General features: G+C 51.2%; 1 protein-coding gene across 1 annotated transcript; it reads left to right on the top strand.

Moving 5' to 3' along the window:
- Window positions 1-2,570: 2,570 nt before the first annotated feature.
- Window positions 2,571-115,520, top strand: GABRA3 (gamma-aminobutyric acid type A receptor subunit alpha3). The gene is made up of 10 exons (XM_006136294.5): window positions 2,571-2,994; window positions 15,872-15,993; window positions 23,280-23,401; window positions 76,187-76,254; window positions 80,714-80,934; window positions 89,717-89,799; window positions 94,605-94,748; window positions 96,948-97,100; window positions 101,239-101,450; window positions 112,894-115,520. Exons 2-10 carry the CDS (start codon window positions 15,905-15,907, stop codon window positions 113,224-113,226), a joined length of 1,425 nt encoding a protein of 474 aa, XP_006136356.1. The 5' UTR covers window positions 2,571-2,994; window positions 15,872-15,904; the 3' UTR covers window positions 113,227-115,520.
- The last annotated feature ends 6,376 nt before the right edge of the window (window positions 115,521-121,896 follow it).

Raw genomic sequence — 121,896 nt, 5'->3', positions numbered from 1 at the left:
GGCTGAGAACATGACCTCCCCAGCCAGGTACCAGTAGTATCCCTCCTTCTAAAGCATGCCCATTTCAGCCCATGGCCATCTAACTCACTCTAGGATCTCAATAACATTCCTCCGAACCTTCCTGTGGAGCCTTTCCTTGGTCACGTCCCAGCTCCTATTGCTCTCCAAGCCAGGCAGTGCTACCTCGGTGCAACCCCTGTGTCTTTATTAAATGTGTCACCATAAAACACCCAGGTGTCAAGAGGAGTTGGCTCCTTTATCGCTCGGGTGGTTTTCTCTGCTTGCTTGGATGAAGAACGACCTCTGAGTGCCCCAGGTGCTCTGTCGCGTGTGTCACAACGGTGCTTTCCTCGGTGCTCTCAAAGGGGGAGTAGAGCTAAGTGGAGGAATTCTCTGGAGCTTCTCCCGGCAAAGCTCTGAGAGCTAAGAGTGAGAGCTTGTATTTAGCCAGGACACAGAGGGATGCCTAGAGACCGAACACATGGAACCTGGCTTTGCTTTGGACCAGAGGTACCCACCCTGCCAAGGACTCCCATAATCCATCATGCATGGAGGAACCATGTCTGGAGGGAACGGCAGGGAGACTGGGCAGGGATTGGGCATAGATGGGGCCAGCATGTCTATAAAATATGCTGATCCTCGGGCCCGATCTCCACTGTGGGAGGGTTGTTCCCCTTGCCCAGCAACTACAGTGGTGAGCATACGGTGGCTGTATGTGTCCCCTGCACTGTTCTCTTGCTCTCTCCTCCAATGGGATGCCCGGGTCATATCTAGGAGTCCTGTGTCGCCTTGAAGCTTGACTTCAGTCCTGGCAAGATTCAAGAACGTCTCTTGGAGGTGATGGGCCAGTGATTGTGTTGCGCCCTGTGTCCCAGGTGGGTGAGATACAAGTCAATCCTTTTCCCAGTGTTTGTAAGGATACGGTGGTGCTGAATCTCACCCTACATTTTCCCCCGAAGTCATCCTTGGAGGAATCTCAAAGAATCCCCAACCCTCTCGCCTTTCTTCCAGACCATGGGTCAATGCAGGTGAAGCAGCTTAGAGGAAACCCGCCTAGGAAGAGGTCCTGCAGAAGAGGTGCTGGGGGTCGTAAAGGCCCACAAGCCAGAGCTGAGACAACAGTGTGACACTGTTGCAAAAAATACTGTTCTGGGTTGCGTCAGCAGGGAATGGTGTCAAGGCACGCGAAGCCATCTTCCACTTCATCCCGTGCTGGAAAGGCCTCAACTGGAGTACTGTCCAGCTCTGGGCACCACATGTCAGGAAAAAGGTGGAGAAATTGGAGACGGTCCAGAGAAGAGCAACAAACATGATTCAAGATTTAGAAAACAGGACCTGTGAGGAAAGATTAAGCCCCCTGGAGAAGAGAAGATGGAGGGGGAACATAACCATTCGCAAGTGAATAAAAATTACAAGGAAGAGGGTGAAAATTTTTTCCCCTTAACCTCAGATAGGATGAGACACAATGGACTTAAATTGCATCTAGGGGCGTTTAGTTGTGGACATTAGGTAAAACGAGGTGGTTAAGCACTGGAACACATGGCCTAGCGAGGTTGTGGAATCTGTCACTGGAGACTAGACAAACACCTGTCGGCAGGAACAGTCGTGTTCTAGCTCAGAACACATCCATCAGGTGTCAGAGCATGGGTCCGTTACTTGGATAGGACACAACCTTCCTCCAGATTTTTGGGGGTAGTGTTTCTGGAGATGTTCATGTGAAATGTCAACCTCCTAGAGATTGTGTAGATGGCGTAGACTCTGTGCTTGTAAGGAAGCAGGCCCTGAGGTGCTGGTGGAGTGGGGCTCTTCAGAGGCAATATACTCTGAGAACCCCAGCGATGCACTGACCTTCCTCTTTGTAGCTAGTGAAGAGCTTGTGCTACAAATGAAGGACCAAACCATCCCCCAGAGTTCAGTCAGTACGGGGCTGTATTTGGTCGATCTACTGTCTCTTTGCCCCTGCGCGTGTCTCTGTATTTGTTTTCATCCTGCCCACGCTCTGCTCCATTTTTAACCCTGGTTTTCTCTCTGCATTTGGTTCCTGCCTGGCCTCTGTTCTTCCCAGTCTCTGACAGGAATAGGGACTCACGCGGAGTTGAAGTTCAAGGCAGACACTTCACACCCACTCCAAGGCCTAGTGAGTGCATCCCTGGCCAGTGAACGGGGAGGGGAGCTTTGTCCTGGGTGCCTGGCTTAGCATCATCTGTCCAGTGCTGGTTATAGCACTTGGACTTTTCAGCTCAACAGGTAGCTGTGTTAACCATGAAGTACCTGCACCAAGTCCTTGGCCTCCGCCCTTTGCTCCTTCTCTCTCTTCCCCTCCCAACAAGGACTCTGCTTGGACAGGCCGTGCTGCCCACCTGCAGACTAGGCCGGTCTCCGTGCTTAGAGGGCAGTGGGCCATGCCTTGTGACACTGGCGGGTCTCCAAGCAGGGGGGAAGGGGTGTCTCTTCACACTGTGCTCCTTGCTGTGTGCAGCCGATGTGCCATTGCTGTGTGTTTTCTGTTTCATTGCTCTCTGGGAAGAAGGAATCCGCACGGACAGGACTGTTAAACCCTCCTCCAGAGACTGGGGAGGGGAGGGAATGAGGCAGGTGGGGAGGAGACTTTCTTTTCATCTCCAATCTCAGAACGGCTAAAGGAGAATCTCAGGCAGCCGTCCCTACAATAATACCCCTGTCTGTCTGTCTGTCTGTCTCGCTGGTCTTCTCTCCCCTGGAGCAGATACAAGAATACCCCCCTGTCGCCTCAGTTGAAGCAACAGAGGTTTAAATGCTTTCAGCTCCACCACTGTATTCAGATACCGCTGGAACAGAAGAGCGGTCGAGCTCCGAGAGCCGTGAACTGAAACCCCCAAGCCTACGAAAAAGGGAGCGCAAAAGACAGAAGAAAAGCAAGCGAGCAGGAAATCCAACGGCAACACTCCCATAACTCGCTCCAGCTCATTCATTTTTCTTCTCCTGGCAGCTCTGGGGAAAGGGTCGTGTGGCGTGGTAAGGCATACAAACGCTTCTCTATTTCGTTCCTTTGTCCCAGTGAATTTATTTGTAGCTGGGGGTTCTGATTCAATGGATTTGGGGTTAGGTTCCCCCCCTTTACAATTGCTGGGCAGCTCTGTATTTTTTTTCATAATCTGGATTAACAGTCCATCGCTGGAGATGAGAACAATGATTATTAATTGCTGTTCATTATTTATAACCATTAACTTGGAAGCAGGTCGACTTCTTAATTACCAATGCCTAGCTAGCGATATACGCGCATATACCGGTGCACGGACAGACATCTCTTGCTCTCGATAGCCATCAACAAACCTGAGAGGGACCTCCAGAAAATGCCTAATGGCAAGTGTTTTTGTTTAACCCTTTCTCTGCCCCTGCCCAAATCAGAAGGGAACACAAAAGAAATAGAGGCTCTTTGGCTGCATTCCCCCTTGCTACTGCTGCTTGGAAGTAGGGAGTAGACAGCAAAGTTGTAAATAACAATTCTGTCCAGAGACGTGCATGAGTCTCTCTGTGGATGGGTGATTAGAGTAAAAGGTAAAGATACTTTGAGGCTCTAGGGTGTATTTCTGATGGAAATCCTAGCGTTTTCTCCTGCCCTGTACAAACCTCCTTTGTTCCTTGTTTTGTTGCCTAGAGGGGTTTTTTTTTTCCATCCAATCTGCTGCTTGTTCTGTGGATGACAGAAGAGGGTAAACAAACATTACATGGTTTATTCTTTTCTTCCATACCCATGCTGATCTGGGGATGAACAGTTGGGCTTGAACTGTTTGTTGGATGAGTGGACACAAACACCTGCGAGGCCACAAAGCAGTTGGCTAGACCCGCATCCTTTTGTGGCGTTGCTCTGAACGGCTGAGCAGCCTGGTGGGGATCTGATCTGGTAGAGAGGGAGGGCGATGGGGAGCGAGGGATGATAGGCTAACGGGGTCAGGATGGTGTGGAGATCAGCAGAGGGGAGTGCTGTCTGAGAGAAGCATTAGCGGCGGAATAGAATGGACCCTTTCTACGCCGCTTTCTCCAGCGACTCCCCCCTGCGTTGATGGCACTTGCATCAGGTCTGCAGTATTAAAGAGCTGGTTAAATCTTGCCGGCGGCATTGGAACAAGCTGGAGTCTGTTCAGCACGAGCCAGGGCTACAGTTTTGCTCTGGTTCCACCCTGCTTCCTCTGCAGGGATCCTCTGGCCAAGGAGTTTCTGGACTTCATTTTTTTTTTAAGAGGAGTCTAGGGAGGAAGCTGTATGAAAAGTCAATGTGCTTAGAGGACAGGCCCTTCCCAATCGGACTGCTCTCTGGGAGCCAGTGGTTAGCTTGTTGCTTGCTCCAGAGGGGAGGCTTGGGAGCCAGAAGGGTGTATGGTCAGGTGGTAGAGACGCATCATCTGTGCAGGTGCCCGAGCAAAGGGACCACGGAGAGAACAAAACACAGTGCAGAGTAGCGAGGGCTCTGTGTTTCCTAGCTATTGCAAGCACTGTCGCAAAGACGGTTAACCCTTGAAAGCCGAAGCAGCTACATTATAGTGCTCCTGGCTAATCTGGCTTGCTAGAGCGGATGCAGGACATTCTGGGGCACTCATTCTTGGTGCGATACACATAAAATACATTGAGTTCCTGGGAGTTAACCACTAGGGAGCCCTATAGACTAGAGTCCTGCATGGGATTATTTTTTTAATCCCACTCCCCGCCCAGGAATACTGACTCCCACATGGTTTCTTTCATTTGTATCCCTTTCCCACCTGCAAAAACCTTTGGCATCCTGCAGATCCCAAAAGCGCGTTCTCCCCACCCCCACTACTACAAATCAAAGCAGAAATAAACAGCAAAGAGAGTGCACATCAAACCAGAATGAGACACCGTTGTTACGCGGCAAAGGAGAGATGGTGTTTTCCGGCAAATTACCACGCTCTGCTTTTTGCCCACCCGGCCCTCCCGCAACAAAGCGCATGTGAGTGCTGTTATGGCAGCAGGTCCTGCAGGAGCTGCGGGATCCTAGACCCACTGCAGGGCTCTACTGTATACATCACCCCATGGTTGGCAGAGCAAACAGAAGGGTCCTCGGGGCTTGGGATAGTGCAGCCCTTGGTAGAATGTAAGGTCAGGAATGGGAGGGAGAAACTTTTGGGACAAGGATCCTCTGGAAGGCAGATTTCTAGAGTGAGATGGTGCAGGAAGGAAAGGAGAGCATGGAAGCAACGCTGATCAACATGTGCTAGAACCAGTGGGTCTGGAGCCAGGCCGGATGGATTCTGAACTTGGGGGGCTGGCTTTGCTCCTAAGGATGAATGAATAGTTATTCCCATGCCCAGATAGAGCCTTCGCCTCCCTGTTGACGGTGGCATCTGGACAGAGAACATGGGCTGAGACCCGGAAGAGAGTCATGACTTCTGGGCACTATTCCTGGAGGCCGGTCGTGATCCAGGGACGTAGAGGACAATTGTTTGAACCCATTGCCCAGCCAGAGTGCCTCCTCGAGGAAGCGTGAGCAAGAGAGATGGCACTCGCAGGGCCCTGGGCTTGCGGAGAGAAGCTAGGCAGCAGAGCAGCAGGTGCCCGCTCCCAACAATGGGATTAGTCTGGCTGGGGGAGGTGGCTCTCGGGATGGATGAAGATTCCTTTCAATGCCATTTTTTAACCTCTTCGTTGCCCCAGCGGAGGAGCCTTCCTCCTAAAGGATCTCAACTGGGGTTGAAAACGCTGCAGCTCTGCCTGCAGGCTTCCAACCTGCCTGTTCTTCCGAGCATCCCCAGGGCCCAACTGCCTGTCCAGACTGTACCCAATGCCCATGGGCCCCACCACACACCCATAGGCCACCGAGCCAGGGGAGGCAAGTGAGCACACTGGTGACACTGGTGTCCGATTCCCTTAACAAATGGAGATCGGAGCAGCTGTTGGTGCCCTGGAACGTAGGCCTGACTTCAGCTTCCATCCCCTCTCCTGGACTTTCCCCGTGGGTTTTCCTGAACCGTGAGAAGCTCAGTGTGTGTGCACGCACAGGTACATCCTGTGCCCCATCCTGTGGGCAGATCAGCATTCAGGGAGCTCGGCTTTTCCTTAGTTCTCTTTTCAGACACACACGTCAGGAAACTTCCCTCCCTCCCGCCTTAATTCTTCCTTTTACTCCCTCCTTCTTTCCTGGTCCTTCTCCATTTTGTAAACTTCCTTTCTCCTTCTCCGCATCCCCTCTTTCCTTTCCTCGCTTCCTACTTCAGTAGTCTCTCATTTCCTCTCTCTCTCTCCCTTCAAGTCATCCTCCTTCTCAGTTTTGCTTCAGCTAACTCTAGAGAAAAAAGCCAGCCCCTTCTCTGTGGGTGTCTTCCTGCCAAATGTTTACAACAAGTAGCACAATGTACAGACCGAAACCTGGCATAATTATACACCCAGACAGATAGCATAGTAAATAATCTTGTCTTTCACATGCTCTTCCAGTCCCTACTCCACCTATCACTTTCTCTTGCTCCCATGACTCCGAGCTAAACGTATGTTCATTTTGCATCTACGGACATTCCGGATGTACCGTATTCAGTGTACATGCATATAGTATCTCCATAGACCTGCAGCCGTGGCTGGCATGTCTGTGTACTTTAAATGCACTCACAGACAGTCTGTGTGTGCATGACTCTGTGTTGCTATCATACAGATACTTGTATTCATCTGTTTGGTACTGTGGACAGTTAGCATTTTTTCCAAAAAAACCAGAGCTTTTTGGGTAAAGAATAAGCCCCTAATTATCGATTCAATAAGATCAGTGAAGGCAGAATGAGGGAGGTGCCAGGATCACAACAAAGGATTATGGCAGTTTCACATCATGATGCCCGGCATGCTAAAGGTCCTCTTTAGCTTGACAAGTACCTTTCTGTCTAGCTAATTACATTATCCGCCATGTGCAGCGTCTGCAGCATCCGATTTGTGTGCTGCTGTGATGCCAAGTCGGAGGCGGCGATGGCTGTGGTTGTGGGTCAGAGTCCCTCTGCCGTTGCAGTGGTTGGGAATGTGTGTCTGCCTCTAATTGTTGTGTGGTGGCACTAGTGTGAGGTTGTTACATTGTGGCTGAGTCCGGGTGCCCGTTGTGGTTGTGATCTCTACTTGGAGTGACAGAGAAATGAGAGCACGGGGTGGGAGCTGTGATTAGTTTTGGTTTATGGGAAACATTGGTGAGAAGCTTTTGGTTTTGTGAAATTGAACCCAGGGTGGCTGGGATCCTGCCCATCATTATCTCTGTCACCAGCACACTGTGGAATGTGGATAGGGACCTGATTCGGGGCTCAACTCCCAAGTCAATGAGCAGCCAAGTTTCCATCTCTTTGTTTCTCCCTTCACATGTCTCCTACATTGTGTTTGTACTAGTATTGTACTGCAGGAACCATACTTGGGAGCTTCCCGGTGACTCTCACACTTGGGTTGAGTGGCAGATGCTTTGTAAGGCCTGATGATACATATACAGGTTGCACCTCTAAGATCCAGCAACCTCCATGATCCGGCAACCTCTGTGGTCCGGCATGACCACGGATGTTCCAGGACCAGCGAGTCCCATCACGCTTCAGGAGGCTGGGGGCCCAGGAGCCGACCTGCGGTTCAGCTGGGCTGCAAGGGGGGAGCCAAAGAGAGGGGTAGACGGGGGGAGGCCTGAAATGACCTCCTCTGTTCTGGAAAAATCCCACATCCAGGACCAGTCAGGTCCCGAGGGTGCCGGACCAGGGAGGTCCAACCCACATAAGCATTGTGCCTCCTAAGTCTGCGTGGGAGTCCTGCAGGTTCTCTCTTCCGGTGTGTGTTTTGAGTCTGTGGGGTTGTCCTGTGTGCCTCTCACAGGGGTTTGTGAGTTCAAACACCCCTCGGCTGGGGGAGGAAAAGGAAGCTCTTTCACGGTGGGGAAAGTGAGCCTTACGTGCAAGAAGCAGATCGGCTTGTCAGGTTTTGTGGCGTATTCCTCCATGAGAGGCTTGAGGTAAATGGACAATTTTTTTAAGTGTCTCCTGTGGAGATAGTGCCATGCGGGGTTAATTCAGACTGCAAGCACTACCAGCACTGCTGTGTGGTGCAGACAAACTCAACTCTCCAGGAATGAATTTCCTATTCCAAGCTAGATCAGAGTTTACTCTAAACAGCTGCCTCCTTACATATGCTGCATGAAAATGGTACGGGAGACAGAGCCATTCAGAAACAAGTCCCTGCGTGGTAGGACCTCCATGTCCCTGTCACTCGTCAGTCCAAACAGAGGCATTTTAGCCAATTGCCTCCACTCCGGCTCTGCCGCCCTTTTAATTAAACAATCTACTCGGCCAATCACTGCTGGATTTGTAGAGGGTGCCTCGCACCGAGTTAGACTTTGCTGGGCCCTTTTGTTGGGGGAAAAAGACAAGTGCAATCCAAGCCCCCATGAGAGGGGTCCAGCCGGCATCCCTTAGCATAGGGGAGAGCATTGGGGGGGTGCCTTTCTAGTAAGGTGGGGCTCAAGCCAGCGCAGATGGCTGATGGATCTGGGTTGAACACCTGGGGAGCCTAAAAAGTGCCCCTAAGTTGCCTCTTGCCAGCACAGAAGGAAGAGAGACTACTGTGCGGCATGCAGGTTTGGCTTCTCCTAGGAGCTGGTCAGATGCTTAAGGATGCCAATATAAGTATGTTGGCGATCACGCTGGTGATCTGGCCTATCATTGCCCAGGGGCTAACACGGCTGCGATGCCCACCAGTGACCGCCTGGCACAATCCAGATTCTGATCCCTGCACTTGTTTACACGGCTTGATGCAAAGCCTGAGAGAAAATGTTTGCAAAAGCAAAAGACTCTCGGGACCTGGCCCTGTTTCTCTCTCCATCCCCTTCAAGTGAAAGCCTGAATAGATGGAGGTCCAGGATCTGCTTTAATTGTATCCCACAGTCCATCCCCCCCATATCCCCTCTCCCAAACACCAAAGGAGGGAGAGAAGGAGCTGGAGGCTCAGCTGCACTGTCTGCAATAGGAAGTTGAGCTATTGTTGGCAAAGCTTCCACCTGAATTGGCAGTGAAGGCAATTTTGCTCCTAGCAGGGTCCTACTGTAGATGCCTAACTTAAACGATGGGAGCAGTCCCGTTGACTTCTGTGTGGCTGTCAAGCTGATTCCATGTGTAGGTACCCTGCTGAAGGAGGGACCTTCGCAGGATGCAGGCGTGAGACAGTTTCCGGGTGTAGCTGGTGGGTACCCGTGGTCCATGTTAACACCATTCTGGAACCCAGTTCAGCCTTGGCTTTCATTGGCCAGGGTTATGGCACAGCTTGCATTGCCACAGCTTTGTTCCCTATTGTGAGGGCCCGGGCCGTGTCTGGGCACAGCTGAGGGTGCCCGCTCAGGGTGAATTGCTCAAATCCGGGGCTCCTTACAGCCCCCCTGACTGGTGACCTCTCCAAATAGGCCACAAACCAGTCTCACAGAGCGCTTCAGCTGCCTGCCTGAAGCCTCACGAGCAAAACCCCTCTGACACCCCAGCAATATCCGTGCCCCAGATGGCCCCGGGCCTATACACAGGTGAGGGGGTCCTAGCACCCAATCCCACCTACCCCGAACAAGTTCTGTCCGGTTCCAAGAAACCAGCCACAGATCCCTGGTCAATTTACCCTGTGGACCTTACCCACAAATCACGCTGGGCCAATCCTTTAGAATATATATCTAAAGGTTTATTATTACAATAAAGAAAAGCATGAGAGTGAGGTTATTAAAGTACAGTACGTTACATGCACCGAATCTCCCAGTTCTCGATGCAGGCTCTAGCCGAGGTGTTGCAGCTGCTGGTTTAAAAGTTCTTATTGCACATCCTAAGATCAGGATGGGTTCACAGGTCTTCCGGGCTCTTCGATCCCTGCAATGCTGCCTCTGGGATGAAGTGCTGAGCTGAGAACAAAATGGCACCGACCACATGGCCTCTTTATACCCCCTTCCTGGCCTCTTCTGGTCTCAGCGGGTCACCTGGTCCTCAGCCTCTCTCTGCTGGCAGCTCTTAGGTCTCTGCCCTCATGCTTTAGGTGTGTCTTTGGCCCATCAAGTGCCATTGTTCTACAGGGCTTCGCTATTCAGCCTGTCCATAGCCATGCTCAACCACATTCCAAGAAATATTCAGCTTCCACACAGATTACAGATTCCTACCTACACACACAGACATTATATACTCACATAAACAGTGTACACAGGATCAGAAAACAACAAGCTCCCATTCAATACCCCACATGGCTCCCTTTTATACCAATTTCTGGGGCCAACACCCCCACCTAGGGGTGCAGCAGCGATCTGGCTGCTTCCCTCCAATTCAGTAATGTGACACCTATATCCCTAGTCCCTCCGTATAGCTGACATCACACTCCTTGCCCCTTCCTACAACTTTTCCGATCTTGGGGTGCACAGACTCATAGGACTGGAAGGGACTTCAAGAGATCATCTCATCCATTCCCCTGCCCTCACGGCAGGACTAGTTATTATGTAGACCATCTCTGACCGGTGTTTATCTAACCTGGTCATAAACATCTCCAGGGATGGAGATTCCACAACCTCCCTGGGCAATTTATTCCAGTGCTCAACCACTTTGACAGGAAGTTTTTCCTAACGTCCAACCTAAGCCTCCCTTGCTGCAATTTAAGACCATTTCTTGTCCCAGCCTCAGAGGTTAAGAACAATTTTTCTTCCTTCTTACCTTTTGCATATTTGAAAACGGTTTTCCCCTCCCACGCAGTTTTCTCCTCACCAGGCTAACCAAGCCCAGTTTTTTCAGTCCTCCCTCATAAATCATGTTTTTTAGACTTTTAATTATTGGTGTTGCTCTTCGCTGGACCTTCTCCAATTTGTTTGCATCCTTCCTGAAATGTGATGCTCAGAACTGGACACAATACTCCAGCTGAGGTCTAATCAGTGCAGAGTAGAGCGGAAGAATGACTTCTCATGTCTTGCTCACAACACTCCTGCTGATACATCCCAGAATATATTTACTTTTTTTTGCATCGGGGTGACACTGAGTCCTATTTAACTTGTGAGCCACTATCACCCGCAGACCCCTTCCTGCAGTACTCCTTTGTAGGCAGTCTTTTGCATTTTGTACGCGTTCATCTATGCTTTCATAGAATAATCATAGAATAATAGGACTGGAAGGGACCTCAAGAGGTCATTGAGTCCAGCCCCCCGCCCTCAAGGCAGGACCAAGGCAGCCCTCAAGGCTTTGAGCTGAGGGAGTGATTCCCGGTTCCAAAAGACGTACCCATGCTAGCTCTAATCCCGCTAGCTCACTAAAAACAGTGTCTCCGCAGCATTGCAAGTGGTGGGAGAGGCTAAGAGCCCCAATACGTACCCCTCCAAAAGGCTGGGCATGTTCTCTGGGTGGCTAGCCACTCCTGCTGCTCACCCCGCTAGAGATACTCTCTTGTAACATGCTAGCTCTGTCAGACAACAGCCCCAAGTCAAAGCATAGACATACCCTTCATGGGAAGCTTTCTCCTCTGCACCCCTCCTCTCTGCTGTCTCACCAGTTGTTTGCACAGCTGATCTGGGAAGGGCGTGCTTTCTTCCTTGCTAACACTTAGAAAAAATCCCCCGGGGTAGGCCCATCACACGCCAGACTGCAAAGCTGTCACTGCAGCATTTGGGATTGTTGCTGTGGAATCGTCTTTTGTGGGTATATCGCTTCATCGCTCTGAATTCCTGTGCTGAGCCTTTCTTGGCCATCACTTCGGATTGGACTCCTTCAGTGCTGATGGACCTCAATCATGATCTGCATCACCCTGACAGATCTGTGTGTCCACGCAGCTCAGCTAATGGACCTCGTTCCTGAGGAGATGTGCTCCTAGCTGTTCCACTTGTGGGTCTTCAGACAATGCATCTCCTGGCTTGCCTAAACCATGGGTAGTGTGCTCTAGGTCGGGGGAGGGGTGATTTCCCAAGCACACTAACATGCTGCACATAGATTCATAGAACACTAGAACTGGAAGGGACCTCGAGAGGTCATCGAGTCCAGTCCCCTGCCCTCACGGCAGGACCCAGCACCGTCTAGATCATCCCTGACAGGTGTCTGTCCAACCTGCTCTTCAATATCTCCAGAGATGGAGATTCCACAGCCTCCCTAGGCAATTTATTCCAGTGTTTAACTACCCTGACAGGCAGGAAGTTTTTCCTAATGTCCAACCTAAACCTCCCTTGCTGCAGTTTAAGCCCCTTCTAGATACTTGAAAACCGCTATCTTGTCCCCTCTTAGGCCGTGTCAACACTCAGGGGTTCTTTCGAAAAAAGTACCCTTTTTTCGAAAGAACTTCCCCTGCATCCAGACTCAAGCCGCGTTCTTTCGAAATTATTTCGAAAGAACGCGGCTTTTCTTTCGATGGCGGTAAACCTCGTTTCACGAGGAAGAACGCCTTCCTTCAAAAGTTCCTCTTTCGAAGGAAGGCGTTCTTCAATGTAAAGAGGCCGTCTTCGAAAGAGAGCATCCAGACTCACTGGGTGCTCTCTTTCGAAAAAGCGGATTTCCTCTATCGAAAGATCCGCCTGCTGTCTAGACATGATCTTTCGAAAGAGGCTCTTTCGAAAGATGCTTTCGAAAGAGCCTCTTTCGAAAGAAGCCTGCAGTCTAGACACAGCCTTAGTCTTCTCTTTTTCCAGACTAAACAAAGCCAATTCTTTCAGCTTTCCCTCATAAATCATGTTTTCTAGACCTTTCATCATTTTTGTTGCTCTTCTCTGGATCTTCTCTAATTTTTCCACAACTTTCCTGAAATGTGGTACCCAGAACTGAACACAGTACTTCAATTGAGGCCTAATCGACACAAAGTAGAGCAGAAGAATGACTTCTCGTGTCCTGCTCACAACACTGCTGTTAATGCAGCTCAGAATCATGTATGCTATTTTTGCAACATTGTCACACTGTTGACTCATATTTAGCTTGTGGTCCACTATTGCTTGGCCTGTTTAGACCCTGTTGATATGCATTAATGTATTACTCTTCCAACCCGTACTAGGTTAAAGTCCAATCAGGAACCTTCAATGAGCACCAATGGGGTCTACTTACAAAATTCCTGATCAAATCCAGTCCTACTCTTCATGGAACTGATATCTGACTCATGCACTTAACTCCATGTTAAATGGATAATCATTATCTCAGATGAGAGCTAGCTAAGGCAACTGTGCATCCCTGAAACCAGGAACGTCTCTGGGCATGGGGCTCAGAGACATGTCCCAGTTGCTGTAAACCCCGGTAGACTGGCATTAAATGGAGCCTTCACACCCTGAAAACTGAACCATTGCTTGGTCTTCCACATAAGGAGGCCAGCAGCTGCAGGTGTTCTGGGTTCTCAAAGGCCAGTTCTATCTGCTGTGGCAGTAATGGGCCTCCTGTGGGCTGGAATTGCCCAATGTGAGGTGGCGGGGTGTGGTGCCATCCCAGCAAACAAGTATGTATGCAGCTTCGTACTTGGCACTACCCCTCCAGCGTGCCTTGGAGACACATAAAAGGGGACAGACAGTTGACCGTGAGGGATCGCTGCAATACAAACTCAGTATTAATGTACAATCCAAACATACTAGACAGGCATGACGGCCAAGCGGCCCTCCCGGCCCTGATGCCCAAACTCGGTCCATTTCTGGTTGTCATTGCCAGAGGTGACACCAGGTTTTGCCATCTGAAAGTGGCCTTTTGAGGGAGGGAGAAAATAGGCCGTTGGACACGCGTGGAAAAGGCTAAAAGCGACGGCTATGTGGACATGCTCAGGCTGAGAGTAACGGAGCACCGGGGACACGCCCCTTGCTGGACCTTTGGCCCTGCACGTGTGGATGAGCGCAGGTCATGGCTGCAGCAAGGGTGAGGTGAAAAGGGTGGGAAGGGTGACTCTAGCATTCCCCGTTCATTGGGCAGTCACTCGAATGGAAGGGGAGGAGCCTTTATGTCACTTCGGGGCTGCTGGAGACTCTTGAGAGCAGTTGAGACCTTGGAGAAGGTTCTCCAAGATCCAGCTCCGCTGCTCATGCAGACCTTGTCTGGTGAACCAGAGCAGTGAATGGCATAGGTGGTGTCTGACCATGAGAGGAACGAATGCTAATGACTTTGTCAGCGTGTGAGAACATCGGTGCAGGCCTGGCCTGTCAGTGCCCTATCGATAGTGCCTGGACATGAGGCTTTGACCGCACAGTTCCTCTTGTGATAACACCCTGAGGTTTCTGATTTAAGCTGTCAGGAACCACCATCCGAGTGTCACTGAGGGGCAGCAAGGGGCGGGGAGATGTCTGTTGGTGACTAACCTGAGGCCCTCATGTTCATTCCACTCAGAAGCCAGGTCAGGCGTGAGTTCCAGCCTCCAAAGGGAAGAAGGTCGGGGCTTTAACCTGCTGTATCATCGAGGTCCTGTTAGTGCCGTGCTTAGTGCAGGAAGCTCTCGAAGCTGGGGGGTAGAGGGCGAATATTTGCTGCAAATCAAGAGTGTGGGGGGGAGGGGATTTCTCTTTGGATAACCATGCGACTGCTGAAAATCTTCGCAGTTACACGCCGCGGGCTGTGAAATATAAAGTTTATACTACAGAGCCCATGGTGCAGCCGGCTCTCTGGGAGCAGACCAGCTGGTCCCGCTATCAGGGAGCCAAATACACTGTAGGCTCTGTAGTATATGCTTTATATTGGCCAGCCTGCAGTGCAGGGTGGCAGCCAGCTCCGTGGGAGCTGGTGCACGCTGGAAGCCGGCTTTTCAATAGGCTGCTGGCACACACCAGCTCCCACCTACCGCCCCACTCCTGGGGAGCCAACACATTTATGCATTCTGGATCAGAGGCAGCAGCGCAGAGTGGCAGCTGGCTCCCTGGGAGCCGGTGCGTGCCGGGAGCCGGCTTTTAAGCCAGCTTTGGGCATGAACTGGCTCCTGACTGCAGCCCTACTCCTCGGGTTCTGATACAGAGCCAGCAGTGCGGGGTGGCAGCCAGCTCCCTGGGAGTGAGGGTGGGCGCCTGAGTGTAACGATTACATTAACCGATAAGCCCACACTTCTTGGTTAACCGTTTAAACGGTTATAGTATTACATCCCTAATTTATCCTGTATCCTAAGCCCAGCTCTGGCTGGCTGTGAAGGGACTATGGAGAAACCTGTGAGCTTCTGGGGAAATCAGTTACAAACATAAGAAAGGGATAGAAAATAAGACACAGAATATCTCACTGTCCCTGTATAAAACTATGGTACGCCCACATCTTGCGTACTGTGGACAGATGTGGTCTCCTCACCTCAAAAAAGATATTTTGGCCTTGGAAAGGGTTCAGAAAAGGGCAACTAAAATGATTAGGGGTTTGGAACTGGTCCCATATGAAGAGAGGTTAAAGCGACTGGGACTTTTCAGTTTAGAAAAGAGGAGACTGAGGGGGGATATGATAGAGGTCTATAAAATCATGAGTGGTGTGGAGAGGGTGAATAAAGAAAAGTTATTTATTAGTTCCCATAATAGAAGAACTAGAGGACACCAAATGAAGTTAATGGGTAGCAGGTTTAAAACTAATAAAAGAAAGTTCTTCTTCACACAGTGTGTAGTCAACCTGTGGAACTCCTTGCCAGAGGAGGCTGTGAAGGCTAGGACTATAATAGAGTTTAAAGAGAAGCTAGATAATTTCATGGAGGTTAGGTCCATAAAAGGCTATTAGCCAGGGGATAGAAATGGTGTCCCTGGCCTCTGTTTGTAAGAGGCTGGAGAAGGATGGCAGGAGACAAATCGCTTGATCATTGTCTTCAGTCCACCCTCCCTGGAGCACCTGGTGTTGGCTACTGTTGGCAGACAGGCTACTGGGCTAGATGGACCTTTGGTCTGACCCAGTACAGCCGTTCTTATGTAACATTTATGTTAGTGACTAAAATCTCTTTTCTTTCTTTATGTCCCTGCTCCACTACCCTGCCCTGGCAGGTCTCCTGCTCTCCATCGGTGTATCTCCAGGACATGGCGTTGAGTGTCCCAGGAACGATTCCTCTCTGCATCGTTAGCCTCGGAGTTCTGCTCCTGGCTTATGCTCGCCTTGCTGACGCTGGGTAAGATGACAAGAACGGGAGGGTTTTACTAATACCGATGACAGAGGACGCCGCACACTCTGGTTGAGATAGCCGAGAGTAAGGTCCCTAACCCCCACTTTTATGCACTTGGGGTTTTCCAACTTAAGCCGGGGTAGTCTTCTTCTAGGTTTTCTTTAAACTGTGCTGATATAAACCCAGAAGAGTGGCCATAACCCTGCCAAAAACTTGCTGTAGGGTTCATGTGTCTCTTACAGCTCTCCTCTGCTCTGATTCGTCTTCTACCATCTCTCCCGGAATATTAGTTGCACTCTTCTTCTGCTTTGCAGTGTTTTGCTGTTGTATTCGGCTTCCTGCGGGTGCCTGCAATATTCCAGCATCACATAAGACAAGTGCACCCCCCTCTTCTCGGAATAGTCCCTCCCGCGCAGCTGAGCGGGACCGTGATGATATTAGCATTGTTCAAGCCGCTCGAGCTAAGACTGTGTCAGCGCTTTTATGACAAAACCAATTTTCTAACTTGGCCCATGAGCAATTTGCTCTGGGCTAGAACTTGGCAGCTGGCTTCCAGGCGAGGCCTGCTAGGAGCTCTCTTGAAATGTCTGTTACGAAATTTGAAACATGGTGTTGATTCAGCTGTTTGACTGGGACACGTGTAAACAACAAGGCTACGTCTACACTGGCATGATTTTCCGAAAATGCTTTTAACGGAAAACTTTTCCGTTAAAAGCATTTTCGGAAAAGCGCGTCTAGATTGGCAGGATGCTTTTCTGCAAAAGCACTTTTTGCGGAAAAGCATCCGTGGCCAATCTAGACGCGCTTTTCCGCAAAAAAGCCCCGATCGCCATTTTCGCGATCAGGGCTTTTTTGCAGAAAACAGTACTGTGCTCTCTACACTGGTCCTTTTGTGCAAAAGTCTTTCGGAAAAAGACTTTTGCCCGAATGGGAGCAGCATAGTATTTCCGGAAAAGCACTGATGATCTTACATGAGATCGTCAGTGCTTTTCCGGAAATTCAAGCGGCCAGTGTAGACAGCTGGCAAGTTTTTCCGGAAAAGCGGATGATTTTCCGGAAAAACTTGCCAGTCTAGACACAGCCCAATGGAAAAGTGCTTTGCTCTTGGATGGGGTGCCTGGCCTCAGCTAGTAGGTCTTGGGTTTGTCCAACTGCTTGAGATACCACGGCGAGACCTTGCCTGCTTTCTTGCACTCCTAAAATGGCTCTGACCAGAGGGAACAGGGGCCCACTTGTCCATAAATGGACACTGGTGGTCAGATTATTTTGTAGTCCAGTGGCAGCATAACGCTCTGTCAGCGAGCGGGAGGGGAGATACTCCCACGAGACCCCTTGTGGTTGATTGTCCTGGGATAAAAGATCACCCTCCTGAATTCTGACAGTCTGCGGGCAGTGGTGAGGAAGGAAGAGATCCTAAAGTAAAAATCCCTTTGCTTTGACATAGAGCTACTAGCAGATGTCACTGGCAGTGCTCAGGTCTTTAAGGGAAGTAATGGAGGTTTGGAGTTTGTGTGGAAAATACAAGGAAAAAATACGCACTTTAGTGAAATGATTGTATGTTTCAGAAATGCAGGACAAAAAGAAGGCAGCTGATTTAAACAATAGACAGAGCTTGTGGGGCGACAATATTTGCAGTTTATCTGTCTTTTGCTAGAATAAAAAGGGGGTAAGGGCAGGGGGTGGAAGGGGCTTGAGTAAGGACAGGGATGGAGGGCTGAGAGCACAGGGTTTGGTGTGGGGGGGGGTCTCAGGACAGAGGGTGGGGGGGCTGGGAGCCACAAGGCAAGGGGTGGAAGGTTCTGGAGTGGGGCTGAGGGCCAGGGGCGGATATAGGGCAGGGCGAGCGGGACGGCCGCCCCCGGCCCCGCGCTTCAAGAAGCCCCGCGCATGCGCCGTGGCAAAGCGGGCCCCGCAAAATGGTCATCTGCACCTGCTGAGGGCCCTGGGTTTGGTGATCAGGGGGTGCAGGGGAGGGATGCAGAAGTCTGCACAGAAGTTTGGGGGGCTCAGGGTGAGAGCTTACCGGGGCAGCCTGTAGCAGCGAGGGTGGTGCTGCTCTGGCAGAAGTATCTCCCCGGCCATGGTTCGGCAAATTCTCAGGTTCAGTTCCAGTCAGGTCCTGAGGGTGCCGGACTAGAGGTTCTACCTGAATTTGCGTTGCACATCCCACCAGGCCCCGTTCCTACAAACACACGCTTGTATAAACGTAACGCCGATGGCGGAACTGAACCTGGGGCTTCTGGCGCTTGAGTGGAAAGCCAGCTGGCGCCCAGCTAAGGCTGTAGGGCCGACTTATTCTCTGGCTCTGTAAGTGGTCCAGGTGCCACTCCATGGGACAGCGACCCACACCCGGTAGGTATGTGGGTTACACCAACATGCAGCGAGGTTCTCCCCAGCCTCTAGGCACGCACCTGCTCTTGTGCACTCTCACGTCGATTGCAGTCAAACCCCCGAGCTAAAATGGCTCCTTCTGACTTGCCGCACGCTGAAATCTCCCTCTAAGAACTGCTCGATCCTTCCCGAGAGGCAATAACTCCCTTGTCTCCAAGCTGTGGTGAAAGGCTTCGTTCGCTTCTTACAGGAACGGGGTTCCGAGCAGAAGCCAGAACGCTTGCTGAGTCGCTGTTCCTCCAATTGCGCTGCCTCAGTGCTTTCCCGGTGCATCCTGGGAGCTATACACTGCTGGTGGAAACGCTCGTTCCGTTTCCATCCCTTCTCCCCTGAAGATACACCCCTCCCTTGCGCTGGAACCGGCAGTCCGTGGTGATAAGGTGGCAGCAAGAGCCACGCAGAGATGCTCCTGATTCTGCCCTTTGAAATTTTTTTCTCCCTGGCGGTGCTGTTTTTTTCACAGAATCTTCTAAGCGAGATGTGAACCCCACAGTGAGTCAAAATTTCAAATGTCAAACTAAGCAAAATGATTTCCAAATTAGACAAGATGAGTTTGCTGATTGCTAGCAAACCCCTGCCAGGCACTGCGTTTAAAACTCTGTCCCGTCACGCTTTGTATTAAGGCTTCATTTTAAATAGCTTATGAACCAGAAATAAATTAATCGCTGTGGTTAGCACAGAACCAATATACATTTCATGAGTTCTAAACCAGGAGTTCTCAACAAGGAGTATGTGTACCCCGGGAATGCTTAGAGGTCTTCCAGAGGGTATATCAGCTCATCTAGATATTTGCCTAGTTTTACAACAGGCTGCATAAAAAGTCCGTACAAACTACAAATTTTATATAGACAATAACTTGTTTATACTACGGATTGAACCTCTCTCATCCGGCACACGCTGGTCTGGCAATATTTGTGGTCTGGCATGATTTTAGTTGGCTGGATGTCCACTTATCATGGGTGTGGCCAAGTTTCCCGTGGTTCCATAAAGTCTGTTTACAGCCGCCAGTCCCGGCTCTGTGTTCTGTGCTGTTATTTAGCTTAATTTACCCCCTAAATGTCTTCTAAGAGCCCAGAAAGCAGTGGAAGTATTGGTAACGCTGTTAGACAATATTGACCTCCGGAGGTCTGGCAAATTCTCTGCTTCCGGGGTACCAGGCTAGAGAGGTTCAAACTGTAGTTTCTATATCACGCACTGAAATGTAAGTGCAATATTAATTTTCCCTTTAGATTTATTTGATAATTATAAGGTTAAAATGAGAAAGTAAGCAATTTTTCAGGCACAGTGTGCTGTAATTTTTTAAAATTTTGATGTCTGATTTCATAAGCAAGTAAATTTTAAATGCGATGAAACTTGGGGGTACACAAGACCAATCAGACTCCTGCAAGAGGTACAGTACTCCGGAAAGGTTGAAAACCTGTGTGCTAGATGTCATAAGCACATCAGAAGAAGGTGGGCTAGATGGTTAAAACCCATGGTTAAGCAACCTGTTGGACATCATTCCAATTGCACTATTACAAAGCCATTTATTAAAAATGGTTGTTTATTACATCTAGTCAAAATCAGATTTCTGTCTCATGGATATTTTTAAAATTGTTCTTGTACCAAATCTGCACATAAGTCCCCTCTCTCTCTCTCTCTCTCTCTCTCTCTCTCTCTCTCTCTGTGTGTGTGTGTGTGTGTGTGTGTGTGTGTGTATATATATATATATATATATATATATATATATATATATATAATGTTTACACACAATGGAAATATTCCAAAACACTTTTATTTTAATTTTTTTTTTACATTTTTGATAAAACCATTTGACTTTCCAGAATAAAAACATTTCATTTTGACTTGGCTAGACATTACTTACTATTTTTTCAGTGGCCACAGTGCCTTATAGGAGTTGTAGGCACAGTCCCCCTTCTAAATCTCTGATGATATACCATGGTCATGTGACTGCCATGATGCATCATGTCAGCTCAGCAAGACTAGGAACTGTGGTGCATCATGGGAAATGTAGTCCAGCTAGCCCAGGAGCTGGTCTCAAAGAGAAAAAATGGGGCCTTCAAATATTCCATGAGGTATGCAACAGCATGAGCAAACAGACAAATGTCAAGCAGATGTGAAATGAAACTTTTCAGTTATGGTCAACAAACTGAAGTGTGTCAATTTCAGATCAAAATATTGCATTCTGATTTTTCCTGAAACAAAATAAAACAATGTTGACAGAATCAAATATTTTTCACAGGAGAATTTGGATTTTGCAGAAACTGAATTTTCTCTCCCCTCCGCCTGCACAAAAATAAACAAAAAAACCCTATGGAAATGGAAAATTCCTGACCAGCTCTACTAATGATCTGTTACTGGCCCTTTATAAACTCATTGAATGTACCGGTCATATAAAGGCTGGTCCTCTAACCGAACCCCGTGCTAATCAATTGTTCTTGAAAATGCCAGCCACCCTTCTTCCCCAGGTTCTGCATTTCCTGCTTCAGTCTCGAACTGCGAAACACATCGCGAAGATGCTCTTCTTGTATCTCCAGCAACTGACAGATCTCTCGTGAGAGAGTCTGTTTTCAAGAGGGTTTGGACCCCACCTTGTTGCTTCCTAAGCCAAGAGCTCCGGCTAGTTTGGCTGAGGTTCATATAGACCTCGGGGGACTGCTCCTCTGACCCCTGTGAGATTGTCTTGTCACTGACGTGCTGTGGTGGGCCGGGGTGAGCTGGACTAGTCGTCATTATCCCAGGCGGATTGCTCCACCCAGCGTATTTAGCAAAACTGTCAGAGCGATGAATGCACGGCTCATCTGGCAGGGCAGAATGGAGCCTGGCACAGGCATGCCAGAAACTCCTAGCCACTGCAGAGCCAACAGCACTTTCCTAAGAGGAATGCGTTGGGGCAGGAGGAAGCGAAATCAAAGTCTGTGGTGCGGGAATGGGCACGCCCACTTGTTTTCTGCACCACAAAGGAAAGCTCCCCATCCACAAATCAACCCTTCATGCAGCAGCACCAAGGAACAACGCTTGAGTGGAGGAAGAAAAAAGAGAATAATGCAGAGGAAAAAAATCAGAAAGGGAGGGAAGGAAAGGGAGAAACCGCATTAAACGTGCAGAATCAGGAGGTAGGACTATGCCATGCTACTTTACCAGTCCCTAATAAGGGGTCCCACTCCAGTGGGTCCAGGGGTAGTGTTCTGCAGATGCACCTGTAAAATACACAGCCCACCACAGCTAGCACTGGTGTGTCCCCCTTTGCCTTGTGCGCTCATCTTAATCAAGCTGCTGCTCCCAAGTAATTTCTTTCTCCCGCTAGTCACAATGCATCGATTTGTCAGCGTTGGGCTGCAACCCCCACTAGATGAGGCTCCTGCAGCACTTCTAGCAATTCATCCGCTAAACCAGCCATTCGTCTCTGTGCCTGGCTGTGTTTCTTTATCTAGCGTGCTGCATGTCCAGTTTCTTAATCCTACCTTCCGTCTTCTTGGAGCTTAACTTCCCTGGGTCGTTCTTTTCCTCTCCCCACCTTTCCTGCAATCTCTGCATTTCTCTAGATTGTCCTGTTTGCTTTCCCTTTCGCTTAGTCTGTCTGTCCACTTGCAGTCCCTGCTGGTGTCTCCGGCTGGGATGCGAATGGTGGGGAAAGCCCCTACAGGCACCCTATTGACATTGGCCCTTAAACACTTTGGGGCATCTAGTGATTTGTGACTTGAATTTCAGAAGTGAATTGATCCCCGTGAGAATTGGTGTGCTTGGCATCTCTACTCACACCAAGGGCATGACTTTAAAGACTGCAACCTTTGAATGCTTATCCCAATATCTCCTTAGGCTTGCAAAATTGCATTGGAAATCTTGTGAGATGTATTGATATTTTCCTTGTTGCTTCTGGGTCAGAAAATACAGTGGGCGAAAAAAAGTCTTTCCGTACAAATGGCATTTCAGCATTTGTGCTCTGAACCGAACCAGGAAACATAGGCCAGTGAGACTGAAATTCAATTGGAAGTGGAGAAAATTTCAACCAACTTCAGAAACAATTTACTTCCTATTTAAGTGACAGTGCAGTGCCTCGTATCCAGAGTGGTTTGCTTATCTCTAATCCTTTGCAATGGGCCCTCCTGAAGGGCAGAGCCTATAAGCGTCTCTAGCCATGAGTTTTCCTGCATCTCTTGCTCAACGTCTCCTACTGGGAGAAAGTGGGACCGCAGTTACAGTGAGGTCTCCTGAGTTCTGCTAAACCTTTCTCATTAGGATGTTGAGTGGGAGATGCTAGAATAGGGCTGGATGATTCTCCCAACCAGTGCTCCTAACCCATTCCCCACGTGGCTGGTTAATGGGAGATTCTAGCACCTTAGGGTTCTTCTCCACTATGCCGGGGATCGATTTTATAGTGATTGATCTACCGGCCATTGATTTACCGTGTCTGCTTAGACATGATAAATCAACCTCCGAGTGCTCTCCTGTCGACACCAAGATAAAAAAGAGTAGCTGGTGTCGACGGGAGAGCAGTCCAGGCCGACCTTACTTGCCGCGGTGACTTGTGTGCCGTATGTCGACTTCAGCTCTGCTATTTGCATAGCTGACGTCACATTGATTAGCTCAATGGCAGGGGTTAGAGTAGAGAAGGCCAGTTGCCAGCACCCCCATACATCAAATGAGCGCTCTACTGTCAGCTCTCTGCTGTCAGCCTCTGCTCTGGCTACAAGGGAAAGAGGCTGGGCTGGAGTAGGTGTGATGTCTCCTGCAATCAACCTCCTACACAAGTTATCCTGTGGACAAACATAAAACATACTGCAGCACAGGGCTGCAGACCTTGGTTGAATAAACATCTTTGTTTAAAAGAAGAGCTCAGGGCATATCAAGGCATGATTTCCAGTCTGATTTCTCCTCTTGCCTTTCTCTCCTTTCCCCAGGCTTTCTCAGAAGCATGGTCCAGATATTGTTGATGACAGCAAGGACAATATCACCATCTTCACACGCATCCTGGACCGGCTGCTGGATGGCTATGACAATCGGCTGAGACCGGGACTCGGAGGTCAGTCTGCATTGGGAGGGTTTTCTTTTCCTTCGCCTCATAGGTCTAGAAATGAGTTATATGTTTACACACAGAGTAATATCAAGCAACCCTCCTTGGAGTAAGGTGGGGAAGGGGGGAAATTCAGTCCCACAGTTGTTCTTTTCCCTGGTTCTTTATAACCCCAACGATCTTCTGGTGGGAGAGAGACCCACCTCCATCTCCTGAGGTGAGAGAGGAAGAGGGTCTCTCTTTGACCTAAGTCCTGAGTTTCTATGATAGCTGCATGAATGGACCTCTAAATGAACCAATGATGGCTTCTCTTCCTACACTAATGGACCCAACCCACCTCCTAGAGAACACTTTCTCTTGCGGAAAGAATAGACTTTGGTCTTCAAGTTCATTCAGTCCTGGGCTCCTACCTCAAGGCTCCACCAAATGAAAGCCTAGACACAAACCAAGCCAACCCATCCCAGGCATTCTTGGGCTCCGCTTTCATTCCCATTTCCTAGCGCAGAACCCCAGGGAGCAGCAGGTCAGACCGATGTCCTTCCGGCCAGCTGACGTCAAAGGAATGCCCTTTCAGTATCAAAAGAATTTCTTCGGTGTCTGCATCCCATTTAGTAATTCCTTGGGAGATTCTTCTCACACTGGGTCTTAGCCAGATCTCTCTCACTGGGCCTCCAGGGTCATCCGAACTTCACTGTCATCAGGAATGGGTTTTTTAAGCATCCAGAATTGTGCTGAGTGCCTGATAAGGCAAAGTCCCTCCGGCAAAGAGTGGACAGTATAACTGTGCATGACATGATGCAGAAGGACCACAGCTGGGGTGTGCCGTGGGACGAGAGTGACTTGTAAGACGAGGAGGTTATGGACTGAGGCATGGGCACAGAATGGGGGGCGGGGTAGGACCGGAGGGGTGGGCATTCATTATCTTTCTTCCCCTTAGCTTGGTGTAGGCTTTGCATCCAATTTTTTTCAGAGGGATGTGACGGGGGCATGTGATGCGGCTCTCTCTCAAGGTTCTCCAGTGCCCAGAGGTTGCTGGCCATTGTCTACCTGTGAATCCAGGGTACTGGGTTTAGTTTGACTTGCACTGTGTCTGAACATAAGAACGACCAGACTGGGTCAGACCAAAGGTCCAGCCAGCCCAGTGTCCTGTCTGCCGACAGTGGCCAATGCCAGGTGCCCCAGAGGGAGGAAACACAACAGATAATCCTCACATGATCCCTCTCCTGTCACCCATTTGCAAACAAACAGAGGCCAGGAACACCATTCCTACACACCCTGTCTAATAGCCATTGATGGACCGAACCTCCATGAAGCTATCCAGCTCTTTTTTGAACCCTGTTAAAGTCCTGGTCTTCACCCCATCCTCTGGCAAGGAGTTCCGCAGGTTGACTGTGAGCTGAGTGAAGAAAAACGCCCTTTTGTTTGTTTTAAACTGCTGAGCGTTCCCGCACCTCACTGCCCCTGGGCCATTCAGGACGGCGAGGAGAAGCTGAGCCCTCCCATAGAGAGGCCTAGCACTACGTCTGCCGTCGCTTCTGCTGGAATTAGTACGGCAGCCAACTCCCCCCCTCCCCAGTGAGTACTTTGGCAGCTGGGGAAGGTGATGTCTGTGACGTCAGTAATTGCGGGCTCCCCCTCCCCTGCAAGCTGTAGTTCTTTACTGCTCCCAGCAGCTGGGAAGGTGGCGAATGGACTCCCTCAGGTCCCCATATTCTGCCGCTTCTATAGGAAAATCTGCTGGGAACGCAGCTGCTCTAAGGCCAGGCTATCTTAGAGGGAGGCTCTTGCTCCGTTCCTTCCAGTGACGCCTGCTGGAAGAGGCTTACTAATCTGTGCTGCCCAGCATGCGGGTTCCTCTCCTCTTTGCTCCGGTCTGTCCTGCTCTCCATGTACGATGGCCAGAGTCTCCTTTTCTAACAGAGTCCTGCACTGTCGCTCCCTCCGCTCCGCACCCTCCCACCCTCGCTGCTCCTGCAGGCCGACCCCTCTCCCACGAAATCAGCCAAAACCCAGCCCGCTCTTCTGCCTTCAGCAACCTGCCTGGCTGCATGATGCACTCGCCCAGGAAGGAAGGGGTTAAAATATCTGCATAGGCCATCCATCAGTTTTATTGCTTTGACTGCTCCTCGCGCTCCCCCCGAATTAACTGCAATCCCGCTGATAGCTTTGCTTCCTCGAACCTCTCCGAGGAGTGGATCGATGCCAATGAAATGCATCTGAAAGAGGACTTAGGGGACATCGGTGGCTGATTCTGGGCTCAATAGCGAAGCAATCCCCAGCGCCAACAATTAACAAGAGGACTCCCATGAGGCCCTCCTGGAGAAGTTAAAACCTTCCTAGGAACGTCTCTGGGATATTGCGCTCGGTCCTGCAGCGAAACTGGGAACATAATGAATTGCCTTTGTCTGAGCCGGATCTAGCGCAGCCTGCACAAAGCCGCCCTCACCTCGGCTTCCCCCTCATGCGGCGTTTGTTAAGGGCTGCGCCAGAGGGGAGGGGCTGGCCAAAGTAAGAAATAAGGTTCTGCGCGAGGGCTGAGCGGCCGTGTGGGGGGCGAGCCTGCTTCCATCTCTGAGCGCGGCTGTGGGGGCAGGCACGTTGCGGACTCTGCAGCGTGGGTCTCTGAGGGCTGCGGGGGCTGTTGGGGGGGGCCTCTGGTGGAGGGAGAGGTGGACACTAACGGGTTAGGGGGTGGAGGGCGGAGGGTAAACGGGTGTCTTGGGGTGCCATTCACCACTATTTGGTTCTATTGACCCAGATGCCATGCGGGTGCTGCTTCCTATTAAGTCAGCCACTGCACGGCTGGTCGCCATCTTGCTGCTCCGGCTTACCTCAGGGATATCAGTCAGCCATCTGCACGGACCAGGCCGTTCGCAGAGCCTGTGCCTCCTGGCATTCTTCGGGATCCCCTCTCCCACCCGTTCGCCTCTCTCCCTCCATCGTGCCTTGTTCTGGAGGAGGCTTCCGGCAGCTCTGCGCAGTTTGCTTTGGGGGTGCGATTTAGCCTCCCATATAGCACAGTGAGGAAACCTAGTGTCCGTATTTGGCAGGGCTGCAAAGGATAACTAGGAGAGGGCAGGGCCTCATGGTTAGCAGGCAATTGGGACTCCGGACTTGTGAGTTCAGTTTCCAGCCTGACCACTGAATCTGTGTGACCGTGGGCAAATCACAACCCCCTTGCCTCAGTTTCCCCCTTCTGCAAATGGAGGAAAGGTTGCCTTTCCCATCGAGGCTTTGAAACGGAGAGAAGGCACGTCACATGCTTTGCCATCCCCTCAAGGAGGGCAAGAACAAACTCACAGCGTGAATTATTTCATTATCGCTGGAAACCTCCAATGACAGAGGAGCCCAGGGGCAAAGTCTCCAGATTTCTGCCATTGAAAACTGTGTCCTAAGTGAGCGGTCACCAAGCAGTCGATCGGGATCTACCGGTAGATCTTGGAGCCTCGGACAGGGGATCCTGACTGGTTTGGCTGGGAAGCTCTCAAGCGCTGGCACTTCAGTGGCCCCTCCACCCCGTCGTGCTGCTCCTGCCATCTGCCTTGGAGCTGCCTCCTGGAGCCTCCTGTGTGACGGACCGGGCCGTGTCTGGGCACAGCTGAGGGCGTCCGCTCAGGGCGAATTGCTCAAATCCGGGGTTCCTTACAGCCCCCGACTGGTGACCTCTCCACACAGGCCACAAACCAGTCTCACAGAGCGCTCCAGCTGCCTGCCTGAAGCCTCCCGAGCAAAACCCCTCCGACACCCCAGCAATATCCGCGCCCCCGATGGCCCCGGGCCTCATACACAGCTGGTGGGTCCTAGCACCCAATCCCACCTACCCCGAACAAGTTCTGTCCGGTTCCAAGAAACCAGCCACAGATCCCTGGTCAATTTACCCTCTGGACCTTACCCACAAATCACGCTGGGCCAATCCTTTAGCATCTAACATCTAAAGGTTTATTATTACAGGAAAGAAAAGCATGAGAGTAAGGTTATTAAAGTACAGTACGTTACATGCACCGAATCTCCCAGTTCTCGATGCAGGCTCTAGCAGAGATGTTGCAGCTGCTGGTTTAAAAGTTCTTGTTGCACATCCTACGATCAGGATGGGTTCACAGGTCTTCCGGGCTCTTCAATCCCTGCAGTGCTGCCTCTGGGATGAAGTGCTGAGCTGAGAACCAAATGGCATCGACCACATGGCCTCTTTATACCTCCTTCCTGGCCTCTTCTGGTATGCAACAGGTCACCTCGTCCTCAGCCTCTCTGTGTTCCCTGCTGGCTGCTCTCAGGACAGCCCCCATTCTTTGGGTGTGTCTTTGGCCCATTGAGAACCATTGTTCCACAGGTAATTAGCATGTCCACAGGCTCCACAGGCTCGGCCCTGCCCAATGCTTAACCACATGCAGGGAAATCTTCAGTTTCCACACAGATTACAGATCTACACACACAGACATTATATACTCACATAACCAGTGTACACAGGATCAGAAAACAACAAGCTCCCATTCAATACCCCACATGGCTCCCTTTCATACAGATTTCTGGGGCCAACACCCCCACCTAGGGGTGCAGCAGCGATCTGGCTGCTTCCCTCCAATTCGGTTATGTGACATCCTGCTTGCTGTGCAGGCTGTTGGAGAGAGAAGGGGGGGCACTGGTGTCTTTCCCCCCCACTTCTGTACCCTGTCTCCACTCAGAGAGAAGGGGATGGAGGGAGCCTGGCAGTGCACATCTCTGTCACTCACACACTGTGTGTCTGTCATTCTCACAAACACACACACACTGTCCTTCCCTCTCCTCTCCTGACCCAGCACATAGGTGGGGGGTTGTTACTTTTACTGCTTGCAAAGTGGGTTAGTTTGGGTTTTTGACTGGTGAGTTATAAAATGCTGAATCTGTCCCAGCTGGAGTCATGATCCCTGTGGTAACTGCTGCTCCCGGACGTGGCTGGCATGTCCCTGCAGCCCCTGAAAGAGCAGAGCAGGGGGTCTGCACACGCCGTCCTGGCCTGCAGACACCGCTCCTGCAGCTCCCATTGATCAGTAATGGGGAACCGTGGCCAGTAGAAGCTGTGGGCTCAGTGCCCGTAGATGGGGGGCAGCACATGGTGCCAGGGAGCCTTTGCTGTCCATGCCAGCTGCTTTCAGGAGTGGGGCAGGGCCAGGGCAGGGGTCAGCTGCCTTAACCCCACTGCTCCACCCCCCGGCAGCCGTCTCAGTTAAACGGTGCCCTGCCACAGCCTGCTTCCTGACCCCACTGCAGTCCTGCATCTCCTCTGGCACCCAACCTCCTGCCTCATATGTGAGTCCCCCTGCACCCAAACGCCTTCCCAGAGCTTGCACCCTGAACCCCTCCTGGACCCCAATCCCCCACCCTGGGTTAATCCTGGAGCCCCTCCCACATGCCAGACCCCTTGGCCCAAGACCAGAGCCTGCACCCCAACCCCTACCCCAGCCTGGTGCAAGTAAGTGAGGATGGGAGAGGAAAGGGGATGGAGTGAGCAAGGTGAGGCCTCGGAGAAGGGGTGGAGCAGGGGCGGGGCCTCAAAGAAGGGGTGGGAAGGAAGAGGGGCAAAGGTATTTGGGTTTGAGGTCGATCTTACATTGCACTTAAGTGAAACAGTGCTCTTGTGCTTAGAAAGGCTGGAGAGCACTGTCCTAAGTAACACCGACACCTTACTAAAGGGTGAAGCCGCAGTACCATACTGCAGGTACAAAGATATCGCTGGCCCCAGGACTCGCAGGGCTGTTCCGTCGCCTTGTGCTGCTCCAAACCTGAGGTCAGCTCTTGGCATGGGCCACGTGCCACTGAATGTATTGGTGCCTCACTCTAAAACGGGGTATGCCTCAAAAACTGGGCAGAAGCGGCAGTCCTGTGGGGGGCTGGAACGGGAGGGGCTGAGTTGGCAGGAAGCGGTTTCCATCATATGCAGGGTTTCTCGTTTGGTTCGATGGTTCTTCGCACCCCCATTACGTCAATCGTCCCAGCACCCCTGTAATCGTTATTTCAGGCCATGTCTGGAATGGCCGGGTGTCCACTGGCTTGTGACTAAGGGGCATTTGCAGAGTTGTGGGCTAGCCCAGGACTGGAATAGGCCTGGTTGCGTTGACAGAGTTGTGCAGGGAAGCGTTGTCCCCAGTTCCCGTCAGTGCTGAGGAATCTTTAGAAACAATCAATAGAGCTCTGACGCGAACCCATTCCTCCCTGGAAAGCCAATGCCCTTAATGAGCCTCTGTGTTGCAAAACCAAGGCTGTTAGGGCAATTAACTCCACAGCTGCGACTGCAGCTGCGGAAGAGGAGGGACCCATCCGTGGCATTTCTGCTTGACGCCTTTGCCGTTGCATAGATTTCCATAAAAGATCATGAATGACGACGCCAGCAAATGCGCTAGGACGGAGGGAAGCGTGGGGTCGTGCCGGGGGTGCCCCGTGTACTCCTGCGAGAGACAGGAGAGGGAGGCATGGTACGGCGTGGATGGCCAATTTGGGTAGGAAGCAAAGCTCCCAATGGACTTAGCGGATGACCTTATTGCTGCCCCCATTTCAGAACAGCAAGGACATGCCAAGGCGCGCTCTCTCCTGGGAAGCAGGGACTCCGAAAAGGATTTGGGAGTTGCAGGTGATACTGAGCGGAATGTGAATTAAGTGTGACACTGTGGCCAAAAGAGCAAATGCAACCATGAACCTGGCGGAGGAGCAGAGATTCTGCCTTTCTCTGGCACCCGTGCGACCCCGGCTGGATCCTGTGTCCCGTTCTGGTGCCCACCATTCGAGAAGGAAGTTGATACGCTGGAGAGGGGTCGGAGAAGAGGCGGGAAATGATTAAAGGATGAGAGACGCTGCCTGACAGGAGTGATGTGAACACAGTACACGTACCTCGAGGGGGGAAGAGATTTAAGAATGAGCAGCCAAATTAGCAGAGGAAGGCCTAACACAGAGTGGGGGAACATTAGGCCAGGGCCGGATGCGGCCTGCAACTTGACTGGATCCGACCCCCGAGGCTCAGAGCCCCCCCCCCAGCTTTGGGGAGCTGGTGCTGGTGCTCCAGCCCCCTCTCCCCCCCTACACACTGCCCCATCACAGGGCTGCAGCACCCCAAATCTACTGGCCTGGGCCCCGCTAGGTTCTGGTGTGTGAGGAGAATGTGGGGTGCACCTTTCTCCTTCTCAGCCAGGGGCCACCTCAGTGAGGGGTTTTTTCCCCCTCACTCATGTGCGGCCCCCGGCTGATTTTTCTGTGGGTCAATGGCCCCCGACCCAAAAAAGGTTCCCCACCCCCCACCCCTGGTCTAACACTGTCCAATGGCTGAAAGTGGAAGCCAGACAAATTCAGACCAGAAATAAGGTGAGAAATTACCCTTGGAACAGCACCCCCAGAGTCATGGCCGTTTCCTCATCACCGGCCATTTTTAAATCAAGCTTGGATTTTTCTTTGTTCTAGCAGATCCACCCTGGGAACTATGTGGAGGACGTTGTCTGGCCTGTGTTACACAGTGATCCCTTCTCGCCTGGGGATCCATGGGGCGGGGCACAGGGGCTTTAGGGGCTGCAGCTCAGGGCCTCGGGCTATGGGGGGCCCTGCAAAAGATCTCTGGGCTGCCAAATGAGCAGATCTTTTTGAGAAGCCCCCTTAGCCCAGGGCCCTGGGCTGCAACCATTAAAGCCCCTGCATGTTACCTGGCCCTGCCTGGCCGGGAGAAAGGTGAGTGGCGGGTGAAATGCGGCTCCATGTGTTACGGTTCCGCCTCCCACCCGCCCGGCTGGAGCTCCATCACCATGTGGGCCAGGGGAAGCTCTGTCCCCGTGCTGCCCCCACCTCCAGGCTCCGCCCCGCAGCTCCCATTTGCTGTGAATCCTGACCAATGGGAACTGTGGGGGCGGTGCCTGTAGGCGGGTGCAGGGCTGTGCGGCTCCCCCACCATCAAAGGGCAGCTGCATCAGGTGAGCGCCCCGCATCCTGACCCCCTGCCTTGCTCCTCAGCCCCCTTGTGCACCCCAAACACTCAGACCTAGCCCCACGCCAGCCCTCACGCCCAGTCGGAGCCCTCACCCTCCTCCTGCCTCTCCCCCACTTTGAACCCCTCAACTTTGGCCCCACTCCGGAGCCATGGGGCCCCCGCAAAATCTAATAGCCCTGAGCCTCCAGAGGGATTAATCTGGCCCCGGAGGGGGAGGAGGAAGCAGTCCTTGTGGGGGAGGGAAGGGCTGAGTGAGTCTAAATGGCGTTCCTGAGGAAGAGGCACTTACACTGCAATCCCTAGAGGGCCTGTGTCTTTTGTGGGGTCTCTCAGAGCTCGGCGCACAGAGAGATGCTGAGCAAGTGGAAACCGAAGGCTCCGTTGAGAAGTGAGAGGAGCAAGGAGGCGACCGTGAAAGGGGGAGGAAGAGACGGGACGCAGAACACGTGAGACAAGCAAAAGAGAAATGAGAGCGGGTGGGAGGAAGGCAGAGACGCCACAATCTGCTTTTAACATCCTGTGAAATATTTACAACCTCGCGGCAAACGTTTAGAGGCCCATCTGAAACCACTTAGCCAGGACAGCAAGTGCTGAGCACAGCATACGGGGCTGCAAGCCACCTGCTCTGTGCTGAATGCCGCCCTGAGAGCCGGGCTGCCCGTCTCGCACGTTCTCCGGAGCCTTCCCCCGGCCCGGCCAGGTGCCGAGCAGTGTTTGCCAGGCCCTCGGAAGGGGTTATGTAAGCAACAGAATGTCGACGGGGCGACTTTTCCTCTCCTGCTACCATCCTTGTGTTTGTTTTCTTCTCCCCTCTGGCTTTACCATCTGCTCCGGCCCACTCCAACAGCTCCCACGCCAGAGCTGGGTCTCTTGCCAGGACGCCAGAGAAGCGTGGCGCTAGCAAAATGGAACCACAGCTGGTCAGAAGGGCCCGGCATTCCTGAGTCAGGCCCGGAGAATGGTACCATGGCAATGCTGCTTAATGCCTCTCCCGCCCTGGCAGATACCCCCGTGGCTGGGGGTGGCCTCGTGTCCTCTCCCAGGGGAGACAGGAGTATGGACCATGAAGGCATGGGGGATTAGCTCCACGGGTAGCGCATTCACTTCGCATGTGAGAGGTAGCGGGATGAACGCCTGTATCCTCCAAGCGTCCACTTTTCCTTCCTCAAGCCGACAAGGTTGCCGAGAGGTTAAAACGATGGGCTGCTAATTACCAGTGTACTCTGCACATGTTGCTTTGAATCCTCCTGCTTTATCGTGGACTTTCTCCTTCTGTTTAGCTGTGTGGATGGAAAACTGGTTTGCAATCTAGGAGACCTGGGTTCTGCTGGGTGAGCTTCCATGACTCAGTTTACTTCTTTCTGCCTTGGTTTCCCCATATGTAAAATGGAAATAATTATCAAGTACCTAAGAGGGTGTTGCAAAGAGGAGGGAGAAAAATTGTTCTCCTTGGCCTCTGATGACAGGACAAGAAGCAACAGGCTTAAATTGCAGCAAGGGTGGATTAGGTTGGACATTAGGAAAAACTTCCTACCTGTCAGGTCAGGGGGGTTAAACACTGGAATAAATTGCCTAGGGAGGTTGTGGAATCTCCATCCCTGGAGATATTTCAGAGCAGGTTGAACAGACACGTGTCAGGAATGGTCTGGACGGTGCTTGGTCCTGCCGTGAGGGCAGGGGACTGGACTCGATGACCTCTCGGGGTCCCTGCCAGTCCTAGGAGTCTGTGGTTTTTGTGTGACACACGAAGGGCGCTTAGGTGCTGGCTCGGAGAGGAGCGGTGGTGGGATGTGGCAACTGGCCAAGTGCTTCCCACACTCTTGTCCCCAAGTGGCCGCCCAGCCCTGGCTCGCTGGCACGACAGAGCTGGGTGAGCTCTGAGGGCCTTTGTGCTTGCCTCCCTGCTGATCTGAATGGCCCTGGTCAGTCAGGGTGAGCAAATCAGCCACGCTAGCCTTCGCAGCCGCCTCGGAGGTCACCTCCGCTCTCCCCGCTGCCAGGGCAGTGCATTTCCACACCTGCATTGAGGCGGGATGACCTCACCCGGCTCTGAGGATTATGCTTGGGGGGGGTCGCAATACTGCTGCCCTTATTTCTGTGCTGTGGCTGGCTGGGCCTCCGGAGCTCTGCAGCTAGCCAGCAGCTCCTGCCCTCTGGCCACCCAGCTTTGAAGACAGCCCAGAGGTAAGGGTGGCCTTACTGCGATCCCCCTACCCACCTCTTTTGGGTCAGGACCCCCGTGTTGAAAAATGCCCGTCTCCCCCATGCAGTCTTATAGCATAGCTCACACCAGACCAGATTCTGGGGGGGAAACGACAGTCTGTGATACGTTTTGACTTTGGCAGGGCCTTAGCAATGATTGATACAAGCTTGCCCTCAACCATTGCCATATCCCAGCATGCCTTTTCCTGCCGCCTCTGCACCAGTCTCAGCCCCTGCCAGTGCAAAGCCAGGAAGCCCAGAGCCCTTCTCCAAGCTCCATCTTTTTTTCAGAGCATAACTGCCCAGATTACTGTACGGGACCAGAGTTATTTAAAATAAAGACAAAAAAAAAAAAACTTCAGCAGATAAAGTCTCCCCTGGGGACACAGAGAGCAGCTTGGTTATTAAGTCAGAGGAGGAATGAAGTGGATCCCGAGGGGATGGAGACATCTGACATAATGGCCAACCATGCAGGAAAAAACCTCATGGTGATAGCGTTTTTATGGGCCGTGTTACCCTCCGGTCACAGACTGCAGCAGTGGGAACGTCTCGAGCCGCTGTCCCTCTCTATAACAACATGCAGGAGAAGGTGTGAGGTATCCCTCGGCTTTCTCTTCTTCACGATCTCGAGGCCTCTCTTCCGGCCTCCTCCACAGAGAAATTGGGGGTATTTTGATGCGTCTTCTCTTCCCTCACATCATGGAGTTTCAAGGACATCTGCAGTGGAGAGATTCAGGTTCTTCAGAGACCTTTCCTTCTCCTTTCCAGAGCCATGTTTTGTTTTGTTGTGTTTGGGGGGGGGGGACTCTTCTTGGACCCCTCTCTTTTGGGTCCCACAGAACACACAGCTTGAGTTCATGTGGGGATTCCAGTTTGTAGCACAATCCTCCAGGAGAGCAATAGCTATGAGGCGTGCTACTGTCTGGTCAGACCCAAAGATAGGCCCAAAACTGTAACATCAGGTCCAGATGTCAAATGTCCTAAGGTTCAGAGCATCTGGATTTACAGAGCCAGAACCCTGGTGTAAATCAGTGTAGCCACACTGGAGTCAAGAGAGGGATGTCCTTTACACCAGCTGAGGATGGCCCAACCAGTATGTCTTCTGGCCCAGCTTTCAGGCCTTTCTGGGAACATCTCCACAGCAGGGCTAAAGCAGAATTAAGCTGCACCAGGGCTGGCCCACAACATTTTGGCACCTGAGGTGAGGAGCTCAAAGGACGCCTCCTGTCCCCTCACTTGGGCCAAAACTTTGAAAGGTCTCAGTTCTGCCTCCTTCCTGTTCTACTCCTCTCATGATTCTGTTCTGCTACCTACATTTGCACCAGCAGCAGACACAATTTTTTACACTCTGGGTGCTAGTGGTGCGCCCCCCCAGTCTGGCACCTGAGGTGGCTGCCTCAGTTTGCTTCATGGTAAGGCCAGCCCTGAGCTGCACAATTTGAGCTACATCCATTGCGTAGCTGAAGTCGAAATAGCGAATTTCTGCCTTTGGCGCTGTCTCCACAGCACAAAGTCCGAGTTAGAGCGCTCTTCTTCCTCCGGCTTCCCTTACTCCTCATACAATGAGGGTTACCGGAGTTGGAGTAAGCAGTTCTCCAGCTCGACAGTATTTCAACATTATGTCGCAATAGCTGCTCACTGTGTAGACGCGGACTATGATATTTCAGAATAACGTCAGTTATTGTAACACTGCTGTGTAGACATAGCCTACCTTTGTGCCTGGTTGATGCAGATGAAGGGAGGAGACGAGAGAGAATGCATCACCTCCCTTGTCCCCAGTCGTGAGTCCAGGAGAGTAATGAGGGGCATAAGGGGATTGTGACGGGGTTCCTGGCTGCGATGTACGCTCCCCCCCCCCCCGTCTTCTTATCCCTGACCCACAATGTGGCCCCTTCCCGTCGTGGGGCTTGTGTGGATCCTTGGTCCTGTATTTACCCCTTGAGCGGAGTGTGAGGGGGGCCTGGGCCCACCCTCACTCCAGGCCCCAGCACAGGGCCCTAAGGTGGGGGTGTCTTCCTCCCTCCACCTGGCTGACGGGACTAGCCGCCTTACCTCGTCAGCCCACAGGCGAGACTCCTTCCACCCGCTCTGGCCACTTCCTCACTCCTGCTCACCGAGCCCCTCCGCCGGCTTCTTCCCCTGGGTCCGGTTCCCCCTCACCTGTCTCTCCTTCTGTTCCTCCCCGATCGGGCTGGCCCTCTCCCTTTTGTAGGCCACCAGCCATCCTCCCTATTGGCCCCTGTGCGCCTGCGCCGGCGTCTCCCGCGCTCATTCCGTCCCCACCCTCGCAGGCATCTCCCGGCTTGCTCTTTAATGCGCAGCTTGTGACCTCACTTGTGACCAAAAGCTGTGGCATCTTCCCAGCCCTGTCCTCAAAACAAACAGCTCTGGGATCTAGGAAGGCTCTTTCCTACACCTCAGCCACGAGCTGTCCTGCCTTCCAATGCCCTGGCGGAGCCCCCATCCCTTCCAATACACCGTGCCACTGTGCTTGCACTAACAACGCCGTGGCTGTTCTGCAGTGGCATTACAACGCAACAGGGAGGTATCCAGGGAGCATTCTGAACAGAGGCCGCAGCGTATGATGGTGCAGGGCCCGAAGGGCTTCCAGGTGTGACCGTGGCTATTATTCATTTAAATTGCCTTTCAGGAACCATAGAGTCAGGAAGGGAAAAGCTCTGTCCCAGGGGAGAGAAGAGAAATGAGGCAGTTTGTTTAAAAAATGCTTTAAAACTCTCTAAATTCACAGGTTGCCGGATTTATAATGAGAACGCCGCTGGTAGCGTGTTCAGCGGAGAGGTTGGCGTTATTTTTCCCCCACGTGGTCACAACCCTGCTCAAAAGACAGTACAAATGATTGTCTTTTTGGAGCCTCCCGCCATGTTTCTAGGCAGTCAGTCAAGCCCTGCTCCCCTCGCTCAGTGAAAGGAATTCTCATTGGCCAAACATCCCATGTGTCTGTGTTCATGCAGCGTTTTGCTAGGGGGGCCTCTTCTCCCTCAGAGCCTGGGGCCATGGCATCTTCTCTGCCTCAGGAGTAGCAGCAAGGATCACCTCCCCTCCCCAGAGAGACATGAGACAGTCATTATCCTACCCTCTATCTGCTTGGGTTGGCTCTTCTCCTGCCTCACACACAAGTGTCTTCTGATGGGCTGGTGTAGACAGGGCCCCACAGAGCAAGAGCAGTTCTCCCCCTCAGAGCTATGTCTTAGGCTCTCTGCACACTCAGGCAGTTACAATTGGCTCATCCTTTTTTTTTTTTTTATGGAAGCTCAGATTCAGTAATGATGTGACTCCAGAACTGGGGGCCTGAGGCAAGAAACACAGGGTCTATGCTTTAATCTGTCCGTGATGAGGTCAGCGCTTGGTGCCACTCTTGGTTTAACAGCAGGTTGTTACTTTGAGCTGACTACCTCATTCCTTCACCATTCTGGTTCCTTGGAAAACACTGGGGCTACGTCTACACTGGCAGATTCTTGCGGAAGAACAGCCATTCTTCCGCAAAAACTTGCCGGCTGTCTACACTGCACGAGCGTTCTTCCAGAAGTAAATTTACAGTACAGCGTTGTAAAACAGGGCTTCTTCCAATCTGCTTTCTTGACAGATAGTGTCCACACGGAATGGGCGTTATCTCACATGTAAGCCGTGATTACTATGGACGGAATGGCCACCAGGACACCGGTGCTTTTTCCTCTTTCCTTTTCTTTCAAAATAACTCCCTCTTCCCCGTCCACACACACCTTTTTCCAAAAGAGCTCTTTCGGAAAAAGGCTTCTTCCTTCTAGAAAGAGGTTTACCAATGTCAGAAGAAAAACGCTCTGTTCTTTCGATTTTTTTTCAGAAGAACGCGATTGCAGTGTGGACATAATTGAAGTTTTAACTCTGTAGTGTAGACATACCCTGAGAGGAAAAGGTGTGGCATGTCTTGCCATAATTGTCTCTGGGACGGAGTTCCAAAATCTTGGGCGTGAGTTGAGCTTTGGGGTCTCTTGACACGATAGCTCTGGATGATTGTAGGATTTTGTGGAAGGTGCTGAAGGAGAAAGAGGGACTTTGAAATAACACAGCATCAGCTACTGTTACTCTGTCTGCTTCAAATTTCTATCCATGAGGGCCTATCTGTTCATCAGCCTGCTACTTTGACATCCACTAAATTCCTGTCAGAAGCACCTTCTCTTCCCAAAGAACAGGAGGGGTTTTATATTTCCAGCTTTAAAGGTAACTAACTGTAAGTAACCTGGGTCCGTATTTTGTGTCAAGTTAGTGTTTCTCCTGTGAGGCTCTATTATAAAGAAGAGAAAAATAAAACCCCCAGGTTTACTGCAGTCCATTTTACATGATAGCCGCACCTATGTTTCTCCCACACCTAAGAGCTATAGAAAATGCAGTGGCTGTGAGATAAGCTAGCAAAGGTGCTGTTGCTAAGGTGAATTCTATCAGTGGATGTCAAAGCAACAAAAGAGGGATTTGTGGCTTGGACACTGAGAATATGACCAGTACCCAAGAAGTCAAGGAAAGGACTCCTGTTGAGTTCGTTAGGACTTAGACTGGGTATTTAGATTTCATCTGCCTGGCTGGTGCTGAACATCCTTTCATGGTCTGTGTCCGCATGCTAACCTACATGGTCCCTCAATCATAGATTTAAAAGTAGCCATTCTTCTACAAAGGAATGTCCCTACCCAATTACAGAGAGAGATTCCTGAACTGAAATTCATTTATAAATGTGAAGGCTTGAATAACGACAGTAACGGCTTCACACACTACAAAGCCAATTTCCCCTGCCTTTGATATTCACGTTTTCACATCAAAAGCTATGAATGGGACACATCCAGCCCACTTAATTAGCTTCATTAATATGGGTCCGACAAGGGACAGCTGCTGTTATATAGATCTCAGATTCTGTTATTTCCACTCCAGCTCATCTGATGAAGTGGGTCTTACCCATGAAAGCTCATGATCCTATACATTTTTTTTAGTCTCTAAGGTGCCACAGAACTACCGTATTTTAGCACATATAATCCGCGGGTATTTTAGCACATATAATATGCGTTTTTACAAACCCCGCACACACACTCCCACCCCGTGGGGCATACTCGGGTGCGGGGTATATAATATTTTTTTTACTCACCTGGTGAGTTCCTGCACAGCTGCCAGTCTCCAGCTTCCGGGCAGGGGAGCACTCATCCCCGTGGTTCCTGAGCAGCCGCAGGAACCAGGGGAATGAGCGTTCCCCTGCCCAAAGTTCTGGAGGCTGGTGGCTGCGCAGGAACCAGGGCAGTGAGTGCCAGCAGGAACTGGGGCATTTAGGCTGGCTAATTTTCCCCCACACGCCTCCCCCCCGGCACCATAAATTAGCTAATATACCCTGGCATGATTTGAAATAAAAGTCTTGTATACCCTGCAGGTTATACTCGTGTGCGGGGTATACAAGATTTTTTTTACTCAATTCAGAAAAATGGAATTCGGAAAAACTCAATTTGGAAAAACCGGGCTATATTCGGGTTCAGGATATATTTGGGTGCGGGGTATATTCACTAAAATATGGTACTCATTTTTAAAGTTACAGACTAACATGACTGCCCTCTCTGAGACTCATCCTACTAGGTTTTGCAGAAGCAATTGCACGGTCTCTGTTTTTCTATTGATCTATAATCACTTACTATTTATCCTCGTTTAATTCCGGTTAATATTCTCTTTGTTCTTTCATAAGCAAAGTTTATTAGGCATTTTGCTTTCGTGGTTGGGGTATCCCCTCCCCCACTCACAGTGCAGTGTTTCTTTAAAAAAAAATACAGCTGCATTTTGTCAGGATGTCTCAGCAGCAGAAGGATGTCTTGATTTCTTTTAACACCTAGCATGAAGCCATCCCATCTGGATTGCTTGGTTGGTGCCTGGAGAACTTGAGTCTTGGTGCCCCTCCATGCATGGTTGTCTTCATTTCTTCACATTACAATGCTACACTGAAAGCTTCAACACCAAAATGGTGGTGCATGTTATTGCACCAGCTTATCAGTCCCCTTCAGCCAAGGACATGTTAGTCATCTTGGGCCAGATCCTCAAAGGTATTTAGGTGCCTGAACTGACCCTGTGACACCATGCGGGACAAGGGATTGGGACCGGTGTTTCTTGTGAACTGTGTACTTGTGCAGCTATTCAGGAGAGATTTCAATGCTGCCCAGCATAGTACCAGAGCGTTCACAGCTGTGTTTCTTGTTTCTACTGGTGGTGCATATTCGTACACGCCTTGGTGCACATAAAAATTTATTCTGGCTGAATATTTTTAATGGAACTGATTTCCATTAAAAAAAAGGCAGTTTGGTTGAAATGGAAATGTTCAGTGAAAACATGTAAACGTCTATGAAACTTTCAGATCTATGTAACTTTCAGCGCCTTGATCTTGGATAGAAACGTGAGGGGCAAGTTAAGATGCAAGCATCACTGGTATCCTGTGTCTAGGCAACCCAGGTGTGACTGGAAAGACAGAGTCCTTATACTTACAAACTATGCTTCCTCACTGTAGTGCCATGGAGGCATTTAGTGTGTGTCTGTACCTTTATCCTGATCTTCCCTGTCTGTGCTGAGTGCGGGAATTTCACTCCCTCTCCTCCTTGTGTTTTATACTATAAGTTCCCATGTATGAGCACAACCCGTTAGCACAGAACAGGAACGTATTCCCATAAGCCTTCTCGCCAGTCCTAACTTCTCTTCTGTAGTTTGTGGTCTGAATTCAGGTTTGGTTACCCAAGGGAGGAATTTGACCCTCTGTTTTAAAGAAAATTAATATCTTAGCTTTGACTCCAAATGAAAGTATTTCTGTCTCCTTGGGACTCCCTTATCTACGAAATATTTGAAAGAGTTTGTCTGTTTGGCTGTGTCTAGACTATATGGCTCCATCGATGGAGCCATGTAGATGAGGGTTGTAGGCAAAGGGAAATGAAGCGTCGATTTAAATAATCGTGGCTTCATTTAAATTTAAATGGCTGCCGCGCTGAGCCGACAAACAGCTGATCAGCTGTTTGTCGGCTCAGCGCGCTAGTCTGGATGCTCCCGCACCGACCTGAAAGCCCTTTATCGACCTCCCCATTATGCCTCGTAGGATGAGGTTTACCAGGGAGGTCGATAAAGGGCTTTCATGTCGGCAGGGGAGTGTCCAGACTAGCGCGCTGAGCCAACAAACAGCTGATCAGCTGTTTGTCGGCTCAGCGCGGCAGCCATTTAAATTTAAATGAAGCCACGATTATTTAAATCGACGCTTCATTTCCCTTTGCCCAATAAACAAATCGACATGGCTCCGTCGACGGAGCCATGTAGTCTAGACCTACCCTTTGTGTGTTTGTCTGTTTCTTCTTCTAAACAGAAAGAACTAGGATCATGACATTCGTGTTACTGCTTCCTCCATAGCTGAAAGCAACGTCAGGGTTTGGTTGTGCCAGGACAATGGGATGTGCCTGGAATGGGACTGGTTCTCATCAAACCACACAGAAAAGAGACAGAATCACCAAGCAGACAAAAGGGGGTGGCTGGGGACACCTTCCCTCCTCCTGTTCCGGACTGCTGCAGCCTTCCAGGCTCCTCGCCCGACTTGCACAGGAATATGGCTGGCTGTTCCCCTTTATTAGGGAGTGAGGGGAAAGGACACAGTTTGCTCCATCCCTCACTCTGGCTAAGGAGCACAGGGGGCAGACAAGCTGTGCACTTTACTCTTGCTCTCTGACAGGGACAGGAAGCGGAAGAGCAAGTAGTCCTGGTACAAATCTTGAGGGGAGGGGGGCTCTTTGGCCTCCTCAGACTCCCCGCCTACAATTTACACACACACACACACCCAGTCCCCTGCCCAGAGCCCCTCCTCAGCCCCAAACCTGACTCCTGCACCCCCACATCCAGCCCCCTGCCCGAAGCCCCCCACATCCCACACCCTTGTGCTGACTCCTGCACCCCCACATCGCTACTCCCTACCCCAAGCCCCCAGACATTCCCCAGCTCTCTGCCTTCAGCCCCCCATACTCCACTCCACACATACATTTCTATCACAATCCCCTCCCAAACCTCCTGCCCTCGGAGCTGGGGTGGTGGTAGTTTGCAATATGATAGAGCCCCTAAGAAATGTAAGTTCCTTTCACCTCTGAACTGAACCAAGATGAGCATGAACAATAGGATGAACCTGGACTAGGCTTGCATCTCAATAAACCTTACAGATAAGAGAGAAAAGGGAGGAATTTGGAGTACTGCTCTGGTTTGGCCCAGCTGCATCAATGCTTAAGGTTGGAAAATTAAACGACAATGTCATTGCAAACTGCATTGACTATAGCCCTCTTTTGTTAAAACATATACACTTTCATCATTTGCTAGGGATGAAGGGGGGAAAGCATGTGATGGAATTCCCATTTTTAAAAGTTTAGAAAAAAAATGGAAACATTGTAACACTCCCTTTTTTTTAAGAAATTCAAAATAAAATTTAACTTCCTAAAAATAACACCGAATTTTTAAATACCATCAGTTACATAAAGCATGCACATTTGCCTTTTATTTTCAAAAAGAATGAATGAAGGATCCCATCAAAGCTGGATAAATGTTCTAGTAGAATTATAATTTAATGCTGGACAGTTGTCTTACCAGCATTCTCTTGTATTTACCTTTCAGAGCAATAGGGGCTCTGGTTTACACTTCAGGAGCTTGGCAAGATAATCTATGAACACAGACAGCGTTTGTGGATTAATGATCTGCCAAATCTATTGAATCTATGCACTTGTCTGGCTCGCATCACCCTAAACAATATCGGAACGCTGCCCTTGAGTATTTAAAAACAGATGGAGCAGTAACAATTTCTCCCTTCCTGGCCTGTAGCAGAACTAGCAGGATGACTAGTTTATAGAGTGCGCAGGGTGAGCATGCGTGTTGTGTGTGTGAAGAATTTACTGAGGATATAAGACGGTCAAAGATGACACCCAGATTACAAGCTGGATGGGTGAGCGGGATGGTGATATTAATCAAGGTGATGGAGAAATGAGTGAGTCGGGGAGGGGGAATAGGACATGCCAGTGTTGACAAAAGAGAAGAGGTTGCTTGTAATTTACGTGGACAGGAAAAGCCATCCCGTTGGCTTTCTTCTTCGGCAGAACGTAATTTAAACCGGATCAATGAGCATGCAGACTTGGAAAACGCGTGCGGTTCTGTGAACCTGCTGGAAACTGCTGGCAATGACAAAGTTCAGACTGCATCAGTGGGCAGGGCTGGCTCATAACTCGAGTGAAACCAACTGGGTCTGAATATTTCTGAGAAAAGATTCCTGCTGCACCAGACATATCCAGACTGGATTGCCTGAAATGCTACAACAAGAAACTTCAGCAGGAAAGGGTTTGGGGACCCCCAGGAAGAAGCAGTACTCTAGAAAGGAGAAAGGTACCAGGCTCCTCTCCAGGAGCTACCGAAAGGCAAAAAAGAAGCAGCCTTCTTTACCCATCTGAGCTCTAGGAAGATGATATGGTCTCCTAAGAATTAGTGAGTGCTTGGGCAGTGAAGAGGGTGGGAGAGGATGCATAGTTAGTAGGGCTGCCAACTTTGTAATGTTTAAAAACTGGACGTTCCAGAAGGAGTATCAGAAACTCCCCCACCTCTCTTCTTCCCCCAACGGTTCTGCCTCTTCCTCTGAGACCCCGCCCCCCCCCCCCCCATCATCACTTGCTGCTTTTCCCCTCTTCCCTCTCCCCTCTGCCTCGGTTGGGTGAGTCTTGCTTGCGGAGCAGGAACTGAGAGCTCCAGCCACCCAAGGTAGATAGGCTGATGCAAATGATAAACTTCCCTTTCCTGCCTGCCGTAACCAGACTGTGGGTGTCCAGCCAGGAGCCCCCGCCCCTACATTTTGCTCACTTACAGGCACTTAGTACCCACATCAGGGATTTGCACACACATTGAGATTTGCTCCCCCAATGCCCCTATGGTATTCAGCGATCCGTTCCTTGGGAGGCTCAGCCCTTAAGAGAAAGGCACCATCTCCCATACCACAGCTGTGCTCCTGCAAAAACATCCAGACGCATGCTTCCCTTTCTGCATGGCATTGCCCCACTGAGACTGAAGGGATTGCCCAGGTGCATAAGGTGAAGCACATGCCTAAGCCCTTGCAGGATCGGGACCTTATTGCAGGCGAGGCTGAGCATTCAGGAACACCCCGCTGTGTCTGGGACGACAGCATCTCTCCCTGCATGTCGAACAGTTAAGGGAAAAAGTGTGAAATCTGATTCTCCGCCCTGCCCGCCTCCCGCACTTTGAAACGCTGGGAGAGAGGCTCCCTCATCAGTTCCCTTTTCTGTCACGAAACGTTAATCCATTAAATCTGCCGTGGCAAGGGAAGCTACATATAATTAACTTGCAGATCAGGGAAGCGGATGTGATTCTCATACAAGAAGGCTCTTAACTCCACGAGACGTAGCTTTGCCCTGAACAGACTGCAGATGCGGCCTGCTCGTTTCGGGCTACGGAGGAGGGAGATGTGGAGGGAACCGGCGTTTTGTTTAATGGGCACAATACAAAAGCATCAGGTGACGTGGTCTGCATGCCTCAAAGAACCTAGAATCTCCTTTGACAGGATTCAATTGGTTAATTTAGCAAACAACAAGACGGAAAATGAGGATAACAGCTGCGCACTGATATGCCTACTCTCGTGCGACCTACCTGAGCACTCAGACAATATCAAAATATTTTGAACCTCCTTCCATTGGTCTTCTTGAAAACTCTAGTTACGTTAGTTTGATATAGACACAAAAAAAGCCCCAACAAAAACCAACCCACAGCCCCACATCGTCCCCTGACTGATTTATTCCTGAGAAGAGATTTAATTTTGTATGTATAATTTAAAAGGGCTAATTATAGATGTATTAATATTTATGCCCTTCTGTCGAAGCCAATAGAAAAGTCCCTGTTCAAGGCAATTAAGCTTTATGTTTCTACAGCCAGGGGTTTGGAGATGACATCGGTAGAGTGAGCTGCATTCAAGACAGAGCAAACGAAACGATTGACACCATCTCCTGTGGCATTGCGTGTCTAACACTGTTGGCAGGTTCATTGCCACAGGGGGCAGGTGTGAGAGGGCAGGGAAGGCTGAGCCCCCCAACCAGCCAGCCCATCGCTTTTGGAGTGCGCCGCCCCCAAAAGGGTGGGTTCCTGGCCATGGCCCTGTCGTGCTCTGACCTTTGTCCCTGCTCTTCCTCTTCTCCAGAGGTTCCGTCTCTTCCCGTCCCGCTCCGCCCACAAGGGGGCCTCGCGGGAGAGGGCAAAGAGGCACATGCAAGCCGCGGTGGCTGCTGGGCGGGGAGGGGGCGGCGAAGAGGTGTGAGCAGCGGGCGAGCAGGAACCACAGGAGAGAATAAAGAGGTGTGAGTGTTGCAGGATGGGCCTCAGGGAGGGAGAATGGGTGGGACTTCAGGGCAGGGCCAAAGTCTGGGTACACGCAGCCTCCGCAGATAGAGGGAGCATGCGCTGTCCATGTGTTCTTGGCTATCCTGGCATCCAGGATTCCAGTTTTAATAGAGGGGGGAAGTTCAGGTTCCAGCTGGATGTGCACATGTGATAGGGAGCGAGCAAAAAGCCAGGTGGAAGTTTGCCGATCACCCTCATGGATACGGTCAGCCCAAACAGCCCTTCCGGTGTGAGATCTGAGCCCGTGTGTTACACCGGAGCATTGACCCTTGTGGGAGTTCCTAGAGGGGTTGTTCCTGGCCTGGGGGAACTAGCCAGTGAGGTTCCTAGCCCCCGTCGGCAGTATCTTCACAGAAGCGTTTTGCACAAGGGATGTGAAAGCGACTAGCCCCGTGCGCCCAGGCGAAAGGGATGGAAAAGGCCCTTTGCAGCCCCTCCCTTTGGGTGCCTCCACAGGGCTAGTCACAATCTTCATGTCATTAAACCACTGAAAAGCGAGCAAGGGGGAGGGCAATCCGGCCCGGGGAGTTGAGCGCTGTAGGGAAACACTGCCTGGAAATGAGGCTGAGGCTTTAATGATGAAAACAAGTCAGTTTGTGTTAATGACAAAGGCAAAATGATGAGGCACTTGGTTTCAGAAGCAGCCTCTTTCAAGGCAGGGGTATTGATGAGGATAACATGACAGGAGTTTTAGCTGTGATTAAATTGCCCTGCATTGCTGCTTTAGACGCTGCAGCTCCTCAGTGCTCCAGTTAACAATGAAGAAGTTAGAGGCTATAATACCGCACGGTGATAGCGGATGTCGCCATGCGGGCTTTCTGCTGAATCTTATCAGAGTGTCAGATTTAATGTCGGTCTGCCTTCAGATAAGGATCCCTAATGTTTGTTCAGGGTGTAGGGACATTAGCTGATTGCTGGGAAGCAAGGGGTAAATTCTCCTGGGCTCTGCACCCCAGTCTCAGATCACAATCCCCTCTTTCCCCTAAACTCCCTCTCAGACCCCACATCCTCTCCTACACGCCCGTTCCCTACCCTGAGCTCCCTTCTGCACCCAACTTCTGTCCCAGACCCGCAGCCCCTCCATAGAAAAGTGCAGCCCTTGACCACTTACCAAAATCTTGGAGTGCCAGCCAACAAAAATTATTGCTCACCCATGTATAAGAGGGAGACAGAAGATAAATACCGGTGGGAAGGTTGGGTTTTGTGCCCAGTGATCATGGGATCGGTTTGCACCCAAACTTTTGTGGGCTTTATTTAGGTTTTTTGCTGGCGTATTAAACTACATGGCTGTGTCTACATTGGCACCCTTTTCCGGAAAAGGGATGCTAATGAGACACTTCGGAATTGCAAATGCCGCGGGGATTTAAATTTTCCCCGCGGCATTTGCATGAACATGGCTGCAGCTTTTTTCCGGCTCGGGGCTTTGCCAGAAAAAATCACCAGTCTAGACAGGGAACTTTCGGAAAATAAAGCCTTTTCCGGAAGATCCCTTATTCCTCTTAAAATCAGGAAAACTTTTCCATTAAAAGCATTTGCGGAAAATTATGCCAGTCTAGACGTAGCCCTAGTGTCTTGCTCACAACACACCTGTTAATACAACTATGTTCTTATCTTGTTGGAAACCCCAGTCTAACTCTCTGGAATAACTGCTGAGGAAGGAAACTTGCTAAGATTGAAGGATTTTTATTTGTTTTTTGCCATTGTTACTTGAGTCATCCCATGATCTGACACAGAGGTTATTAGGATATTAAAAGCGGTGGCTAGATCCCTAGCTGGTATGAATCAACAGTGCCCTCTCGAAGGATGCCAATTGACAGGAGCTGAGCAGCCTGCCCTAGCATTTCCCAGGTCAGCTAGGACACTTGCAAGGGGGCTCCTGTCTGCATGGCAGAAGGTTGCTCCAGGGCCAACACAGTGCAGAGCTTGTGAGTCTCAACTGTGGTGCATTCAAAGGGCTCTTTGGGCAAGGCCCGCTGAGCTGTATGGTTTTTTGAACCCTGTTAAAGTCCTAGTCTTCACAACATCTTCTGGCAAGGAGTTCCACAGGTTGACTGTGCGCTGAGTGAAGAAAAACTTCTTTTTGTTTGAAACTTGCTGGCTATTAATTTCATTTGGTGACCCCTACATCTTATATTGTGGGAATAAGTAAATAACTTTTCCTTATTCACTTTTTCCATACCAGTCATGATTTTATAGACCTCTATCATAGTCCCCTTTAGTCTCCTCTTTTGTAAGTTGAAAAGTCACTGTAGATGCTTGTTATTTCAGTTTAGCAGGGGCTGTGACAAAGTCAAGTTAGAGAGCTGCAACAGAGTGGGAGAAAGGCAGTCCTAGGCAGGAGGGGGGGGAAAAGCCAACTCCCTTGTTGAGGAGTGGGCCAATTAGGAGCAGCTGATAAGCAGCTATCTCAAGCAGATTAGGGATCAGCTGAGACTGAGCTATCTTGACCCAGTTGGGGCCAGCTGAGCCCTCTTTTGGCTGACTGGAGACCTTTTAAAAGCCTCCCCTCTGAGTTGGAGAGGAGAAAGGCAGTCCTAGGCGGGAGGGGGGAAAAAGCCAACTCCCTTGTTGAGGAGTGGGCCAATTAGGAGCAGCTGATAAGCAGCTTTCTCAAGCAGATTAGGGATCAGCTGAGACTGAGCTATCTTGAACCAGTTGGGGCCAGCTGAGCCCTCTTTTGGCTGACTGGAGACCTTTTAAAAGCCTCCCCTCTGAGTTGGAGAGAGGAGAGGAGCATGTGGGCATGCTTACAAGGGACAGGAGGGAAGAAAGGAGCTAAGGATGGGCTCTCATCTCAGGGACTGGCTACCTCATCTCTGAGGGGAGCGCTGATTGCCTCTATATGACAGACAAGGGGGTGTTTTGCCTGAGGTCCCCCTCACCAGGGGAGAACAGCAGAGTCTGGCCAGGTCGAGAGGGGTGCAGCTTAAACTGATTCCTACCTTACTTGAGCCAGGGCTGGGGAAGCTAAGGCCTGGGACCCAGATGCAGCCCCTGGCTTGCCTGAACCTGTCCCCCTATGCTCAGAGCTCCCTTCCTCCCCTGCATTGGGGGGCTTGTTGCTGGTGCTGTGGCATCCCTGCCATTCCCCGGTGGGGTTGGAGCTACTGTCTGGAGCGGGGTGTGCCCCCTCCCTGCCCCCAGCTCTGAGGTGTGAAGAGAATGGGAGGAGCGCTTCTTAGTTGGAGGCCACACCAGTGAGGGTTTTGTGAGGGTGGGGTTTTTTTACTTCACTGATTTTTCTGTGGGTCAGTAGCCCCTGACCCCCCTCTGCTCTAGACAAACCAAAATAAGCCCCCTTTAAAGTGCAATACGTCTCCACACAGCCTTCTAGACCAGTTTAGTCCAACTGATTTAATCTCACAGCTTCTGTTTAAACTGGTACTGCTCCTGTTGGTAAACAAAGGCCAAGACTTGATCTCTCTAGAGCTGTTGCTGTAATATTAATGTCCTTCCATATGCTTCATGAAATGGCTGCGTGCAATCAGTAAAAGGGCCCATGGCTGATGGGTGACAAATGGCTGGTTGGGTGGTCCGGTTGACGTCTAGTCTGGCATCAGTAAGATGCGTCTTTCTGGATCCACGTTAAGGAGGCTTTCTGGGTGGGATGGAGGGGGGCTATGTACTGTCACTAAATCGATCAGGCATGCTCCGTTTGTAGGTAGCAATTCACACAACATGGTCCATGGTTGCGGTTTAAGGTCTATATTTTAGTAGCTTTCAAAGGCACCAGCCCTATTCAGCTCCCTGAGGGTGTATCTACCCTATGGGACAGGGTCGAATTAACAAGCAATGTGAATTGCGGAGCTGAAGTCCAACTTTTGACGCTTAACTCACCTTTTGGCACTGTCCACATGAGAACATAAGAACATAACGGCCGTACTGGGTCAGACCAAGGGTCCTTCTAGCCCAGTATCCTGTCTGCCGACAGTGGCCAGCACCAGGTGCCCCAGAGAGGGTGGACCGAAGACAATGATCAAGCGATTTGTCTCCTGCCATCCCTCTCCAGCCTCTGACAGAGGCCAAGGACACCATTTTATCCCCTGGCTAATAGCCTTTTATGGGCCTAACCTCCATGAAATTATCTAGCTTCTCTTTAAACTCTATTATAGTCCTAGCCTTCACAGCCTCCTCTGGCAAGGAGTTCCACAGGTTGACTACACGCTGTGTGAAGAAGAACTTTCTTTTATTCGTTTTAAACCTGCTACCCATTAACTTCATTTGGTGTCCTCTAGGTCTTCTATTTAGGGAACTAATAAATAACTTTTCTTTATCGGCCCTATCCACACCACTCATGATTTTATAGACCTCTATCATATCCCCCCTCAGTCTCCTTTTTTCTAAACTGAAAAGTCCCAGTCGCTTTAACCTCTCCTCATATGGGACCCGTTCCAAACCCCTAATCATTTTAGTTGCCCTTTTCTGAACCCTTTCCAAGGCCAAAATATCTTTTTTGAGGTGAGGAGACCACATCTGTACACAGTATTCCACATGTGGGCGTACCATAGTTTTATACAGGGGCAGTAAGATATTCTGGGTCTTATTTTCTATCCCTTTCCTAATAATTCCTAGCATCCTATTTGCCTTTTTGACCGCCGCTGCACACTGCATGGAAGTTTTCAGAGAACTGTCCACGATAACTCCAAGATCCCTTTCCTGATTTGTCGTAGCCAAATTAGCCCCCATCATACTGTACGTATAGTTGGGGTTATTTTTCCCTATGTGCATTACTTTACACTTATCCACATTAAATTTCATTTGCCATTTTGCTGCCCAATCACTGAGTTTGGTGAGATCTTCTTGGAGTCCCTCACAGTCTGCTTCTGTCTTGACTATCCTAAACAGTTTGGTATCATCCGCAAACTTTACTACCTCACTGCTTACCCCTTTCTCCAGATCACTTATGAATAAGTTGAAAAGGATTGGTCCCTTGGGGGACACCACTAGTTACCCCTCTCCAATCTGAAAATTGACCATTTATTCCTACCCTTTGTTTCCTGTCTTTTAACCAGTTTGCAATCCAAGAAAGGACCTTCCCTCTTATCCCACGGCCATGTAATTTACACAAGAGCCTTTGGTGAGGGACCTTGTCAAAGGCTTTCTGAAAATCCAAGTATAGTATATACGCTGCAGGACGTCGAAGGACTCTGCCTTCGACTTCCCTTACTCCTCGTGGCGTCAGGACTGCCGGCATCGACCGGAGCGCCCCTCTCCGTTCGAGTTAGCGCGTCTTCACTAGACCCGCTCATTCGAACCCTGGGAGATCAACAGCAGCGGCTTCGGTCTTCTCTGTGGTGTAGACGTGCCCTGACAGGTCCACTGACAAGGGCGGAAGCAAAGGGGACACCTGCCCTGGGGCCTTCAACTCAAAAGGGCGTGGGGCTCCTAGCCATTGCTCTTGAAGCCCTGGTGCCTTTAAATAGCCACCGGCACATGCCAGATGGCACTAAGGGCTGCCTAGGGGGTGTGGCTGAGGATGGCGCTGAGGGCTGGCTACTTCCAGCCCTGCCTCTTCCACCCAAGGCTCCGCCCCTTCCAGGAGCACAGCTCCAGATGTCCCCACATCTTGCCCGGGGGCCTGGCGAGGCTGTTGTCTCCCTGTCACTAGGCTCTGTGCTGACATAGATCCAGAATTTGGTGGCACGATTGCAGCAGTTCTTTGAGTGGGGTTTTCACTACGGCAGGGATCTGTCGGAGAGATGTGTGGCAGCTCCCTGCAGTATCCTTGGGAGACCTTGTGGAATTCAGTTTGTTTCTTTGGGGTCCATTGTATGAAATGAAGGGTCTATGTACGACTGTAAGCCGGGGTTGTGTGTGACCTCCCGGGCTGGGATATGACTTGGGGTTTCAAAGGCCTATATTGAATAATGGGCCAGACCACAACAGACTCATGGAGCAAAGCCTGGGGAATCTCCAGGCCGAGGCAAATACAAATTCCCCATCTTGGTAATGCAAAACCCAGCCCCTCAAGGGCAGGGCCGCTGTCTGCTGATCGCCTGTCGCAGAGAGTCAGAGAGCTCAAGACCAGAACGGCTCACCAGCTCAACTAGCCTCCGGCCCTCACAATAAACGGGCTCACTGAGAAAGGGCGGAGAAGCACTGTATTCACTTCGGCCTGTTCGGGAGAGACAGCCACGCACCGAGGCTGGCCTGTCTCACCCGTCTGGCTTGCTGAGGGTATCTCAACGTAGGCAGGGAACTGTGCGGCCTGGAACAACCCTGGTCAGGAGGCAGAGATGTGCCAGTATCTGCCTGGGGAGTGATGGGAGCCGAGGCTGGGTGCCCTCCAGGGACGGCAGAAGGGGAACCCAGGTGCAGTTGGACTAAACTATGACGCCATTTATGGGGCCAAAAGGATGCAAGACTTTAGACCTGATTGTCTCCCCTAATCCAGTGTCTTTGTGTTGCTCCCATGGTTCCTGGCCCTTCCTGCCCAGGCTAGAATTCTCCTAGTCACAGCTTGGTAGATAAGACCCGGCTCTGCTGCCTTCTTCTTGAACTATTCCCCAATTCCCTCTGTGGCCGGGGGGCCACGTCAGGGTGGGGTGGAGATAAGAGCAGAGCACAGCTGTGCCTTCCAATTCTCTGGTAGCGCACGATCCCATCGGGGCTCTCGCCATCTGGCCTGCGCTAAAGCCGCCAACAGGCTGAGGTGAGGGATGGAGCAGATGTCGATGGGGCGTGAGGCCTGTCACCAGCTCACTAGCATCCCCCTCTGTCCAGTGGCTCTCAGGGCAGCCCTTCTTGGAGTACTTCAGGCCCGGGAATGGCTCTCGAAGACAAACCACATGGAAATCTCCCGACAAGCAAACAGATCCCAAGGGGTTTGGGTGCCTATGGAATTTGCTCATGCAGCTCCAACAGACAGGCTACATCTAAACTGGCATGATTTTCCCGAAATGCTTTTAGTGGAAAAGTTTTCCGTTAAAAGCATTTTCGGAAAAAAGCGTCTAGATTGGCACGGACGCTTTTCCGGAAAAGCACTTTTTGCGGAAAAGCGTCCGTGCCAATCTAGACACACTTTTCTGCAAAAAAGTCCCGATCGCCATTTTCGCGATTGTCACATTACCGAATTGGAGGGAAGCAGCCAGATCGCTGCTGCACCCCTAGGTGGGGGTGTTGGCCCCAGAAATCTGTATGAAAGGGAGCCATGTGGGGTATTGAATGGGAGCTTGTTGTTTTCTGATCCTGTGTACACTGTTTATGTGAGTATATAATGTCTGTGTGTGTAGATCTGTAATCTGTGTGGAAACTGAAGATTTCCCTGCATGTGGTTAAGCATTGGGCAGGGCCGAGCCTGTGGAGCCTGTGGACATGCTAATTACCTGTGGAACAATGGTTCTCAATGGGCCAAAGACACACCCAAAGAATGGGGGCTGTCCTGAGAGCAGCCAGCAGGGAACAGAGAGAGGCTGAGGACCAGGTGACCTGCTGCATACCAGAAGAGGCCAGGAAGGAGTATAAAGAGGCCATGTGGTCGATGCCATTTTGTTCTCAGCTCAGCACTTCATCCCAGAGGCAGCACTGCAGGGATTGAAGAGCCCGGAAGACCTGTGAACCCATCCTGATCGTAGGATTTGCAATAAGAACTTTTAAACCAGCAGCTGCAACACCTCTGCTAGAGCCTGCATCGAGAACTGGGAGATTCGGTGCATGTAACGTACTGTACTTTAATAACCTTACTCTCAGGCTTTTCTTTCTTGTAATAATAAACCTTTAGTTTTAGATTCTAAAGGATTGGCCCAGCGTGATTTGTGGGTAAGATCCAGAGGGCAAATTGACCAGGGATCTGTGGCTGGTTTCTTGGAACCGGACAGGACTTGTTCGGGGTAGGTGGGATTGGGTGCTAGGACCCCCCACCTGTGTATAGGCCCGGGGCCATCTGGGACACGGATATTGCTGGGGTGTCGGAGGGGTTTTGCTCGGGAGGCTTCAGGCAGGCAGCTGAAGCGCTCTGTGAGACTGGTTTGTGGCCTGTGTGGAAAGGTCGCCAGTCGGGGGCTGTAAGGAACCCCGGATTTGAGCAATTTGCCCTGAGCGGATGCCCTCAGCTGTGCCCAGACCGGCCCGGTCCGTCACAGCGATCGGGACTTTTTTGCGGAAAACAAATCTCAGCTGTCTACACTGGTCCTTTTGCTCAAAAGCTTTGCGCAAAAGGGACTTTTGCCCGAACGGGAGCAGCATAGTATTTCCACAAGAAGCACTGATTTCTTACAGTAGGAAGTCAGTGCTTTTGTGGAAATTCAAGCGTCCAGTGTAGACAGCTGGCAAGTTTTTCCGGAAAAGCGGCCGATTTTCCGGAAAAACTGGCCAGTCTAGACACAGCCACATAGAATACTAGAACTTGAAGGGACCTCAATAGGTCATTGAGTCAAGTCCCCTGCCCTCACAACAGCTGGAGGGTCTGTGTGTAAAGACGTGGGGGTACTTTGCCTCCCTAAGAAAACTGGGGTGAGGCTGAATGGAGTGCCTAGGACCCTGGCAGGTCTACCAACCCTATTTTGCCCTGGTGAAAAGGCATTGATCCGTGTGCCAATCAGGAACAAAGCAGGAGTGGGTATCATGCCAACTTGGGCCAGCACTTCTCACACTCCAATTATTTTAAGGGGGGGTGGAGGGGGATAAGGAACAGAAGGGAAAAGAAGAAAGAGCAGGTGCTGGCTAATATGCATGTGGCAGAAAAAATAAGAGCACTGGCTGGAACGAGAACTGGGAAAAGGCAGCTTGGCAGCCAACATATTTCTGAAGGCAGCTTTCTCCTTAGCAGGCTGTGCCCGAGCCGAGAAACGTGGCAAAGGCACAGCATACGAGAGGCTTTCTCCAAAAGTTCTGACCAGAGGTGATCTGGGTCTGACAGGATGTGGTGGAAAGTGACATCCCCCACGGAACCCGAAAGTTGCCATGACAACCGGACGGCCACACTATGGCGCCGTGATCCCTAGCAAAGAACATTAAAAAGCACCTTTGCGGACATCCTCTCTGTGGTGATGGCTGGCTGCAGGGCGATCAGAACGCATGTGTCTTGCTGGCCAAAGGAGCGGGCCCCACTGGCAAATCGGCATTTACGGCCTCACACAACTGCAATAACAAAGAATTGTCCTATACTGAGGCTGAACTGAGTCGATTGTGAACGGCTTTGGTCTTGTGTGTATGAGTTCATAACCAGTCTGAAATGTGAACTACTTGGTGGTGATTGAATAGATTCAAGTGAACGGGCTGTGTATTTTTGTAGGTCGTTAAAGAAATCCATATTGGAGAGTCGGCGATGTGAGGGCTTAGTAATAATAAATACTTGTCTCTCCTAGAGCACCTTTAATCAGTAGATCACAAAGTGCTTTAAAGAAAAGGTCAGAATCATTAACAGACAGAGAAACTGAGAGGTGGGGAGGGAAGTGAAGTCACCCATCAAGTTAGTGGCCAAGCTGGGAATATAAAATCCAGGTCTTTAGAGTACCAGCCTCGTGCTCTAGCCACTAGGTAACACTGCTTCCGCGGATATTTTCCCTTTGCCCTTCCGGCGACCTACTGATGAATAATCCAGGTGAACACAAGATAGAAAACAAAATGCAGGCGTAAAGGGTCAGTTTTCAAAGGGCAAAAGATCAACGATGGAATGCCCCAGAAATCCTGGGCAAGATCAGCGATCAGTGATGTGGCAAACAGGGTGAGGAGCGAGGTGGCTGCATTGGCAGGTGAGACATAAAGATTCAAATGAGTCAGGGCTGGAGGGAGGCCGAGGGACCTAGCCCAGGTGAGTGAATGGGCAGTCGGCTGTCAGAGAAAACTGCTGACAAATGCACGCTGGGAGGAATCATTTGGGCAACTCGCAAATGTTGCAGAGTTCTAAATTAACTGGGATCGCTCATGGAAATCGACTGGTGCATCACTCAGCACTGTTCAATAAGAACCACTGCCTGGCATACAGCAGCAGCCGTCAAAAAGGCAAGCAGAATGTTCAGAGTCCTAAGGGATAGGATGGGAAATGAATGCTGTAAGCAGCCCGGTGCCCACCGCGTCAAGCGCATAAGGGTAATAAGAACATGCACCGTGTCACGAGTTCGAATGAAACCCAGGGTAGAAGGAATGTAAATCCCTTGTAGAAAGGATGAAAATCCTCAGACTTCAGGGTGTTAGCCAACTACTAATGGAGAGAGGCTAGGAAGAAACCAGGGGACAAGTTAACCCGTAGAGGTCTACAGCAGGGCTTGTGTCTTGTGTCTAGCACTAGCCTCGGTCAGAGATCGGATAGAGGCTTAGATGGCCAGCTGGTCTGATTTGTACAGTGATTCCTGTATGCACATTACAGAGCCTTTGCCTAGTTTGGCAGAATTCAGCACACCTGGAAGCATGCTGCCAAGGGAGGCCCAGTAATGGGATATGGCAGGGCTATGGTGAGTTACGACTGAAGAGCAGGAGGGGAAACTGAGGCACCGGGCAGCTGCGTGAGCGACTCGAAGTGTCAGTACTAGAGTTAGGTCTTAGGAGTTCCAAGCTGGCAATCCTCTGCCCAGACCCCACTGCCCTCTCTATTGTTCCTGGGTTCCTCCCCAGCATTTTCTGGTAACATCAAATAAACAGGGGTGTGCGTGCCTGTGTCTGATATTCCCGTGCATTTCCCCGTTTGCTTTTTGGCTTCACAATCGTTTCCGTCATTTTTTCTGTATTAATCTCCAAGAGTGAAGCATTTGTGTTGGGAACTTGTCGTCCAGAGACAGGGTCAGTGTCATTCCTGGGAGACTGGATAGTTGAGTCTGAAATAAGACAGCGAAGTTTGTGTGAGGTTGTAAAACCAGTAGTAACGCTAGATGGAAAGTGGCCGTTGTCTGATAGTGAGTTTGCACGGAGCCCGCATGAGATACCAGCGCAGTGCAACCCAACCCCAGGCTGCTTCTAATGTAATTACTCTTGGAGCATGCCCAGTGTCTGCATGGTGGTCTATGCGTCTCACCAGCTGAACTGTGCTGCAAAGGAAAAATGCATCCGTTTTTCTCACCATCTTCCACGGGCGTTCGTCCAGTATTAGCACCTGCTACCAAACCGTACGTGGGGTATAGGGATTGGTACTTCTAGCTCCAAGTGCACGAGGATTGTCATTTATTTGTACAGCACCTAGCACAAGGGGGCCAACTTGACTGTGGCCTTTAGATGCTACTGCATTATGCACGTTTAATGATCAAAGTGTGCATGTGAGAGAGAGAAAGAGAGGGAGAGAGTGACCAGGAGGGAAACAAAGTCAAATAACTTGAGGTTAAACATGATCATACAGTCTGACCTCCTGCATGCTGCAGGCCACCGAATCTCACCCACCCTCTCCTGAAATAGACCCCTCGCCTCTGGCTGAGCTACTGACTTCCTCAAACCCTGGTTTAAAGACTTCAAGTTCAGAGAATTCACCATTTACACTACAAGTTGGACCTACCTGGTTCGGCACCCTCGGGGCCTGACCAGTCCCAGACAAGGACGGCTCCTGCTTCAGTCCTCTACGCTAGAAACCTTTGTCAATTTCAGACCTAATCCAGTTGGTGGCCAGTTTACATCCATTGTTCTTGTGTCCACATTGGCGCTTGATAACACTTCTCCCGCCCTGGTCCTTATCCCTCTGATGACAGGTTTTCCATTCCTCAGATCACTCCAGTGGCCCTTCTCTGCACCTCTCCCAGTTGGAAGTCCTCTTTTGTAGCAGACCAGAACTGCGCCTACTATCCCAAAGGAGGGCTCCCCAGTGCCTGGTATAATTTAAATAACACTTCTTTGTCTGTGCTGGAAACACCTCGGGACCACATCCCGGGACTGCATTAGCCTTTTTCACAGCCATGTCACGTTGGCAGCTCGGAGACCTCCTGTGATCAGCCGTCATACCCAGGTATTTCTCCTTCTCCATCACTTCCGAGTGCTAAATCCTCAGTTGATAGCAACCAGTCTTGTTCTTAGCTCCCGTAAGTACATGACTTTGCAATTGGCACTGTGCAATTTCACCCCCCGTTTTTTTTTCACTCCACTTTCCAAGGTCAGCCAGATCTTCTTGGTCCTTGTGGAAACATCTCCCAGCTTTGTGTCACCCATCCTGGCAAAGCCTGCTGACGACACTGTCACCAGCAGGCTAGACCCACCTCTCTCCCCCAGCCTAACTCCCTCTAGATAGCATGGGATCGTATCTCACCACCAGAGGTGAAATCCTCGTCTCTCTGACATCAAGGGCAGTTTTGTGGTAGCAACATTTCCCCCTTGATATTTAGAAACCCTGGTTTGGGTGGGGTGGAGGAGCAGTGCGAGCAGACACTGTTTTGGGCAGAAAGGCAGGCTAGCCTGTGCAATCAAAACTGCCGGGAAAAGGAGTGGGGTGCTTAGAGAGGTTGAATGTGACTCTGAATAGTGCCATGGAATCACTAATGGCCACAGATGAGAGGAGATTTGATTACTGCTCAGCCAACGTTTGGCACATCCAGGAACACGGGGCCTGTTAGCACCAAACGAGTGCAATGTCAATTCAGACATGAAGGAGGCTGCCCGACATCCATCCGACAATTCAGACATGAAGGATGCTCCCCCCATCCGACACTAGGGGGAGCCCTGAGGCTCAGGGGCCGGATCTAGGCGAGCAGGGGGCTGTATCCAGCCCACGGGCGTTAGGTTCCCCACCCCGGCTTAGAGGTTTCCCATCCAAGCATTGCCCCTGCATAGCAGTATCTGGTGAGTTCCCAGTCCTGGTGATTATCCATATTGATTAGGAGTTGAGCATCTAACTCCTGAGCAAAGCCTAGCCATACACAGACCCTGACCCTTGGCTTGCTGGAGGGCACGGTCCCTTTCCACCGGTGGGCTCAATTCTAGCAAAAGGCACTGCAGTGCCAGCTGTAATTAGATACATGTACATTTCATGGCTTGTGTGCAGTGTAAAAAGGGCTTCCCAGCCTATAAACTTTGCTACACTGAGTGAAATGAGCCCTGCAGCGGGCTGTCCCTTGGAGGGGATTTGACAGATATTGCTTGACTTTATCGGGGCTGAAAAATTAAAGACACATAATTGTAGAACATGCTGAACTCTCTCCTTCAGCGTAGCCAACATCATTGTCGGGCGTCTCTCGAGATGCTCCTGGGAAGTCTTTTTAACTCTTGCCGCGCTTGTGCTGAGCCTTCCAGGTTGGAAAAAAAGAACAAGGCAGGAAATGAAGCCACGTGCCTATCTGGTTTTACAGTCCTGATGGCTCTCCTCCGGTCTGGGTGGAGGACACCGGGTTCTAGGCAGAGGCATGCCATTGCACCGGTGTGATAGACCGGGCTGGGGCTGGGCACCACTGAAGGCATCCGCTCAGGGTGAATTGCTCAAACTCAGGGCTCCTTACAGCCCCTGACTGGAGACTGTTCCCAAATAGGCCACATACCAGTCACACTAAGCGCTTCAGCTGCCAATCCGGCGAGCGGGAAGCCTCACGAGCAAAACCCCTCAGACACCCCGGCTTTCCCTGAGCCACAATCAGCCCTGGGCCCGCACACAGGTTATAGAACCCCATCTCACCTACCCCAAAAGGGTCTTTCCGGTCCCAAAGAACCAGCCACAGTTCCCAATGAATTTACACTCTGGATCTTACCCACAAGAGCACGCTGGGCCAATCCTTTAGAATCTAAAATCTAAAGGTTTATAATAAAAGAAAGAAAAGCATGAGAGTAAGGTTAAGGAGAATACATGACATGCATCGAATCATCAAGTTCTCAATGCAGGCGCTCAGCAGAGATGTTACAAACTGCTATCTTAAAAGTCTCTGGTGTACATCCTATGGCAGGATGGGCCCACGATTCTTCCCAGCTTGCAAGGCTGCATCTGGAATCAGTAGCAGCATCGAAGGCCAGATGGAGTTTGCCTCATGGCATTTTATATCCATCTTTGGTATCTTCCGAGCTGGAGCAGGTCACATGGCCAAGTGACCTATCTCTGTGTCCCATGTCAGTAGCCATGATATTGGCTGGCTTGCAGATTCTCAGACGCATTCCTCAGGTGTGTATTGGGCAGCCATTGTCCTTGGGGCTGTGCTAATTAGCATCGTCACTGACCGAACAATTGCTCTTTACAACAGGCCATCCAGAGGCCATTGCTCTGTCTCAGGCAGAGATCATTCCCAGTAATAGCACAGAGTTCACATTCATAACTCCACATACAGACATCACACAAGTACACGAGTAGCATACATAGAATCAGTAGAACATGAGCTTTCGTTTGACACCTCACATGGCCCCCTTTGTACAGACTTTGGGGCAAACACCCTCCCCCAGGATGCAGCAGTGACCTGTCTGATCCCCTTCAAATCCAGTAACGTGACAATCGAGGAAAAAGAAGTGATTAATGATCTCGTTGTGCAACGTTGCTGGAACTGGCAGTGCAATCACTATGCCCGCTGTGATGCTCTCTGCCAATGGCAGAGGATAAACTAGCCCCTCTTGGTGTGTGTGGATGGACAGGTCTGATACTTAGGGAGACCAACTGACACCCTTTTATGTGGGTTTCTGGTCCCAGCTCCTTGGAAGTCACTGATGCCCTAACTAGGATGAAGTCAAATCCGTGATCTGGAAGAAGGAGAATGAAATCTGCCGCCCTGAGGAAAAAGACACGGATGCTATTTCAAGAGGCTATTGACTAGCCAAACCAAAACTACGTTAGACAAATGGTTAAGGACAAATCCTTCAATGCAATTAGTGGAGAATCTAATGCAAAATTCTCGTTGATAATACCCTACGGCTTTTTGTGAGCTCTGCCTTTGCTAGAGGATGATATTTATTTCATTCATTATATTGCTTCCTTTAGCGCTATGTGTTTTAACATACTCTAGAGTACTTAAGAGGACAGATTGCCCAAACCCAGGGCAGGAAGCGCATTTGCAAACCCTATACGTGGTTGCCTACACATTATCAATCAACGGCACTTTTCTGGCCCCTGTGGCTGCATTATGTGGGCCGTTCCCCCATTTTAATGCACTGTTAATGTGATGTGACGCAGTGCTCTTGTCCCCAATTGACACATGGGGAAGTGAAGCATGGAGATGCAAAATGATTTTCGCAAATCCACAAGAAGCTTTTTGTTGTGCAAGGAACTGAACCTGCATCTCTCCAAGGCCTGGGTTAGCATCCTTCCACGCTTCAGGGACTGGAAGGAACCCCAAGAGGTCATCTGGTCTAGTCCCCCAGTACTCAAGGAAGGCCTAAGTATTATCTAGACCAGTGTTTCCCAATTTTATTTGGCCACGGAACCCTTTTCAGCTTGAAAGAATTTCAAGGAACCCCTAGGGTTGCCAGGGTAAAATTTGTCGAAGAAAAAAAAAAGGCTCTGTCTCTTTAAGGGGGGAGGGGGTGTGCCAAGTTCTCCTGGAACCCTTACTTTCTCTTTGCAGAACCCCGGGGTTCTGCAGAACACGAATTGGGAAACACTGATCTAGACCAACTCTGAGAGGTGATTGTGTAACTTGCTCTTCAAGACCTCCAATGACAGCAATTCCATACGCTCACTCTTAAATTGCATCTGCACTAGTGGTTAGTCCTCCCAGAGGATAACAGTCCACTATTGCAGCCAGCGAATGGGGTTACCCTTTTAGCCCCGTGGACAGTGTTCATTGTTGATGGTCATCAGCTCAAACCTGGCTGAGAGCCCATGGTTGGAGGTAACAATGAAAAGCTTGGGCTGCCTGTATCCATGCTACCTGCAGAAATGAAAGCTGATGTCGGAAGTCTGGATGCACACACTTCCAGCCTACAAACACAGGAGCACACACACACACACGGGAGGTGCCGCCAAAGCCACCGTACACCCCACCACCTTTGTCCTTGCTCTTCCTGAAAGTCAATGGGAACTGTGTGCCTAACTTCCCTAGATGGATTGGTGTCGTGTGTATACAACACTATGAACCAGCACCATCGGCCTTAAGTGAATATCTCATCGGTTCAGGAGTGTTCATCCCTTCTGAAGATAGGAGGAATGGATCCGGAGAGGTGACGAGGGAGTGGGGGATAATAAACTTGTCATGGACGAGTGCCATTTCCCTCCAGCATGCTGCAGCAGCATTAGGGGCAGGATATGTGCCCAGGCTCACAGGAATTCCCACACCAATCAAACCAGAGGCCCGTCAGTCATACGCACCATCTCCAGCAGGAGCCAGTGTCAGCTGTTTCAAAGGCACATGCAAGAACCCTTGTAGTGTCACAGAAGAACTATCTTCCTAACTGCAGTGAGTTCCTGGTTGGCTTAGCCCGGGCGCCAAAGAGGCTTCTGTCCTTTGATTTTGATCCTATCTAATGTTACTGAGGATTGTTCTCATTATCCACATAAACAGCCATCTTTCCCTTGGGTGTATGTTATCTTGTGGCACGGAGTTAACGATCTGTTCTTTGTTTCCTTTGTATTACATTTAAATGCATTCCTTTCACTGGTAGGGCCTGTCCCTTGATGCTTGATTATGAGAAAAAGTAAATACACAAGCCCTGATCTACCATCTCCTTACTGTTCATTCTTTCATAGGCCTCTGCCATTCTTTCTTAGTCTTCGCATCTCTAAGGCCTGGTCTACATTACAGTGGAAGGTCAAAATAAGATACGCTAATTATGTCGCTGGAATTGCCTATCTTAAATCGCATTTCTGTACCGTCCACAAAGCGGGAGGCCAACAGGAGCAAACACTCCCATTGGCTTCCTTTACTCCTTACAAAAGGACACACCAGCCAAAGCGGCCCGAAGCAATTGATTGACAAGTCTGTACAAGACCCGCTAAATCAAATACCAAAAGATGGATCTCCGGAGCATCGATTTTCCGTGTAGGGCAGACATGGCCTCGATGAAACGGACCCAGTCCTTTCACTATCGCCTTGTGTTGAATTCTTTCTGCGCCCCCTGTCATAGCTTCTCTCTGGACCCCTTCAGTCTTTGAAACATTTTTGTGAGGCTGGGTGATCAGAACTGAACACAATATTTAAGATGAAGGGGCTCTCAAGATTTACCTAATGCCAGAATTATTCACATATGGCTTTTACATTCATATTTATTGTGCATCCATTTACAATGGTCTGTGTTAATAGAAATATGTGGAGCTATTGTATCAAATTGTCCTGTTTTTGGAAAGTGTCATATTATATATTTTAAAATGTAAAAGGTGCCCATGTTATAATGTTCAGACTCTATTTACGATATTATCTCTTGTGTGTAAAAATAAATATGTCAACATTTTCAAACCTGTATCCTTGACCTTCGGTGCTAACCTCCATTTTCTAGCTCTTACATAAGTAACTTGTTATTCCAAGAGAAGACTTCCTGTGTGAACTGGGGCAAGTTACTGTGAGCCAAATAGTGACTAACACCATGTTCTGTAAGTGGCCCACTCAAGCGCTTCTCAGTGTCAGAAGTTGCCGATGTTGAGCAACTGAAACTCCGGTTGACTTCTGAAAACCAGGCCATTCATTTAACCCATTCACTTTCACAACGTAAGTTTGAAAGATTGGGTGGTGCCCACTCTGGGTGCATGTACACAGCAGGGCTTAACTCGAAATAGGCTACGCAAATTGAGCTATGTCAATGGCGTAGCTTATTTGGAAATTGGGAGACTCTACATAGCACCTACTTCAAAATAGAGTACTCTTCCTCCGACTTGCCTTACTTCCTCCAACTTCCCTTCCTCCTCGTATAATGAGTCACAGGAGTCGGAGTAAGCAGGCCTCCAGCTCGACGGTATTTCGACATTCTTTTGAAATAACTGCCGGCTGTGTCCTAACTGCGGACTAAGTTATTTCGAATGAATGGTGCTGTGTAGACGTACCTTCTGTGCCAGTTTCCCTGCTGTGAAATGGGGAGAGTGAATTTCCCCTCTTTTACAACGTGCTTTGAGATCTTGAGATGCACTGTGCTACGTAAGAGGGTGCTGTTATTTAGCTGATTCATTTTAATTAGTTGAATGGCGCAGACCTGTGTTTCTGGCAGGAAAGGTTAAGTGCTGCTCCGGCTTGTGGTCGCAGACTAACCAGCCACGGTGGGGTCTGTGGATGTGGTCGAAAGACCTTTGTGAGTGCTTGTCTGAGATGATTTCTGTTGATGTTCTGTCTCGAAGGGAACAGAATGTCCTGTGACGCGAGGCTGTTTCTAGAATAATGTGTCTTTTCCCGCTGCTGCTCAGCTGGGCGTTTCAGAAACTCTTCAATTAGAGGGCGTTTGTCAAAGTGGTAGGGCCAGCTGGTGAACGCTCAAGTGGATGGAGCTGGGTTAGTGTCCTCTGGTGGAGGATCTTTCCCCCAGAGTCCAGCGGACCCCACTTCTGGAGTGACTCCCCAAAACCCCTTTCAGGTTCTTACTATTAACTGAGTGTCTTTCCCTGCTTCCAATGGCCCATTCTTAAAAGCCCTTCCTCCCAGGGCATGCATGAGGAGAGAGGAAAAACTCTCTGTGGCTTCCTCCCCTCCATCCCCCCCAGACTGTGCTCTCTCCCTCCAGTCACTGAGAAAACACATTGTGGCTGTCACAAGCGGCCGTGCAGTGAAGGAAAACAGGAAACATCCCCAAGTCAAAACCAGTCGAGAGGAGAAAAGTGGCTTTGCTGAGAGCTAAGATCTGCCTCAGCGCCTGCCCGCCCCCCCTCTCAGATGCAGATTCGATGCTGGAGGAAACACCAGCAGCTTTTCTCCCTCCACCCCCGCCTGCCCCCAGTCCCAGCGCCTTGGACCGTGCTGGCAGGGCCATGCGGGGGGTGCTGCCCTGGTCCCTCTCCCCGTCCCCTTTGAGGGGCACCAGCAAGGGCACCTTTGTGGGGAGGGGGTTGGGAGCCGATGGCCCAGCCTGGCAAGGCCAGTCTTAGGCAGCCTTGCTCCGTGAGAGGATTTCGTCTGCGCTGTGACATCCCCAGAGACGAGCCATCTCCTGCGGCACAGTGCGGTAGCCAGGGGAACCGCAGGGGCGGTTGTTCCCAGCAGAGACCGGGGAGGTGAGGTGCTCCCGGCTCAGAGACTCTGGCTTGGTGTGTTCTTTGCATTATTCTTTCATCGCCTCCTTCGCTCCTGTTTCCTCTTTCTCCGGGACTGCCACAGGGCGACCCTGTGCAATTGCATTAGGGAGGCAGGGAGACCACAAGGTCTGGCCACATCCTGCAGCAGCCTCCACAGAGAATCCCCTTTGTGTTCATTCCCGGCCAGCCCTCCCACTCCTCTACGGTGGCAAGGAGCAACCCTCCTCCATTCTCTGGGCTCTCGCCCATCCCTGCCTCATTCTAGTAAAAGCCAAGCCTGGGAGAAGAGCTTTCTTGCCAGCTGCCCTGATGCCAGAGCCACAGGCTGGAGGAATGAAACCACCCCCCAGGAATCCGCTCCTGGGGCAGCCTCTGAACCCCAGCTCAGGCTGGGAGGGATGGAACTGCTTATGCCTCAGTCCATGTCCTTGTGGGCAGCACTGTGGAGAGCCCCGGTGCCCTCTGGCCTGGGGAGGTTCCTCCCTGGTGGTTGCTGAGGCCCACGCTGAGGAAAGAAAAGAGCAGGATGGGTCCCCCTGCCCTCGAAGGACTCTGAGGGAGCTGAGCCAGGGATAACGCTGGCCCCGGATGGCTTGGGCAGCAGCAGGGTGCCTTTGGCCGGAGACCACAGAGTTTGCAGGGCGTGTGTTGTCCCGGTTTTGGAGTTAGCGAGCGAGACGCGATTCCCACCCGGCGTTCGGCTTGCTCTGGGCGTGCCGGAGAGGGGGCTGAGCCAGCCGCGGTGCTGAGGGAGGAGGAACAGGGTGATGTATAGCAAGACAGACTCCGTTGCATCTTTATTCACCTAAACTCTTGAGACGAAGGTGATGAGTAGAGGATACAAGCTCACTTCTAAGCTATACATCTCAGACCACTTTACAAAGCTGGGTGAGTACAGTGGCGCCCATATTACTGAGGGGGAAACTGAGTCACGCCATGGGAAATGACTTCTCCCAGGGCCCTAGCAGCTCGGTGGCAGATCTCTGGATTCCTAGCCCAATGCCCTTTCCATGGGACCATACTACTTTACTACTTACCACGGCTTGTGGCAGAAGTCCGTGCCTAGATCTAACCTTGCTTACATCTATGGCTAGCCACCACTCAGACTTGGGCCACAGAGCTACAAGGGCCAGTGCCCTGCTGCACACCATACCAGGACCTGCTGAGGACTAAAAGGGGCTGGAGAACGTTCAGCCCTGCGTGTGACGGGGATGCCCAGTCACTATTGTGCAGGGTCAAAGATCTAGTGGGACTTCAAGTCGGGGCGCTGAAGTCCATTGCTTTGCCAGTACCCAGTACCCAGAAGAAAGGTCGGTCAGAGATTACAACTGGTGCCACCCTGGATCTTCACCAGATGGTCCCTGTGATGGAGAGGGCGTGGAGAGCAAATGGGGGAGGTGGAGTGAGTGTTGAGGGATTTGGTCTCTGGAATGAGACAGGAGGAAGCTGAGGGCGGAGCTTCTTGATGAGGGGACCACAGAGCTCCTCCCCTTTCACGAGAGCGCCGTGGTGGCTGTTTCTTGCCCTCTGTGTCACACGCTCCCAGTTCCGAGAAGCCGGGGGCACATTAATCGAAGGCCATTCTCCTGGGACGGCAGCAAAGGTCGCAGCAGGAAAAGAGATTTCTATTCTTCTTTTGTTCCCAGGGCTAAATTTGGAAGGAAATTAAATCCCCAAAGTGAGGAGCAGAGAAAATGAAGAATGAGAGCGCCATAAAGCCTCGCGCAGCTGCAGAAATTACCTTCTGCTTCCGAATAATTTGGTCTTTCATCCGTCTGAAGATGGCAGGGGCTTGGGAGGTGTCAGGAATTTAAAGTTTTCAGCCCAAACTCTGCTGTGTGTGTTGCTCCTCCCTAGAGAGGTGGTGTGGAATTAATTGCCCAAAGCAGAGCAAAGTCGAAACATCTCCCAGGGACAAAGAAGTCTCTGCTATCTCACAGCCCAGCATCTGAGAACCTACCGCACTGAGACTCAGCTGCAGTCCCTCTGCTAGATCACCACTCAGCGTCAGACGCTCCAGCACCGAGAGGCAAGCAGATCTGAGTGAATAATGGATTATTTGAGTTCTGCGGCAGAATGGGAAAAATCCAATTTGAATCAAAACCAATTTAAAAAAAAAACCAACTTAAGGTCAAGTCAAAAAACTAAAAAAAAAAAAAAGGTGGAATGAACCAAAATGTTTTGTGTCAGCTCAAAACGATGCTTTTTTTTTAAGGTTTATTTTTTGTTTTGGGGGTTTTTTTTCAGTTCAGTGCCTTGCAGATATTTTTCACCCCTTTTTTTTTTCATAACTGGCCACATTTCAAAACAAAATGCCATGTGCAAATCAGTCTCCTCCCTCCGCTGGATTTTATGGTTCAATATTTGTCAGATTGAAGTCACAGATAATTTCAGAGCCCTGAAAAATGCTTTTAATTGAGACATTTCTGTCAGAGGGGAAAAAAATGTCACTTGAGCTCAGGACATGCCTGTCGGCAGGACTCACACCATGCGGAAGCAGCCTAACGGAACTGCCTCTCTCTCATCTAACCGTTCCCAGCACATGGCTCCTTCCAGGACTGGGATAAAGCTGCGTCCATTTTGGCCGGTTCTTGTATACCCCTGTCTCTAGTGACCCTGCCCACCTCAGCCGCCGCAGTGCAGCTAGCCTCACCAAACCCCTCGGAGGGCGGGTGGTTTTGTTGTCTCCTTTTAAAATTGGGTCCAAAATGATGCCCAAAGGCGGGAGCCAAAAACTGAATTTGGGCATTGACTGGCTCTTGAACCACTTTTCCTCAGACGTTACCTCAGCTGGCTGACGGCACAGCACCTATCCACCCCCCACCTCACCCCCCGGGAGCTCTGGGCGTTTAGACATGACACTGTCTCCTCTGCTGTAATACGGCAAAGGATCCGGTAACCTCTAGCATTCAGGGGGCATTGCCTAATTTCCGGTGTAGCTCAACTTCCAAGGGAGCAGTGGGGGCAAAACCTAACTGGCTTCCAGCCTGGGCTTGCTAAATTCATGGAGGGGACGGTCAGATGGGACTGCCTGCACATGGCCCATTGGCGACGATCAGCCAAAATCCCAACCTCTGGGGACAGGACACCGGATGGGGAGGGCTCGGAGTCCTTCCCAGAGGTCTGCCGGGGCAGGGGAGGGTGAGGGTCACGCCCACATGCTCAGGGCAGAGAACCCTGTTTGGGTGGGGGGCCGTGGACCCACAGCCCAATCAGTCGAGGGCCGCACACCAGTGAGAAGTAAAAACAAACCAACCCCTTTCACTGACAGGGCCCCCAGCTGAGACGGAGACGCTCTCCACATTCCCCTGGCACACCTAGTCGATTTTGCGTGCTCCCGCCCCACGGTGGAGGCGGTGGGAGGGCTGGCGCTCCAGCAGGGCATCCCCAAAGCTGGGGGAGAAGCCCCAAGCCTCAGGTCCTGCCTAGAGCAGGGGGCTGGACTTGATGACCTTCCGAGGTCTCTTCCAGTTCTATGATTCTATGAGGTGCCGGATCCAGGCAAGCGGTGGGCCTTAGGTGCCCCACCCTGGTGATCACCATGTCTGGGGTCAGGAAGGAATTTCCCCCATGTCAGATTAGCAGAGACTTGGGGTTTTTCGACTTCCCCCATAGCATGGGTAGGGTTGGGTTGCCAAGCATCTGGTTTTCGCTTGGACAATCCGGTTTACACCAGCTCTGTCCAGTAAAAAAAAACCAGAAAATACCAGACATGTAAAATGTCCAGTATTTTCTGGTTTTCCATCCGGCAGGGGCAGGAGGAGTGGGAGGGCATGGGAATTTAAAGGCACAGTGACCTTTTTTTTTTTTTGCTCAACCAATCCTGCCATATTCGGGAGTTTTTGCGAAAGTATCTGCCAACCCTAAGCATGGGGCAACGGTCACTTGCAGGTTTAAACTAGAATCCCCTGTAGCTTGATGTCTTTGAAACCAGGGTCTGAGAATGTAATAGCTCAGCCAAAGGTTCGGGGTCTGTTACAGGGACGGGTGAGGTTCTGCGGCCTGCGACGTGCAGAAAGCTGGACTGCGTGGTCTTACGGCCGCTTAAGCCCTGAACGTCTACGAGGGCAGCCCCTGGAAGCCCTGCGGTCCTTGGCACCACTGCCGTGTACCTGCACAGTGTTTGGAAACCCCCCCACCCCGCAGCAAGAGCGCCTCACCTCTCTCTTTGCGCAGTTCTCGGAGAGCGCCTGCACCGATCCCTCCTGCCTCGCATCCCCTTTCGTTACAGGGCACCGCCGGGAGCACCCCGCACTCAGACATGGCCGCAGCCTCCCCCCTCGATTGCAGCCCCGCCTCGAGGATCCCCCAATCCTGCCTCCCTCCTGCCCCGGCGCGGCGCGGCCCAGCTGACACCCAAACGCACCCGCCGGTTCTGTTAGGGCTGAGCCTCTTAAATAAATAACAGTGGGTGATTACAGCTGAATTTTTAATAACAGCCTTCTGCCTTCCCTCCCTCCCCTAATCACCTGTCGAGGCAGTCCCCCCGCAGCCAGCCCGCGACGGGAAAGGAACGGAGACAGGGTAATTTGTATTCCTGCTCCGCTGCCGCGAAACGCTTCTGAGAAGCAAATAAAAATAGCACTCAGTCATTTGGTAAATAATCGCCACCCCCTCGCTTGCCCAGAGAGTCGTGAGCACTTAAACAGGAGATTTCAGGAATGCGTGGGTGGGAGGGGGCGGCAGGCTCGCTCTGTCTGCCGCACAAAGGAGAGCAGCCAGCCAGGGAAAGATGCAGGCGCCGGATCATTCGTAGCCCTGGGGATGCGCAGCAGCAACAGCTGGGGGTGCGGAGGAAATGGGCCATTGGCCCCTGAAATGAGGCACATCCCACCGCCGCCATGGCTTGGAAGCCAGGTGGCACTCTGGAAAAGGCGGCTGTACACATTCTCCTTGTTCAGTCCGCCCCCGTGCCTGCGGGAATCCCTGGGAGCAGAACCCGGTCCCAGCATCCCTGGTCTGGCCAAACAGGGTAGATCAGGCTGGAGAATTCCTTGGAGAGGGCGAGGGGAGCTTTGGAAGAGGGATGGGGGTCGGGAATCCCATAGGAATGCTGGGGGAAGGGACGGTCTGGCCTTTGTTTGACATCCTTGAAGATCTGCCCCGGCTCGGGGGGAATTTCTGTGAGGGGGACCCCGCAACGTTGACGGGCGAGTTAACGCAGACTTTTGTGTGCTCGCTGGGGGGGCGCCTCTGCTCAGCCTGCAGTGCCTTGCTGCTGCCTGCAGAATTCCTTCAGCTGGCATTAGAAACACAAGCTCACCCAGACTGGGGACTTCACTCCTTGGCAAGGAACGGTGGTGCAGTGATTAGGGAACTAGCCAAGGCCTTGCGAGACCTTGCGTTCAATCCGTTGCTCTGCCGGAGACGCTGAGCTCTGCCGAGGGCTCGGGACCATCCATGCAGGAGTCCTGGGCAGGGTGAATCCTAGATCTGTGCTTGTTACCATGTGAAGTGGGAAAAGAAAGGGTTATGCTCCTTGGCAGAGGAGGGCATCACCTAATCTATGCCATGGTCTTTCCTGACCACTGCAAATGGCCACCACCGAGGGTCCTATTTCAGACCTCGTGACGAGCCTCACCGTGCAGCGCCCGGCGCGGGTTCACTAACTGCAGCAGCTGGGTAGGATGCATCTGGCTCCCTTCTCCCATCCTTGTCCCCACTTACAAATGAAAACGCTCCCCAGCTGGAATAAAGAGAGGCAAAGGCGCTATTGGCTTCTCCACAGGATGCCCTGCCTTTCGGGCAGGGGGCAAAGAGTGACAACACATATCTCTGGGTTGTGGCAGAGCAGTGCTGCCGTGGTGTGTTCCCTGCCTGCATGAAGCTGTGTATCTTACAGCGGTACCCAAGGCCATTCCTAGGTTGTCGCACTAGGCGCTGTACAAACACAGCAATGACAGCCCTTCCCTCGCAGAGCTCGATACTCTCTGACCGTGTTCATGCCCCAACTGTTACGCTGCTCTATTGTGAAACCGGCCGTATTGATTAAGATGGTGAGTTCTTATGTATAAGGGACGCATGCGGAGGTCCAGATCGGAGAGCAGGTACCTCATCGTGCGGGGCGCCGTGCGCACAGGGCAGAAGGTCTGTGCTGCAGAAGGTTCGTGGTCTAGACAAGACAAGCAGCTTGCTCAGGGCCTGCAGCAGAGGCCAGGCCAGAAGGCAGCTTCGTGCTCTAGAACATTGCGTGTGCTCATTGCAGGTTCCTGGCTCCGTCCTAGATATGCAGGCCTGGAGCCAGCGTCCACCCAGCCTGCAAAGCGCGCGTTTCTCAGATGCGTCTTATATCCCGTGTCCACCCTCCCTCCCCGTGTGTTTGTTCCAGCTGCTTGTTACTAGATCATTCTACTAACCCGACTGCCAGGTTTAACTCAGGAACGGGACCGTGTCTTTATTTTGAATCTATACAGAGCCTAGCACGGCCAGGCCTCCTTCTCTGATTGGCTCTCTGGGCTGTGTCCATGCTAGTGACAACAGTTCTCACCGCTGCCTGGGAAGGTATCCCAGTGTGGGCTAGCGGGTGTTAAATGCAGCAGCCACCTGTGAATACAATAGGGAGATCAAGGAAGGGACGTCACAACACGCACCATGTTCCTTTGATTGTTTGTTACTCGAAGACTTGCCCAGCATTGCTCAGGTCCTTGACTCAAGCACTGTAAGATGAAAACGTCCAGGCTTCATTGAAATCAGTTCTGTGGGGTGGGGCCGGGGAGGAGGGGTTCAGGATGTTGGCTGCCCCAGGGAGAGAGGGTTCAGGGCTGGGGCAGTCCCAGCTGCGGGGTGCTCCCCCAGCCTGCATCTTTCTACTGCCTGATGATTCTGTCTCTTTTCTGTATGGTTGATGAGAACCAGTCGCATTCCAGGCACATCCCATTGTCCTGGCACAACCAAACCCTCACCTTGCTGTAAGTTACGATAAGAGGAAGCTGCCTTCCCAATTTGGGGCTCCTGGCTCTTTCTATTTAGGTGGCGTTCTTGGACAAACAGACAGTCGCATTCTCTTAAATATATCATAGATCTCTATTATCGCGGCCCCATTGTCAAGGCCCAGAAGTACAGACACAAGGCAGCGCTTACAAACTGTATCTAAGACGAGAGACCATTGCCGGTGGTGTTCAGTTTTCATTGTCTCGGGCAGTACGTCATCGTGTGTCGCATATCTTACACTGAAGGAAGGTGGCTAAGGACTTGGCTCTCGGGACCTAGTGCCCAAAGACCTACGTTCTAGTCCCTGGTCTGCTTCCTGCTTCTTAAGTGTTGTGAAAGTCCTTCTCTCTCGGTTTCCCCCTCTGTAAAATGGGGATCATCACATTAATCTGGGAAAGTGCTGAAGCATCTGGGGTCCCGCACTCAGCTAAATCTTTCCGGGGTGTGGGGTGAGATGGTCAGATTTCCGGATTTCCATGGTGGGTGGGAGTGATCAGATCTGCACCTCAGGAAGGGGAGACTTAGCGACTCTGCTCTGCATTGTATGTCGGATTGTCATTGAAAAGGCTGCCCCAGCAAAAATAGGTGCTGTGTGTTCCTTCTGTTTGCTTTCCCAGCCTACGCATCCCTGGGATTCTGCTAGGCCAAGGATGTGTCATTACCAGCGAGCCAATGACCTCATACAGTGCTATAAGCAAAGATCCCCCCGGCACTGTGTCCCACGGATGGTTCAGCGGCCCATGGGCTCGTGGGGGCGGGATCTGTGGAAGCCAGCATGCCTGCAAGCCCACCCGCATGGGTCTCCCTGGAGGCTGTCCCCCAGAGGAGGTGTGGCGGGCGAATGGCCTAGAAGAGGTGCAAGAGTGAGGCCGGTAATTCCGCGACTCTGGGCTCCACTCTCTGTAGCCCCTTGTCGCCCCACAGAGCGCTCTTTGCGCTGGTCACAGACTGATAGAACCGTGCGGCTGGTAAGGGTCCCCCAGTCTCAACCCACGCCGAGGTGCAGGGTGTGTTGGCGTGGAGTGACCCTGACCTCAGTGGCATTTACACGAGGCCGAGTGGAATTTGTGCCCGTTTGTGTTGGAGGGGAGGGGTGTGCCTGGCTTTTCTGGAAATGGAGGGCTCTCGGCGCCATGTCTCGGGGGTGAATGGCCAAGATACACAGTGAGGAGTCCTGACAGAGAGGGTCTGCAGCAGGGGTGGAGAACCTAAGACCCAGGGGCCGAATGCAGCCTCGGCTTGCCTGAATCTGGCCCCAAGACTCTGGCCTCCCCTTCAGTATTGGGGAGCCCGTGGTGGCACGCCAGCCCTCCCGCTGTTGCCCCGTGAGTCTGGAGCACACCGAATTGCCTCGCCGGGCCCGCCTAGGCTATGGTGTGTGAGAGGAATGTGAGGAGCGTCTGTCTCCTCAGATGGGGGCCATGTCAGTGAGGGGTTTTTTGTTTGGTTTTTGCTTCTCATTGGTGTGCGGCCCCCGACTGGTTTTTCTGTGGGCCACCAGCCCCCGCCCCAAGAAGTTTCCCCACCCCCGTCCGACAGAATACACTGGCCTCTCTGACACAAAGGGCACGGTGGATGGAGCAATGTGCTGCCCCCATGCTCTATGTGAGCGGTAAGAGGTGACATGTCGAGACCAGGGCGGGTGCATGGGCTACAGAAGGTTCAGTCATAGTGCCCTGTGTTGCAGGCCATGCAATTCTGACCTGTGAGAGACCAAGAGCCTGGAAGAGGGTTTGGCCAAGGTATGCAGGGCATGGAGGCCTTCTGCCCTGCTGACCCCAGCTGCTAAAACAGCCCCGTGGGGCTACAGGCAACAGGGTACCGATAAGAGGCAGCCTTGACCACTGGTCTGGCCCCAGGAGGACACAAAGATGTCAACGGTGTCTTGGCTCTGGCATGTGGCCACAGCCCCGTGCTCTGTCTGTGGCCGTTTGACCTGCAGTTCCCAGAATATCCCTGAGGAATGTTTTCGTCAAATGGCCCACGCCAGCCCTCTGCTGGTTCTGTGATGTGCGGTGACCGCGGGACATCACGACTGACCTGGCTTGCTCGATCATGATTCGCTGGGCGGTCGTTGGCATGAAGCACCTACGGAAGGCCCAGGACCCTGTCACCCTGAGATTGCAGCTGTCTCTGCATTCTAGTCAGTGCTGTCATTTATGCAAGGAGCCGGGAAGGAATAAGTACAGAGTAGTTCAGGGTCTGCAATAGGCTGCATTCACCGGGGGCGGAGCCTTGGATTAGTTCAGATCCATCTGCTATCTTCCTTGGGATTGCGCCTAACGCCAACCTGGAAGCAAAGCCACCGAGATTAATCAAAAGCATGTCCCAAACTCCACCTGCCCCTGCCCGTAAGCCTGCTCTCATTTCCTCATCATTTCTTGTGCCGGTTCTCCAACTCTTGAATCGGGCAGGTCACTTCATGAAATCCAGTTTCTCGTGGCAACATCTCAACCTGGCAACATCTCAACCCCATTCTCAAACGATTTCCTGCCTCAGACCACAGGAACCAGAGTTGTAAATTACAGGTGTCGGGAATCATAGAATCATAGAAAACTAGAACTGTTGGGGATCTCGAGAGGTCATCGAGTCCAGTCCCCTGCCATCACGGCAGGACCAAGCACCAGCTAGACCATCCCTGAGAGGTGTCTGTCCAACCTGCTCTTCAATATCTCCAGCAATGGAGATTCCACAACCTCCCGAGGCAATTTATCCCAGTGTTTAACCACCCCGACAGGCAGGAAGTTTTTCCTAATGTCCAACCTAAACCTTCCTCGCTGCAATTTAAGCCCATTGCTTCTTGGCCTGTCCTCACAGGTCAAGGAGAGTAATTTTTTGCCCTCCTCCTTATAAGACCCTTCTAGGTACTTTTAGGAATGCTAAAGGGGAAGAGCTTATAAAAATGGTGCGTGTTAAATCTCATTAGAACTTTCTTCACTGCTACGTGTCTTATTTTTGGTCTTGCTTGAAGGGACATGGAGGGCTACCCTGAGCTTCTAAGTGTTACAAAAGTAACTTGCTTTGCTTAGAACAAATGCCTAATTGACTACTGTGTATTTCATCAAGTGTAGTGCGCATACATTTCTCTTTAACCTTCTTTTCCTGCATAAAGACAAGATCAAAGGTTACATATATAGCACAGCAACATCAGCCACAGGCTGCATTGGAAGCTCTCCAATCATAATCACTAAAGACATGTATACTACATTTTAGCCATTACGGAGGAAATCCTGCCAGAACGCATTACGTACTTTGGTTGCAAAACTTTGAACTGCAGAACAAAGCCTCGCAAGGCTACAGAATAAATGGGACCTTGACAAAATAGCCCTCTGAGAACAGAGGGATTTCCATAATTTCACTGATCAGTGAGCCATCTTCTAGTCCAGGATCGCATCTACAGCAGTGCCAATGCGAGGTGCTAAGGTGGAGCTGGGAATCTCTTACTCACTTCAAATGGACAGGTCCATCGGGAGACACCGGACTCATTCAAAGGATGGGAGAGCACACAGTGTAGTCTTAAACTCATTAGCATACGTTAATAGAAGCCCAGGGGCCAGATTGGGCCATATTTTTGTGAGATACCTAGTGAATAGAGCACTGAACGAGGACCCAGAGGCTTGGCTCTGATACTGACATGCTGGGTGACTTTAGGCAAGTCACGGCATCATGTTGTGCCTCAGTTTCCCCATTTATAAAATTGGAATAATGGTATTGACCACTTTTGTAAAGTGCTTGGAGATCTACCAGTGAAAAGTGCTCTTATAAGAGCTAGCTATAACCAGGAGAGCCAACAGCCTGCATGGGCCCCTAAGCAAGGGTGGAGGGGCTTCTGTTCTGTGCCAGAAGGGGGAGAGCCTCAGGAGGAAGGGGCAGGCCTAAGGATGTTAACTAACGATTGATTTACTAGGCAAGTAGTTGATGGAATTTCCTTCGACTACTCAACTAGTCGATAAGCACTTCCACGTTCTGCCTTTGAAATGCACAAGAGCCCCCGCTGGGGCACTCCACACGGAGCTCAGGTCATCTGGGGAATCCGCAGCTGATCCCGGGCCCCAAGCCGCTTTGAAATGCTGTCCAGAGCCCTGGGTCAGCTGGGGAGTCCCCAGCTGATTCGGGCTCCATCTGGTATTTCAGAGTGACAGCACCGCTTGGAGCCCGCGATCAGCTGGGAACGCTCTAGCTGATTGCGTGCTCTGTGCAGCACTGCTGCTTTTAAGTACCCCCTTGTTCTCTCTCCCCACCCCTGCCCTTGCTCTATCTGATAGAGGCAGCAAGGGTGGGGGAGCAACCAGTCGACTATCTGGTCAACTTGTCCTTTATATCCCTAGGCAGGCCAGGGCACTGCACTGCCCCCGTCAGCGCTCAGAGCTGCCCAGAGTGTGCCGTGCCATGTTTCAGCTGTAATTTAAAGGGCCCAGGGTCCTGGTGCTGCTGTAGTAGCAATGGCAGTGGCTAGGAGCCCTGGGCCCCTTTGAATAGCTAGAACCCGGGGCAACTGCCCCCTTTCTTGCCTCCCCATCAGCCTGGTAATTATTATTATTTGCATCGAACAGTACTTACCTCTGGCCTGCCTGCAAGCACCGTAGCACATGCTGAAATGGAAATGCAAGCTTTCCACCCATCGACGACCGTGAGACTCAAGCCAGGGCTTAAAGCTAAGCGCATCCTAAGGTGATTTCCCCTGCATCGGGGCCTCCCAACCATCCGGGGCTATTCCTGGCCGAAGACGTGACTCAGTGTCGATGCAGGGAGTAAAGTCTGGCAGCGCAGTGATTGCAGCTGCCGGGTCGATACTAGCGTTTTGAGAGCTCTCCTACTTCATGGAAGAGACACGTCAGACACCCGCCAATGCGCGGAGAGTGAAAGGCAATCCGAATATTGATTCTTGAACACTCGGTGAAGCCAGGAACTTTAACAAAGCCAGGGATTCTTAGCCCGGGGTGGGGGGAGATTCAATGGCCTACTGATCAGGCTGGCAAATACGAAAGGATTTTGGATTCGAGTTTCACAGCATCAGGGTTTACCTCTGTATTTAAGACATATGGAACTAGAGACAATTGTGCATTGTGCAACTATGTAAATGACACAGATACGCACTGTCTCAATGTCCCAGGATCTCTCCATCCTTGGTGTAACGCTGTGGAAGTCAATGGAGCTGTACCAGAGATAAATTTGCCCATTATGAACGATAAAACTGGCCATTGTTCTGAACACAATGGTGTTGCCAATTCAGCAGCATACCAGGGAGGCTTCTGGGATGAAAAAACAACACATAGCTAAATGCTAACGTCTTTCCTGCGCATACGAAAATACTCCTCTAATTGCTTTTCTCTCTTGCTTTTCCCAGACAGCGTCACCGAAGTCAAGACAGACATTTATGTGACAAGTTTCGGCCCGGTCTCAGACACAGACATGGTAGGTGCTGTTCATCGTAAAGTTCTGACTATGGTAGGCTGGAGTGGGCATTGTTCTTCTTGTACCAGGTTAATGGGAGAAAAGTGTGAATTATGGAATCAGCATGGCAAGAAATCTCTCCACACTGTCTGTGAAATTTCTGCTCAGGCATAAAAATCTGATTGGTGCTGTGTTATTTGTCATTCGCACTAGTGGTACCAGTAGACATGGAGTCGGAGATATCCTCATGAGGGCAGTGGTCACAGCATGTTAAGAAGTCGTGTGCAGCATAAGTCGCAGAGCAAAACCAAGTGTTGATCCTCAGTAACAAACACTCGATCTGTTGCATTTGATGGGGCTTAGTGCAGAAAGCACATGCACAAGAAGTTGAAATAAAAGAGTCCACTGGGTTTCTCAATTTCACGTTGTTTTTAAGGAAATCTACCTGTTGTCACCAAACATAATCATTGTCACTGGCATCACTCTTATTCCAGATACAATAATCTGTGAAGGAATTTCTCAGTCAGTAGCTTTGGAACTAGAACTGGGCAAAGATTTTCCGCCAAAGCTTTTCTTTCCGCGACAAATGCAGATTGGTTAACACCAAAACGTTGTGTCAGTTTTTGCACTGTGCATGTGGAGGAAAAGCACCCACCCAAAACAAGTTACAAATGTCAAAACATGTCAATGCTTTCCAAATGAATCTTTTCAATTCTCAGTCCCGAACCAATTTTTGTTTCAAAATTTCCTTGGATTTTATTTTGAAACAAATCGAAAAAGTGATTCAAAAAGGCTCATATTGAAACAAAGCAATTTCCTTTTGGGCCAAACAAAACATTTCATTTGCGTGGAAAAGAATATGTTTCAGCTTCTTGGCTCACCAGCAGAACTTGAAAATTTTCCATTTTGCGTCCACCCCAAATGATTTCTATTATTATTTCTCAGAACTGCGAGCAAAACAAAAAATCAGTGATTCACCCAGCTCTCCCTTGGACTCGAAAGGGAGATCTATACAGAGCTCGAAAGACCCGCAGCATGTCCACAGCTGGCCTGGGTCAGTTGTTTTGGACTTGCGGAGCTCCGATTGCAGGGCTAAAAATTGTCATGTAGACATTAGGGCTTGGGCTGGAAGCTACGGCCCCAGCCTGACCCCAAGCATCTACACAAAGATTTTTCTCCCCCATAAATCCGAGTCAGCTGACCTGGGACAGCTGGGGCCGTGCAGCAGGTTTTTAAAATCCTTGTGTGGACTTGGGCCAAAGGGTGAAACCCTGGCATGACGGAACTTCATGGGCGTTTTTCACTGACATCAGAGTCAAGATTTCTTCCTATGTTTCGTTGCTCAGCACAGCCATCTGGGGCTTCCAGGTGAATGGAAGCGAAAGGAGAGGAGAGATGGGTTTTCCACCAGAAGGATGTCCCAAAGCACACTCTGATGTTGCACCCTATTGTATCTCCAAGTGCTGGGATATGTGCGGCTTCCTATCAAAAAGCGGCTTTGTGACTTCAGACAACAACAAAGGGGAGCGACATGAGAAGTGCCATCACAAGATGGCTTCCTACGGCATGATTCTGCCTCCCTTACCTTGAGTAGCATCTTCCTTCATAACCAGCCCCCCTTTCTTCCGTGTGGCTACCCAGCAAGAGTTGGGGTGTCAGATTTGACTCCTATATAAAGCAGAGCAGACCCTCCCCAAACTGCCCTGAGTGGGTGCCAGAGACAAACGCACAGCGCACAAGAGCGAGAAAACCAGTGAACTGACTGGCACATTCTGATATGTTTAAGGACAATTATTAATGAAAAGGCCCGAGGACTGAATTTAGGCTTGTATTCCCTCAACAGTTTGTCTTCTAATTAAAACAGGACCGTGGAGCATAATTAATAGTGAGCTTTCTCCAAAGCATTTCTTGCAGCTCGTCTTGCACACAAAGCGGATGCGGTCGCGCTTGTTTATTTTTCAGTGAAATGCGGGCACCCTTCGCGGGGACCGACACCCTGATGTGGACCTCGTCTCTGTGGGTCAGTCCCTCTTGGGTTCCCCCATGCTGCCGAGGCTCAGCTTGGCTTGGAGGATTCCCAGCTGGAGGATGAGAATGGGGTGCACTGTCCCCAAGCAGACTGGGACAGGATGGATCTAGAGGTTTTCATTCACCATGGTCATTCAGGCGTGGACGTCTCTCCTGCTGCTCTCCCCAGGGGCCTTCACACTGGCTATTAGCAATAGCGATCAGAGGAGGTGGAGAAGAATTAAACCTTTGTATTTCATTCTCATGCCTCCTCCCCATCAGAGGAACCTGTCTTGCTTTGGAGGGACTGCTCCCTGCAGGGTTAAAAGTGAAGTTAATGTCACTCTCACTGAGAGTATTAATCTCATCTAAGCTCTCTGGATCTTGCTCCCTTCCACATTGCAGCAAAGACCAATAATATATTCTGCAACCCCAGCCCTTAGGGACTATCTGATAATTACTTCCAAGGTGGAGCATATTTGATTAAGGGAGCATGTATAATGAACTGTGAAGAAGAAATATGAGGTCTTGAAAAGAGGAAACTATCTTCCGCTGTGTGATTTGACAAAATGAATTTAAAATGAGAAAGACAGTTAAAGAATAATAAATTTCCTCTCCCTTTGCACGCCTTGCTTCCAGATACTCTGCCCAGGGGCTTGCTGATGTGCTACTGCGTGCCGCTCTGGTGCAGAGCACACTTTGTAACAGGTGTTCCCGAGGGACCTGCACGGGGCCAGGAGAATGAACTTGCACCTTTCCCGGGCTTGTTCGCCTGCCTTAGCTAGAGAGGTGGAGGAGTCGCTCCCGGTCTGACGGTCCAGCCCCGGTGGGTACCGCAGCTGTCAGCAGTCTGCCTGGTACATCCCGATTCAGACAGATTACAACGATGAGGAGGGGCCTGGGAGGGGCGGCAGTTTGCTGTTGAGAGCGGAGAGCAGCTGGTTGCTGACTACAGAGGAGCGTGCTCCGCTTCCGTCTGGAGGGCAGAGGGAGAGAGGGGGACTCCGGCCTCAGGAGCTGTTCGACATGCTAAGCATTGGCTGGTGAGGGCCACCCCATTGCCAGCTACTAGGTGTTCTGGCCGCCCCTGCGATTGCTAAGTGCAGCAGAGAGGAGAATCCGACTAGTTTCTGTACCGTAGACGTGGCAGAGGGGCCCGGCAGCAGAGCCAGGTTGCTGTGGTTCTCCGGCATGGATTGTAGTCGCAGCCCTGAATGGGGACAAGTGCGACCTACAAGTCTGGGCTCACCTGAGATGGTGTCTAAGTGCCGGCACTGGGAGGAGTTGAATCTTCGCTCGCCAAAGCTGAGAGGACAGAGAGCCTGGCCAGGCCTTCTCTTCTCCCGAGGGCCAGACTCTGGGCTTGGAAGGAGAAAAGGGGGAGCTGAGTTTGTGGTGGGTGTGGGGGAGCTTGGGAGGGAAGGTCCTGAACTAGCTGTTTCTTCCCCCTCTGACAGGGACTTGCTCTCTCCTGGCCAGGCAAGCAGCAAAAGGCTTTCACTGTGCCTGTTGCTGGGTCTCTGCTCCTCCACCCCCCACACTGCCAGTTAGTCATTCAGGGCTCTGTGAAGTGCCTGTTTACAAAGCTCCCAATGGGGCCTTGCTCAAACGACAAACTGCTGGTTAAAACATCCGGGGGAGCTCAGAGAGGAGAACTCCTGGGAAGCAACGCCCTGGGCCGGGTGCACTCCCGTGTGTTTAGCAAGCCTCCTGCCGCAGGGCAGAAGGTGACGCTGGGCATTGAGACCTTGCGCTCGGCAGCATCGGGAGGGTCGTGTCATGGGCCGGAGCTCTGGTTTATTCCACGTCAGAAACTGGACGGGACAGGCTGGCTGGGGAAGGTGCAGGGGGGCTGCATTTCATCAGTCGGTGTCTGACCCCAGGGCTCTGTGGGGCCCTCGGAGATGAAAGCCACCATGGGGTATTCATGTGAAGTCTTTCTACCGAAGGGTTTACTTCTAGCTTCCCTGAGGGCAGGGAGGAGGAACCTTTTATGGGCCAGGGCTGCTGACCCACAGAAAAATCAGTCGGGGGCCGCACTCCAGTGAGAAGTACAGCCAGAAGCCCCCGACTAGGAAGGAGAAAGACTCTCCTCACATTCCCCTCGCACACCAGTGCCTGGGGGGCCCGGGCTAGAAGATTTTGTGTGCGAAGGGGGGCTGGAGCACCAGCACGGGCTCCCCAATTCTGAGCCTCGGGGGCCACATCCAGGCAAGCCGTGGGCTGCATTTGGCCCCCCAGGTGTGAGGTTCCCCACCTCTGCCTTCGGTCTTATCTGCTCTAGAGAGGGGCCCCTTCTAAATACGTCTTCTTCCCACCCTAGTGACTGGAATGCCGCTCCTGTCCACAGGCAGTGCCCCCAAACCCCATGGCACCTAAAGAAGGGGTGTTTCCCTCCTGCGGACTGGATCGGGTGGCTTGCATTGGAGAACGAGATAAAATCGGGCTTGGCTTTCTCCCCTCCCCCCTCTAGGAATACACCATTGATGTCTTTTTCCGGCAGTCCTGGAGAGACGAAAGGCTGAAATTCGACGGCCCCATGAAGGTCCTTCCGCTGAACAACCTGCTGGCCAGTAAGATCTGGACTCCTGACACCTTCTTTCACAACGGCAAGAAATCTGTCGCCCACAACATGACCACTCCCAACAAGCTGCTGCGGCTGGTGGACAATGGCACCCTTCTGTACACCATGAGGTAGGTGCACCTCCCCTAGGCATGGGGGGATCCAGAGCCCAAGGGTTTGCAAAAATCCGACGCCCATGGGGGGGCCTGGGCTGAGACCAGTGGGATCCTAAGGCAGGGTACAACCGGGGCCATGCAAGCGTCCTGCTTCTAAGAACCAAAATGAGTTTCATCAACGCTTCACATTTCGGTAGCACATATCAGACATTAGCGAACGTTGGCTGTGCTCCTGGAACAAGGGCCTCTCAGGATCAAGATGCTTCTGTTTCCACTGAGGAAACTGAGGCATGGAGCCTAACTAACAGCCGGTCCCTGAGTAAAGAGAAGGTGAAAATACTAGGTTTGATGCACCACTGTGCACTCATCCAAACCTGTGGGAAGTGGGGCTAACATGTGACCGCATCAGGATGGGAGTAACATTTACCACTACACTGCACTCAGTGTAAATGAGGAGAGATCCCCCACCTCCTCCATTCTGCCCCTTGAGGTGCAGTTTGCTCTGGCAATGCCCCTCGGGGTAGGGCATCTTTCTACTGAGAGCCAGGCGGGGGCAGATCCAGGTCCTGATCTCCTTGCCCCTCAGAACTGGCCCAAGGCGCAGCCCAGACACGGTCCTGGTATCATGGTGGGGCCTGTACCCGCCCCCCAGCCCTATGCCATGGGGAGCCTGGAACTGATTGTGCCTCTCTGAGTTTCCTGGGGAAGGTGTTGCGTTGCACTGTCTCTACTCAGCATTTTCAGTCTGGCCCTTTATGGCACTGTGCAATTGGACACACAAAACACTGCCTTCCCCCTTCACTTGCAGCAGCAGGTCCCCCCCAATCCACCCCCCCCCAGAGGCATCAAATGCTAAGATGAGTGGTCTTAGAGGTGGATCCTCCTCCCCGACCCCTTTCCTCCCTTTCTCCCCCCGGCGGTTTTTGGTTTTGGTTTGGTTTGGTTTTTTTTTGGCTTGAAAAATTTTTGTCCGGTATTTCTTTTGAAACCATCTGGGCCAGTTAGGACTGTCCCTGAGTCCAATTACCCAGCATTCCCCCTGCAGTCCTGCCTGAGTTTTGCCGCAATTTGCAAAAGCCACGTTCAGGGCCCCCGTGGTCCCCACAGAGCCCTAGAGCACAGAGTGAGTAAAACGAATTGAGGTGCGCGTGCAGATGTGCACAGGGTGTGAAAATAGCCGTGGACTCGAGGCAGGTACGTCGGGGTGAAATCTGTGGGCGTGTTAGTTAGGTCAGGCTCTCAGCCGCTCCCTGCAACTGTACCCCGGATGCGTCTTGTGTATCTCTGTGTTTCACCTCACTTGAAAACGACTTGCTCACAAAACCAGACATAAAAATATCAAAGGGCCACTGGGGAGCCGTGCTGAAAAATGGCTTCCCTTTGCATTTTGACCGTGTTTTCACATCCATCAGTTCAGATCTAACCGTTGTGCTTGCAGGTCGGGGTACACAATGGAGAGCAGGGTGAACAAGTCATGACGTGACATTTTAGTTAGTACCGACGTCGCTCCCCAGGACCCAAGGGTTGCTCAGTTTTCTCAAGGGAGTTGTGAGGGGGCAGATCCATGCCCAGATCTGCTCCCCTACTCACAACGGATTAGAGGAGCTGACAGCCTCCGTGGGCCCCGGGACAAGAGGGGGGGCTCCATGCTCCCAGAAGGGGCGGGGCTGAGGAAGCCAGCCCAAAGGGCTGCCTGTAGCACGGGGCTGCCCCTCCCCCCCCCCAGCCTTCAGAGCCATGTAGGGGACATAACATGGCATTCCCGTGGCAACATAAAGGGCCTGTTGCTGCAATTGCCCCCTTAGCCCGCCCCCCACTATCGGCAGGCCTGGAAGTGGCTCAAGCGCTTTTCAGGTTGCCTATTGTAAATCTAAGCCCATCTTTAGATGAGGTTCCCCCTGGAAGACTGCTGTGTGACCTGGGACTGTGCGTACTCCTGGCGGAGAACCCCTGGCCTAGCTGATCATAGTGACTCTTCCTCCTAGCCATAAAATGTCACAGGCAGCAGCAGGGGTGTCTGGCCTCCTAACCCCGCCCCTTCCACACAAGACCCCGCCCCTTCCAAATGAGACCCTGCCCCTTCCGGGAGCACTAAATCTTTCCCTTCCCCTTCCCTGGCGCCCAGCAATTCTTTTGACCCCCCTCGTCTACATACATGTTGTTGTGATTTCCAAATTATTGGTGCTCAATAGGGGAAAGGTCGTTTTCTTTGATTGCCGGCCCAGCCAACTCAGTGGAAGACCTGAGAAGCAAGCTCTGGGTGGTTTCAGGCAGCATGTTCAAGCAATCTCATAAAATCAGCTGATCTCTCGGGGGCTGAAATTCTGCCATTTGGCCCTGAAATTTCCCGAAAACCAATCCGGAGATTTCGGTGCTGTCAGATCCAAAGCCTGGATCCTAGACCTGGCTCAGCCTTGAACCCAAACCCCAGACTGGAGTGCAGCCCAGAGCTGAGCTTTAGCCTACTTGTGCTTATGAAGGAATCACCTAGGGACAGCAGAGTGAAGGGTGGAAAAGGACAATCCCAGAATGACAGAACTGGCATAGGCAAAGTCTCGGGTGCTGAAATGCTTTTGTGCCATATATAGACCAAAGGATCATCACCTTTATTCCGGAGTGTTCGGAAGGAGTCGGCAGCACGTTCTCTAGCGCTGCATAGGTAATTGTCGGCAGGATAATGACACATCAAAGGTTTTGATAATCTCATGGTAACCACGAGAATGAAGCTGGAGTGGTTTGTAGTACCATCGGCCCTAGAGAGGTGTATTTAGCCTTCTACACGCTTTCTTGCCATTGGCTTTAGCTGTTTAAAGGAGCTCACCTCATTGTCTGAAGGAAAACGTAGTTTCTTCCTGGTCAGGTTGTTCCCAGTAGGAGTGATGAAAGAGAGGAGAAAACGTAGATCCCACAGGGTGATTTCAAGACAACTACACAAAAAGTGAGTTGCGGGTGGGTGGGAAAGAGAAGTTTATGGAGCAGAGGGTAGGATGGTAGGGGCATGAGATCAGCTAGAGCTGGGTGAAAAATTTTGGACAAATAATTTATTCACTGAAAACTGCGGTATTGAGTTGTCTGAAATTGGGAGTTTGAGTTGAATTCGGTGAACAGTTTGAAAAATTTGATGTTTTTCTTCCCAAAGTCAAAACATTTCAGTGCAGCCCTTTTGAAGCCAAACGTTTCAGCTCTTTGTGGAGAAGTGCGGTTCTGTTTGGAAATCTAGCTGGTTTTCTTCTACAGAAACCAAAGCAAAGGATTTAAAAAAAAAAACAGTTGGAATGAAATATCCTGTTTCGCATGGAAATTAAACATGATTTGACACAAAACCAAACCTTTTTCAGTTTATCCTTGTGACGAAGAATCTGAAAAATGTTCATTTCAGGGGGACCCAATATGAATCATCTCCCAGGGCTTTCAGTTCTGTCACTGAACTGAAAAACTCAGGTATTTGCCCGGGGCCAGGGCAGAGGTGCCTCGGCCCGTCATCACATGCTGTTCAGGATGCACAGTGATACCTCACAGCTAAACTAGCTGAGTCCTCATATAGCATCACACCTCTGAGACAGGACGGACTTCTCCGCTAGCTGCAGTGCCACAGTAAATATGCATCGCTCTGCAACAAGTCTTCTTGAACAAGCACTGCAGAGGCCGTGATAATTACCTGGGAAATTAGACATATTCCTCTTAGTCTGACATTTTGACATTTCATTAGGCAGAGCATATGGTCTTGCAATGTCCTTGGGCCAGGAACAGAACTCAGAAGGAGAGGCCATCTGGGGGGAGAAAGGAAGGGAAAGAGAGATGCCTCCTTTCCTCAGCTGTGATTGATTCAAAGCCCACATCAATATTTTAGCTAATTAGTGCACAGAAAACGAGAAAGCAAGCCTGCTGGGGTGTGAGAGTGAGCGATCACATGCCCAAGAGAAAGCATGCACACATGTGCAAGAGAAAGCATGCACACGTGTGTGCAAGAGAAAGGAAGTGTTATGTGAGAGAGATTATGTGCGTGAAATACACAAAAGTGTGTGTACATGGTGGGGTAAAGTGGGCGGGTGTGTTGAGAGCGTGCATGTGACACCGAGAGGAAGTGTGTGTGAAAGCACATGCATTTCCACGTGAGAACACACATGTGTGAGAACAGGCGAGTGTGTGCATGAGAGAGAGCACACATGTATCCCTGCAGGTGAGAGGAAGAGAGTTCAAAGGGAGAAAAGGCTGTGTGAGACACTAACTTTTCGGCTGGTGGGAATAGCTGAAAAGTTTCATGTGAAATTTTGCCTGAACGTTTCAACCATGTCATTTCTCATCGTTTTTCAAGACCTCCAAGTTTATTTTCTGTGTAATTTCAGGGCCTCCCGTAAATTCCACGATTTACAGGGTGGGCAGAAGCTATTGGTTGCGGTGATGGAGGTGGACTCTTGTAGGTTTGGGATCAGCTAGTAAAATTCTCTTGGAGCTTGAAATTCCATCCTTCCCCCTCACCTCCCCAGCTGCAATGTCACGTGAGGTGACCAGGGCAGCCTCTCCGGGCATTCTGGCATGGGCAGGACTACACGAATGCCCCGAGGCGTGCAAACATCTGTGAAGATACGCACCGACAGATGCAGACAAGGTCAAGCAGATCGAACGTGCCAAGGGACTTACAAGACTCGTTCCACCTACAGAAGTGGAGTGTTCTGTGCTGGATCCTTCATGCCCTCGTCAAAAAGACAGATTGCTCTGACCTACGATGAGTCTGAGGCCCGGGGCAAGGTGGATATTGCCGTTGCTAATAACACTAGCATGATACAGTAGGACCGTCCTGGCAGTGGCCCCAAGATCTGGCATCTGTACCCAGCATCTTTGTACCCTGCCTGACTCAGCCACTCCCAGTGCAAACTTAGGGTGGTTGAGAATTGAGCCCGGCGTAGTCAATTAACAAGGCCAGTTTGGTCTTATTAGAAAAACACTAATGAGAAATGTGTGTCCTGTGGGTGGGGTGAGTTTGGAATCAACTTGCCGAGGTGGGTTTGAAACAATCATGTCATCAGTGATGCAGGAAGGCTCTGGAACGGAGACCCTGGCTCAATGAAAGGGTAAAACAGGGCCTGGCTGGTAAAAAGAGCAGTTTCCGTGTGAATGAAAACAGTGAGGATGCTGAATTTTGTGCACCAAAGTATTTTTTTGCCAAGCACACTGAAAAGTGTCACAAGAAAAAAAAAATCTCTTCTAGCTGGAGAAGACACATTTGCGTCCCAGAAAGACTTATGTGGTAATAACTGTGAGGAGTTGGCAGAATGCTAACAAAATACTAAATTCCCCACACAAATTTGTCGCAGAGAAAGAGAGAGAGAGATGTTTCCTTTCAGAAACCCAAGAGAAGTAGCCGGTGTATGTGATTTTCTGCCTCTTCCTTCAGTCAGCGTGGGAGCCTGTCTGCCTTTTGTATTTGGGATCACACAGTTAGAAGGGAGACAGGACTGGATCTTGGAAGGAGCAGCTTGTGTGTGAACCCGCCAAAGGAAGCTGTGTGCGAACGGCAGACCCGAACCAAAGCCCACCGGAGTATTTCCATGAATGTCTGTGAGGTTCGGATCAGGCACCGACGGGTACCTCTGCCTGCCGCCCAGTAAGTGTGCCACAGCCATGACAAGCACTAGGCCTGCCCCTCGTGCGAGGGCTGGTGTTTTCTAGCCCTGCTCACAGCTGCGTGGCGGGCACCAAACCAAGTCTCCCCTGCTCCTCACGGGATGCGTATCAGCAATGGAAGTTGGATCATAGAAGCAGGCAGGTATCTGTCGCTGCAGAAGAAATGCACGAGTGAAGAAACACTCCTGCTATGAGAAGAGAAAGGGGCGTAGTTCTGGGTCACTGCGGGGGAGATGAGAGGGACATTGGGAGGCCACGGACACAGATGGAAATTACACTTCGTAGTCACTGGCCTGACAAGGCCCAGCATTTCTCCTGCGCTGTGACCTACCCTGCAAGCAGAGTGGTTTCTCCCGGCTGATCTGCACCTAGGGTTGCCAGGTGTCCAGTATTCACCCGGACAGTCCAGTATCCACATCCCCCGTCTGGTAAAAAGACCAGAAAATACCGGACATGTAAAATGTCTGGTATTTCCTGTTTCCCTCGAACTGAAGCCCAGCGGGGACAATTTTCCCCTGCCGCATCTGGCGAGGGCAGGGGAGTGAGGAGCATGGGGCCATTTAAAGGCGCAGCCCCCCCCTTTTTTTTGCTTAACAACTTTGGCCTCCCTCCCCCCTTTTTTTTCCTCAACAGAATTTTTTCCCTGGTGTTTTTTTTTGGGGGGGGGGGGAGGGAGGGGAGTTCAGTATTTTTGGTTAAACCATCTGGCAACCCTATCTGTACCATTCCTAGTCCAGCTGGCAGCAACTCTGCAGGGATTGTGTGCCCCATGTGCTCTGGCCTCTAGCCACGGCCCTTCCCCACCAGTCCCTGTTCTTACCCCTTCCTCTCCAGCGTGGGGGGTGGGAGTAGAATAGAAAGTGAGAAGGGCAGCTCTGCACAGCCTGGTAGTCCCCGTGGGTGCAATTACATGAAAAACAGAAATCTGCATTGCATTCAGGCGTGGTTTGCACAAAGGCAGGTGGTGCAAAGTGGCAGACTTACCCTTCTCTTGGACCTTGCAAGAACCTGTAAAAGCCAATCAGAGGAGCGGCAGAAGCAGGGAGTCATTTCGCCAGGCCAGCTGAGAGAATGTGGTGCTCTTCTAGTGTCCTGATGGACCAGACACACACGCTCTGAAGCCACCAGCCACCTGGACCTGGGAGTGGGTCCCAGTTCCAAGATTCATTCACTAACCCGGCAGCAGGCCGAACGCAGCAGCAGGTTGCATCAGGGCAAGTTTCTAGCAGCGTTTGCTCCGTGAACAGGTAGCTGACAAGAAGCATTTCTGCAAGAGCCATCCGCCTTTATGTGCAGTCAGACAGACCTGGGAGTTCGGCCGGCAGCAGCTCCATCTGCTGACTCACTACAACGTTGCACAAGCATACGCTCCGTGCAGTCCCAGTGTAGGGTGCCCAGATGGTACATGTGAAGCATCAGGATGTGGGGGTGGGAGGGAAATTGGCCCTTTTATAAGACAAAGACTGAATATTGGGACTGTTCCTAGAATACCTGGTCACCCTATCCCAGGGACTTCCGTGAGGATCGAGGGACTATCATGCCACAGCTGGATCACTTGTGTCCAGCTCAGTAGATCCATATCCCTGCATCTGCTGGTTCCCAAGGGCATTGGTTTTGTCTTACCTGAGAACAAGGACCTGCAGAGCTGCCTGAGAAAGGTTTATGCTTTTGCCCCACAAACTATGTCCATAAAAATCAGATTTTTAAAATTTACATCCAAAGGGGTTTTTAAAAATTTTTGGGTTGTTGTGTACAACTCCCAAACTAATTTTTTAGCCTTTGGGGATCTAAAACATAACAACATGTCAGGGGTTTATTTGCAGGAGGTGGGCGGGGGGTGATCCAATTTCAATGGAGAATTTTTAGCTCCTTGTTGTGATCTAGGTTCTTCGTAAGACGACTTCAGTCTCGGTCTAGCATCGTGACCTGCAGGGTCCATCCTCCTCCTCCTCTAGCAAAGCCATAAAAACCTTTCTTGGCCATTTGAATTCTCCACCGCGTTCAGATTTGGTGTCTCCAAAGTCCCCTTCTAGCCTGACTCCTGCTGCGTATGGTAAAACGCCGCAGCCTTTCCCTGCCATTTCAAGAAGGAGCATACGCTTCCTGGCTGCATGGAAACACTTTCAAGCCTTTTATTATCAGTCCCCACCAGGTGCGCTCCAGGTATTGCAGTGTCACTGGTGCTGTGCCCTGCCCTGGAATCAGTTGCATGTTAACATCAAGGTGAAGTGATGTCCTGCTGCTCCACAGATGCACGAGGATGCGTGTGCTTGCTCATGGTGGCCCTGACACACAATCCTCTCCTCTGCACAGCAGCAAGGCACCACCTCAGGCCCTGCCCTTCCCAGAGTGCAGAGTCTGTACCTCTGCCTCCTCTAGAGGGGGGCATAACTGAGTAAAAAGAAGTGGCCCAAAGTCACACCTATTTCATCAGCCAGTCCATCTGGGCAGCATGCTTAGCACCGTACATTGCACCCAGCTGCATGTGGTCCTGCCTGCCAGGAAGGCAAGGGAGAGCTGTGCCCAGGTTCGTAACTCTCGGAAGTGCTTTGCTGCTTTGTCTAACCCCTAGTAATCTAGGGAGACTCTGAGGCTACGTCTACACGGCAGTTTTCTTGTGCAAGAAGCTTTTAGCAGAAGAGATCTTCCACAAAAAACTTCTTGCACAAGAGCGTGTCCACACTGCAAAAGTGCATCAGGAAAGTGATGTGCTTTTGCACAAGAGAGCGTCCAGACTGCATGGAGGATCTCTCGCAAGAAAGCTCTGATTGCCAGTCACAGAATGGCCACCAGGGCACTTGAGCAATGACTCTTGCGCAAAAAGGAGTTATTCCTCGTAGAAAGAGGAATACCTACACTGCAAAACCCCCTCTGTTCTGTCGATTCACTGTATGTTTTCTTACGCAAAAATGCTCTTGAGGTCTGGACAGTCTGTGAGCTTTTGCACAAGACCAGCTGTTTTTGCGCAAAAACTGTGAAGTGTAAACGCAGCCTGAATGTGCAATCCCGCAGCGCCCTCCCCGAAGCCTGGCCCCCAGGAGATCTGCCTAGGGCCAGCACGCTCTCAGCTGGCAAGCGTTGGTGGATGTAGAACAAGCTGCCTCGGCAGCAGCTCCCCGCTGGAGCCCCAGCAGACGTGTGTCTCCGGTAATGGCCTGTGTTTGTCTCGTAGGTTAACCATTCACGCTGAGTGCCCCATGCACCTGGAGGACTTCCCGATGGACGTGCATGCCTGCCCGCTGAAATTTGGGAGCTGTAAGTGCCTCGTTCAGCCTTCCTAAGGGGGGCAGACAGTTTAGTTTTGCCTGCGGGTGGGTGGGTAGCGTGTTTGTTTCATGGAGCCTTTCGAGCGGGTCGTACACGGCATTCACATTAATCATACAACAGCCGCACACTTTCCAGGTGCTCCCTATAATAACCTAGCAGCGGGTTCCATCGGCAGGGGGATGCAGTGGAGAGCAGGGGGGACAGGCAGTGGTTGGACATGCCCTTTCCCTCACAGGCTGGTTTCTCCTCACTTGCGGCATCACCTTCTTTTTCTTGGCATCCGTTCCCGCTGGCAGCCACGCTCCCTGGGGACAGAGGGGAGTGGCACATCCTGGCAGGGCGAAGGGGCTGTCAGTCCAGCAGGGAGCAGGATGTTGAGTCTGTGGCTGCCAGGAGGAGGCACCACAAGTCTGTTCCGTTAGACATTTAGGGTACGTCTAGTCTACAGGTTTTTATCGACAAAAAGCATCTAGACTACAGCCTGTTCTGTCGACAAAGCAAGCCGCTTTTTCGACAGAGCGTCTAGACGCTCTCTTTTGAAATAGCACAGTATGGATGCAATAGCACCTTTTGTCGACAGAACTCTGCTGACAAAAGGCGTTATTCCTTGTAGAATGAGGTTTACTGCTGTCGACAAAACTGCCGCGTTCTGTCGACTTACTGTTGACAGAACACGGCGGTAGTGTAGGCGCAGGTCTAGTTTTGTCGACAGACGTCCACTTTTGTCAACAAAACCCTGTGGTCTAGACACACCCTTAGGGATGGACCCGCCGGGAGAGGAGAGACTCGAAGGAAGGGGCAGCTTGCTCTCGGGCAAGAGTAGCTCCTTTGGCATCTGCTCCTACATTAGCAGCCCCTCAATCCGCCCTCCATCTCAGCTCCCAGGCAGGCCCAGAGGGAGAGGACGGAGGAAGGAAGGAGTCTCTTGCGCATGTGTGTGGCAGGTCCCCGGGGTGTCATTTGGAGGGGGTTAATCTTTTTAATATGACGGGAGTGTTGAAACGAGGAGCCAAGCTTGTACAACTGGCCGTGGCATCTGTACGGCGCCCACCAGCAGGGAGCTGGTCACTGCGTAGCTGTGAGGAGGCGAGGCTGGGTCAGAGCTGAGGTTTTGAGGGCTTTCGTTCACCAGTCATGTCCTCAGTGACTCAGCGGAATGCACCTCAGGCTTCTGAGGACCCTGGCCAGCTGGGTGCATCAGGGCACAAATCAGGCCACAAGCCTCAGACTGGTTGCGAGTTCTACAGCCCTCAGCTGCCAAAGATATGGGCAAGGATCCCAGGACTGTCAGCCGCAGCGGTGGCAGGTGCTAGACTCCCCACCTCCCCTTCTGCAGCTGGGCTTGTGCGCTCATCACCCCCCCCCCCCCACCCGCCCCGTCTGTCCCATTTGTCACAGTTATTATTAGAAAAAGCCAGGACCAGGTGACAGGCTTCTGTGAATTTTGGTTTAGTGCCCATGATCTGTCCCTGACTTCTACTAAAAATAACCACGATAAAACCGCAACCTGATTCCTAGCCCATCCTCGGATAAAGCAGCTACAGATCTGTTGTGTGCAGCGTTGCAGAAGCAGTGTCCGTCCCAGAATGTGAGGCAAGGTGTGCGAGGTGACACCTCTTGTAGGACCAAGAGAGATGAGCTTGCAAGTTTACCCAGAAATCTTCAAGTAGGAGAGGCTTACTTGGCATGCAGTAGAAGGTTCTCTGAGTAAGTTTCTCAGACCTGCTGTGTGGAAGCTCAAAAACTTGTCCCTCTCCCCAACACACACACACACACACACACCTCTCTGTGTAAACAGGAAAAGAAACAAGAGAATTATTCACAAGGTTAAAGCTGCTAAACATATACACTAAAATGAGCTACACTCTTCAATTTCAATAAGTAAGGGTATGTCTAGACTACAGGCTTTTGTCAACAGACGCTTTGTCAACAGATACTGTCAACAAAGCTTCTGTCAACACAGAGGGTGTGTCTAGACTACAGGGTTTTGTCGACAAAAGTCCACTTTTGTCGACAAAACTATACCTGCGTCCACACTGCCTTTGAGTTATGTCGACATAACATTGACAAAACTCAGCAGTTTTGTCCATGTATGTAAACCTCATTCTACGAGGAATAACGCCTTTTATCGACAGAGTTCTGTCAATAGAAGGCATTATTGCAGCTACACTGTCCTTTGCATCCACACTGTTATGTTGACAAAGTGGCTTGCTTTGTCAACAGAACTGGCTGTAGTCTAGATGCTCTTTGTCGACAGAAGCTTTGTCAACAGTATCTGTAGACAAAACTTCTGTCGACAAAACCCTGTAGTCTAGACAGACCCAGAGCGTGTAGACTACAGCCAGTTCTGTCGACAAAGCAATCTGCTTTTTCAACAGAGAGTCTAGACGCTCTCTTTTGAAAAAGCACAGTGTCGATGCAAGCACGCCTTCTGTCGACAGAACTCTGTTGACAAAAGGCATTATTCCTTGTAGAATGAGGTTTACCACCATCGACAAAACTGCCGAGTTCTGTCAACGTTATGGCGACAGAACTCGGCAGTAGTGTAGACGCAGGTATAGTTTTGTCGACAAAAGTCCACTTTTGTCGACAAAAGCCTGTAGTCTAGACACACCCTAAGAGAAGCTTCTATAATGAGTAGTCTTTTTGTAACCTTTAGGGCTAACCCAGGCTAAACAGTGGGGATCTCTAGCTTATCCCTAGCAACCCTTTCCCCCAAGAGTCCTAGCACCCCAGAGTTCCTGTTCCTTCTTCATGTCAGAGCAGCAGCTGTTGTAGTGTGAGCCACAAAAACGAGGAGTCCAGTGGCTCCTTAAAGACTCACCGATTTCTTTGGGCATCAGCTTTTGTTGGCCAAACCTAATTCATGACAGGCCTTCTGGCCATGATAAAGTGGGTTTTTGCCCACAAAAGCTTGTGCCCAAATAAATCCGTTAGCCTTTAAGAAGCCACGGGACTCCTCATTGTTTTTGCTAGCGGTTTTTTTAATTCCCTTCTTAATTTGTGTTGTGAGTGACAAAGGCAGCTAACCAGGAGGAATCCACTTGCATGACTCATCTTCACAGAGGGAAGGGTTACCGAAACATCTTCATGTTCCACAGTAGCTCATGTGGGGTCCATGGACTTTCCCTGTTGGGCAGGACATAGCGCTTTCTTGTTGGAGACCTGCATTTCCCATGGATTAATGCCTCTCTCTTGCCTGGTGATTCACAGTCCCAGAGGCGCACCCTATGGACTCGTGTTTTGCTCTACGATCTGGGGAAATGGAGGCCGTCAATGAAACTCATACCTACAGCAACCTACAAGCATTCAATAAAGTCTAAATACTAAACACCGTCTTGTCATGCTAACCCCCGGGTTGACAACACCGGCCCACAGGCGAGCCAGGCTGATTTCAGCCTTTTGTTTAGCCATGTGCCATGGACACGGGGCGTGAGCCAACACCTGGCATGCCACGGCCACGCACATCACAAAACAGTCAGACGGCTATGCCTGGCTATGCCCACACTGCAGGAATTGTGCCCCAGAAATTGTGCTGCCAGCTGTCCTGATTTGGACCGGGCTGCTCCACATTGTGCAAACAAGCCATTCAAGAGAGCAGAAAACTCTTCAGGCTGTAAGTGGGCCCAAAACACCCGTGCCACCGACACATGACACGAGGAATGCCTTCACCCCAGAGGACGGCTGTTAGAGAGTTGGCAGCCTTATTTGCATGCAGATAACATGGGGGAGGTGAATGCCTCACGCTGAAGTAACAGGAGGCTTTCTAGCCTGATTAAGGTGTATGTCTGTGGGGACTCAGGGCTGGAATAAAAGGGAGTGTTATAGGGCAGGATGCAGGTGCCCTGGCAGAGGTGGGAGGAGGGCAGGAGCAGCCCTCTGCCGGTTGGGTTGAAGATGCATTAGCCGAGCTGCACTGGAAATGCTTACGCAGCACAGTTACGCACAGAGAGACATAGCCCATTCATCAAAATCAGCCTTTATTCCTTAACGCTTAGCAGGCTTTGCCAAAGGCGAGAATGCAATCATGGCATTTTCTGGTTTGAGAAGGCCAATCATTTACGTTTCAACGCACAAGGTCCCAGCGAGCTTCTGCAGAGATCCTGCAGAAAACTATCCCGCTCGCCTTGGCTCTTGTAGGGGAACCCTATAGAAAGGGGAAGAGTTAAAAATCTCTCGTGGCCATCAGTCCAGCAGGCTTCTGTGGTAGACATGATCACTGCATGGAAAGAAGGCTGAGGGCTGAGGAGAGGGAGGAAGCTCCCTTGGAGAGGACAGTCTGTGCCAGGCGTACAGCCCGTTTAGTAAAGAGAAGGATTTTCAAAAGCACGGAGAGGGTTAGGAGCCAAGTCCCACTCAGATTAGCATCCCTTGTTCTGGGAAACTCACCTCTTCAGAGCCAGTTTCTGCTTGTGACTCAGCCCGGCCGATATCTGTGAGTAGCGGAGAGCCGCACCGAACTCTCCACGGCCCAGTGTGTTCAGAAGGGACCAGCCACTATGAAGGAGGCCCGTAAGATGTTGCGTTGTCCTCAGACCCCTCGCTAAACTCCAGGCACGAGGCAGGCAGCCACCTGCAGCCCTGACTTTGGTTCTATAATTGGGGGTTAGACATCACTGGCCATAGGAGTCACTGTGGCTCCCCTGAAGACGTGGCCCCAAATCTTTGCTTCATTTTGGGCTGCTCTCACGCATGATCCCCTTCCTCCTCTTCTTCCTTTACCTCTCCTTCTGCTCCTTTCTCTTTCTCTCCCTCTTCCTTTTCCTCTGCCTCTGTCTCTGCCTCTTCCGCAGACGCCTACACGAAGACGGAGGTGATCTACACGTGGACGCTGGGAAAGGATAAATCGGTGGAAGTGGCCAAAGGAGGCTCTCGCCTGAATCAATACGACCTCCTGGGCCATGTTGTCGGGACAGAGATGGTCCGATCCAGTACAGGTACTGGCGCGAGGTGGGGCTGGAGATGGGCAAAAGAGCAGGGTGTACTGTCAAGTGGGGACGGGCGGCGATACAGATGTTGAAATCAAGTGTATAGCATTGTCATGGGAGGTATCTCGGTCAAAGGCCAGATCCCCAGTGATGCCCGCAGGTCCCAGGTTCTGTCCATGGATAGCACTGCCAGCAGCACAGTAGCCTTGACCGATGCTAGGAGACAGAGCCCGTCCTGCAGTCCAGGCTGTGAGTGGGCATCACAGGCCCTTCCCACCACACTGTGTTTCTGGCTGTTGGATGGAGCAGATGGAGGTTTGGATGGAGAAGCAGTGCGATGCCCCCAAGAGCAAGCCGGCCTGGGGGGAGATGGAAGGTAGCACTGCCAACGTTCCTGACTAGATGGACCGGACGCTATTCCCAGCAATGGTGTCCGGTCTGTGCGGTCAGGAAAGCTAGGAACATGCCTCGGTTAGGAAGGCCGGATCTCCAGCCAGACAGTCACCTGATGTGGCGCTCAGACGGAGCGTGTCTGAGCTATGGGACAGAGCTCCATCACACGATGCGGGTGCTCCAACGCCATGGGGCTGAGAGTTGCCTAGCGAGGATATCTGTAGGTTTTTCAGGACACCACCCCAGCCTGGCAGAGCGTCCGTCCCCATGCTTGGGCATTTGTAAGTGGAGCATGTCCAAGGTGCGAGGTACCATGCAGCTCCGCCGCCATGGAGACACCCGTTCCCCTTCCATTGGGCAATGGGGCAGGAGAGAGGGTCAGAAGGTTTTCCAAGGCACCAATGGCTGTTAGGCACCCAGCTGCCATTCACTGCCACTGTAGGCAGGCTCCTCCTGCGAATCAATGGGCTTCAGCCCACGGCAGCCACGTGTGCCCTCGAAACGCTCCTGCCTCACCCAGCTGAGGGGTCAGACTCCCAGAAGAGAGGGGAAGAAGGATGATGCTCCCCCTGATTTTCGATGAGTTTTCTTGGGCAAATATTCGCACAATTATAGAAGCGCGTCCCCGACAAACGGTTTCTGTTTAATCACCAGTACTAAACGTCTCTCTCTCTCTCCCATCTGCCCCTCCGGCCCCCCTGCCAGGCTTAGAGAGCTGCATTTCCCCTCTGTGTCGCTCCCTGGACTTTCTCCGTTTGTGTGCTTGCTACTACAGCTCTCCTAGAGGGCCGTGTCCTCTCTCTCGCACTTGCTGTGAATTGTATCCATCGTTAACAGCCCATCTTGCCTCCCGGGAAGGAGTGTGGGGAGCTCAGGGCACTAGAATTCAGTCTAGCTCTGCCCTCGAGTTGGCATAAAAATACTCACAAGGTTAGGCCGACGTGGCCAGAAACCTGCAAAAGCCACCAATGCATAACGGCTGAACAGAGCTAGAGTCGAGCCACAAAGATACCATGTTCCAGCAGTGATGAGGCCGCTGTGAGGGCTTCTACCATTAGCAGGAGTGCTGGGGCAGAGAGAGCGGAGGGAAACTAGAAACAGCAGCTAGACGTTATCCCTTGGCTCAGCCCCCAGATCTTGAAAAACCAGCCCCTGTCCCGACCTTCCGGATGAATGACAGGGGAGGGGCTGGCTATTGGCAGATCGTAAGATCTTGTGTCACAAGATAGAGGGCACAGACTCCACTGTGATAGGCTACAGGTGATGCCTTCTCTGAGGGTGACCGGGCATTTCCTGTCACATGGCTGGGGGGGAGAAGTATAAAAGGGAGTGCAATTCGATTCAGCAGAGGAGCAGGTGTGAGAGGCTGGGTGAGCCAGGGAAAGCCACGTTGCTCCATGTTTTTCAGCCAGTTTGCTTCCATTTTCTCAAGTCCCGAGGAAAGGGGCTTTAAAAAGAGTTAACGCTGGGGGCTTTAGGTCCCTGCTCTGGCTTGGGCACCCACCTGCCCACGTGCAAAGCAATCTCTGTTTCCACAAGGCAATATCTATGTTTGCTCACGAGAGCAACCCGGACCCCAAGGTTTGTAACAAACATGCCCGTTTCCTGTCGTTATGATAGGATCTAGTTTATCACGAGGGCAGATGGTAACTTGCTGCAGGATCAGGTGAGACGGCGCTACAGGACCGGGGTACAACTCACGCTCTCTGGGGATAAAAAATGCGACTTTGAGCTCTGGACTGAGGTTGTATTGAGTCAGGCCTGGCAAGTAACGGTTGTTCTGCTGCTCTCTGCTCTAACCTGCTGTCCCTCCAGGGGAATATGTCGTCATGACCACGCACTTCCACCTCAAGCGGAAGATTGGGTACTTTGTGATCCAGACATACCTGCCCTGCATTATGACTGTCATCCTATCACAGGTTTCCTTCTGGCTTAACAGGGAGTCTGTTCCTGCCCGGACTGTGTTCGGTGAGTTTCTGGCATGCAGGGTGCTGATGGGGGAGGGGTTTCATTGGAAGAGCAACCGTGGCCGATTAGGTAAACATAGCACGGCAGGGAATGGCTCGACATCTGTCTGTCTATCTGCCGGTGTCTTCTAATCTATCAGGTGCCCCAGCCTCTGGTACTACAGAGTTTCGTTTGTGAACCTTGCATTTCATTTACCCCAGGTGTGTCCCTAGCCCTCTGCTTGGTGGTCAGTTCCGTTTGCAGGGCAGCTGCTGAGCAGCTTGGGGGATCGGTGAAATCGGTTCTCTATCACCCACGGGCAGGTGCCTTGGATTCCTGTGAGCCATTGGCCTCTGCTGGAGCATGCCAGCCCTCCGGGCATAGGCAGGGGTCTGCGGTGTGCTACTACCTCTCATTGTAATGTTCGTGATGGGGTTTTCGTCCTTGCTCAGACCTTCCATTAATGTCTATCCGGCGGGCAAGTGGCAAGGTCGAAGTAGCCGGAATCCTGCTCTCCAAAGTGCTGCCAGGCCAGATTCTAATCAGTGGAATCAGTTATGTCTGTGCGCTGCATGGGACACCACAGGAGGCAGGGGAAGGCAGCGGGAAGGACAGGGAGGGAGGAAACTCAGAACAGGAAGAGAAAGATGTCAGGAGAGCAAAGAACCAGAGTCAGAGCCTTTCTCCTGTAGCTTGTCATCTGAAATCAGTGAGCCTGGGAGCTAGTCCTTGGGTTAAAAGGCCATGGAGAAGGTGAATCTACCTACTGCCATGTCTTCCCGCCAGTCATGACCGAGGCCTAGGTGCAACGTGGAGGCGGCATTGCTGCGGCTTTTCACTGGGCAGTGGCCCAAGAACAAACAGTGCCCTGGATAACCCTGTTAGCGCTCTGACCGATCATGGACATTGCTGTCCTGCTGGCAGAACCCAACAGACATGGATACAATTTGGCCGGCCAGCAGTCCCTCATGGTAACAGAATGTTCTGCTGGCTCTAATCTTTAACAGATGTTACTGTCCTCGGTAGGAGCGTATTTTACAGGAAATACAAATGATTTAAATTGTGAGCACCATTCCGTCCTCCGGGCTAGCGCAGCACCCCTCACGCCCTCTGTGCTCGTCAGAACAGCCAGATCATGCAGCCGTCATGAGAAACCCCACATGATGCCAAACCAGGTGCTGAGTAATACAGCAGGGTGGCAAATTGTTTTCTCCACCCAGGGAGATTTTCAAGACATCGAAAAGTTTTCCCTTCCCAAGGGGGGAGGACTCAGGCGACAGGCAATTTTATGAACCAAACACTGAAAAAAAATCACTTTCAGCCAGAATGTTTTGTTTCGATAATTTCCAAATGGTTTTGTTTGTTTGTTTGTTTGTTTCAGTTCTGACTTTTTTATCTTTTAAAAATCAGAAAACATTTGAACTCAAATAACGGAAACTTTCCCTTTTGATAATGTTGAAACTTTTCTCTCAGAATGTTTTCAAGTTAGTACAGGTTAAACCTCTCTAGTCCAGCACCCTCAGGACCTGGCCGGTGCCGAACCAGCGAATTTGCCAAACCACAGGAAGTCAATATTATCTAGCAGCATCACCAACACTTCCACTGCTTACTGGGTTCTTGGAAGACAGTTAGGGGAATATTAGAGCTAAATAATAGCACAGAACATTGAGAGCCAGGACTGGTGGCTGTAAACAAACCTTACGGGACCACAGGAAATGTGGCCACACCTACGATACGTGGACACCCGGCTATGTAAAATCATGCCGGAACATGGATGTTGCTGGACCAGAGAGGTTCAACTTATATATTGTTGTATGATTTGTTTTATTTTAGATCCAAGGGAAACCAGGATACTCCAGAGAGACTTAACCACTTTCTTATTTATTACAAGTTTTAAACAGTCAATATAGTTGTTTAAATTTTATAAGCCTTAAAAACAATGACTATACAATTTAAACCGTACGTACCATACATTCTAAAGCAATTAATATAGCGCAAAGCAATGCAAAAGGAATTGATAGAAGATCTACTATAATACAATAATAAAGCCTACTTCACTTACACTTCATCTGTGTGCTACCTACAGTATCAGGCAGGAGTTCATGGTCCCTTTGATTCCCACACATCGGAACGCCATGCGCTGGGGTCGCCGGTGTGACGGGTCTATTACTTTGAGTTAAAACAAGCAGGATTGACCTGCGAGTCAGTCTTGCTCCCTCCCTCTCATCAATTCTTCTTAGTAAGCCCATTTTATAGCAAAGTGAGACTTGGTCGTTCTAATAATATTACCAATTGATTACGTGTTGTGTAGGACACCTAAAAGGCCCAATGCCCTATTTGAGGTACATCCTGCTACTCAGGATGTTGCAAAACCAACGTGCGTAGTTAACAGTTTCATGGCCGCATCTGTAATTCTTCCTTATCAGAAACAGAAGTAGCAGTACAAGTTTGCTTCTCATGCGCTCTTGATGTGGTCTCGCTGTGCCGCTTAATCTGCATTGTTATGCAAAACATTCCTGCCTCTCAAAGCTTCCCCGGAGGGCCTTGCCTGCGTGCCTATTTGCACCAGACTTGAGACAGGCCTGGGTTTTGCTTGTTAGAGATCCGCATTGTGGTCAAGGCAGACTTTATTATTTCAGTCCACGCAGGGCCCTCCAGGCTCCTCTACAGCTAGTCTTTGAAATTGACCGTGTTTCGTGAAAGCAGTTTGGGTTGCAGAGAATCAGTATTTTTCAGCAAAAAACAGTTTGCCAACAAATTCCTGATCAGCTCTCCTGAGTAATAACCATGCAGTTACATGGAACTGGCTGCTTTCTTGGAGGTGTTGTTGACATGCCGGAAGTACCAGGTGTGTGGGGAAGAGCGTTATGGTCTGTATATACCGCTTGTGCTTTCTGACTGTACTTGTGCATGTGCTGAACTGATCCCTGGGTGGAGTCAACAGGACTCCACTCTACCTAGATTGCAATTATTTTCATTTCTTTACACGCTATCTTCTCACTTCACTTCCGAGGCAGAAGGCAGGGCCAGAGCCACAAATATATTAACCGACTATTTGAGATCAGGGCCAACTTGTTCCCTCTACAGTGGCCAGTGGAATCAGTCAGGGCTCCATTTAAGCATGGAGGCAGATTGCTAGAGGTAGAGAGACTCAACGCCCCCCTCCAAAAATCAGTGTCCCATCTCCCAAGTGCCTGACTCCCCCTGCCCTGGCCCGTGCACGTGCCCATCTCTGCAGGCCCAGCCCCTGTGCATGCCACGTGATGCTGCAGGGGTTCATTCAGCCTTCCCTTCATGGCAAAAGCCACTGGTTCAGAGTCGGAGTCAGCCCCATCCAGCACCACTGGACAGACTGTAAAAGGCCATTTTGCAGCCAATAATGGCAGTGGACCTGTCTTATGGATCCTGATAGCACGGTCCAGCAGTGAGCACGCCAGCTTGTAAGGCCAGACACCTGGACTTTGTTCCCAGCTCTGCCAGTGACTTTTTGTGTGATCCTGGGCAAGCCTCTTCCCTGCTCTGTGCCTCAGTTTCCCCAGCCATTAAACTGCGTTAATTGTTTTCAGCCACCGTTGAGGTCAACAGACGGAAAGGGCTGCAGACGTCTTAAGCGTTGACACTTATTTTTTTGTGGGAGGAAGTAGGGAGGGGAGCGTACACAGACATGTGTTAAATGCTCCACAAAACACAATGTAAATATCCTAATAGCAGCTCCTTCCCAAATGTTCCATTAGATTGGCCTGGCTGGCTGCACCTTACCATCATTTTATTACAGTAGCACGTGGAAGCACCAGTGTACTATACGCTGTACAAACACATTGTGAGATTAGACCTGCCTCGTACGGTCTGCCATCTAAGTAGAGCAAACACTGAGGCGTAGTGAGTTGCCCAAGGTCACCCAACAGGCCAGAAGCAGAGCCGGGAATAGAACCCAGGACTCCAGGGCCCCCCGCTGGCCAAACCCATTGGTGGGGTAAGTGGGCATGGGTCCACAGAAGTCAACGGGGTTGGCCCAACTTATGCCTTTGGTGCGTTTGGTCCACGAGCATCTCTGCCTTGGAGGTCAAAGAGCTAGTGGGAAGAGACAGCTCCTTGACCAGCCTCAGCCAGGTGGTTGCCTTCTTTGACAGCCCCCTCCTCTCCTGCTTTGTCCCCGCAGGCGTCACCACCGTCCTCACCATGACCACACTGAGCATCAGCGCCAGAAACTCCTTACCCAAAGTGGCGTACGCGACGGCCATGGACTGGTTCATAGCCGTCTGTTACGCCTTCGTGTTTTCTGCGCTGATCGAGTTTGCCACCGTCAACTACTTCACCAAGCGGAGCTGGGCCTGGGATGGCAAGAAGGTGCTGGAGGCCCAGGAGATGAAGGTGGGTCCTGTAGTCAAGGCCCGGGAGCTCGGGAGGGCGAAGAAACGCCCCACGAGAGAGCTGCATTGGGACCAGGAGTGGGTAACATGCAGCCCGGCACATTCCAGTTGGCTGGATGCTACTCACTGGGGTCATCAATGCAGGTCTTGACTGGAGCGGTTCTTCGGGGTGGAGGGAGAAGAGGCTGGGGCAATGTATTGCCTTTATCGTTAGCTGGGGGAAAAACCCGACAATGCTCATGAGCCGGGGAATGTCTCCATCTGCCCCTCCCGCCGTGCATGCGTGTGTGCGTCGGTGTCTGGTTGTGTCTGTGCACATCTCTCTGTGTGGCGCCATCTCACGCTTCCTTTGCTCCATCACGGGGCTGTTCTGCGCCATCTTGCTGCCGTGATGTGCCAGCATTATGCCCAAAGCCAAGATCACACCAAGGGAAGCCACCACCCTCACTCTCTTTGCTCCCTCACTGGGTGAATGTCCCATGGCATGGAGGATGTGGGGGGGATGTCCCATGGATTGAGGATGTGGGGGGGGGGGATGTCCAATGGGATGAAGGACATGGGCGGGGGGAAGGTTGTCCCATGGATGAAGGATGTGGGGGGATGTCCTGTGGATGAAGCACGTGGAGGGATGTCCCATGCATGAAGGACGTGGGGTGGGGTGTCCCATGGGATGAAGGACATGGGGGAATGTCCCATGGGATGATGGACATGGGTGGGGATGTCCCATGGAATGAAGGACATGGGTGGGGGGAAGGTTGTCCCATGGATGAAGGATATGGGGGGATGTCCTGTGGATGAAGCACGTGGAGGGATGTCCCATGCATGAAGGACGTGGTGGGGGGGGCGTGTCCCATTGATGAAGGACACGGGGGGATGTCCAATGGGATGAAGGACATGGGGGGATGTCCCATGCTTTCCCCCAGTGCCAGGCAGGCATATCACAGGGAGGGCGACATTAGGTGCTGTGTGTTATGCTCAGCTGTTGGCAGTCAGCTACACCAGGAGGTAGAGAGCCATCTGAAGCAGTAACTGGCGAAAAATTAGTGGGCATCAGCCAGATTTCTCTTCTGGCTTTGGAGCCGCCTTTCTGACAGCTTCCTCTGTGGCAGGCCTCCCTGGCCTACACTGACACCCCCTCCTGCCTTGCCGATCTTGTCAGGGCTGCTCAGAGGAATGGCTTGTTGTGGTGCACTGCTCCCTTGTCCTATTTATTCAATCAGTTTCAGAATCAGCTTTGTCCTTGTTCTCAGTGCTGGAGCCTGTTTTTTGGTTGTGCATGATAATGTGCTGCTGGGGGCTGCTGAGGGACCATGTGCAAACGGGGAGTATCCCTGGAGGAAGAGCTGGGGAGAAGGAATTCAATAGTTCAGTCCATTCCTTTGGACTGAGTCATAGCCTTGAAAACAAGATCAGAGGGTGGGAGGTGGAGCTTGCAAATGGGGAGCTAGAGTTAGTATCAACTGTACTGTAGAGTCCCTGCCTCTTCTGGGACCTGAGCTCTGCTTTCCACCAGTGTGATGCTACCGACTGAGTCTGTTCTCCAAAAGCGATGGCCGAACAGTGGGATTCTGTCCGACCAAGTGAGACACAATGGGAACAGCTACAACGCCTTTGTGATCAACCTCACACAATGGGGCTGAATGTGGCCCAATTGACACCAGTTGGATCAGATCCTAAATTGGTTGGGTCCTGGTTAGAAATGGGCAGAACTGAGGGGATAAAATGAGGACTGATGTGGTCCTTCACCCACCACGTATAACGAAACCCAACTTAAATGATCCAGAAGCTAAGCAAAGCAAACCCTCAGTTAACTTCGAAAAAAGAGGCCTTCTCCATTTCTGAGCGATTCTCTTCACACCAGAGGGGATAAAAGAACCTGAAAAGACCATGAAGAAACTTGCGCTTGCAGTAAGGCAAAGCAGACACGTGACGTACCCGAAATCTTACAAAGGAAGCTTTTCCTGTGAGATTTGCAGCCCAAGATTCAAGATGGTCAGATAAACATCCAACTGTCTGAGGGCTTGTCCCACCTGGTGCTTCTCCATCCTCATGAGTTTCACCCACCCCCAGTTATGTTACAGATCAGGAAAGTGGAACAGATTCCTTCCAGCTCTGATAAATGTTCTATTTGCTTGTTACCATATCTGAGACCACCTATGGAAGGAGCACCCAAGGAAGAGCAATGGGGCTAAAGTGAGGGAAGTATTTGTACCAGCAGTGAAGTGCCCACGTCTGGTCTTTATAAAGTTGTCCCCTGCAGAAAGACACTAGTGCGCTTCATTTGTAGTGCAAAAAGCCCAGTTGTGTAGATCAACGGAGCACCCACCGTGCTGCATGGCCCAGAAGCTGGGGCTATAAAGAAGCAGCAGATTCAACATCTACAGGAGCTTACCATGAGCTTTGCATGATCGGCAGAGCTACCCGAAGAGACGGGTTGTGAAGTGAAAGCTGCAAGGTGGAAGTCGGAGGCCTTGAGGTAGCGGGAAGATCCCGGGAAGCTTGACTTGGCCAGTTTGGAGATGATGAATGAAGAGGACTCGGTGAAGGTAACATGGCAGGAGCCAGAGGGCAGGAAGGAGACCCCAAAGAAAGCAGGGCAAAGAGCGGATGGATTGCATCCAAGAAGCTGTGAGCAAGTGAACCCTAGAGCTGCCTCAGTCCAGTGAAGAAGGTGGATGCTTGCCCAGTGACCCAAACCCGGATGAGGGAGAAAACGATTTCATTTTGGCACTGGGAGAAGGGCCCAGATTGACAGCCCTTGGACTGAAACTCTCTCCGTTTCTGTGGCATGGATAGCAACGACCTCTCCCACTCCCACCAGGAGGTAGGGTGGCTGGGTGGTTTGGCTTTCTGGAGTTATCCAGCTTTTTTTCAGGACGCTAACTTGCCGACCTCTGGACACCTGCCCACTCACAACAGCTGCCACAGACCAAGAGGACCATGTACGTTGTGGTTTGCTCTGCAGGTGTGTCCCTGTCCCTCGCCCCTCATCTGTCCTGTCTATTGTAGACTACTGCTCTGTTTGTACAGCACCTAGCACAGGGAAGCCCTGAACATGGAGAGTCTCAAGGTACTGCCATCATAGACATGATTAACTCTAAGGGTATGTCCAGACTACATGGCTCTGTCGCCAGAGCCATGTAGATTAGTTTACTAGACATACCCAAAAGAAGCAGCAATTTAAATAATCGCCGCTTCATTTAAATTAAAATGGCTGCCACGCTGAGCCGATCAGCTGTTTGTCGGCTCAGCGTGCTAGTCTGGACACTCCACGGTCAACATCAAAGGCATTTGTCGACCGCCCTGTTATGCCTCGTGGGATGAGGTTTACCGGGGCGGTCGACCAATGCCTTTGATGTCGACCACGGAGCGTCCAGACTAGCGTGCTGGAGCAAAGACTTTCTTGCAGGAGTTCTGCTTCACCAAGTAGAGCTGCCATGGAAGACTTGGGGCAGTCATTCCAGCTGGAGAACCATTTTTGGTGCCCCACGCAGCGATTTTGTGTGAGGACAGGGGATTGGTGGAGAAGAGCCATCTCCCGCGGTGTCCTGCAAGGCAGCCAGCAATCCAAGCAGAGAAAAGGCACCCGTGAAAGATGAGTGGCTTCCATACAAGCCATCTAACCCCTGGAATCTCCAGAGCAGTCCCACCAAGGATCCCCCCGACTGGAACCTGGAGGGACTGCCTCTGGGCTGAAGGAGCCTCGTCACTGGAAAGGCGATGACTTGCCTCCAAGGGGAGATTCCCCTCTGGACTCCGGCGATGCGGCCTCTGATGGGCGGTGCCACCTCTGAGGGGTTTTCCCACCTGCCCTAGAGAGGATCCTGACTACACTGTAAGCCCAAGGGACCAAATGGAGTGGGATTGTCACGGCTGGACTCCATGGCGGCCTCCTTCCTGTTGATCTCTGCACCTGCGCTCCAGAAAGGTCGCTTCCACCGAGCTTTGCCCGGGGACTCCGGCAAGGCTGCCAGACCTGTGAGAATGAGAGTGGCCAGTGATTGTCCCCCAACAACGTCCCTGCCTCAAGGCAGGGCGTTTTCAGGTGATCCTCCTCGGGGCCTGCCCAGCTGCTGCTTTCCTGCCATGGCATCGTTGCCTGGGCAAGCGTCACCGCTTCCTGCTGTCTCCGGGCCCATCCTGCACTCACCTGCACATCTGAGCAGTTCCTCGCTGGACACCTGCAAGCAGCCATGTGAACTCCCCACGCCAGGCAGCAGGAGGCCCCTTTCTCCTCTGCTCCCCAGGCCATGGTCCTAATCTATGAGGCTGAGCTCATACAGCTTCTTCTCCGGCCTGTCTTCTCCAGAGGAACGTCACCAGAGTCCAGGCCCACCCTCTCCCCCGGGTCCCAGCCCAGGTCCTGTCGGTGGTGGGGAGCCCACCACTAGCTCAGTGGGGAATCCACCCGAAACACATCGAGCTCTCAGGGACCTAACTCCCCGGCCTGGGCTACTTCCTACCGGACTCACCACAGCCGCCTTCGCTGCTTTCCTCTGGACTGGACTGGGGGCTTCTCTGGCCATTCCCCTCTGACTGGCCTCTGTGGGGCGGCCTACCAGCTGCTCTTCCTCCAGAGCCCCGGCAGCACCAACTTCCCCGGCAGCGACCAGCCCCGACTGAGCTGCTCGACCCGTCTTTATAGCCGACCTCTAGCTGGAGCATGCTCGGTAGGGCAGTGGGGACGAGTCTCTCTCGGCCAAGTGACTGGTTAACCCTTGAGGTCCAGTGCAGGGTTGGTATACCCCCTCACAGCAGTCTGTTGACGTGGCTCCTTTTAGCCCTAAAATTACACCCCCATCAAAGGCCCAATGCTAGAACCCAGTTCCTTGGCCGTGTGTCCTGCTCTCTCCTCCGTCTGTCTGGTTAGCTGTGCCCTGCTCTCCGCTCTGCCGGCATTCAGGCTTTGGTCCTGAAAGAGGTTCGGGCTCCACCCAGCACAAAGAGGAGCGGCTACCCATGGCGCCAGTGTGGTGAAGCGTTGGACAAAGCCTTCTGCATTGAGTAAGAGCAAGCTTGGAGGCGCCTACTCCCTCTGAGGAGGTGGGCTGGATAAAGATGAAGAACGGGCACGTCGGCGACCCCGTGGGCAGAGGCATGGTCCTCCTCAGACTAAAGAGGCGCTTTGCAAAGCGCTGCCCTCTCTGGCCTCATTCCTGCTAATAGGCAGGAGTCCCATGAGGGGGAGGGCTGGCTGGCTGGCTGCACCCCCTTCGGTGCCCACATTCTGCAGGATCCAGTCTCCTTTGTGCGTGAGCCCTACCAGCAACACCACTGTTCCCAAAATCCTTTTCCTTTCCGAGCCCCTCCTCCCGCCAACTCGGCATCCCTCCCCCAACCCACTCCCTGTGGTAGGGCTGATGCAGCCGGGTGTGCCGTGCCCTTCCAAGCCCCAGGTGGACACTTTTCTGAACTGAAAGTGTTTCAAGGAGCAAGCAAACCCTGTTCCATGACCCCCAAATACCCTCCCTATAAACCATGGGGGAGGATGGGTTCTTTGCATGTTTCTAGCACTGTGCAAGAGCCCAACGTGTTTTACAAAAGGTAACGAACATGCCCTCCCAGTCCTCTGTGAGGTAGGTAGTATTGCCATCCGACTTCTCTAGACTGGGATGCGGAGAAGGTAAGTGAAAGTCAGTGGCCGAGTGGGGGATGGAGCCTACCTCTCCTTGATCCTGGCTTTAATCTCTCCAAGGAGACGGCTCAGCTATATATAGACAGACTCCGATTCAGCAAAAATCTCATTGTCAACCACAGTGTGTGTGCGCTTGGGCAGAGGGGGAGAAACTTGTCTCAGAAACATGAGGTGATGAGAGGTCTATAATGCGCTAGAAATGTCTGTCTCATCGCGCTAGCTTTCCTGGCTGTTCCTCCATTAGGAACGCAGCGCGTGAAGTCAGCTTTGTGATGGATGGTGGAGGGCAACGATGCCTTTTCTCCCAATGAGCTGTTTCTGAAGGATCTGGGTTATTTTCCCATTTGCTTTGATTTTCCGCGTTTCCTTTCTGTTTCGCTAGCAAAGGGAACCCTGGCCAAATCAATACGCCGGCAGGTCAGAGGACGGGTTTGTATCTGATGGCAACAAATGCCTATTTCCTTGTTGACATCCTGCATGAGTCATCCACAATATAAAGCCCAACCCAGGATCTTCAGGCCCAACCTGGTGTGCCCGTCTGTCGGGAGTCAGATTGCTTGAGCTCCCGAGCTTTGGTTACCAGGATGCCCTCAGATGCTGTAAAATGTGGGCCAAGCCTTACCATTCTCAGCGTCGTAATTTGCCACATTCTTGCCTTCCTTAGGGCTCCTGGGCCTGATCCAAAGCCCATGGGAAGCTTCTCAGTGAATGAGTTCACTAGATAGAATGTCTTTGAATGCCAGTCCTAAAGGTTTCCAAACATTTTCTGTTCTAATCTTCTATTTTTCACCTGCTTACCCGGAGCTGGTGTAACTGCCACCAGGTGGATTTGAACCTGGGAAGCTGAGTATAGGAGTATAGGAGCTGAGTATAGGACCTTCTGAGCTAAAAGCCAGCTGGCTCCTAGCCTATGCTGTAGCGGTCTCTTGGTCTTAACTGTTGTCTAGGTACCACTTGCATTACTCAGTAATCACACTAGGGCTATGTTTACACTCGCGGCTTCTTGTGCGAGTAATATGCAAATAAGGCTAAGCGTGGAATATCGCCGAGCCTCATTTGCATACCTAATGACCCACCATTTTTTTCAGAAGAGGCTCTTGCGCAAGAAGGAGCATCTACACTGGCCCTTCTTGCGCAAGAAGAACCCTCTTGCACAATGCCGTTACACCTATAACTTTTCAGGAAGAACGGCATTGCGCAAAAGGGTTTTTCTTGCTCAAGAAAGGGCAGTGTAGACATTCCTTCTTGCGCAAGAGCCTCTTCCGCAAAATGGCGGCTCATTAGATATGCAAATGAGGCTCAGCGATATTCCACGCTTAGCCTCATTTGCATATTTCTGACGCAAGATCGCGCCAGTGTAGACAAAGCTTTGGTGTGTGGGTTACATTGGCAAGGTCAGATTTTTGAGGGAAGCATTGTCCAGAATGAAAAGTGTTACGTCGGTTGCATTCATCGCTGGTCAGTAACATGCCTGATTAAGAATAAAATAAATCGCAGTGCACTTCCAAGAGAATTCTGCATGCGGTAATTGATCATTCTTTCAATCCGTTACTCCATACTCGTAATCTCATTACACTGGAAGCGACGGTAAGAGGTAATCACAGCATATGTAGTGTTAAATCGTAAAACATTTTCAGACCTGCATGTATGGCTCCATAGCGCATAACAGGCTACTGCGGCTCACTTGCTTTGAGGATGCACAACGAATCGTGGCTCCTCCCAACAAATTAATTAATTGATTGTGAATCTGTTCTTCAGGTGACTGTTGAAAACACTAGCAATTCTTTCCACCTTCTCTATCAGGCATCGCAAATGTGGCCTGATCATTAGTCTAATCAGTCTGTGGACTTTGGCGCCTGCAGTTTTATTTGTGCAATTGCAGGCATGATTACTGGCGGCAGAGCTGCATCAATTAGTGTGTGTAGTGTACATGGGTTTAAAGGCTGATCCGCTGCAGCCTGTGGCATCCCTGGGAACGTGCGCTGTGTAACTGACCAGGGGTAAAATTCACCTGTGATGTGCCTCCGCAGCACTGGGAGGTGCAGCTGGGAGAGACTCCATGGCCCAGGCACTGCAGGAGGGTGCCCACAACTAGGTATGCATGCCAAGGAGGTTAGGATGTGGACATGCTGTCTAGGAGCCGCAGAAGAGCAGCTTCCGGCATTGCAATCTGCAAGGTGAAAATTGGCTCGAGAGCGATTGTGTTGCTGTTTTAGGACGGCCGCTCCCAGCATCTGCTAAGCAACCTTCACAAAACCCAGCCACTGGGGGGAGGACTTCCTGTGTGAGAAGTGAATTTCACCCCCACATGATTAACGGCACATTGCCGATTGCAAGAATACTGCTCAATCTTCTCTCAGCCGGAGAGGGAGAGGCAGGGTTAATGGCCATAGCTGGGAATGAAGGGGCTTGATTGGCTGTACCATGCTGCCTTCAAAGCACGAGCAATCAGGAGAAAAGCCTTTGCAAACAGAACCACTGAGTCACGTTCGCTCTGCTGCTCAGGATCTTAATAATTGTTGATGTGTGTTCCGAAGGCGGACGCATCTTCCTGCAAAGAGCGAGGCATCCCAAAGGTGTCACGGGTTTTAGCAAAGATTAATATTTGTCCATAACTCATACCAGAAAGCGCTGTGGTTTCCTTTGGTTGAGTCTCCTTTGGTTTGAAAAGTTGCCGCCATCCAGTCCAAGGGCAGGCGTAGCTGACAAACCCTTTGGACGACATAGGGGGAGCAGTCCAGAGGAAGCATGTCATGCCATGAGGGCAGGTGACTGGACTCGATGACCTCTTGAGGTCCCTTCCAGTCCTGGTATTCTATGATTCTATGCTATGGGTTGAGAAAGTTGACCAGTGTATGTGGCCAATACAGACCAGCAGAGAAAACATCTGGGGACAGAAACAGATTGATTCAGCGAATGATTGGTGAACGGAAAGAGGAACTAAGTGTGTGCCTGGGCTACTGGCAGTGAACAGGTGGGCCAGCTCTGCCGACGGGCACTTGAAATGCCAGGCGCTTGGAAAAGGTGGGTGATGTGAGGTTCACAGCGCTGGTGGTGTCACTACTATTCAGTCGGTGCACTGCGTGAGGGTCTGTCCCCCTTGTGGAGCTGTAGTAAGGTCAGTGGAGAACGTGGGGGATGAACTGGGCTCCCGTCACTGTCTTGCTCCCCGAGTTACCTAAAGATCATAGATTTATCAAATCCGAGGGCTGGCAGAGACCTCAGAGTCATCGAGTCCAGCCCCCCGCCCAAAGCAGGACCAACCCAACTCAATCATCCCAGCCAGGGCTTTGTCAAGCCAGAACCTAAAAACCTCCAGGGATGGAGATTCCACCCCTCCCTATGGAACCCATCCCAGTGCTTCCCACCCTTCTAGTAAAATAGTTTTTCCTAATATCCTACCTAGACCTCCCCCACTGCAACTGGAGCCCATTGCTCCTCGTTCTGCCATCTGCCCCCACTGAGAACAGCCTTTCTCCATCCTCTGTGGAACCCTCTTCTTGTAGCTGAAGGCTGCTCTCAAATCCCCCCTCGCTCTTCTCTACTGCAGACTAAACAAACCCAGATCCCTCTGCCTCTCCTCCTAGGTCATGTGCTCCAGCCCCCTTGTTGTTCTTGTTGCCCTCCGCTGGACCCTCTCCAATGTGTCCACTGGAGTGGGGGGCCCAGAACTGGAGGCAATATTCCACATGTGGCCTTACCAGCGCTGAATAAAAGAGAATAATCACTTCCCTTGATCTGCTGGCAACCCTTCTCCTAATGCAGCCCACAGTGCCGTTAGCCTTCTTGGGCCCACTGTTGACTCATCTCCAGCTTCTCATGCACTTCGGTTAGGTTAATCCCTGGGTCCTTTTCTGCTGTGACGATGTTGCTTGCTATGAATTCACCCGGCTGGAGGCTGGGGCTGAGTAGAGGCTGTGGGCTGTATGCTCGTCCTATAGAAGCCACGCACCTGGCATTGCTGGCGGGGGTGCCACAGTGCCAGCTCTTTTCTCAGTGCTGGTGTAGGGATTGCGGTGACTTTCCTGCCTTTGCGTCACTGGGAGGAGAGATCCCTGGGATGCCACAGCTGCCCTGTACCCCGGGATCTGCTCTGTGGCGATTGTGCGGAACATAACGTGGCAAGGACAAGGGAGCCGTAGGAGTCTGTTGTCCAGATGTAGACGTTCCTCCCCAGGATTTTCATGACATGACTGAGGTCAGCTTGTGTAAGACAGACCAGATTTCCACCCAGGCTCAGGTCTCATCCTCATGGAAATCGCGATCGAATCTCCTCTTCCAACCCCTCTCCTTGCCCAAATCCCCCCCTTCCTCGCCCCCCACACACTCCATTTCCATCATTGACAAACCTACAGCCAGCTGAGCTTTGGGTGCTGCCGAGGGTTCCCTTCATATCACCTCACTCTTGGTTGCTATATAAGCCCAGTAACTGTAGGAGGGGATCTGTGGGGGGTGGTGCGTTTATCTCCCAAGATGTGTTATCCCAAGGGAATTCACTGTGTCCCACTGGACAAACACCAGCATGTGGCGACCAATGTTCCCTGCAAGCTAGGTGCTCACGCAGCTGCTCAGGAGAGATCCAAATGCTGCCCAGCTGATTAGCAGAGTGCCCCCCAGGCAGCAGTGTGCGTTTCTAGCAGTGGTGCACATTGCTGCATGCCTCAGCACACAGAACAACATTATTCTGCACATGGGTGGAAAAAATTAGAAGGAACATTGGTGGTGACCCCGATCTGTATCAGTGGTACTCCTCACCAGAACAATAGTCCAGAAACAGAGTTAGACAGTTTGTTTGAGCTCTTTCCCCAGACACTGGGCTTGCTGGGTCTGATTCTCCACCCACTTGAATTATGGGTATCATGAGACTCCTCACATGCACCAGAGCAAGATGAAGTGGAGAGAGAGGATGATGTGGAGAGACAGCCAGGTGAAGTGGGGAGACAGCCAGGTGAAGTGGAGAGACAGCCAGGTGAAGTGGGGAGACAGGATGATATGGAGAGACAGCCAGGTGAAGTGGGAAGACAGCCAGGTGAAGTGGAGAGACAGGATGATATGGAGAGACAGCCAGGTGAAGTGGGGAGACAGCCAGGTGAAGTGGAGAGACAGGATGATATGGAGAGACGGCCAGGTGAAGTGGGGAGACAGCCAGGTGAAGTGGAGAGACAGGATGATATGGAGAGACAGCCAGGTGAAGTGGAGAGACAGCCAGGTGAAGTGGAGAGACAGGATGATATGGAGAGACAGCCAGGTGAAGTGGAGAGACAGCCAGGTGAAGTGGAGAGACAGGATGATATGGAGAGACAGCCAGGTGAAGTGGAGAGACAGCCAGGTGAAGTGGAGAGACAGTTGTCCCCTCCCTGTATCAGGCCACTGTGTGTCAGGCTGGTGTTACCTGAGTGGAAGAGGGAGGGATTGGAGCAAAGCCGGCATGTTGGGGATGTGCCTGCTGTGCCACTAGAGTGGCTCAGAGGATCCCCCTAGGCTGAGCACCTGTCCCGGAGTTTGGTGGCCATTATTTGTATCGCGGTAGCATGTCGGAGTCAGTGTTATGTACCGTGTGCTGTACATCAAAGGAGTGACTCCTGTTTCCATCTGGTGGGAGCTAGAGGAGACTCCATCATGCTGTCTCCCTCCATCTCCAGCAATCCAAGTGAAGCAGGGATGACGAGGTTTCCAAACAATGGTCTTCTCCCCCAACGCCATCTTTTCCTTTGGCTCGCCGCAGGGCTGCCATCCACACAGCTGCCAGCTGAGATCACCTTGCTTATACTTTACTGTGGTCTAATACAGAATGTTTTCCCCCCTCTAGAAAAAGGAGCCGGTGGCGCTGGCCAAGAAAGCCAACAATACCTACAACATCGTGGGCACCACATATGCCCTCAACATCGCCAAGGACCCCGGCCTGCCCACCATCTCCAAGAGCGCCACCGGCACTGCCACGGCCACGGCCACCGTGCCCCCCAAGGTGCCCCGTGTGGAGGAGAAGCCCCCGGAAAGCAAGAAGACCTATAACAGCGTCAGCAAGGTGGACAAGATGTCGCGCATTGTCTTTCCGGTCCTCTTCGCCATTTTCAACCTGGTCTACTGGGCCACGTATGTAAACCGGGAGTCGGCCATCAAAGGCATGATCCCCAAACAATAACCCAGCCACACAAACCTGCCATCCGCGAGCGCCATCCAGGCTGGAATTCGCTGGGGCTTTCTTCTTCTTCTGCCTTTGGTTTATGAAGTTGATCATATTAATTTGACCTAGTATGATGATGATTTGAATATTTTTCACGTGAACAAAACTGTGATATTTATTTAACCCCCTCTTGGTTTATTTTAGTTTTATTTTTTGTTGGTGATGATGCAAAATGATCAGAAAAAAAAGTGTGCCTCTAGCATCGTGGGTCTGATGTCCCTCCTCGTCCCCCCATGTCTCTCCACCTCCAGTCCCTGTGAAATGAAAGCTGCTTGCATGCTGTTTTCATTCCATGCTAAGCTTTGCTGAGGCTGGCTGGGGTGTTTTTTCCACCTCGGTCCCACCCTGTGATTGGCTGCCCTGGGTTTTGTGGATCCCTGTTGCTCAGATGCTTCTGGGCAGATAGGTTCAAGGATGCAGGGACCTCTGGGGACCTCCTGCCAGTCGGACGGACTGACTGTGTTATTCTTGGCAGTAACTTTATTCTTAGAGCAGCACTGGGTGGGTGAGTGGTTCTAGACTCTGGGAGCTAATTAGCGTCCACTTCTCCATCCTTCCCCAACCATCCGCCTTCCCACTTCTTTCCCTCAGAACCAAGCACCCCCAGCAGATTATCCTCTTCCACTGTCGTCCTCCCACCCTCTCCGACTGGCCGTGGGCTGTTCCTGAGCCCACTGGGCACCTCATGTGGCGCTTGCCATCGGAGGAAGACCCATTCAGTGTCCTCAGGGTGAATCAGGGAGTAAAGGAGCAGAGACACCAGGAGCAGAGGAGAGGTTTCTAAGCCTTGCAAAGTTGCAGGCCGGAAGGGAAGGTGCGGACTGTGGTGCCTATCTCCTTGCTCCACCTCCTCCTCAACTTTTCCCCTCCCTACTCCCGTTCTTCCCAAATCATCCGTTCTCCTGCCACCCCCAGCCACAAGCTTTTCCCAGTCTCCTGTCTGAGGGTGGAACGGGACCAGCGCGGGGTCTGGAACCGGGCAGCGCTGTAGGATTAGCAGCAGCGTGGCATAGAGAGATGCAAATGGAGCCCAGCACGGCCATCTCATTCACTAGCCTGCCCCTGGCTGTTGCCAGCCCCAGAGAAACGTGCCAGAGCCCCAAGGCAGGCAGATAGGGGATACTCTGAGATCCCCGGGCTTGCTCAGGAGGGAGTGAGGAGCTCACAGGCCCAGACTGCACCTTGCGTTTCCACAGGGCCCGTCACCCCAGAGAGCCGACGCAGCTCCCAGCCGCGGAGTGACTCTGGGGCAAGGCACAGTGGCTGCGTCACTTCCCAGCAGTGCCGAGCAGTGATTTAGGGAAGGTTTAGGGCCTTTGGGTGTTGGAGTTTGCCAGGAGGGAGGGATTAACGCCACCACTTTTGCAACCCCACCTCCTGGAATGCTACTGGGTCCCAACACCATTGCTGTCACGAACCCCCATGTTCCACACACCGGCCGCTCTCACCCCCCGGCCGCCAACTCCCGACTCCCAACGCCGGAGGGGCCAACTGGCAACCGGCTCTTTCCTGGCCACCAAGGCCAGTCCTTTGCCAAGGGCCAGCTGGCTGTTTTGGACAGTGCCTCCAGGCCATTTTCTTAACGAACCGAGACAGCGTGTGTGCACCAAAGCGGTCATGTCGCCATCCCGGGGAGGGCCGAGTGAGTGACATAGAAACCCTCCGCAAGCAAACTCAATACCGTGGTGACTAACGAATATCAGGGGTTTGCACATGGTACACGGTCGAATGCAGGCTTAAACGTGGGCCCTACAGCATCACAGAGGACTCGGCAGTCACATGCAGTGTGCTCCAACTGCTCACGTGAGGTTGGCCCCTTCCGCCGTTAAGCCTTGGTCCAGTGTCTCACGGGACACATTCTTGCTGCCGACTGTCCGGCTGCCTGGCAGAGTTCTTTGGTGGCTCTTTATTATAACTCTTGCTCAATTACTTACAAGGCCAATTACTTTCATCCTAGGTGAAACCAGCCATAAACTTCCAGCTGCTCGCATTAGCCATTCACTTCTCCCCTCTCCCTACTTGGGAAACTGATTCCCAAGGGATATGTGCTGCCTTCTGAGTCATCCTGGCCACAGCTAGTCCCTGCAACTCTGTAGCGGCATGTGGGCCAGGCCCAAGCCTTAGGTAAGGTAATGAAGGGGCGAGGCCTTCACTGTGGTCTGAGGGTGTGTCGAGACTACACCTCTCTGTCGACAAAGAGATGTAGATTAGGCACATCGAAATTGCTAATGAAGCTGGGATTTAAATATCTCACACTTCATTAGCATAAACATGGCCGCCGCTTTTTCCAAAATGGAGCTTTTTTGGAAAAAAACAGCAGTCTAGATGCGGCTTTGTCGAAAATAAACCTTTTTTCGACAGATCCCGTCTTCCTCAAAAAACGAGGTTTACAGGATCTGTCGAAAAAGGGTTTATTTTCGACAGAGCCACAACTAGACTGCCATTTTTTTTCGAAAAAGCTCCATTTCGGAAAGCGTGGCGGCCATGTTTATGCTAATGAAGCATGGGATATTTAAATCCCTGCTTCATTAGCAATTTCAACGTAGCAATCTAGACGTAGCCTGAGTGTCAGAGCGTGTTTTCTTAAGCTAACTTTTGTCAACCCTGGGCTGTAGGGGAAGAGCCAACCCTGCCCCTTCCGCCGAAGCCCCGCCCCTGGAGCCAAGCCCCACCTACCCCGCAGCCCGATCCTTCCTGGCCACCTGGGAACCGGGTTGCTGCACTGTGACCCCAGCATTCCCAAGCAGCTAGAGTGTTTAGTCAGTTTTGGGAAGGTTGTTCCTTCCCTTGCCTGCATTCCCAGCTGCTCATGTTGAAAACCTTCACTCAACATGGATGTTCTTATCTGTCTTGCCCTCTGAAGATATTTCATGCCTGTGTCTAGCACTGACCCTTTCAACCCCTCGTTTTCTGCATCTGGGGCCCTTCCTCCCACAGGGTGGCTCGAGATGGGAGGTGATACTGTGTCCTCCATGCATCTGACGAAGTGGGTCTTTGCCCACGAAAGCTTATGCTCCAATAAATCTATTAGTCTACAAGGTGCCCCAGGATTTCTGGTTGTTTATGCAGATTCAGACTTACACGGCTAGCCCTCTGATACCTCTCACCATGTCCCTCTTACATTTGAGACGCCTGCCTGCTAGCTTGCTCACTTCCCTCGTGCGTGCTAACCCTGAGCAGAAGCCAAGTATGTGCCCACCAAAACCTGGCACCGATGCACCCTGCAGAATGCCAGCTGGAGGAGGGAAGCTGGTTAAGGAAACAACAAAACAAATGGGGTTTGCAGTTTATGGAAAGATCGTTATAACGAAACCGGTTCACACTCCCTGCCAGCTGACATCCAGGGACAGATGATTTCTTCTCTATTGGAAGCTCAGATTAGGACATCTCCTAGTCAACACTAGCTTGTTCATCAGCTTGCCTTTCCAAAGGTACCCCAGATCCAGCCTGTCCTCATAGAACAGTGACGGGCAACCTAACCTAGTGAGTGGCCTTCCTTCATCTCAATGGGCCGCAAGATTGTCAGAACTGAGACAGTTTCCAGGCTAGGATAGTTTTGCTCACTGTGCTTGTGTACGTAGAGTTTGCGGGGGGCGCCGATCGAACTGTATTGGATGGGACACAGAGGGGGCACACGGCTCTCCCCATCACTGTTGTGTGCAGTCAGCACACGCCTCGCTTTAGGTGCATGTCACTGTAGTAACACCGGTAGGAAAAAAACGATGCAGCAAGAAACCAGGGAAATCTGGTGGGCAAGGGTCAACAAAGTGTCTTGTGGGCCACACGCAGAACCTCGATGTGCGGCACGTTTTTTGCAGCCCGCAGGGTGCTCCCCGCTGTCATCAGTTAGTAGCAGTCCTTTTTACTATAGTAGTGCTTCACGAACAATCAAGATTGGGGTGCCGTTGTGCTAAACACTGAGGGTACGTCTAGACTACATGCCTCCGTCGACGGAGGCATGTAGATTAGCCAGATCGGCAGAGGGAAATGAAGCCGCGATTAAAATAATCGCGGCTTCATTTAAATTTAAATGGCTGCCCCGCTCTGCCGATCAGCTGTTTGTCGGCAGACCGGGGCAGTCTGGACGCGCCGCGCCGACAAAGAAGCCTTTTTTGATCGGTACAGGTATGCCTCGTGAAACCAGGTTTACCTGTGCCAATCAAGAAAGGCTTCTTTGTCGGCGCGGCGCGTCCAGACTGCCCCGATCTGCCGACAAACAGCTGATCGGCAGAGCGGGGCAGCCATTTAAATTTAAATGAAGCCCCGATTATTTTAATCGTGGCTTCATTTCCCTCTGCCGATCTGGCTAATCTACATGCCTCCGTCGACGGAGGCATGTAGTCTAGACACACCCTGAGTGCACACGAAGGGGTACAGAGAGGTGTTTTGAAAGCTCACACTGCATACTGGGGTAGAGAACCTGAGGCCCGAGGGCCAGATGCAGCCCCCCCTCCCCTGCCTGGATCTGGCCCCTTAGTCTCAGGGCTCCCACGCCCAGCATTGGGGAGTCTGCACCTATTGTGGGACTGGAACACACAAAAATCTAGCCAGGGCCCCGTTATGCTCTGGTGTGTGAGAGGATGTGGGGAGGGTCTTTCTCTTTCTCAGTCAGGGGCCACGACGGTGAGGAGTTTGGGGGAGGGGATGGGCTTCTCACTTGTGTGCGGCCCCCGACTGATTTTTCTATGGGTCAGCGGCACCTGACCCAAAACACGTTCTCCATCCCTACTCTAAACCAACAGGACAGACACAGGTACAACTAGAACAGGGCAAAGAATAGAAATTCTGTCTCATAGAGGCGCTTGTGTGATTTGGTTTTTTGTTCTGATTAGACATGAAACCCCCACATTTCAAAATTCTCCTTGACAGAATTTTAAAAAACAAAAAACGCCTTGGATTGATTCAGGTACATCTCAACAGTTTGCCTTGACTTTCACTCTTTCAGTCCATATTGCGTTATCATACCGATCAGCCACAGTTTTAAAAAATCCCAAATCAGCGGGTTGTACTCGGAGAATGGCACAACGGAGAGCCTGCCATTGTTAGAACGGCTTCCCCTCCTTTGGCGCTGAAATGCCATGTTGGCGAAATTGACACAATTCCATTCAGTCCTTCAATTTGGAAAACGGGTCTGTCAAAACGGTTCTGCTCATCTCTATATACCACAATCCAGCAGAGTGATCCCGGTGATCTACACGGCCTGACAGCCATGGTGCTGGTGCCATGTGTTTTGAGGGGGTGGGAGTTTAATTAGGGAGGGATTAGCCAAACAGAAAGGCATGGGACCGAATATGGGGAAGGGGACAGAGATAGTTGAGGAAGGAGGATAGGGAGGATGGTCTCAGAAGCATTGAGTCTGCAGTGAAAAGATTGTGCACTGAGTTTTTACAGAGAGAGCCAGGCTTACGGGACAAGACTGTTAAAGGGACAGAGGGGTTTAATTCAGCATGCTGTTAAAGCCAAGGACACCTTAAAAGGAATGGCCTGCTTAACAGATCACAGTGTCAAAGCAGCTCTCCCTGCTTTAACCACTCAAGAAAAATATCTTGGAATCATGGTGGAAAGTACACAGTCAACCTGTGGAACTCCTTGCCAGAGGAGGTGGTGAAGACCAGGACTTTAAACGGGTTCAAAAGAGAATTAGATAAATTCATGGAAGTTAGGTCTATCAATGGCTATTAGCCAGGATGGGTAGGAATGGTGTCCCTAGCTGTGTGTCAGAGGCTGGAAATGGATGACAGGGGAGGGATCACGTGAGGATTACCTGTTCTGTTCACTCCCTCATTGGCCATGTTGGCAGACAGGACACTGGGCTAGGACCTTTGGTCTGACCCAGCCTGGCCGTTCTTATGTGCTGTTAAAGAGAAAGAGCTGATAAAGGAAAAATGTTTCCAAAAGGCCTGTAGTGCTACCGACTAGCTATCACAGTTAACAGGCTAGAGGAGATTAAGGAAGCAACATGGTAAAGTAGTCAGGGGTTCCAGTTGGGGGGGACTAAAGGGATCTGTTAACTGCACCCCGATATTTGAACCTTTGAATTGGAGGTCTCCTTAAAGTGCATGCCCCATCCCCAGACACAGCTCTTGGCTGCAAGAGATCTTGTCCGGTTCCAGCTTTGCCTTTGGGGCAGGGAGTTTGTTTATAAACTGAGAGAGGCAGGGGGATTAAGATAACAATGGGCTTGTCATTCAAGTAATTAAAGGCTCTGTAGATGATCCTGAAAACACTGCTAGGGACTCCACTGAAAAGAAAGAAACAAAGGGTAGTAATAAATAGCGGTGTGCTCCAGAGATCTGCATTAAGACCGGTGATGTTCAACTGATTTATACATGAGCTGGAAACGGGGGTAAAGAGTGAGATGGTTATATCTGCAGATGATTCAAATAGTTAAGTCCAAAGCTGACCACAAAGGATCTCACAAAACTGGGGGATTGGGCAGCACAAGGGCAGATGGAATTGAAAGTGTCGATAAATGCAAAGTTATGCACATGGAAAAATGTAATCCCAGCTGTACATAAAAAATGACGGGGTCTAAATTAGCTGTTATCACTCAAGAAAGAGATCTTGGAATGATTGTGGCTAGTTCCCTGAAAACATCTGCTCAATGTGCCATGGCAAAAAGCTAACCAAACGTTGGGAATCATTAGGAAAGGAATAGATAACAACACAGAAAATATCATCTTGCCTCGATATAAAATCATAGTATGCCCACGTCTCGAATATTACATGCAGATCTGGTCGCCCCCAGCTAAAAAGGTGTGTTGAATTGTAAAAGGTACAGAGAAGGGCAACAGACATTATTAAGGGTAATAATCTGAGGAGAGACTAAAAAGACGGGGACTTTTCAGTCTGGAAAAGAACTGACTGAAGGGCAGGGGATGTGTTAGAGGTTTAGAAAATCATGAATGGCATGGAAAATTGGTTAAGGAAATGTTATTTAATCCTTTCCTAACATTGCCCAAGAAAGTCACCCAATGAAATGTAAGGGTGGCAGATTTAAAACAAACAAAAGAAATGACATTATAAGTACCCCCAGTACCTACATTTTTCAGACACACACATTTTTTTTCTACCATTGCAACACATTTGTTTAAACAATTTAATCGTAGCCAGGCAGGCAATGACATTTTTGGGTGTAAAACGTACAAAAATAATAAAACGCTGCAAAACTTCAAACAAAAATTCAGTTTTCTCCACACTTCAGTTGTGTTGACGTACCCCCCAGACTTCTCTCCCTACGGGTACGCGTACTGCGGGTTGAGAAACACTGTTATATAGAACCCAGATCTATCTGTTCCCCACTGTAGCCCGCTAGATTCTACTTCCCTCCCGTAGCTGTGAGCGAGCCCAGGTATCCTAACTCTGGGTACATCTAAACTACATGGCTCCATCGACGGAGCCATGTAGATTTGTTTGTTCAGCAAAGGGAAATGAAGCTGCGATTTAAATAATCGCGGCTTCATTTAAATTTACATGGCGCCGCGCTGAGCCGACAAACAGCTGATCAGCTGTTTGTCAGCTCAGCGCGCTAGTCTGGACACTCCCCTGCTGACATGAAAGCCCTTTATTGACCTCCCCGGTAAACCTCATCCTACGAGGCATAACGGGGAGGTCAATAAAGGGCTTTCAGGTCGGCACAGGAGCGTCCAGACTAGCACGCCGATCAGACAAACAGCTGATCAGCTGTTTGTCGGCTCAGCGTGGCAGCCATGTAAATTTAAATGAAGCCGCGATCATTTAAATCGCGGCTTCATTTCCCTTTGCCTACAACCCTCATCTACGTGGCTCCGTCGATGGAGCCATGTCGTTTAGACACAGCCTCTGTGTTTGTCTCTCTCCACAGTTTGTGGCAAAATAAGAACATACTTTAAAAATGGAACCCTAACCAGTGTCCAGCTTGCCACAAGATGCCAGAACATGTTGTTATGAGAGCCGAGTGCATCGAATGTTTATTTCATTTTCTTTCTTTTATATAGGGGAGGGTGGACAGGGTCAGTCCTTAGCCCCAATTTGCTGCGTGACTTGCACTGAGCATGCTCAGTTACCCTGTTGAGGCCATTGTCCTAAGTCTGACCCCCCCCCATGCCCTCATTCGCGCCCTCTTATTGCATCATGGAGAGCTGTCCCCCTCCCCAAAAATCTGAACTATGATGATGCCACAAGTCACACCTGCCCCTAGATCACATCCCTCCCTCTCTCCCTCATTTGCAGATGGGCAGGGGAAAGGGGCCAGCTACAGTTCTGAGGCTCTTTTGTGCTTTCCTGTGTGGGGGCGGGGATGGAGGGGCAGGGCCGATCGTTCATGAAGACTTAAACACGCGATTCATGCCAAAGTAAAAACAATCTTCTGCCTGTGTCAAGCTCATCAGCTCCTGCGGGCGGCTTGGCGCGAGGCCACGGCGCTGGATGCTATTGCTGGCTTCGAGGCAGAGATATTGCGTATTTGTCCTTGTTCAGTCAGCGGAGTGCTCGGGGTGGGGGAGTTGTCGCTCACAAAGGCGGTGTATTTAAAAGTAAAAACACTTCCTCTCCGGAGCGGGGCGAGGGAGGATGCCCATTTTTATTCAAGTCTTTCTTTGGCTGACACATCTGCATGAAAACGGGACCCGGGAAGAGCCGAGGCCCTCT

Source organism: Pelodiscus sinensis, chromosome 13 (genome assembly GCF_052426305.1).
Source record: "Pelodiscus sinensis isolate ZL-2025 chromosome 13, ASM5242630v1, whole genome shotgun sequence".
Classification (NCBI taxonomy): domain Eukaryota; kingdom Metazoa; phylum Chordata; order Testudines; family Trionychidae; genus Pelodiscus; species Pelodiscus sinensis.
This window is presented reverse-complemented; position numbering and strand designations above follow the sequence as displayed.

Coding starts and splice junctions, on each gene's coding strand:
- GABRA3 (XM_006136294.5), top strand. CDS start 15,905: ATGGCGTTGAGTGTCCCAGGAACGATTCCTCTCTGCATCGTTAGCCTC. Junction 89,800..94,604: donor CCCGCTGAAATTTGGGAGCT/GTAAGTGCCTCG, acceptor CCTCTTCCGCAG/ACGCCTACACGAAGACGGAG. Junction 101,451..112,893: donor TGGAGGCCCAGGAGATGAAG/GTGGGTCCTGTA, acceptor TCCCCCCTCTAG/AAAAAGGAGCCGGTGGCGCT.